The sequence below is a fragment of the Rhinolophus sinicus genome, linkage group LG01 (genome assembly GCF_036562045.2).
Source record: "Rhinolophus sinicus isolate RSC01 linkage group LG01, ASM3656204v1, whole genome shotgun sequence".
Classification (NCBI taxonomy): domain Eukaryota; kingdom Metazoa; phylum Chordata; class Mammalia; order Chiroptera; family Rhinolophidae; genus Rhinolophus; species Rhinolophus sinicus.
Window position 1 is genome coordinate 119,500,252 of NC_133751.1, and position 143,562 is coordinate 119,643,813.

Here is a 143,562-nt window from a genome sequence, read left to right on the forward strand (position 1 = left end):
TGGACACAGCTGCTGTGTCTCCACCCACTCATGTTTTAAGGTTTGTGAGATCCGCATCATCTAGTTTGTCATAGTTGTTGCCCATGGGTTTTAGTTTTGCAATCCTGGCTGCTCTTTGTGTATGGGAGATTTAGAGAAATTAAACAGTTGTGCTACCTCCCAAAGTCTGTATGAATATTTTGATATACATTCACTGTTGCACTCCTACAAGAATTTTTCTAATATACCTAGGGAAGAAATCAACAGGCTCTTAGGACAAATGTTGGACATTACAAGATAGTACTCCATTGTTTTCTAAAGTGGTCACATCAATTTATGCTATAGTTGGCAGAATATGAAAGTCCATTGATCCAATACTTGCCAATACTTGGTATTGTCAGACTTTTTTTTTCCAACTACAGTTTCCATACAATATTATATTAGTTTCTAGGTGTACACCATAGTAATTAGACATTTATATAACTTACAAGGTGATGACCCCAGTAAGTCGAGTACTGATCTGACATCATACACAGCTGTTACAATATTATTGACTATTTCCTTGTGCTATACTTTGTATCCCCATGACTATGTTGTAACTACAAATCGGTACTTCTTCATCTCTTCCACTTTTCACCCATCCCCGCAAAACCCCTGCCATCCGGCAACCCTCAGAATGTTCTCTGTATTTGTGAGTTTCCTTCTGTTTTGTTTATTTATCTTGTTCTTTAGATCCCGCATATAGGTGAAATTATATGGCATCTATCTTTCTCTGTCTGACTTACTCTGCTCAGCATAATACCCTCTAGGTTCATCCATGTTATTGCAGATGGCAAGATATAATTTTTTTATGACTGAGTAATACTCCATTGTATATATGCACCACCTCTTTATCCATTCATCCATCGATGGGCACGCAGGCTGCCTCCACATCTTGGCCATTGTGAACAATGCTGCAATAAACATATGGGTGCACATGTCCCCTCAAAGTAGTGTTTTCGGTTTCTTCAGATAAATACCCAGAAGTGGGATTACTGGGTCCTTCTTTGTCTCTTGTAGCCTTTGTTTTAAAGCCTGTGATATCTGGTATAAGTATTGCTACCCCAGCTTTTCATTTATTTGTTTCCATTTTCATGAAATACCTCTTCCCATCCCTTTACTTTCAGTCTGTGTGTGTCTTTCGATGTGAAGTGAATATCTTGTAGGCAGCATATGTAGGATCTTCTTTTTTTATCCACTCAGTCTTTTGATTGGAGCATTTAATCCACTAAAATTTAAAGTAATTGTTAACAGGTAATGTAGTTATTGCCATTTTATTATTAATGTGTTTGATTTTCTTCTTAAAGAAGTCCCTTTAATATTTCTTGTAATAATGATTTGGTGGTGATGAACTTCTTTAGGTTTTTCTTGTCTGGGAAACTCTTTATCTGTCCTTCAATTATAAATGATAGTTTTGCTGGGTAGAGTAATCTTGGTTGTAGGTCCTTGCTTTTCATTACTTTGAATATTTTGTGCCAATTCCTTCTGGCCTGCAAAGTTTCTGTTGAGAAATCAGCTTACATTTTTATGGGAGTGCCCTTGTAGGTAACTAACTGCTTTCTCTTTCTGCTTTTAAGATTCTTTGTTTTTAACCTTTGACATTTTAAATATTATGTGTCTTGGTCTGGGTCTATTCGAGTTCATTTTGTATGGGACTCTCTCTGCTTCCTGGGCTTGTATGTCTATTTCTTTTACCAGGTTAGGGAAGTTTTCCATCATTATTTTTTTTTAAATGCGTTTTCAGTTCCTTGTTCTCTCTCTTCTTCTGGTACCACTATGATGTGAATATTAGTATGCTTGATGTTGTCCCAGAAGCCCCTTAAACTATCCTCAATTTTTTGGGGGAAATTCTTTTTTGTTTTGACTATTTTGATTGGGTGTTTTCTGCTATCTTATCTTCTAAATCGCTGATTTGACCTGCTTCATTTAATCTGCTGTTGATTCCCTCTAATGTATTCTTCATTTCAGTCATTTCTGACCTGCTCTTTTTTATGCTTTCTATCTCCATTATTATGTTTCCTACCTCTTTGTTGAAATTCTCACTGAAATCATTAAGGATCCTTATAACCAGTGTTTTGAACTCTACTTCTGATAGCTTGCACATCTTTATTTTGTTTAGTTCTCTTTCTGGAGCTTTGTTCTGTTTTTTCATTTGAGACATGTTTCTTTGTCTTTCCATTTTGGCTGCCTCCTTGTGTTTTCTTCTATGTATTACATAGAGCAGTTGTGTCTCTAGAAGAGTGGCCTTCTTTAATAGGTATGCTCTGGGGCTCAGTGGCTCAGTCTCCCTGATCACCTCACCCAGGTGCTCCAGGTGTGTCCCTTGTGTGGGTTGTGTGTACCCTCCTGTTGTAGTTGAGCCTTGGTTGCTATTTGCACATCAGTGGGAGGGAATGACCCTCAAACTAATTGGTTGTGAGGACTGGCTGTAACTACAGTGGAGGAACTGTTGAGCGGGAGCTGACCCTATGGAGCAGGATTCGCTTTAGCAGGGCTCTGGTTCTTCCCCAGTCTGCCCTTTGGGTGTGTTGTTTTGGAGGCAGCTGGTGGCACTCCAGGTAAGTCCAAGCCAGCTACACAGTGTGTGGGTCCTGGAATTTCCTGGGAAGGACCCCATTGCAGGCCAAGTTCAGCCACAGCCTGCTCTCTACCTGGGGCCACGTAGAATGAGCCACAAAGCAATCTGCAGATGGTTGTCACCTGCACTGGGTTTGGAGGTGCCTGGGAGAAGCTAAGCTGTGGACTGAGGCTGGCCGGTGCTAGTGCCAGGGTTGGAACTGCTTAGTAAGAGGTACGGGGCATGCTGAGGCCAGATGCTGCTTCTTTGGCATTTGTGACTCTTTGAGAGATTTTTAGGAAAGTCCATAGCATGAGCCAACACAGGCCATTTGTGTGAAAAGGTCACTGGAAGTGGCTTGGGTATGCCCAAAATTTGGGTGGGGTGGGGTCTCAGGGAATCACCAGGGAAGGGGGAAATGTGTTAACCAGGTTGATAGAGACTCAGATATGGCACTCATCTAAGTCTGCACACTGGGATGGGGGAAGGCTCAACAAAAGAACAATGACTTCTGCCAGCACTTCTGTCTGGGAGAAAGCTGCCCCTCCAGCCCTGACTCTGAAGCCAGGCATGTCCTTTCCTCCCCGTATGTCCCTAGCACCTTTAGAGCTGCTGTCCCAGTGATGGAGCTCAGAGTGAGTCCATCAGTGAGTAAGTCTGTGCATGGGCCCTTTAAGAGGAGCACCTGGGACTACAGCCACCCTCGTCTCACTCAGCCACAATCTCTGGTGGTTTTCACAGCCAGAAGTTATGGGGACTTTTCTCTTTGGCACTGGAACCCTGGGCTGGGGAGCCTGGTGTGCGACTGGGACCCCTTGCTCCTTCGGGGGGCCCTCTGCAGCCAAGATACTCTCCCAATTTTTTTTCTTTTCATTGGGGAAGGGGAAGGACTTTATTGGGGAACAGTGTGTACTTCCAGGACTGTTTCCAAGTCAAGTTGTTGTCCTTTCAATCTTAGTTGTGGAGGGTGCAGCTCAGCTCCAGGTCCAGTTGCCATTGTTAGTTGCAGGGGGCGCAGCCCACCATCCCTTGCGGGAGTCAAACCGGCAACCTTATGGTTGAGAGCCCACTGGCCTATGTGGGAATCGAACCGGCAGCCTTCGGTGTTAGGAGCATGGAGCTCCAACCACCTGAGCCACCGGGACGGCTCTCCTCCCGATTTTTAACTGCCACACGTAGGTGTGGGACCAGCCCATTTCCTGTCTTTGCGTCTTCTACCAGTCTCAAAGTGGCTTCGTCTGTATTTTCTTAGTTATAGGACTTATGTTCAAGTAGATTTCAGGAGATTCTCAATGATGGTTGTTCTGTAATTTGGTTGTAATTTTGTGGTCATGAGAGGAGGTGAGCACAACATGTACTTATTACTCTTCCGTCTTGACTGGAAATCAGACATCTTAATTTTCTGTATCTGATAGATGGAAATGGTTATCTCTTTGTTGTCTTCATGTGCATTTTTCTGAATACTAATGAAATCAAACACCTTTTTATATGTTTATTTCCCCCCATATATCTATCCTGTGCATTGCCCATTCATATCTTTTGTACAGTTTTCTTTTGGGTTGTCGTTTTTTTAAAAGTTATTTTTAATTCTTGCAAAGTGTATTTTCTCTGTTTCACATTACTTATGGTGCCTTTTGATAAACAAGAGATCTTAATATTCTTACTGAGGTAAAATTCATATAACTTAAAAGTTAGCATTTTGACATTTATAATTCAATGGCTTTAAAACTTTTAATATAATTGAATATATCATTTCCTATGATGCTTAGTACCTTTTGTGTCTTGTTAAAGAATCTCTCTGTCCCTTTGTCATAAAGATGTTTTATACTTGTAAGTGTTAACATTTTGCCTTTAAAATTTGAGCCTTTATCTGGAGTTGTTTTTAGTAAATGGTGTGGGTGGGATTCAATTTTCCCCATATGTGTAATCAGTTATCCAAGCATCATTTATTGACTATTAACTCCTTTCCCTAGTGATCTGCAATGCCACTTCCGTCATACATATGTCATTGACTTTAAGAAGTCATCTATGTAAGATGTTACACTGTTTTGGTGCAGCTGAACAGGAAAAATTGCTGTCCATTAATAGATAACATGATGCTTTCTCATCACTTGGCATGTTTATTTTATATTTATTTGAACAGCATTTTTGTCATTCCAGTTTTATGAATTCACATATATGTGAATTAAATTGGTTAAGTTATTCCTAAAGTTTCTTCATATTTACTTCTGAATCACTTTTTATTTTGAGATATAATTTGCATACTATAAAATTTGCCTCTTACACATTACAAGGTCTTTAGCACATTACGAGGTTGTGTGACCATCACTAATATCCAATTTCAGTACATTTTCATCACCCCAAAATAAACTTCATACATATTAGCAGTTATTTCCCATTCCCATTCCCCTTAGCCCATGACAACCACTTCCATGCTTTTTGTCTATGGATGTGCCTATTCTGGACATTTAACATAAAAGGAATCATACAATATGCAGCCTTTTGTGTCTGGCTTCTTTCATTCAGCATACTATTTTTAAGGTTCTTCTATGCTATATCATGCTATCAGTACTTCATTCCTTTTAATGGCTGAATAATGTTGCATTGTATGGATATATCACATTTTGTTTGTTCAGTCACCAGTTGATGGATAGTTTGGGTCATTTCCACTGTTTGCTATTATGAATAATGTTGCTATGAACATTGTGCACAAGTTTATGTATAAACATATGTTTTCAATTTCGTTGGGGATATACCTAGGATTGGATTTGCTGGGTCATATATTTAACTTTCTGAGGTACTACCAAACTGTTTTTCAAAGTGGTTACACCATTTTACATTCCAGCAATTTGGGTTCCAATTTCTTCACACCTTTGCTAACACTTGTTATTCACTTGATTATAGCATTTCTAGTGAAATAGTATCTCATTTTGGTTTTGATGTGCATTTCCCTAATAACTAATGATGCTGAGCATTATTTTATGTGTTTCTTGGCTAATGGCATATCTTCTTTGAATATATGTCTATTCAGATCGATTGCCCATTAAAAAAAAATTGGTTTATTTATCTTTTTATTGTTGGGTTGTAAGAAATCTTTATACAGAGGGTACCAAAAAATGTATACACATTTTAAGAAAGGAAAAAACCTGTGTTAAAATTGTAATACTCAACGTATACTGATAACAAAAGATGAATACAAGTCATGTGTGTACATTTTTTTTCTTGGCACCCTGGTGTATTCTGGATACAAATTCCTCATCAGATACATGATTTGCAAATATTTTCTCCCATTCTGTGGGTTGTCTTTTCATTTCTTGGTCATGTCCTTTGAAGCACAAAAGCTTTTAATTTTAATTAAGTCCAATTCATCTGTTTTGTCTTCTGTTGCTTGTGCTTTATGTGCCACATCTAAGAAACCATTGCCTAATCCATGGTCATGGAGAGTCACATCTCTGTGTTGTTCTAAGAGTTTTATAGTTTTAGCTCTAACATGTAGGTCATTGATCAATTTGAGTTAATTTTTATATATGATGTGCGGTAGATGTCTAACTTTTTTTTTTTTTTTTTTTTTTGCATGTGAGTATCTAGTTGTCCCAGTACCATTATTAAAAAGACTATTCTTTTACCATTCATTTGGCACCCTTGTTGAAAATCAATTAACTATAGGTATATGGGTTTATTTCTGGACTCTAAATTCTATTCCATTTGATCTATATGTGTATCCTTATGCCAGTCTTATTTACTATAGCTTCATAATAAGTTTTTTTGTTTGTTTTTTAAAGATTTCATTGGGGAAGCGGAACAGGACTTTATTGGGGAACAGTGTGTACTTCCAGAGCTTTTTTTTTCCAAGTCAAGTTGTTGTCCTTTCAATCTTAGTTGTGGAGGGTGCCGTTGAGCTTCAAGTTGTCTTTTCAGTCTTAGTTGTGGAGGGCGCAGCTCAGCTCCAGGTCCAGTTGCCGTTGCTAGTTGCAGGGGGCCCTGCCCACCATCCCTTGCGGGAGTTAAACCCGCAACCTTGTGGTTGAGAGGATGCGCTCCAACCAACTGAGCCATCCGGAAGGCAGCTCAGCTCAAGGTGCCGTGTTCAATCTTAGTTGCAGGGGGCGGAGCCTTGTAGGACTCGAGGAGTTGAACTGGCAACCTTGTGGTTGAGAGCCCACTGGCCCATGTGGGAATCGAACCAGCAGCCTTCGGAGTTAGGAGCACGGAGCTCCAACCGCCTGAGCCACCAAGCCAGCCCCTATAATAAGTTTTAAAATTGTGAAGTGTGAGTCCTACAACTTTGTTCTTTCCCAAAATCATTTTGGTTGCTCTGTGTTCTTCGCATTTCCATATGAATTTTAGGATCTGCTTGTCAATTTCTGGGGAAGAAAAAAGCTAGATGGAATTTTGATAGAAATTGCATTGAATCTGTAGATCTGTTTGAGGACTATTTTCATGTTAATTTGATATTAAGTCTTCCAATCCATGAAGATAGGTGTCTTTCTGTTTGCTTAGGTCTTTATTTTCTTTCAATGATATTTTATAGTTTTCAGTGTACTTACTTACACCTTTTTGTTCAATTTATTCTTAAGTATTTTAGCCTTTTTGATGGTATAATTAATGGAATTATTTTCTCAATTTTATTTTTGTATTGTTCATTGCTAGGACATAGAAGTACAACTGATTTTTGTGTATTAATCTTGTATCCTGTAACCTTATTGAACTCATTTCTTAGCTATAATGTTGTAGTGGATTCCTTAAGATGTTCTATGTACAGCATCATGTCATCTGTAAACAGAGATACTTTTACTTCTTCCTTTCCAATCTGGATGCCTTTTATTTCTTTTCTTGCCTAATTGTGCTGGATAGAAGCCCAGTACAATTTTGGTGAGCGTGCACGTTCTTGTCTTCCTCCTCCTCTTAGGAGAGAAGTGCCCAGTCTGTCATCAGGAATTATCATGTTAGGTATGGGTTTTCCCTAGATGCCCTTTATCAGGTTGAGGAAGTTCCCTTCTATTTCTAATTTGTTGTGTGTTTTTATCATGAAAGGGTGTTGGGTTTTGTCATGTGCTTTTCTTTTTTTTTTTTACATTTAGTGAGATAATTATGTGATTTATGTCCTTCACTCTATGAATATATTACATTGATTTTTCCACTTGGCTGTGCTGTATAACATTTTCATGTTATATTTTTCAATGAAAATTGAAAATAGATTCCTTTTTCTAGTATTGTATTGAGGAATTTTTGTGTCTATGTTCATAAAGGATTTTGGTCTATAGTTTTCTTTTCTTGTGATGTCTTTGTCTGGTTTTGGTATCAGGGTGATACTGGCTGCATAGAATGAATTGGGAAATATCTCAGTTCACTAGGACTGTCATAACAAAATAGTATGAACTGGGTGGCTTAAGCAATAGATATTTATTGTCTCAGAATTCCGGAGACTAGAAGTCCAAAATCAAGCTGACAGCAGGGTTAGCTCCTTCTGAGAGCTGTGAGAGAAGGATTTACTCCAGGTCTCTCTTCTTGACTTATAAATGACCATTTTTTCCCTATATCTTTTGACATCATCTTCTTTCTATGTTTATATCTATGTCCAAATTTCCCCCTTTTATAAAGACATATTGGATTAGCCCCCCACCCCCATGAACTCACATTAACTTGTTATCTCTGTAAAGACCCTATCTCCAAATAAAGTCACATTCTGAGCTACTGGGAATGAACACTTCAACATACGAATTTTGGGAGAATACAATTCAACCCAGGAAGTGTTACCATATTTTCTATATCTTGGAAGAGTTTGGGAAGGATTATTAATTTTTTTTTTTTTAACATTGGGTAGAATCCACCAGTGAAGATTCCTTCTCTGGGGCTTTTCTTTGTAGGAAGTTTTTTTGATCACTAATTCAATCCCTTTACTTGTTATAAGTCTGTTCGGATTTTATGTTTTTTACTTTTTATAGATCTGTTCAGATTTTCTATTTTTTTCTTGACTGGGTGTCAGTAGTTTGTGACTTTCTAGGAATTTATCCTGGAAGGATGTCTAATTTGTTGGCATATAATTGCTCATGGTATTTCCTTAAAATCCTTTTTATTTCTATAAGGTTGGTAGTAATCTCCCTGCTTTCATCTCTGAGTTTTATAATTAAAGGCTTCCCTCTCTTTTTATTTTATTTTTTTCAGTCAGTCTAGGTTTGTCAATTTTGTTGATCTGTTCTTTTGGTTTTGTTGATTCTCTTTATTATTTTCCTATTCTCTATTTCATTTATTTCCACTGTATTCTTTTTTTTTTTTTTTTTTTAATTAGTTTCAGGTGCACAAGACAAAGCAAAACTTAGACGTTTATCATTTATATCCCTCACACTGTGTGAACCCCCCTCCCCCCATCCACTATCCCTCTGTACGTTCCCAAAACCTCTCACCTTCCCCTTATCCCCACCCCCCCGCCCCTCTAGCAACCCTCTGTTTTTCTTTATTAGTTTCTTCCTTCTGCTTTCTTAATGATTCAGTTTGCTCATGATTTCCTAGTTTCTTAAGGTTATTGATTTGAGATCTTTATATATATATGTATTGACAGCTCTAATTTTTCTCTAACTGCCACGTTAACTGTATCCTTTAAGCTGTAGTATGGTATGTTTTTGTTTTCATTCATGTCAAAATATTTTTAAATTTCTGTTATTTCTTCTTTAACCCATTGGTATGTTGTTTAGTTTCCACATATTTGTGAATTTCCAAAATTTATTTCTAATTTTATTTCACTGTGGTTGGAGAACATACTTAGTATAGTTCAGTATTTAAAATAATTTTTAAAATTTTGAATCCTCACATTAATTTTATTTAATTTTATTTTACTTATTTTTTTACTTCTTTTATTTTTCAGTTTGATGTATTCAGGGTTTTGTGTTCAAAGAGACCTCCATTCATTGGACTACCACAACGATTGCTGATGTGCTGTCTCTATTCCTGGAGATGCTCTGCCCTGGATATTCTTGAGTGGAGTACACTGCACGCGTCCTGTCTTGTGTTTGTATCGGTTCCTGCTGCTTCCTTTGATCAGAGGCTGATAAATTTTTATTTTTTTAATTTATTATTTTTTATTATTAGTTTCAGGTGTAGAAAACAACACAATGATTACACACTTACACCCCTCACAAAGTGATAGCCCCAACAAGTCTACTACCCCTCTGACATCATACATAGCTATTACAATACCATTAACTGTATTCCCTATGCTGCACTTTACATCCTGTGACTAGACTATATATATACACATGTATGAGTTATAGTTGACATTCAGTATTATTTTATATTAGTTTCAGGTATACAGCACAGTGGTTAAGCGTTCATATAACTTATGAAGTGATCGATCCCCTGATAAGCCTAGTACCCAGCTGACACCATACAGTCTTTACAACATTATTGACTATATTCCCCACACTGTATTTCACATCCCTGTGACTATTTTTTGACTACCAATTTGTACTTCCTAATCCCTTCACCTTTGTCACCCGTCCCCCCAAACCCCCTCTCATCTAGCAACCATCATTTTGTTCTCTGTATCTCTGAGTCTATTTCTGTTTTGTTTGCTCATTTATTCTGTCCTTTAGATTCCACATATAAGTGAGATCATATGGTATTTGTCTTTCTCAGTCTGACTTATTTCATTTGGCATTATATTCTCTAGGTCCATCCACGTTGTTGCAAATGGTTAAGATTTCATTCTTTTTTATGGCAGAGTAATACTCCATTGTATAAATGTACCACATTTTCTTTATCCAATTGTCTATTGATGGGCATTTTGGTGTTTCCATATCTTGGCTATTGTAAATAGCGCTGTAGTAAACATAGGGTTGCATATATCTTTTCGAATCAGTGTTTTGGATTTTTTTTGATAAATACCCAGGAGTGGAATTACTGGGTCACAGGTAGTTCTATTTTTATTTTTTTGAGGAACCTCCATATTGTTTTCCAGTGGCTGTACCAATTTGTAATCAGACCAACTGTGCACAAGGCTTCCCTTTTCTCCACATCCTTGTCAATACTTGTTTATTGATTTATTGATGATAGTCATTCTGACAGGCGTGAGATCATATCTCACTGTGGTTTTAATTTGCATTTCTCTGATGATTAGTGACACTGAGCATCTTTTCATATGTCTACTGACCATCTGTATGTCCTCTTTGAAGAAGTATATATTCAAGTCCTCTGCCTATTTTTAAATAGGATTTTTCTTTTGTGTGTGTGTGTGTTGAGTTGTGTGAGTTTTTTATAAATTTCATATATTAACCCCTTATCAGATATATCATTGGCAAATATCTTTTTCCCATTCAGTAGGATGTCTTTTCATTTTGTTGATAGTTTCTTTTGCTGTGAAAAAAACCTTTTTAGTTTGATGTAGTCCCAAGTGTTTATTTTTTCTTTTGTTTCCCTTGCCCGAGGAGATAAAATTATTACTGAAGGTAACGTCTGAGACTTTACTTCCTATATTTTCTTCTAGGAGTTTTATGGTTTCAGGTCTTACATTTAAGTCTTTAATCCATTTTGAGTTTATTCTTGTATATGGTGTAAGAAGGTGGTCCAGTTTCATTGTTTTGCATGTATCTCTCCAGTTTTCCCAGCACTATTTATTGAATAGACTATCTTTACCCTAATATAAATCAGTATTTTAAAATTTATTGGAACTTGTTTTATAGCCTAATGTATGGACTATCCTGGAGAATGTTCCATGTGTACTTGAGCAGAATGTGTATTCTGCTGTTGTTGGATGGAGTGTTCTAGAGATATGTGTTAAGCATAGTTGCTAAACAGCATTGCTCAAATCTTCTATTTCCTCATTGATCTTTTGTCAAGTTTGTCTATTTGTCATTGAAAATGGGTTATTGAAATCTCCAACTATTCTTGCTGAATTGGCTATTTCTCCCTTAAAATCTGATAGTTTTTACTTCATATATGTTGGGGGTCTCTTGTTAGGTACATATATGTTTATAACTGTTATATATTCTTGATAGGCTAGTCCTTTTACTGTTATAAAGTGTTCTTCTTTGTCTCTGCTAACAAATTTTGTGTTGAAGACTGTTTACCTTTTATTATATAGCCATTCCAGTTCTCTTTTGGTTATTCTTTGCATAGTATATCTTTTCCCATCCTTTTATCTTAAACCTGTTTGTGACTTTGAATCTCAAGTGTGTCTCTTGCAGCCAATAAATAGTTGGGTCATTAAAAAAGAATCCATTCTGCCAACCTCTGCCTTTTAGTTGGAGTGGTAAATCTTTTTACATTTAATGTAGTTACTTATAAGGTAGGATTCATGTGTGCTATCTTGCTATTTGTTTTCTATTCTTTTTTGTTCCTCATTTTCTCCATTACTTTTTTTTTAATATAACTTTCTTTGGGCTGGCCCCGTGGCTCAGGTGGTTGGAGCGCCATGCTCTTAATGCCAGTGTTGCTGGTTCGATTCCCATATGGGCCAGTGAGCTGCGCCTTCTACAGCTAAGGTTGTGAACAACAGCCAGAGGTCGGTATGTGCTGCCGTGGGCTGCCATATGCTGCCAGGAGTGGCAGGTGGCCAGTGTAAAAATGACGTCTTTATACACTGTATGCCCCTCACCCATATATATAATTATTGCTTTATGTGTTATCTTTTAAATCAGATGAATGAAGGAGCTACAAATAAAAAATACATTTATATGTTTAATATTTATCTCTGTAGTTACCTTTATTGGTATTATTTCTTCATGTGAATTTGAGTTACTGCCTAGTGTCCTTTTAATTCAGCATGAAGAACTCCCTTTAGTGTATATTGTATGGCAAGTCTGGTAGTGATTAATTACCTCAGTTTTTGTTTACCTGTGAATCTCTTCATTTTTCCTTCATTTTTAGACATATTTATAATGGGTTTTTGAAGTTTTTCCTGTGAAATCTGCCTTCTGGTCATTTCCATGGGCAGTTTCTATTGCCCTGTTTTGTTTTTCATTGTGTATAGGTTATATTTTCCTGTTTCTCACATGCCTCATAATTTTTTTCTGGAAATTTTTCTTGCATGCTTAATAATGTTTATTGGAAAATGGACATTTTAGATAATATATTGTAACAACTCTGGGTGCTCGTCCTCCTCTCCTCCTCATTTGTTATTTTTATTTTTTTGTGTTTTAGTAACTGGCTGGATTATTTTAGTGTCTGTCCCCTCCCTCCAATACAGTGTTAAGCCTCTGATGTTGCTTTTTGTGTGTGCCCAGTCACGTTGGGGTGACAGTCCTATTGGTAGGGGTCCCTTTCCTTCTTTCCCAGGCCACAGGCAGCTCTTAAACTCCACTAATTGCTAGCTGATTGCTCTATTGTTTCCAATAACCCAGGGTGCATAAATAGTTCTACAAACTAATCCAATCAAAGTGTGGCTTCTTTGAAGGGATAGTTTCTGAGGTCGGTATTTGATATTTGTTCTGATCCCAAGACAGTTTGGGATCATTTTCCTTCAATATGAAGTATACTTTCTGGAACTTCTTTAGATAAGAACTGTTAGGAAACTGTCTAAATTCTTATATGTCTGAAACATCCTTATCTTGCCTTCTTTCTTGAAAATTGCTGGATTTACAATTCTATGTTGACAGTTCTTCTCTGCATTTTCAAGTTATTAGATCACTATTTTTTGATTTCCGCTGATACTGTTAAGAAGTCTGTTATAATTTCACAATTGTAAATGATCTGTCATTTCTCTCTGGCTGCTTTTAAGAGCTTCTTAGTTTGTCTAAGTGTGGTTTTATTTTTTAAATTTGTTTTCTTGCCTGGTGATATGCATTGTACTTTCTATTGTTTTGGATCCCAGTCTTTCATTACTTTTGGAAAATCCTCAGTCTTTCTCTTTAAATTTTGCCTGTCCACCATTTTTTCTTTCTGGAACTCCAGTTATTTGTATGTTAGGCATTTTTATTTTAATCTCTCTTTTATAGTTTCTATCCATTTGACTTATTTTATTTATTTATTTTTTTGCACTCGGGGTAATTTTTTCAGCTCCATTTTAGAATTCACTGCTTTTCTCCAATCTTCTGTTAAACCCATCAAATTACATTTGTTTTCAACAATTTTTCATTTCTGAAGGTTCCATTTTTCATCATGCTTGGTCCTCTCATAGTGTCTTATTGCTTACTTATTTTTATGACTTTATTTTTTGATTATTTCTATATTTAGTATATCATTCTATATTTGATAATTCTATTCTTTGAAGTCCTTGGGCTTGTGTTTCTGCTGATTCTCAGCTGTGGTTTATTATCTTCAATATTGTGCTCCTACTTGGTTGATCTGAACTGAGGTTGTTTTTCTCCAGAAAGGACTTGAATTTGCTTCTGCCAGGAGCCAAGGAGGGCTTTGTTTTATTTGTGTGTGTGTGTGTGTGTGTGTGTGTGTGTGTGTGTGTGTGTGTGTTCCCACTTATTTTCTGCCCTGGTAATTTCTCTTACCTTCTGAGAGTTTAACATTAAAAAGTATATCTTTTGTCCAGGAACTAGTTGCTTTGTATCAGAAAGACTTCAGGAAGTGAAAGCCATAATGAATTCTCTGGTTGGGGAAAAGTTTTAACTGTTGGGTAAAATTAGATTTTCAAGAGTAAGCTCTGTGTTTGATGGAAATTATAGAAATAAACTAGGTTTCTGGTCCAATCAGTGAAATCAACACTTAAACAAAAAGTTGATTATTCATATTATGGGAGGATTGGCAGTGGAGACATTTTGGTTGCTACGTGCATCAAATGTTCCATTTGGGACTGTTCATTTCTGAGCAGAAAAAACACAGGTGAAGCCAAAGCATTTTGAGTACTATTAGAGATCAAACTGAACTAAGATAAACTGTCTAGAGTTATTACAGAAATTGGTGAGTGAAAATAAATCTAGCTGAACAAAAACTCCACTGTGCATACTTCCTAGGAAACAGAATTAGTATGTTTCACCGTAGACAAAAAAATGTTGTTAAACAAGAGTGAGGTTTTGTTTGTTTTTTGACCATATTTCTCTGGTCAGCTTCTATTTCACTTTCTCCAACAATTATATTTAACCTTTTCCTCCATCTTCCACTCTCGGAGGCAAACCTTTTTCCTTCCCTGTCACTGTAGGCAGATGGCATTAACTATTGTTTTACAAAGTATGTAGACAATTACCGGCAGAGAACGTCCACACCTCTCACATCACCAAAGCCTAGTCCTCCCCTCACTGGCACTTACCCTTTTCTCCTAATTTTAAAAGCCAAGCTGCCCCCACTCCTTGCTAAAGCCACTTGTGCTGATTCTTCCCACCCCCTCTCTCATCTTCAACCATCTTGTCCATCTTGTTCTTTTCCAAAAACATTTAAATCATATTCACGCAATGAAAAACATAACCAACCTGCCTTATACCCCTCTATTGCTCTCCAGATACCAACCCTCTCTCTCCCCTTCACAGCCAAATCTCAAGTTATTCAGAATTAGTCTCCATTTCCTCACTTCTCACTCATTCCCATTCTTGATTTTACCCCCAACACTGTTGAAATTCTCACCAGTTTCTATATTCCCAAATACAGTGGACATTTGTCTTTGCCCTATTTGACTTCTCCACAGTATTCAGCAGTTTCAAACACTCACAGTGCCTGCATATTCTCTCTCTCTCTCTCACACACACACACACACACACACACACACACACTTCTTTAGCCGTTCTTTTAAAATGTCACTTATAAATAGGGTCAATGATATTTAGTTGAATATCATTGTATTTCTCTTAAAGCCAACTTATTTAGTGTAAAATTATTACCTATAATAATTGCCATTCATTTTTAGTACTATATATATTTTAGTGTGAATTACTTTATTCTACTTTGTATTTCAACAAAGACCTTAAATTGATTTTTAAAAAACTATACATGTAGGTAGGTTATATTATTTCTGAATTTCATTTTAGGTTAGTAAAAAGGGATTTTCCACGTATTTGTTAGAAAAAGTTGGTGCTGGTCTGGTGGGATTGAATATCTACACTAGTGGTGCCAACTTCCTCTGTGTAGAGTTCAGGGAAGTGACCCAGTGCCAGAGAGCTTCTGCGCTACCAAGGGCCCGTTTCATTGCTTTTGGAAATGATTCAGCTTGTCAAATAGCTGAATGATAATTCAACTCTTTAATATGAGTTATTTTGGTTGCTCTTTAGTTCTTATGTGAGCTATCTGAATAGTGATTTTTCATCTATTTTACCAGTTCCTTTGAAAGTTAACTCTCCCAGTGTTGTGTGGGAAGATACAGAGTAGAAAAACAAACCTTCAAGCACAAGATTTATTTCCCTGTTGGTAATTATTTGTAATGAAGTTGTTTTCTGGCCATGGTTCTTTCTTTGAAAAACCGTTATCATGGACTCAAAACGTCAAGGCCAACTTTTGGTTATTGTTCCCAAGAAGTGGTTTTTTTTTTAGCCGTTAGACTGCTTTCTGCACATAGGTTTCTTTTTGTCCTCCCTGCACAGGAAGACAGTTCTGGTTGCGTCAGTGGAAAAGCTGGACTGCATGACAGGTGGGTGGTCTCTGAAGAGAGTTACTGTTTTCCTGACGGACCTAGGGCAGATGTGTGGGACCACCAAGGGCATCCTGCATGGAGCACAGAACACATGGTCTTGGCTCTGGTGGAGTGTTTCCTTCCTAAAAGAGCAGGGGTGATGGACCTACATGGGCCGTGCAGAGGCATGGCTTGCCAGGACAGCAAGGGCATGAGGGGAGATGCATGGGGCAGAGATCTGTTTGCACTGGCGTGTGGGCTGTAGGCTATAGCCCAGCAGACACAAAGGGAACATTTAAGTCCTCGTTACTCAGTGTTCGAGGACCAACACCATCCGTGACACCTGGGAGCTTATTAGAAATGCATAATCTCAAAACTTATCCCAGACCAACGCATCAAACCCTGTGTGAACAAGATCCCTATGCAACTCTCGTGCACATTATAGTTCTAGAAGCACTGTTTCTCTAATCTACATGCAAGGCTGCAGCCTATAAACCACAGTGCAGACACTGCTCCCTCCAGGAAGCCTTTCCCGCCCCTCTGTGGGCTTTGGTGCTCCATTCATGTCCCCCTGCTCATGTCACCTGGATCTCACAGGTTTCCTTACCGGCCTGTAGATGTTGGTCTGCATGTCTGCCCTTCTGCAGAGGTGAGCTCTAGCCCAGGTCATTCTGCGCTAACCTTGAACATTGCCTAACTCAGAGCAAGCTCCAGTCAGAAGGCTCATTGAGCCAATGAACGACTCAGTGGGCAGGTGATGGACACGACAGAAATACTCGTAAAAGCCTGAAATTCACAGATGGTTAGGTGTTTATTTTTGCTGCTTCTTAGACAAACTCTATAATGTCAAAACACACAGACTCTTTCAATGGCATACATTTTAAATGTCCACCTCTGATTGTGGCATTTAGGATTCCCAGAGTACGCTGGTTCAGGCACTTTCATACCCAGAGGCACACAGAATTTCCCAGGCTCTAAGGGACTGACTCACTCTCTTGGGGATGCTGTTGCCAGCTGCCTGGTGAGGTAGGAAGAGCAGCAGCAGACACAAGATGAAGGCCAAGCCCATAGCCCACCCTGCCTTTCAGGAGTTGGTTATCCAGTGGGCAGGTCCCCGATTGTACCTGTCCCTTCCTGCCACACACCTTGGCATCCTTTCCCTTCTGAGGAGCACCTGCAGCAGGAGGTAGGCAGGGAAGGGGAGAGAGCACACTGGACTTTGCCCTGTGTCAGCATCTTTGGTGTAAAGAACCATCCCCAGGCCCGGGGAGGCTGGGAGAAGGGAAGGCAGCCAGTACTGACTAGGGCTGGCGATCCTGGGTGGTTTCCAGCTGCCCATGTTCTCCCTGCTGCCTGTTAGCAGGAAACTGCTGGGCCCTTCTTTTGCCAAGCAAGTGCCAAAAGCTCTGCTTTCCCTCCCTCCTTTGCAGCAAGCCTCTCTGAGCACCATGGCTGCTGCTCCATCAGAGCCAATAGAGGAGACAGGCTTCTGCCGCCCAGCCTCAGAATGGCAGATGAAAAACACCTGCAGGAAGCCATCGCTTTGCCTGCACTGCCTTCCCTCCATCAGTCACTGGCCTAATGAGACAGTCTTAGCCTTGGCTTTTTTTTTCCCCCTCCTTTTTCACTAAAGGACCCTAATGTGCTCCACAGATATGAGCTCATGAAGCCTCCCCGGGGAGGCAGGGGCAGCCTCTCCCTGTAGCACTATCTCCCTGTAGTACAGTGCCCTGTAGCACTGTAGCCTTTGCCGGCTTGACTCTCTGTTCCATCCTAAGAGGACCTCTGACCCAGGAGACCTACGAAATATGAGTGGGACCCACATCCCCCATTCAGGGTAGAGTTCAGTGTGCATCTCACTGATGTCTTCCATCAGGACCTCACCCCCTTTGTGTTCAAAGGTGCTTTTTGTGTGTGGAGATGACATATTACCCTGATTCTGCCAGAAGCTGGTGGGTGGGTGGAGCGCTTGGAGAACAACTAACTGTGTGTCCACAGGGGAAGTGAAAACAGTTTCAGTATGAATCAGTGAGGGATGGCAGATGATTCAAGGGCACACGTCCTGTGGCCCTGGCTGTGGTCCAGCCTCTTATGCTTTGGGGCAGCAGCATTTCAAGTTTGTAGCTTTGATGGAAAAAGAGCCTCCTAGCTATTTTGAAATTTGACCCTCCAATAAGAAGAACTTGGAGCCAGTGTGGTTTTCTGGGTGCTCAGAAGGCGGGTTCTCTGCCCAGCAGCAGCAGGGGACATCCGAAGAGATCCCCAGTGTTTTTCCACAGGACCAGTTTCATGAAGACGATCGGTCCTGGGCCGGGTCCCCATAAGGGCTCGGCTGTGATTCTGTGAGCTCTGCCCTGTGTTCCCCTCCCCCTGGACTGTTGGAGGGTCTGCTCTAGGCCTTCCTGGAGACATTCAAACTAATGATCTAAAATGTGAGAAGGCACAGCGGTCGAAAGAACGGTCATCACCAACTTAAAGGAGGGAAAGAAATTACACTTGTTCTCAAGACAGGGTTCATTAGTGGCTCTGGGAGGAGGTGACTTCACACTCCCACAGGAGGATCAATTTGCAGCGGCACTGCTGACTTCTGACTAAGGAAAAAATCTCCCCAGCTTAGGGAGGATTGCGGGGAGCAACTTCAGCTCCAAACTCCCTCCCGGCCTGCCCCGCCCCCCCCCCAACCTAGCAAAGAACCCTCAGGGCACAGACACCAGGCTCCCCTCACCTCCTCGCTCCCACTGAAGGTTGGCAGAGCAAGGGGGGAGCCGCACCTCCTGCTCCCTGGTGACTCTTCAGCCTGGTGCAGCCTGGCAAGGCTGGGCTCCAGGCAGAGCTCCTGTCTGCGGTGCCACCTTAGAACCCCAGCTCTGCAAAAGCCTTGGGAAGGTAGCAAAAGGGGAGTGGGAGGCACAAGTGGGTCGACTCCACCAAGATACAAGCCCTTCACTGCCTTCTCTGCAAATGCCACAATAATGTGAGTTGCTGTTCTCCTAACATCTGGCACTTGCTTTTAAATCTACACGTTGAAATCTCAGGGACTCAACATTTTAGTTAAATAAGTATAATTGCAAATCCTGTTATATATATGAAATATATATGAACATATATATCACACACACATGTGTGTCGTTCTGAATATTATTGAATACATTTGCATCCCAGGAATTTGGACTTTAAACCACCAATTTGCGCACATTACATCATACTGCACGATCAAGAAAAGAATCCCTGGCAGGCTCAGGGCCCTGCATCTGGTTTCCGGAGCCAGGCGCGGCGGGCTCCTTACACGTGGCTTGTCTTCTGGGCCCGGCTGTGGTCCATTGGCAGTGTGAACTTGACAGCACTGTCCTTCTCCCAGCCCCTCCGGATCTTGGCGAGTCTGCGGCTTAAGCAGGGCAGGAGGAACAGACTTTTGGCCAGGATGACGACGCAGGGCACCAGCAGCGTGAGCGTGAAGGTGGGAGGCAGGTAGAACTTGTAGCGGCTCTCCTCGAAGGCACGGGTCCAGCCGTAGGTGAGCGTGTGCAGAGTGCTCAGCACCAGGGCCACAAAACCCAGAGAGGACTGTGGGAGAAAAGAAGGCTGGAGTGAGGGCCCAGGGATGATGGACACATGATTCCACCAATGGCTCCTCTGCTTGTCAGGCAGAGGGGAAGGAAGGAGTGTGGCTCTAGCCTTCAGGGCTCTGGGTTCAAATCCCAGTCCTGTTACTCACCCTCCGCATGATCTTATCACTACCTAACCTCTCTGAGCCTCAGTTTTCCCAACAGAAAAACAGGAATGATGCTTCTACCCTGAAGATATAGAAGGATTAACTGATTCATGAGGATTCGATAAAATAACTGTTATTTATGCCTTTGGTGGCTGCCAGAGGACTTTAAATATTCAAAGATGTTTAAAAACATTTTACTGGGTTTGTGTGTTTTAATGTATATTAAAGGAACAAGTGTCTGCTAGCATACCCAAATCGTAATTTTCACAGATAATAGTTGGCCTAAGGCCAGATAAAAAAGTGAATGAATTTTAAGTTGATTCAAAGATAAACACAAAGTAAAAAATGTGCTCGACACGTGGATTTGGCATCGATAGTGAAGGTGGCTTGCCAGGGCCTGCAGGCTGGGTGACCCGACACTGAATATAAAGCCTAGGACACCATGCAGATGCTCTCTGAGGGTGCTGGTCCCTTACTACCTGCCCACACACTGAGTCATGAACACCAGGTGGGAAGCCCACCAGGATTGCTCGCCTGCCTGGAAGGACGTTGATGACCATGGGGAGATCAAGGCCATCGCAAATCCAGACATAAACAGTCCAGGTCATCTGACAACGGAGCGCTCCACCCTTAAGCCATGTACAGGTCACTTCCAGCTAAGGTGAGCTCCTTGTCAAGTGCCCCGTACACAGATGGCTCTCTGGGAAGTGTACGTGAGAATAGCTGGAAAGAGCTGCTTGGCAACTCCAGCCTTGGGGAGGCTTTTGCATGTCAGGTTTCTTGTGGACTATAAATGAAGCACTCTAGATGCTACAGTTGGTGTTGGTCTCGACAAGCACTGTGACCCTGGGCAAGTCGCTTAATCAGCCTCAGTGAGAAGTGATTCCAAAAGCTAAAATCAGAGATGCAGGGGCAGCGCTCTACAGATGCCACATTCTCCAGCCCCTAGATGGCGAGCAGAGGGGACCGAGGGTTAGGGCTTATGGGGGGCAAAGGGCAGGTCTGATTGATTCTGTAAACACCTAGAACCACTGAGAGATTTGGGGGCAAAAGAAACCTATTTTATTACACAGGAAATGAAAAAAGCAGTGACCCATCAAGCAATTGAAAGAACACACGCGTCTTCTCCAAGAGCTCAATGCAAGGGTTTCATTGAAATGTGGCAGCATGGTGGTACCTCAGCGTGTTCTTTATAGGTTGGTTTGGAGCTTTCCACAGAGAAGCTGCCATTGGGCTTCCTGGATTTCCTTCCAGCCCAGCTTGTCAGCATTAATACAGAGGCTTGGCTAAGAGACACTGTCTTGTTTACATTCCCCTCAGACACATTTCTAAGTGGGTCTGATTTTGCCACCATGCCTCATTCTCACTCCTTCCTAGTGTGCGGGCTGCTTTGCTTGTATCCACTCTAGTACAAACACTAGGGTGGTGAACCTCAGTCATGGAAAAACACAGTTTGGAAAAATTGCTTGTAATGCTTTTATTTAAAACAATAATAAACATTTTCTAATGACTATCCACTATAAGTTCAAAGACAGGTTCCCAAGTCCTGTATTTTTGACCCCAGTTAAAACACTAGCTGCCAAAGATCTCCAGTCTACCCTTCTTAGCCACCTCCGGACGGTCTTGGCTTTGTGACCATGTCAAGGATCCTTTTTTCCCGTTCTTAACATCCTGGCTCAACACAGCCCACTGCGAAAGGCCATGGTTGGTTGTACCACTGCCCACTTGCTTCTTATGTCATATTAATATGGCCAGCCCCCAAATGGAGGCCTCCTTGACTGTGAGTCACATATAACCAAATCCTTGTCACTTTCAGACACGTCTATCAAGAATTCCAAATCTAGCAAGTTCTGAACCACACCAACATTTTCCAAGTTCTGATCTATTGATAGTGAGGAAGACTGGGGTTTAAAAGGTCCCCAGCACTGAAAAAAACATTTACAAACATATATCTGATAAGAGATTAATATCTAGAATATAGAGAGATCTATTGAAGAGACATGTGTACACCCATGTTCATAGCAGCATTATTCACAGTAGCTAAAATGTGGAAGTAACCCAGGTGTCCACTGACAGATGAATGGGTAAGGAAATGTGGCATATATATACAACGGACTGTTATTAAGCCTTAAAAAGTACAGGAATTCTGGCAGTGCTACAACATGGATGAACCTTGAAGACATTACGCTAAGTGAAATAAGCCAGTCACAAAAAGACAAATCATTCCACTTTTATGAGACAAATGATTCCACTTTTATGAGGCAACTGTGTAGTCAAAATAATAGAGACAGAAAATAGAATGGTGGCTGCCAGGGGCAGGGGGAGGGGGAATGGGGAGTTATTTAATGGATACAGGGTTTCAGTTTTGCAAGATGAAAAGAGATCTACAGATAGACGGTGGTGATGGTTGCACAATATGATTTCACTTAATGCCACTGAACTGTATAATTAGAAATGGTTAAGATGGTAAATTTGGTTATGTGCATTTTCCCACAATGAAAAAAATTTAGGGGGCGGGGAGAAGGTCCCAGCACTGACCATCAGAAATATGAACAAGCCTGACAACCATCCCGATGCTCCCCAGCCAGCTGCCCAGCTGCAAACCCTTGCTCAGCCTACTGGCGTGGATGTATCGGGGTTTGCTGAAATGGCTGGGAAGTGCCTTTTGTCCCTGAGAGTTTATCATTTATCAGCCTGAGACTGTGGTTTGCAAATCTGGCTACACGTTAAAATCACCCGAGGATCTTGGGAAAATATTAATGCCCAAGCTGCAGTGCCAGAAATGCAGATTGAATTGGTTAGGGCTCAGGCATCGGTAGCTTCTAGAAGTTCAGCAATGATGCTAATGTGCAGCCAGGACTATGAACCACTAATTTAGGAGGCTCTCATCACCCAAGCACATCTAGTTTCAAGTTAAGGAGTCGTCATGGCCCCATTGTCCAGGCGATTTGCTGGCGTGAACCTGGACCTGTCTGTTCCTTTGACAAAGACCCACAAGGGCCTCGATGCGCCCACACTCTGCATCGTGGGGCTTCCCAGATGCTGCAGCAGTGAGAACCCACCGGGCAGAGGGGCCTAGCCCTGGTGGCCCTAGTGAGGCCTTAGTGCCTCCTTCAGTGACATGCCCTGGAGCCACCGTCCCCAGCCCCTAATTTGGCGAGTGATGGACTGCGCTGGGCACGCGGAACATACACTGGAGTATGGAGCTGCTGAACTGGTTCATACATCCTCATCCTTTTGCCACCCCAAGTCCCATGGTGACAGATGGCAGGAAGCCCCAGCCTGGGGCAGTGGTTCACAGAGGGAGCGCTGCCAGCCACGGGCCAGCCAGTAACAAAGGGCCTTGTGACTTTCCAATCCCAATGGGAGCCTGGAGGATTCCAGCAAGTTTGTTTTCAAAACCTCTCCTTGGGAACAATTTAAAAATCCCAGAACAGCTAAAGGAGGCCCAAAGAAAGGGAGGCATTGTTATGGGGCAATTAATAACCACCCTGCCCCAAGCTAGGGCCATTTTTATTATTTATAAGCTTGTTAGCAAAAAAGAAGCAGCCAGGTCCTCAGGTAGCTCCTACTGGTGCCCAATTACAGTGGCATGGATGCTCGTGAGGCTCGGCCCGAGCTGGTCTCTGTCATTATTTCAGGTCGGTGACTGGAGCAGGCAAGGTCAGGAAGTCCTCTGACTTTGGGGCAGCACCAAGGTGCTAAAGGCTGAATCCTAATTTCTCTGTCCAGGTAAACTGCGCTGATCTGGGTATTTTGCAGTCTAATGCTGTCTCATTGGCTTAATTAGGAGCAGTTACCACAGCCAAAACCAAACCAAAACAATAATACCACCACCCAAACAAACAAAAACCCAAATTAGAAACTTTGAAAACAGCATCGAGAACAAAAGGATAAACGTCAGCACAGGTCGCCTCTGTGGAACCAACACACCTTCAGCTATCATTACATCATTGAAGACCCAGGGGTCAGGCCAGACCCATTGAGAACCAGGGCATCTCTGCAGACAGTGTGTAATCCTGTTGACCTGCTGCGGTCACGTGTGGCAGGGAAAGGAAACGGGGTCCGGGGTGCCCCTCACTGGCAGTGCTGTTTAGAGGGACGACTGCAGCTTAGCTCAGACATCAGACAGCCACTGTTGGGTGCATGTGTCGTGCATTGTACGTGTCCTCAACTCAAATCCCGATGACCACAGCAAGCGGACAGACATAAATGAGGACATAAGATGCTCTGAGAGGCTAAAAAATTGTCTGAAGGGCTAGAAAGTGGAGGTCTTGGGACTGAAACCTAGGTCTGCTGGCTCCAAACCCAGGGCCCTTCCCCAGCGGCTGCCACACACTGCATCATGCACACCTAAGTCACCTGAGCAGCTGCCCAAAACGGACTTCCAGAGCCCCCCCCCCCCGATCCATCCCCAGGCATCTGAGTCCATAGGTCAGGGATGGGCCTGTATATGTGTATTTCTCCAAGAGAGCTCCAAGAAAACTTTTTTGATGGTGGCTCATAGTAAGAACCACATTTTACATTAGTGCCCAGGACACAACCAGGCATACCACATATGTATATATAACTACTAAATCAACATGACTGAAAAAGTATCTATCCTTATAGCATGCAAAGCATTCTGATGTTTTCTTTGCCCTTCTATTCCATTCATGTTTTAAAAAGCTGGCTGTGAGCGGCCGGTTAGCTCAGTTGGTTAGAGCGCGTTGCTACTAACATCAAAGTTGCTGGTTCGATCCTCACATGGGCCACTGAGCTGCGCCCTTCTTTTAAAAAAAGGAAAAAGCTGGCTGTGACCCACTAAATTGATTTCATGACCCACCCGTGAGTGTCCAGTTTGGAAACACTGACCTGGACCATTCTCACGCCCAGAGTCCCTGGGCCTCTCTCCTCTCTCGCTGCTTCCTACTGAACTCAGAAATGGCTGATGGGCAGCGTAGTCGGGGATAATGGAAATGTGGCCACATGCTCTAAGAATAATAGCAAAATGCTTTCTATCCTTGGTTCACACATAGTCTCTCCCACCGGCTCACAGCATCCTTGCAGGGCACTTACTCCACTTTACAAGAGGCTGTGGAAGTAGGTGTGATCTACCCACAGGGACAGCCCAGGACGGCTCCCTGGCGCTCACAGCGCCTCCTCCTGTCTGCACTCCCGGGAGAGGGAGCACCTGTTTTTGTGGACAGAATGTGGGCACTTGATTTCCACAGTGAAATCCTGCCTTTCTCCCCACCTCTCAGCCTTCCAAGCCCCTTGCTCTCGCAGTGGCAGGAGGACTTTGTAGCTGTCTTTCGGCTCCTTCAATATGTAAAGCAGAGAGTGTGGCTGCACAGGTCCCCGTCAGCTTGGCTAACAAAACCAAATCCTCTAGCTTTTCCAGGCAGCCAGAGGCCGGCTTGTAATCTGCAGCTGCTTAAGGAAACAAATTTCTGGTGAGGGGAGCAACCTGCAGTCTGTTTTAATTGTGGATAAACCATGCACCCTGGGATACTCCAGGCAGGAACAGGAAAATCCTAGATTTGGGTGTGCGACACACGAGGATTAGTGGCCAAGACATAAAATTCTTTTTTTTTTGCCCTCTAATGCCGTCATGTGTCAGCCCTGAGCAGTCCTCCAGGGACTTTCCAAGATGAGTGCAGGCAGTGAGATTCAGAAACAGACATACTTAAAAAAAAACGAAAACAAAAAACCACAGCTCTGTCTTATTCTAAGGTATATAAGCATTCCCAATCAGAGCAATTAATTTGTATTACATAAGAGCACTGCACCATCAGCGTCCCTCTTTGAATCCTGCACTGTGTCCTCGATACACAGAGATTTGCAACAGCTTGTTGTTGACATGGGGGTGGATACGATAGCTGTTCTCTGCCCTGACACAACAGCGGTGGCAGAATCCAGTATTAGTCAGCGCCCATCCATGGGAGGGGATGTGAGTTCATCTGTCAACACATGCGCGCTGTATGGTGAACAGTGGCAGGTGCGAAAAGAAGTGTAAAACAGGTCTCTGTCTCAGTTGTCCTTACAACTGAAACGTGGCTATGCCTGTCTTGTTCCCTGTCGCAGCCCAGGCCTAGCACGATGCCTGGCATGCAGTAAGTCTCAATAAATAGTTATTGAATGAATAAATGCATATAGAACCTTTTGTCACTAGTAGTGTTTCTCAGTGTGTGTTCTGTGGAGCATAGACAGCTGTTATCTGGGGCAAAAGGGGGGCAGGGGAAGAGTGCTAATGCACAAATAAGTTTGGTTAACAAGGTTTGTTGTTGTAGACGTTATTAGAATTTTTGATGTGCCAAAGAGCGTTGTGAATCGCTTAGGGAGATGCAAATCTTTACTTAGATTCATTTGACTACAGACCTCCTTTTCTCTGGATTTTTTCACAGGAATGGTGTCCTCTGGGAAATGCTGTGTTTCATTGCCTACATACGGGTGATCCCAATGTTCACTTCCCATCTGCCCTGTTGGAATCAAAAGGTTAAGGGACCAACAGGGCCGGGTTGAGAAGAGGGTGCTGGGTGGTCGGCTAGGCTCACTTACTGGTTCATTTATTCCCAATTAGACCAGTGAAATGCCCAATGACTGCACATCATGGGATTTTGTTCAGGAAGTGCAAGAACTGTAGAAACTGACGCTGTTTACCCCAGGGTTCAGTGTTGTTGCCTAATTGTTTCACATGCGTATATCTGGCTGCCCCAGATGTCAGGAGAATGAGCTTGTCCCAGGCAGCCCCTTTATCAGGGGACGTGGATGGGCCCTCAGGATTCAGAAGCCCCTGGCATTTGACTGAGTGGTCCTGTCACACTGATGATCAAAGCCAAGGCAGTCTGCAGTGGGGAAGGCGCCTGCACACGCGAGGCGAGGCCAAGGCCACGCTGAGGCTCACTAACGGAGGCAGACCTACTTTACCTGAACGAAACTGAACTCCCTCCAGCTGAGTGAGTTTGCAATGGATGGCAGCGAGGTGACAGCCAGCAGGGATAACGTGCCAAGGGCCAGCACTCCCAGGGACAGATATATCTCCATCCGCCAGACGTTCTCCTCAACCCAGAGGTGACTCTTGTTAGTCAAGACCTGATGTGGATGGAAGGAAAACCATGAGCATATGGCAGTATGAGCAAGTACTGTAGGATGCAAGAACGACCAACATTTCCACTGCACGTAACACATGCCTGGCTCTGTTCTAAGCTCCTTTCAGGTATCAGATCACTTAATCCTCACACTTATCCCTATTTTAGAGTGACCCCTATTTAGAATACCTAGAGGTCACTCTTATCCCTATTTTACAGAACAGGAAAATGAGGCAAAAAGATCAAGTACCTTCCCCACAGTCAGGCTCAGCTAGGAGATGGCACAGCTGGGATCAGGACCCAGGCCGTCTGGCTCCAAGGGCTGGGCTCGCTCCCCGTGGCTTTCACAGATCTGCCTGGGGCCAGCCAACCAGATGGTCACATGAGCTGGGGAAAAGTCCGAAGTCAACAAGACATACAGACCCTTCAAACATGACCACATCACCTGCTTTTTTGGTCCTCCAGTCCCCAAAAAGAGGGAGGGTGGAGCTCTCCTAACCCAGAATCACTTCAGCCAGATGGGCTCATGCTTCTGCTGCCTGCTTACTGCCTCCCCCCGACCCTTTGCCTTCCTGGTCGCCCAAGTTGCCCTCGCCACTGCCTCACATTCAGGGCACAAAGACAGACACACACAGACCCTAAACCCGTTAACATTTCCTGACTCAAAGCCCCCAGCACCCACTGAACTCTCCATTTCTGTCTGAAGCATGTAGCTTTGGCTTACCACTGTCAGACAACAGAAACTGACGTCCACTCACTACGCAGACCAGCAAGCTCTTGTAAAGCATCTACTGTGTGCCAGGCCCTAGGCTGCAGAGAACAAGGCTATCTGCCCTCACAAAGCTCTGGATCCCACACTGAGCTCCAGGGACACACAAATAGGGATCCTATGGGCCCAGAGATTTCTACCCACTCCGTTCCCACCTCAAGTGTCCTTGTAGCTGCCCTCCCAGCCCAGCCAACACTCAACGCATACAGCACACACATGAGGAAGAACTTTTATCAAGGTCCTTCCATTAGAACCACCATTTCCCTAAGAGCCCGGGTAGCGGAGTTCCTGGAAGTCAAGGTGTTGTCGGAGAAACACCATGAAATGCTGGTTCTTTAATTCTACCAGCAGAATGAGGAAGAGTATTTCCATTAGGAAATGTGACAGTGCTTTAGTAGGGCAGGTGTCTGCTTCACAAAACAGAATGACTCATACAGGTTTTTGTTTTTTTTTAAAGACCAATGAAACTAAGAGCTTATTCTTTTTTTTAACTATTATTATTATTGGGGAAGGGATACAGGACTTTGTTGGGGCACAGTGTATACTTCCAGGACTTTTTTCCAAGTCAAGTTGTTGTCCTTTCAATCTTAGTTGTGGAGGGTGCCGTTCAGCTTCAAGTTGTTGTCCTTTTCAGTCTTAGTTGTGGAGGGCGCAGCTCAGCTCCAGGTCCAGTTGCCGTTGCTAGTTGCAGGGTGCATAGCCCACCATCCCTTGCAGGAGTAGAACCGGCAACCTTGTGGTTGAGAGGACGCGCTCCAACCAACTGAGCCATCCTGGAGGCAGCTCAGCTCAAGGTGCTGTGTTCAATTTTAGTTGCAGGGGGCACTGCCCACCATCCCTTGCGGGACTCGAGGAATTGAACCTTGTGGTTGAGAGCCCACTGGCCCATGTGGGACTCGAACCGGCAGCCTTCAGAGTTAGGAGCATGGACCTCAAACCGCCTGAGCCACTGGGCCGGCCCCTCATACAGGTTTTTAAGAAAGTATTTCAGCAGGAAGAAAATAATCCAAGCCCAGTTATCAGATATAGTATTAAAAATGAATCTAGTGGGCTGAGCAAAATGGTTGAAAAGCTTATGAGAGAAAGTTTAAAAACTGAGAAAATGCCATCCTTTGGATAGTTTTCCTGCGATTTGAGAAAAATGCTTGCCTCTGTTCTATTTTAGGGCAGGCTGGCTCACTTTGGTGTTTTTATGCCTCAAAAAAGGACCAGGACTCTGAGGACCCAGAGTCTCACCCTGACCACGAGTAGTGTGTGACGCTGGGCTTCCGTTTCTCCACCTGAGCGAGTAAGGTCATGTGTAAAATCCTGATCCTGCTAGCGTGCTAAGCAAATGTCAGTGTTAGCTACAAAGGTGCGGCCGCTATTACCCGCAGAGGGCAGAGAGGGCTCCTGAATAACTGAGCCTGAAAGAGTCTTACACCTTCGCAGCCTTAACAACGGCTGCTAACTAAGTCATCTCCTCATAGCAAGTTGTTTGTTCGTCAAGTATACTTCATTAGTCATTGCTTTCTGTGTTTTGTTTGGTGAGATCAGGCAGTTAATGTCACAAGTCAGAGTTTGGATGATTACACACATACCACATTTGCTTGCAAAATGTCTTGTTTTTTTCCTCTAATATTTCCACTCTGCAGGGACACTAGGAAGGGGGTGGTGAGGGGCCTGGATCCAACCACCTTCCATAGCCTGTGAGATTCTTACCTAACCCACTGAACCCCAGTACTGTACTCAGGGCTCCCCACGACCAGTGTCACACACGGCCCCCTGGAACGTAGATCTAACAGCTCTCCATTCCTCTAGTAATTCTGCCATGTTTAGAGCTAGTCAAGAACGACAAGGAAAGTGTTTGTCAACAGGAGCTGAAATGGTGGCCTTCATGTGGGATTTCCTTTCCCTGGAGGTTGCAGGTTAGACACTGAAGGACTCAGGGCCAGCTCTTCTCCATGTCCCAAGGATGGGTGGTGGGTGGCGAGAGGGTGGTGCCAACAACCAGCCAGACCTGGAGATGGGGGAGGCAGGATGTGAAAGCAGCAGCCTGTGTGTGTGGGTGGCAGGGAGGGGGGAAGGGAGGGCTGGAGGGGGTGGAAATGGCCTTGCAGTCCCAGGGCCTGGATTCTGATGCTGACTCTGCCATGGGGGCAGTCATGGGACCCAGGCAGTCCCTTCCCCGGCTAAAGGCATCGCTCTTTCTCCCCGTGTTATTACAAAGATGAAAAGGAGGATGTGTGTGGAATGAGTAGCATGTGACTGGCACAGATTAGGTGATTAATATAAGTTGCTGGTGCTGTAGCTCCTAATGGCAGCTGGGCAGTTAGATTGGTCCTTGCCCCAGTTTCTACGTGTACTCCTCTTAAGAGATGCCTGGTATCGGCTCCATGGTGGCCCAGTTCACAATCAGCCACTCAGTGTGCGCACGTGTGCTGGGAATCGGTATTAGAAACCTTCGAGCTGTGGAAGACCCAGTCACAACTCTGAGTCAGGCAGCAGACAGACATGCAAAGAGCAATTACAAAGTCCTGCATAAGCAAAATCATGGAAGTATGGACAAAAGACATTTTATAGAGGAGAGCATGGGAATGAGGGAGACAGGCTGGGGAAGCTTAACAGAAGTAGGGTTTTGAAGGATAAATAGGAGTTTGTCAGGCTGTCAAAGTGTCCTGGGGTAGGGAGCCCAGGATAAGAGGGATGAGCTTCACCCATTCAGGGGACAATTTGGGAGCAGAGTGTGACGTGCCCAGGAGCAGTGGGGAGATGAGGCTGACAAGAGTGGATGCATCGCAATCTATCGTTATTCTGAGGGCAGCGTCACTGAGAGCATCTCAGCAGTGACATGGCCAAATGTGACTTTTAGACAGTTCTCTCTGACAGTCTAGACTAGATTTGGGTCAAGGGGAAGAAAACAGTGTGGGGGTTAAACATTTTCTTTGATCTTGACCTTGATCTTGAAATGCACTTCTAGGGAACCACACAACCAAATCAGAAAGTACTATAGAACTATTAGTTGTTGTCTGTTTCCTTCTTCCCCACCCACTACCTAAACATGGTCAGAGAAGTTTTCTCTACAGCTGGTATACAGCTCTGCTTCCAAGTCTGCAGACTCAGGGGCTTAAAGGAAACCTTGCAGAAAGAGTCTTCTGTGCCCTCCCTAACACGGTCCCAAAGGCCCAGTAGGGCAGCCACCAGAGGCCCTGAGAGGGTGGCCCAAGGGCCGGCTGGGAAAGCCACACATCAGGTGCCCTGGAGGCCCCGCTGTTAGGAGCTAAATGCAGACTAGCCTCCAATGCCCAATCTCAGAGCTTGAGAGCATGGCTGACCCTCAGACTATCTGTCCAGCATCTGCTTGAACACCTCCAGGTTTGGGCAACTCACCACTTCTGGGCTGCTCTGCTGTGTTAACCCCCTGCCTTCCTCTAACCATCCCCCGGCCCTGACAGACCCACATCAGCCCTGGATCTGCTCTCCAGAACTCTGTAGAACAAGTTTAAGCCCCTTTGTACGGCAAGTATTCGCTGTCTTTGAGAATGATTCTGTCCTGCGGGAGTGATCGTTGCCTGGCAACCTCCACGAGGGGTGCCTACAGCCCTAAAGGGCTTTGGAACTCAAGGAAACTACCTGGCATGTGCCCCTTTGTGCCCTGGTATTTGCATCATGGCAAAACTGGGTTAACATACTATCAAGGAGCGCCTCGGCAGGGCAGAGAATTTAGAGAAAGGCTGTCAGAGGGTGGTGAGGGGAGTAGGGGTTTGCCTTGGGCTCTAGGAGGGAGGGGCGTTGCCTTCTTCCACACCCACTACCTAAAATGCCTGCCACCGAGATTTGCCACCTCCTGGGCAGCAAACAGTGCGAGTCCCTGAGGAACCACACAGAGCCTCCTGCCTAGTTGGCTGGCTTTTTTTAGAAGAAAATATCAAAGAGCATCAAAAAAATTAGCAGTGGGAGAGACCTGGAGCTACACATCAGGGTTCTGAGGACAAAAGAGGGGCTGTGAATTGCTCAAGGTCAAGGTCTTTGTTTCAATCAGTGATGCTGGAGGACAAGAGCCGAGGGTTCTGGCCTTCAGAGCACCACACCTCCCCACATCCGCTAAGGGAAGGGACAAGACTGTCTGTCTTACCCTCTTCTGGGACCCCAGGGCCTGGTACAATAGGTGTTCAGTGAATGAATGAGTGAATGACCTGAGCTTTGGGATCATTTACTCAACTGTTCATCAGGGTTGCTTCCCCTAGAGAAAGCAGTATGGATCTGGAGAATGGCTGGATCTGAATCCCATCTCTGTCACTGACTGGCGGTGTGACTTTGGTCAAATTACTTAACCTCTCTGTGGCTCATTTTTCTCATCTGTAAAATAAGGGTAGCATAGCACCTGGCTTATAGGGATGAGATAAGGGTTAAATGAATTCACACTGAATATGTAAAGCCCTTAAAATGGTACCTGGAACAGAGTAAGCTTTTTCTTTTGCTTAAAGTTTGTGACTATTATTTTTTCCCTTCCTCTTATTTCCAGCAGACATCGTGCTTTTCTGCCTGAAGTCTGGGTTTCGCCTTTTCTCTTATGAAAGCCCAGGCAAACAGATGCATGATGCCAGGTGTCCGTGGGTGGGGAAGGACGAGGCCATTTGAGAAGCTGCCAGCAGGGAAGCAGGGGCCCTGAGAGAGAATAGGGGCTGAGGTCTGTGGTTCCCAGGCAACAGTCCAACCCTGCCTCCTGATCCTGCTCTGGGAGGTGGTCCAGCCTCCAGGGATGACTGCATGGTGCCTATACCTGGGGAGTGTACCTGGGGAGGGCCCAGCTCCACCAGGATCCCGGTATCTCCCAAGCAGGAATAGAAACTGCAGAGGACATCTGGGCTAGAAAGAGGGGTGGATGAGAAGTGTTTCACTGGTACCTGGGCCAAACTCTGTTGGGTGACTAGTGTCCTGGAGTAGGCAGGACCCATATACCTGGCTAGTGGCTGTGGACTGGAGGTGGCATTAAGCAGTGTTGTTTGCAGACCTGAGCTTAAGACTCAACATCAGGCCCTGTGAGCTTATAAATGAGAAGGTAGCATCATGGGGGCCTATTTCTGTGGGTACAGGTACCAGCTAATGCTGCCTGTGTTGCTACCTGGCTTGGCCAGAGGCCCCTCATTTCCCAGGAATCCTGCTGGCAAAAGAGTACCATATGGGTTTCCTAAATGAATAATTATTCCCCCTGGCTCCCACATCTTGCTCCTGCAGCCTTCCCCATTTCAGCAGATGGCAACTCCATTCCTCTAGGTGCACAGGCCAAAACCTCGGCGTCATCCTCAGCATCTCCCATCTACTGTGTGGTTCTCTGTACTCCAGCTTCGATACCTTCTAGCTCCTCCACTGCTCCCACTCCACTCTAAACCCCCATCGCCTCTCATCTGGGTTTCAGCACAGACCCCTAACTGATCTCCCAGCATCTGCCATTGACCCTCTATTGTCTGTTCCATACGGATAGCCAGAGTGAGCCAGTTAAAACATCAGACAGGGCTGGCCCGGTGGCTCGGGTGGTTGGAGCTCCGTGCTCCTAATGCCAATGGCTACCGGTTTGATTCCTACATGGGCCAGTGGGTTCTCAGCTGCAAGCTTGCTGGTTCGACTCCTCAACTCCCGCAAGGGATGGTGGGCTCCGCCCCCTGCAACTAAGATTGAACACGGCGCATTGAGCTAAGCTGCTGCTGAGCTCCGGATGGCTCAGTTGGTGGGAGCGTGTCCTCTCAACCACAAAGTTGCTGGTTCGACTCCCGCAAGGGATGGTGGGCTGTGCCCCCTGCAACTAACAATGGCAACTGGATGTGGAGTTGAGCTGCACCCTCTACAACTAAGATTGAAAGGACAACAACCTGACTTGGAAAAAGTCCTGGAAGTACACACTGTTCCCCAATAAAGTCCTGTTCCCCTTCCCCAATAAAATCTTTAAAAAACAGAAAAACAAAACCGAAAAGAACATCGGACAGATCATTACTCCTCTACTCAAAAGCCTTTATTGGCTCCCTGTTTCCCTGAGTCTAAGGCCAAAGCCAGTCTTCAGCCCTGGTCAGGACTCACCACTGCCTGGCTCGGCTCCAGCTACCAGGGCTTCCGTGCTGTTCCTCACCTGTGCCAGGCAGCTCCCATCCGAGGACCTCTGCCCTTGCTGCTCCGCTGCTAGACGCGGGCTCACTCTCTCCTCCCTCCTGCCTTACTTATTTACCACCCGAGCAAGCCCTCCCCTGACCCCTTCCAACTGCACTCCACTGCTCTCCCCTGCTTGGTTTTTCTCCTTAGCGTTCACGAGCTTCTGAAACCCCTCTGTAATTTACTGCTGTATTTGGTTAAGTCTCCCCTGCGTGGGCTGTGCCCAAAAGCATAGGGATTGTCATGTTTTGTTCACTGACACTCAAAATCTTGGGCAGCAGGACGTAGGCACTGCCCAGTCAGGACAGAATCCACAGATAACACAGTGACTGACGGGCTGCGCCCAGGGGCACGGCTGGTCCTGGAACCGGGGCTGCAGGTGTGGCCGTACCTGCTTGATGGCGAGGTTGACCAGGTCGTAGCGGTAGGAGAGCCGCACAGGCAGGCAGACGCTGTAGGCCGCATGCAGGGAGGCGCAGAAGAAGCTGAGCAGGCCTATCTGCTTCCGGTGCTGCAGCCAGTGGTCCAGCCAGTCGGGGAAACGCCGGTACTTGGTGCCACGCCACAGCTGCAGGGTGGCCGCCAGCACGCCGGGCAGGTAGACCAGCGACAGCAGCACGTAGGCCACGCACGGCAGCGTGGTGTTGACCACAGACAGGGGCAGCTTGTAGAACTTATTCTTGCCCTCTTGCACGTAGGGCTGCAGCACATCCCGCACAAAGTTGTAGACGTAGAAGAAGATGAAGAGTCCCAGGGCCAGGATGGTGGGCACCTTCCAGCCAGGGAGGAGGCGCAGAGGCATGGCCTCCACCTCCCGGGCTGAGGCCAGGGACCCCATGTCCACGGGCGTGAAGCCCATGGCATGTGCCAGATCTGACACCATGCGCTTGGCTTCTGGCTGGTCACTGCAGATGGGCACCTGTGGGAGGAAGAAGGGGACTCAGACAGGCTCACAGGCCAGAGGGGTGAGCAGGGCCGCAGAGAACAATAGGGCCAAGCTCTTCACTGAACAGCTGAGAAAACTGAGTCCCACTGAGCTGCCAGTGAATGGAACAGCTGGGAGCAGAGGCGGCACTGACTCTCAGACCAGGGGTCTTTCCTGGCCCCTTGTAGCCTCCCAGTCTCTGGCCTAGTAATGCCCACTATTCAAGGAGAGCTCCCCGAGGTCACCTAGCAGGGAGTATTTTGCCCAGTTCATCACCACCAGCCTCCACAAGCAAAATGCCCACCTAGGCAAACACCGTGGCCTCTTGGAATAGGTACTTCGAGGACTGTGGTCTGCCCCAGGAGTCACTCAATGATTGGGCCTTGTAATGGCCCAGAATGTGCAGCTATGGGTGCAGCTCTATCACTCAGTCCAGAAGTGTCCCTTCAATCATGTCCCTCGGCCCCCTCCCGCCCCGTGGCCTTCAGCCAACACAAAAGGCCTTCCACAAGCCAGCCCCAGTCTCGTAGTCCACCGTTCCCCTCCATGAGCTCTCATGCAGGCACACTGGTGTCCTCAGGTCCCCAAACACCCCATGGGCCTTGCTGACTCTGCTATGGTTACTCTAGTCTACCAACATTGACTCAGCTCTGTGTACTGGGCTTTGCAGGTGTAATCCCCCAGCCTTGCCACAAGCCTTCAGGCAGGTACTACTGTTCCCATTTCTCAGGTGAGGAAACTGAGGTGTGAGCCTTTCAGGTTGTCCCCTCAGCCTGGAATGCCCTGCTGTTCCCTGTGCCTAACAACATGAGGGGGGCCCAGGCCAAGGTTGACCTCCAAGTCTTCTCCAGCCAGCCGCTAGTTCTGTTCCCTTAACGCCCTGCCACCCAACACTCACCCACTGTTCCTGGCCTGTCCACATATGGGAGTCCCTGCAGACAGGAGTGGCCAGGCACCTGTGTGCTCCCCCACAACCTGGCATGAGCTGCGCAGAGGAGGCCTCTGGGCTGGACTCACTGGTAGAAGTTCTCACATACTTGTGGAACCTGGCTTCTTCCTCCAGGAGAATGCTTGGCCTCTTGGCATTAAAAACCACCTTGTCTTGAGAGAGCGCCTCCTGCCAAGAACTGCAGGTAGCACTGGCCATTCTCTGCAGCTGTTTTCCACCCCCAGAAAAACCTGTGGTTGATTATTCTAAGAAATCCACCCAGTTCTTGGAAGACCTTGGAATAAATGAGATAAAGTTTGGGACATATACAAACACTCTTCTTCAGGGCCTGGCACATAAGTGTGTTACTTTCCTCCTTCTGAGTACAACTCTGAAAGCAAAGTCTCTCCCTTCTTGACTCTCAATATAAAAAGAAAGCCATCAACCTTTTCTTCCTTGCTCCCTAGATAATCAAGTTACCATAGAAGAAAGAATATTGGACTTGGCGTAAGTTCATCAACATCTCTGAGCCTCAGTTTCCTCCTCCATAAAATGGAACTTGGCAGTGATGTGAGATGAGCTGAGACAATGAACATAAAGAACCTAGCACTCTGAGGGCCCTCAAGGAAACTTAGCCGTTTATATTTATTGTTATGATGGTTGTTGTTCCCCGGCACCTACCTGCCTGTTTCCATCCCTCGGGCCAGCCTGCAGGGTCCAGGCAGAGACGACATTGAAGGCCTTGACGACCGTGCAGGTGGGGAAGAGGGAGGCCAGGTACTCCGCATTGGACTCACGGTGCTGAAGGTGCTCCTGCTCTGTGGGGTTGCTCACGTCCACCAGGATCTTGCCGCCCAGCTGGTCACTGAGCCCACATAGCGAGGAGTAGTGCTCCCGGAATACGGCCACAAAGATGACCTCAGGGGAGCCTATTGCATCCTCCTGGAAAGTCACCTGTGCTGCTGAGGGGAACAACCCGACTGTGCGTTTGGGGTTGCGGCTTCCAACCACCACGCTGAAGCCGGAGCCCACCAGGCGTGTGGCCAGGGAGCGGGCAAAGTCTCCACTGCCCAGGATGCCCACTTTGGGAGCCTCGCTGGGAGCCTCTGCAAGACTGCTGTCACTGTCCACCATGCGGCGGCTGATCAGCGGTTTGTCCATCTCTCCTGACATTTTGGTGGCTGGAAGAGAAAACAGGAACCAGTCAGTGGAGGGCGACTGGTCTGTCCTTCCTACCATCTCTGTCTCTTGCCCATTGCATGGTGGTCAATCAGGCCTTCACGAGTGCTAGCGTCGGGGGTACAAGCTGAATGAGACCTGCCCCTTCCCGAGGAGGGCACAGATTCAGAAAGAGGTGGGGGAAGGACTCTGCTCTCCATCCTTTGTTCTTCCTGCTACATTATTTCTTCACCACAAATTTGCAGGAGTAGGAATGCTCAGAAAGAAGGGTATGGAATTTCCATGAGCGATTCTATGCAATGCCTTGCTTATTTTCAAAAGGATTATCTGGTAAACCTATCCTGTAGTGACCATTTAACCCCAACCTCCTTATCGTGGGGTGTCACCTTTGATTACTAGGAAAGGCAGACATGTTCCTCTGCTTGTTTACATGTTGCATTTCGGAATGGTACCTCTGATGCCCTTCTTTAAGTGGATGCTGAGCAGCTTGAAGGCAGGGACCTTATTTCACTTTGGATCTCATCATATTTCACAGGGCTGACAAGGAGCTGGTGCTCAATGTTTGCTGAATGAATGAATGAATAGTGAAATCCCACTCCCTGAGGATAGGGTTGGGGTGGGTCATGACATAAATGGGCCCGAGATTGAGTGGGTGCCCTGTGATCTTCTTCACTGGGCCTGAGGTATAAATGGACAGGGAGGAAACCCTGGAGTGGGACCAGGAGTTTACAGTAAACTTATTGGGAAAATTATATTTTAATTGTCACCAAATTCTAACTGAAATTTGCTATTTCCTTTATGCATGAATGTAAGAAACAAACCACAGTCGCATTATCAGTACCTGTGAGTTTGTCACCCATACTGACCAATGTCATATCACAGATTTAATTGTGAAAGAGTTCTCCAAAAACTCATCACTAATTCAAAATCATGGGAGATAGGAACACTTAAATATATAAAGCAAGTATTAGCAGATTTAAAGTGAGAAATGGACAGGAATACAATAACAGTATGGGACATCAGTAACTCACTTTCAACAATGGATAGATCATTCATACAGAAAATCAGTATAGAAACATTGGACTTGAACTACACTTCAGACCAAATGGAACTAACAGGTTATATGTATGTAATAAAACATTCTACCCAACAGTCCCAGAATATACATTCTCTTCATGTGTGCATGGAATATTCTCTAGGATAGATCATATGTTAGGTCATAAAACAAGTCTTAATAAATTTAAGCTTGAAATCATATTAAGTATCTTTTCTGACCACAGCAGTATGAAACTAGAAATCAATAACAGGAGGAAAACTGGAAAATTCACAAATATGTGGAAATTAAACACCACCACTCCTAAATAACTAATGAGCCAAAGAAGAAAACAAAGGGAAATTAATATATATATGTCTTGAAACAAATGAAAATGGAAACACAACATACCAAAGCTTATGGGATGCAGCAAAATAAGTTCTAAGAGGGACATTTAATGCCTACACTAAAAAACAAACAAACAAACAAACAAACAAAATCTCAAACAAACTAACTTTATACCTCAAGGAACTAGAAAAAGAACAAACTAAGTCCAAAGTTAGCAGAAAGAAGGAATAAAAAGATCAGAGTGGAAATAAATGAACTATAAGCTAGAAAAAAATAGATAAAAATAAACAAAACTAAGATCTTGTTTTTGAAAAGATGAATAAAATTGAGAAACCTTTAGCTAGACTAAGAAAAAAAAGACAAAATAACTAAATAAAATAAAAAACAAAAGGAGAAATTACAACTGATACAACAGAAATACAAAGGATCATAAGAGACTATTATATGCCAACAAATTGGATGACTCAGAATAAATAGATAAACTCTTAAAAACATACAATCTACGAAGACTGGGTCATGAAGAAATAGAAAATTGACAGGCTAAAAATGAGTAAGGAGATTGAATCAGTAATTTAAAATCTCCCAACAAAGAAAAAGCCCAGGACTGAATGGTTTCCACCGATGAATTCTACAACAAAACATTTAAAGAATTCATGCCAGTCCTTTTCCAACTACTCCAAGAAATTGAACAGAACATGTCCAAGCTCATTTTATAAGGCCAGCATTAACTTGATACCAAAGATAAGGACACTGCAAGAAAAGAAAATCATAGGCCAATATTCCTGATGAACATAGATGTAAAAATCCTCAACAGAATACTAGCAAACTGAATTCAGCAGCACATTAAAAGGATCCTACACCATGTTCAAGTGGGATTTATCTCTAAAATGCAAGGATGGTTCAACGTATACAAACCAATGAATGTGATATACAGCATTAACAAAATAAAGGATAAAAATCATATGACCATCTCAATAGATACAGAAAAAATTATTTGAAAAAATTTAACATCCTGATACAAAACTCTCAAGAAATTAGGTATAGAAGGAATACACCTCAACATAATACAGGCCATATATGACAAGTCCACATGTAACATCATACTATATAGTACAAAGCTGAAAACTTTTCATTTAATGTCAGGACAAGACAAGGATGCCCACTCTTGCCACTTCTGGTTAACACAGTACTAGAAGTCCTAGCCAGAGCAATCAAACAAGAAAAAGAAATAAAAGGCATCCAAATTGGAAAAGAAGTAAAACTGTCGCTAGTTGCAGATGACATAATCTTATCTATATGGAAAACTCTAAAGACTCCACCAAAAACCTGTTTAAACTAAGAAGCTAATTCAGTAAAGTTAAAGGATACAAAAATCAATATACAAAAATCAATATACAAAAATCAGTTGTAGTTCCATATACTAACAATGAACTATCTGAAAAAGAAATTTTAAAAAACCCCATTCACAATACCATCAAAAAGAGTAAAATACTTAGGAATAAATTTAACCAAGGAGGTGAAAGGTCTGCACACTGAAAACTATGAAACATTGATGAGAGAAATTGAAAAAAACACAAATAAATGGAAAGTTTTCTGTGTTCATGGATTAGAATTAAATGTTCACACTACCCAAAGAGACCTACAGATTCAAAGCAATCTCTATCAAAACTGACATGTTTCACTAATAGAGAAGATAATCTTAAGATTTGTATGGAACCACAAAAGACCCCGAATAGCTAAAGCAATCTTGAGCAAGTACAAAACGGAGTCCTCACACTTACTGATTTCAAACTGTATTACAAAGCTATGGTAATCAAAATAATATGGTACTGGCATAAAAACAGACACATAGACTAACGGAGCAGAATAGAGAGCCCAGAAATAAACCCTCATGTATAAGGCCAACTAATCTTTGACAAAGATGCCAAGAATACACAATAGGGAAAGGACAGCCTCTTCAATAAATGGTATAGGGAAACTGGATATCTTCCTGCAAAAGAATGAAATTGGACCTTTATCTTACACCATACACAAAACTCAACTCAAAATGAATTAAAGGCTTAAATGTAATACCCGAAACTATATAACTCCTAGAGGAAAACATAGGGAAAATCTCCTTGACATTGGTCTTGACAATGATTTTTTTTGGATTTGACACCAAAAGTACGGGCAAGAAAAAAAAGTGGGACTACATCAATCTAAAAAGTTTTTGCAGAGCAAAGGAAACAATGAATACTAAAAGACAGCCTATGGAATAGAAGAAAATATTTGTAAACCATGTATCTGATAAGGGTATATATGTATATATACACATATACATACCAGGGGTGCCAAATAAATGTACACAAGTAGACACTTTGGTCAGCATTGCTCAAGCAGTAGTTCGCCGTAGTCAGAAGTGAATGGATGCTGATGGTAACCACTTTGAGCGCCTCTTGTAATTGCAGAAGTCAAACGTGACTTGTCTTCATCTTTTGTTATTGGTATATTCTAGAGTACTACAATTTTAATCGTTTTTTCCTTTGTTAAAATGTGTATACATTTTTTAACACCGTATGTGTGTGTGTGTGTGTGTTATATATATGCTGATATCCAAAAATATAAGGAACTCATAAAACTCAATAGTAAAAAGCAATCCAATTAAAAAATGGGGAAAGGACCTTAACAGACATTTTCCCGAAGAAGACATATAAATGGCCAACAGGTACATGAAAAGATGCTCAATATCATTAATCACGGTGGTTAGGATGATTTATTATCACACCGGTTAGGATGACTATTATCAAAAAGTCAAAAGATAATAAGTGTTGGCAAGGCAGTGGAAAAAGGGATCCATTTGTGTTGTATGCTGTTGATGGGAATGTAACGAAGCCTCTCCTCCATCTTTGCTCGCTCTCTGCTCTCTCTCTCCCAGCTCCTGAGTAACTACTATGTGCTAAACACTCTTAAGAGTATAACTATGATTAAGACGTGGTCCCCACCACAGATGGTTTACAGTCTGGTTTACAATGGTGTGTATGTGTGTGTGTGTGTGTGTAGGGAGGGAGGTGGGTGTAAGGTGCACTCACCCAGGAGAGGAGAGGACACAGGGCAGCAAGGGATGGGGTGCAGAAGTGACCCAGCCATGCTGGGGCCCCTGCCCAGGAGGCAGACACCACTTTTGGAGGGGAAGCCAGGCAGGGCTTCACGGCATCTGCTGGCCCTTGAAGAACCCCAAATGCTACACAGCCTCAGAGCAAAACCCAACCACCGAAAGGAGAAAAGACAAAGAGACCCAGACTTTGAATGCTGTCTATGTTTAACCCCAGATTTAGCAGCGTGATGTGGGAAGGAACTATTTGGGGCTGGCTCTCGTTGCTCAGAACTCGGTATTTGCTTCCTTTTGAGGAGCTGAGATGGAGGCAACTGCACCAGAGGCTGGGTGGACATGGGACTGGTCCCAGCTTTGCCCTGAGCTGACCCTGGGACATGGAAGCATCACTGAGCCTCTCTCTGAGTGGCTTCTCTAACACCTGATTCTCTCTGAGCTCCACCCAGCCCGGTAGTCTAGGAATCTATTAGAAGTCCCAGACTTACAGTCCTAAGGGGCCCTGCTTTCAGCCACAGGATGGATGGAAACAAAACATAATGCACCTCTAAAGCACTTCTCGCCACCAAAATTCTGTCCTTAGGACAGGAACCCTCCAGGTTGTAACATATCCTGATGCGTCGGTGTGTACATCAATATTCCTAGTAGCATTATTCATAATACCCCAAAGTGGAAACAACCCCCAGGGGCGCTCTTTCCTCTGCAGTTCTGATATAGAAACAGCCGCTGTGGACTGCGTCAAATCATAGCCATGACATCATAGCCATGACTTACTAGCTGGGTGCCTCTGAGCCTTAGTCCCCTCACCTTTACAATGGGGACACCATCGTACCTTTCTCCCTTGGGCCTTTTTAGCCTTGTCCTTTTACATTTATATTTGTTATATATGATTTATTCTGTATATAACACTATCGTGCACAAATTATATCATTTATATTTGTTTATATATGATGTATTATAAGGATGAAATAGGTTGTTGTAAGGATGAAATGAGTTAATACTTGTAAGTGTTCAGAGCCATCTTTTCTGACCAGTGCGTGTGTGAGTGTACACACGTCTGTGTGTGCTGTTCTCTGAGGTGCTTCCTGGGCAGTGGTCACGTCTCAAAATTCTTCTGCCCTCCCAGTGGCCAGCACAAGGCCAGCACAAGGGCAGGACAGGTGGCACAAGTCCTGGAGGCCCCGGAGGTCCAGCAGAGCCCCTGATGCCCATCCATGTGGCCTGAAGGTGACAGAGTGACAAATCCTGGCTGGGCCCTGGCTCCCTGGTGGTTCTATTTACAGATCTGGGGAAGGGAGGGGAAGGGATCAAATTGCAGCTGGGTGGGCCGAGGCCTGCAGTCTGCACACAGGCCTGCCCAACTCTCCCTCCCAAGCTTCCTGCAAAACAACCATGGAGGCTCCGGCGTGCAGGAGTGGGCACAAACCACAGGGGCCCCTTGGGTCTCTGCGCAGGCTCACCGGTCCTCTCCTACTTCCCGGCAGAGCCACGGCGTGAGCTGTTTGTGGTTGGGAGCCATGTCTGACCCACAGGCCTGCCTGCCAACTCCTGCCTGCTGTCAGGCAGGCCACTGATGGTGGGCAATCACAACACGGACAGCCCTGTGGCCTCTTCTGCACGGGCAGCAGACAACCCTTCACTCAAGTGGCTGGAGCAGGCCATGGCCACGAAAGGGTCACCGTGAGGTCGTCGTGGGTGGGGGCAGAGGGTGGCTGGCTGTTGCATCCTGCAGCTATATGGGGAAGGGGTGGCCTGCAGGCCACCTGGGTTGCCTTCCACCCGCTCCCAGGCAGAGGCTGCCTAAGCTAACCCTGCTGGCCCAGGCTGGCCTCAGGCACTGAGAGCAACATGGCACGGTTCTTGTCCTGACATGACCCAATTATCTCCAAACTTTATTCTTAAATTTTATCAGGTCAGTTAAATTAAATTTGGGGGCGGGGGGGCACATTCCTATTACTACTGTATTTATTTATAAACTAAATGTATTTAAAGTGTTATATGTGCACTATAACATTATATATAAAATAAATCATATAAAAAATACAAATGTAAAGGGATAAGGCTAAAATTTAAATACAAGTAGAAGCTCTAAGTTGTCTTAATCTCTGGGGGGTTTACACCCACCCTGGAGACCTGTGCCCAGAGGGAGTGCCAGGCGCAACATGAAATTGAACAAGGTCTCCAGAGAAGAGAGCACTGATTTCAGATGGGGGAGCTGGGCAGTTTCCTGCAGGGTGTGAGACTGAGGTGAGCCTTGAAGGATATGAGAGTGAACCCAGAAAAAGCATTCCAGAAAGAGGGGCCGGGAGGCTGGAAACGGCAGTGTGCAGGCACCCACCAACAGCTCACGTGCCCGGGGCAAACTACTTATGTGCCCACAGCCCGCACCAGGGACTTAGCAAGCCATATATGAAAACACAAATTCTTGCACAGAACTCTTTTTCTAAGCCTAAAAAGTGTAGATATGGAAGGACGTACGTGAGAGGCTGAAACTCTGCGTTCTATCCTGATCCTATTCTATCATTTTCTCACCTGGAGACGCCACAAGTCCCATCCTCTCTGGCCTCACCTGTGAAATGAGAATGCTAATAGCAGCTCAGCTGCCCTCAGTGGGTAGGGCAGTTGAGGGTTGCACACACTGGGGCACTGTTTTGCCTTCTCTGGAAGTCCTTGCCTGGTGGCTTTGGCTCCCAGGCTCATCCGCCTTCCCCACCATCCTGTCAGCGTTGGGAGGGACGAGACCACCGTGTGGTGTTCCACGGCTGTACATCTGGCACCCAGCACCATCCTGGCACATTGCAGGGGTTCCATGCATATTTCTGACTGAAGGCACATGTCCCCGGAACTTAAAACTTCACAACTTACTCTATCCTTTGGGGGCAGAAATCCTGCCGAAATGCAGTGCATATTTCAAGAGAAGGCAGTCAAAATCTCACCGAGGTCCCAGCGGTCACCCTGAGCTGCAAGAGGGGATGTTCTTGGGTCTTGTCTTGGGTTCTGTTTTTATAGAACCTGTTTAGAAGTTTATATCCTCCCTGTTGTCAGGACATTTATCACAGCTGTCTGACTGCTTGCCTCTTAAGGCCCCACCCCCTCCAGGTCCTGCTAAGCTACTGTGGACAAGAAATACAGACAATCCACAGAATGGGAGAAAACTTTGGAAAATCATGTATCTGATAAGGGACTTGTTTCTAAATATATAAAGAACTCTTGCAATTCAATATTAAAAAGACAACCTATATAAAAATGGGCAAAGGACTTGAATAGACATTCCTCCAAAGAAGACATAAATTGTCAATAAACACATGAAAAGATGTTCACCATTATTAGCCCTCAGGGAAATGCAAATTAAAACCATGAGATACCACTTCACACCCACTAGGACACCATAATAAAAAAGAGAGATAATCGCAAGTGTTGGTGAGGATGTAGAGAAATCGGAACTCTCATCCACTGCTAGTGGAAATGTAAAATGGTACAGCCACTGTGGAAAGGAGTCTGGCAGTGCCTCAAAGGGTTAAACACAGAGTTTCTATGTGACTCAGCAATTCCACTCCTAGGTGTGTACCCAAGGGAAATGAAAACATATGTCCACACAAAAATGTGTACACCAATGTTGCTAGTGGCATTATTCATAAAAGCCCAAAGTGGAAACAACCCAATGTCCATCAGCGCATGAACAGATAAACAAAATGTGGTCTATCCATACAATGGAATAATAGTCAGCAATACAAAGAAATGAAGTATGATACATGTTATAACATGGATGAACCTTGAAAACACGATGCTGGCAATCGTCTGCCCCAGCAACTTCTATGGTGGCGTCTTGAACAAACTTACTCTCCTCAAAAAAAAAAAAAGAAAGAAAAAAGAAAACATTATGCCAGGTGAAACAAAGCCAGTCTCAAAAAGCCCCATATTGTATGATTCCATTTATATGAAATGTCCAGAATAGGCAAGTCCATAGACGGAGGGAGGGGTTGTTCGGGGAAAATGAGGAGTGACTGCTCCTTGGCCTGGGGTTTCTTTTTGGTGATGAAAGTGTTGTAACGTTGATTGCGGTGATGGTTGTACAGCCTTGTGAATATACTAAAAAACACTGGATTATATACTTCAAATGGGTGAATTATAACAAAAAATTTGTTATGGAAAAAAGGAAATTGAAATACTGTAGCCTGTTATTAATATGTGTAAACTAAGAGTAAACGTGCTTTGACTGAGTTTCAGGACTCTTCACGAGCTTAATGCATGGATTTTGTGGTATCAATGTTGGTGGTTCTGTAACCTTTCAAAGTTATTTTCTAGCTGTTTTCCACATATTTGAGGCTTCTAAGCCCCATGACCTCCATTCAAGTGAGGCTTATGTAACTGACACTCGTAACTGTTGTGGGGGAGATGGTAGCATAAGCTAAACAGTCCTCTGGGCTGCTGAGTGGGCCCTGAAACTTGTGCTCACACAGCAACTTCTGCGCAGTCCTCCCCTCACAAGCACACAGCTATTCCAGGGCCACATGGGAAGGCTTGCGGGGAAGGCGGCCAAAGTCTGAGGCCCATGCTACCCGCTTCCAGGATGGGTCAGCAAACAAGGCAGATGTGTTCTGGTGAGAGGTAGCAGGGAGGCCTCATCTGCTGTTTACCCAAGTCGGGAGGGTTTACATAAGGACATGCAGCTGGAAACCAGCACACAGCTGCAAAGCTGCTAGGTGGGGCCGTAGGTCTGATTCATTACACTTTCGCCACCAAACTCATCGCCTCCTTATTAAGCAGCGAATCAGCGCCTGAGAGCCATCACTGGTCAGTGGGATCTTGCCCAGCCAGGCCAGGATGGCTCCCCGCAATGTTGCCACAGACTGTGGGCTCGGGAAAACATCTGGATGTTCTGGATTTACTCAGCATCAGTTGCCTCGTAAACTGCGAGGTAGGCCAGCAAGAACACAGGCTCGGAGGCAGCTGCGTTCATATTTCAGCCCCCCACTCCTAAGGTGGGTGGCCTCACCAAGTCACTTTACCTCTCTGAGTCTCAGTTGCCTCCTCTGTACAATGGAGTGATGTTACTTTAATGAGCTGTAACGAGGATGACATGAGAGAAGCCAATTGCCATGGTCTGAACCTATTAATTTCACTCCTTTTTCCTTTTGTTCCTCTTTGCCTAAAAAAATTTTAAAACCCTTTTGTCTATGTAAAGCAGAAATAGGTGCACCTAAATCAATACATGGTGTTCTCTGCTGAATGGAAAAACATACTCTGAAATGTTCTAAAAACTTGCCGAGATAATGGCCTGGAGGTATGCACACATTTCCCGCCAAGACAACTGGAGGAAATGACTTGCTGCTGTTTGGGACTCAGGGTGGGAAAAGGGGACGGTGGAACAGGTAGGGGGATATAGTACAGAGAGGCAAGTAGTCAGTGGTAGGGCTCCAAGGTGGTTTGGAATTGGCCGTGGGCTCCCTGAGCCCTCTAGGGGCTGCTAGTTCCAACATCTGGCTCCTTGCCAATGACGGTCCTTACGCCATTGGGGTCCCCAGGACCCTTCCTCGCCAGGATTCCCAGCTCCTGGATCAAACCCACACCAGCGACCTCTCTACCTCCACACCCCTCGAGAACGACAACCCCTTATCCACTGACAGTATTTCTTTCTTTCCTGCCTGTCTCCTCTCCAGACTCCGAGCTTTGCCAGGGCAGGAACTGAGCTGCACTCACTTTTGCAACCTCAGTTCTTAGCCCAGTACCTGGCAACCATTATCAAACTTGAGCTGCGCTGGAGTCATCTGGAGGGCTTGTTTCAATGTGTTTCTGGGCTCCATCCCCAGAATCTCCGATGCTGCTTTGAACCACACTTTGAAAACCATTGCAATAGACAGATGCTCAGTAAAGGTCTGTGCGAGGAGTGAATGTATTAACCAATCACTTGCACGCAAGAACCACTCCAGATGAGACTTTTTTCCCAGGTTCCTTCCCTCAGGCCTCTCCCAGTGCACCCCCTTAAAGCCACCCTGACTCTTAGGAGCCCCAGCATCAGTGCTCTCTTCCTGTGCTCCTCTAGGTCATGAGGGTCAGAGCTGGGTCTTTCTGGTGAGCAGAAGGCAGTCAGGGCCACGGAGGCCTTGTTCACTGAGCCACAGCCCCTCCCTTCCTGTGCATGGATCACCACGCCCACTGCAGCTTGAGGGAGAAGAGGCGTGGTACTGGGACACCACACAAACCCTGGGGACCCAGGAGCGCCCAACCCCGCAACTAAGGAGATCTTCACCAAGGACCAAGTTTCCTGGATGACCATTCACATGGCCCAACTCCACATCCAGGACTCTCTTTCACAACCACAATTTGACAGCTGGGCCTGGAAGACCTGCTCATTGGAACAAGTCATTACCCACGGACATCACATAGGCAGAGCGGTGGTCAGTGCTGGTTGGGAGAGGGAAGGCCGAAGGCCCAGTGGTCAGCACCAAGGCCAGGGGCCTGAAGCATGGTTCCCATGCTGCACAACCTGAGGGCTGAGGGAACCATCATTTACATCGCAATCCACGTGAATAAACCCTCTGGAGTTGTGCAGTGCACACAGCCTGTGCAGTTTTATGCAATAGTTGGTCCTGACAACCCTCATCCAAAAAGTTTCCTCATTCATTATTCCCTGCATACCTACTAGTATGTACCTGGCATGGAGCAAGGCACTAGGGCTATGCAGGTGGCCAGACGATGGCCTGTCCTCTTGGGGCTCTTAGGGGAAAGGCTGGCTACACACTGCAGCAAGGAAAAAAGTGCTTGAAATGAGGGCATGCCTAGGGCTATGGGAGCCTGGGAACAGTGGCTGACCTCTGGCCAGTGGGGTCAGGGAGCTGGCATGTGGGGACAGCTCGTTCCCTCTGGGCTGGTTAATCCAGCCAGGCTGGAGGCTACCAGGTGGCAGCAACTGATTCTGCAGGCTCAGTGTCTAGGGCTGGGTGGCTTCTTGCTTTCCAGGGACTCTTGGAGCTGTAAACCCTGGGGACAGATGGGTCTTGTGGGCTGTGGCTGCCTCCCCCCTCCCCTTGCCGTGGTGTAGGTTTGCACAATCAGGGGTGGAGGCCCTGCTCCTGAGCAGGGGGAGACATGGGGGCAGGGAACGGGGCAGAGGCAGCTAAGACACACAGGGGCAGCTGCAGGGGCTTCTGCCAAGGAGCTCTGCCTGCCTCACGTGGTCTGATTCCTGGGCTTGAAGCAGCATGCGTCCTCTGCTTTGCCCAGCTGATGAGCCAGCTTTTCCAGGGAGCCTTTGAGGGGGAAAGGAAGGCCCTCCCCTGACTCGCAGTGGCCTCTGGACTCCTAGGGTCACTGGATGCCAGCCTCTACGCTGGCAGCCCCTCACTGCTGTGGGGGAGGATCATGCGACTATTTCCCAATCATGACCAGCTCTGCCACAGGCCAGCTCCATGCAGAACTCTGACTTTGTAAGAGTCCCCGAGAGCTCAAATGGCTGCTCCAGCAGCCCCAGGAGCACCTCCTGGCTTCTTCCGGGGCCCTCAGTTTGGGACTCACTCTGCACTCTGCCACTTTACCACTGACTACCCACCGCTTCACTTGTCTGTCCCCCACCAGGCTAGGGACCACTTCTTACTCAGTTCCATGTCTCTGGCACTTAGCCTGGGCCTGGCTCTAAGTAGGTACTCAATTAACATTTGTGGCTTGAAAGACTTCACTGCTAGGCTCTGCCTGAGGGCAGGGTGTGCTTGTGAGTCCCGGCCTTTCTCCACAGAACCTGGCTCGGGCCATCCTGTACCTAGTGGTGATTAAATATTACTAGTTTCTAACCCCTATTGCAGCCTGGCCATAGCGTTACACCTGGCCAGGCATCTCCTTACTTGATAAACTCAGTAACACAGAAGACTAATGCACGGATGTGTTTAAACACTGCAAATAAATAGAAAAATACACAGAGACTCATGCAGCTCTGTCCAGAGTGGAAAATCAAACACCATATCTGAGGCACATCAGAGTACAGCCTGGTCGTGGGTACCCATAGAAGGAGGCTTCAGGACACTGGGTCAGTGGCTCCAGGCCCATGGGCTTCTGAGCCAGGGGGTAGGAGCCATTCAGAGGGGTCTGCCCACTCTCCATTAGACAGGGGTGTCACAGGCAGGGGAGGCCCAGCTGTGGCCACTGGTAGATGGCCTCCTTAGCCTTCCCCAACTGAGGGCTGTCTGGGCTGAGGGCTCGTCTGCGGCCACCCTGCCCAGGCCTCACGCTTTTTCATAGGTCATAGACTTAATCTTTTTGCCTGGCAAGTCCCTTCCCCCCAACTGATGAATTTCAAGGTCCAGCAGAAAGGCCACCTCCTCTGTGAAGCCCTCATCCTACCTACTTAGAGGTCCAAGAGGTGGATGGTGGGGGCGGGGGAGTGGTTCCTAGCCCCCATAATCTCCATCACCCCTCCCCATGTGCTAATGTTAATATTAAAACTAGTAACTTTTTGATATGAATAATTCACATTTCCTAGCCAGGTAAAATGAATTACAGCTTCTGTATAATCTTTCCCATTTTATGGATCTGAAATAAACTGTTAGTAAAAATCAGGCCATTTACTATGCAAATAGAAGCCAGGCGGCTTTCAGGGAAGTCCCCTAGTTCTTCCTTCCATGTAGAAATCCTTAGCCTCCCCAGGGCTGTGAAGGTCCGCCTTGCCCTACAGAGAGGCAGTTGGCAAGTCACATCCCAGCCCCCAGCAAGTATCTGGCACATCTGCACTTATGAGTCACATGAAGAGCAGTTACTATGAAGCGAGGCCAGACACACCACAGAGAGATCCTGACTGGACTTGTACACTCGGGGTTTAACATATAGAAAACTATCATTACTTCCATTTTACAGATGGGAAAACTGAGGCCCCATTAGGCCTTCTTTAAGGTCCCAAAGTTAGCTCTGGCCCTAGTCCCGTGCAGTCCATGCATTTAAGCAGCCTCCAGAGTGGTGAGGGCAGGCACTTCATTGCTGTGAACATGTAAATTAACAGCTGGTCACCTGGTCCCCTTGGGGCTCTCGGGTGGTCTGCTCCCTTCCTCTCAGCTTTCCCTCTGTCTTACTGTCTGCACGAACCCATACTTTCCAGCCTCTCGTTCTCAGGATGTTTCTATGAATCTAGGGCCACCCTCTATCCTAGATTCCAAACCATGGCCGCACAGGCCCCAGTACCCCCTTCCCTCTCAAGCTGAGGGGTCCAGGAGGCAAGAGGAGCCTTCACCTGAGTCCTCCTCCCAACCCCAGTGCCCACAACTGACCTGAGGGGAGACAAAATAGAGGATGCCAGTCTCAAATCAGGGTGTAACAGCCGGGTTACAGCCACACACATCTTAATTGGTACATTTCTATTTTCTCTGTGGTATGTTCCCTTTCTGATGGACGCTCACAAACATTTTACTGTTACATTTCTTGTAATGCTGCCTGGAATCGTTATTTAGACATCATAAAAAAATCATTATATTTTTAAAAGGAAGGCTGAGAAGTTCCTACAAAAGAGACTGCAAAAAGCTCAGGCACACACACAAATACACACATACAAGCCGATCCTCACACAATACACATACGTGCGAGTTTGGTCTGAAAGAAAAGAAAAGTTTATTACCACACTGTTTTTGCAAAATAGAAGTGAGTGAATAATTTATAGGGCTTTTTACAAACATCTAGATTTTCTAATAATTCTAGAGAAATCCGGTTTGACTACTTACAGCAGCAGTTCTGTGATAAACCAACCCAGAAATGGTTACCAATAAATAAAATGTACCATTCCCAATGGGCCTGCCTTCCACAGAAGTGAATCATAAACATTCACATCTGTTTTCTCTAACACACCAAATCCTCCAATGCCATGGCTCTCACCAACGGAAGGCTCTGCACGTGATAAATCCTTGAACCCTTTACTTTAAAAAGGCTCCTGACTTAATTTGTAGATGATAATATTTCCCATTTTATTTTGGCAAGAAGTTAATTATATTGCGCTCTTTGCCGCCAGTCCCAAAACAGCAGCACCTGAAACGAGGCCATGCAGCTCTTGTTCCTGGATCCCGCAGACGACAGGGTACATGTGAGCCAGGCCAGGGGCTGGCAGGGCTGGTGGGAGGAGCCCGCACGCTCCCATGCCATCTGGGATCTGTGCCCTAACCAGACTTACCAACAACAGGCTGGCACAACGTCTGGCCGACGCAAGGGTCTGAAGCACCAGTCCTTGACATCTCCACTGGGATCCGGGCCACAACTTCTTGCCTGGGTCTCCCTCAGACCTGTGGGCAGCTTGACTTTAGTTTTGAAAGCAGGACTCCAGCTGACCCTCTGAAAGCGAGGGACCTGCCAGGGGCTTAGCCAGCCGGCGGCCACCCCCTCAGCCTACACTCCAGCTCCTGGCCACAGGACTGGTCCGGGAGTGGTGACTGATGATCGGTTACAGAGCACACTGCGAGAGAGCAGTTCTGGCTCGATACTTCCTGTTTGGGGAAGAAACCTCCCTGGTGATAATTAGTGGCTCAGACTCAAGTCTCTTTGCTACAGGAACTAAGGCAGGACAGCCAGCAGAACCCAGGATGCATAAAAATGAATAAATGTCATCCATGGCAGGGCAGACTGCCTCACCATGGAGAGAGAGAGAGAGAGAGAGAGAGAGAGAGAGAGAGAGAGAGAGAGAGAGAGAGGCGTTTATGCTTCAGGATACAAAGCCAAACATAATGGCTGCAGAAAGTGGCAATTTATCAATTGCTATGGGAGTAATTTATTGCAATCACTGTGGCTGTCACTGGCTTAGTGATAATTCTCTCCGCATTTTGTGCCAACAAAGGCTTTCTGATCGTCTTTACTTGCTAGTCAGCGCCCACAGTGCAGAGAGAGACAGACAGAAGGACCCACAGACAGAAGACAGCACTGTCACAGAGCAAAGCACGGATGGGCGTGTGCCTGCCTGCCGCAGAGGGCTTTCCCAGTTGACTGGAGATCACACTGACAGCACAAAGGGATGCCAGAGGTCCCTTTGGAGGCTTCTGTACCATTGAAGTAAATCATGCCAAGTCTAGTCTTAGGACAAGTATATTTGATTGTTTCCAACTTGTTTGAACACTGGTGGGGCTGGCCCGGTGGCTCAGGCGGTTGGAGCTCCATGCTCCTAACGCCAAAGGCTGCAGGTTCTATTCCCACATGAGCCAGTGAGCTCTCAACCACAAGGTTGCAGGTTCATCTCACACAAGGGATGGGCTACGCCCCCTGCAACTAACAACGGCAACTGGACGTGGAGCTGAGCTGCACCCTCCACAACTAAGATTGAAAGAACAACAACTTGACTTGGAACCAGTCCTGGAAGTACACACTGTTGCCCAATAACCTGAATTCACTGTTCCCTGTTCCCCTTCTCCAATAAAAAAGAAAGAAAGAAAACTGGTGATCTTGGAAAACGCTAGCTCTGAGTAACCCTTCTCATTTGTTAACCAGAATATATACCACAGGCTCCAGACAGCTTTACTCTGTTATTACCACAGTAGAACAGGGCCCACATGGTTTTCTGACTACAAGTTGTGGCCTCTATGTCGTGTCCCTTCTGCTACAGAGAAATCTCCTTTGGGCAGGGATCTTCTTGAATCTCCCTGGAGTCCAGCAGTGTCCAGAATGTACAGACTGACTCTCTCCTCCTTAGCTCATCTTCCACCCCCCCTCCTTCCAGTCCTAGCTGCTCCCCACTTCTGCCAATGCTGTTACCTCCACCTGAAGTCCTCACATCCTCCTGGCCATCCAAATCCCCCTTCCTTGACGAGCCAGCCTGAGCCCTTGGGCACCTAGGCCCCTCACAGCCCCTGTAGCCCCACAACCATCTCTCCTTGTTCTGAATTCAGAGAAGCAGCTGTGTTTATTAGTGGATCTAGTTGGACAGACCTGGGCATGGATTCAGGTTCAGCCATGAACCTGCAGTGTGAACTTGGGCAGGATACTTCCTGTTGTGATGGTTTAGTCAAACAGTGAATGTGAAAGCCCCCTAACCCACACCTTAGAACTACTCTTGTTTGCATATTTCCTGTGCTCTGCTCTGGGCCTGGACTCCTCTCTGCTGCCTGGTGGTGTTCTGTATCATCACTCAGCTTCCCAGTTAGACTCTAAGCCTCTGGAGGGCCGGGACCTGTGTGCCCTCCACCCGTGTATACACACAGCCCCACACAGTGTGCGCTGCTCATTGGGAGGTCCACAGATGCCTGTTGGGCCAACAGGGCTCAGGTGGTGAACACCAGATCACTCACTGTTCCTATCACTGTTTCTGGGTGGTCTGATCCCCTTGGAGAAGCTGAGCTGTCAGGAAACCACACTTCCTTATGAAAGCAAACCTTCCAGGCGCGAGCGGACAGGAACTCCAAGAGCATGCCCATGGTTCCTGGAGGGGTCCAGGTCAGCTATGATTCCCTGTCCCCTGGAGTTCTCAGGTCCCCCTGAGGTCCCCCCAATCTTGGAAAGCCCCTCACCACACACAGCCACGCCAGATCAGAATATTCAAGAAGAGTTCTAGCAAAGGTTACAGGCCGACAAAAAGCAGCCATACCAGATCTCACAAGAGCAGCATGCTGTCAAGTCTCCAACCTGCAGGAAGGCCAAAGAGCAGGGTTTTCCCGACCGAAGCACCCCAACTCCCATCACAGCCTTTGGCTGCCTGGGCTCAGCACCATGCTGTTTCCTGCCCTTCCAGTTCAGGGTGCCACCATATTTCTGGCGGTCCTGGAGCCTCTCCATGGACAAGCCACAGAGGTCCTCGTCACACCTCCTGCGGCTGCTCAGCCCCACACCTAGGCGGTGGTTGATTCGCCTGACAATGGTGACTGACACCCCACCCCCTCCACTGTGTCTAATGCATTACTGACCCATGTACAGGCCTGGCTGGCCATCCAGAAAGCATCAGCATAGGCCCCTCGTATGCCAAAAGGCCACATGTGACTCTTCAGGCCCTGCATTTGCTCATGCTGTCTTTGGCAGACTATACCTGGAGGGCCACCTCATAGCCACCTGACGCTCCTTTGACATCCTCCAGCTATGGGCCCTGAGTGATTCACCTTCAGGGGGACCCTCACTCTGACTGCAGGGCATGCTGTCACCCTCCCAAGCCAACAGTAAAAGCACAACAGCCTCCCCACAGTCCGACAGCCACACCACAAGCGTCACATGCTAGAGTAACAGGAAGGGTCATTCCATCACAGATGCCAGCATGCTGGCTTTGGGAAACCTGCTGTCCACACGTGCACTGAGCTGACCCACCCCCACCACGGAAAGCTTAGTAGGCTCATTCGCCTGTCCCCAAATTCCTTTACATTTACGTGTGACTGATTGTATAATCTTGAGGCTATTATATTTTACAGTTTAATTTCCTTATCTGATAGCTCCAGGAAGCTTAAAAATGTGTTGTTTGCTTAGATCCCACCTGGCTCTCATGAAGCAGAAGAAGGAGACAAGAATAAGTTATTGCCTGATTGCAGGACAATTAGTGCTCACCTGTAACATGTTCTCCCGAGGGGATGATGGTGATTTATGAGGACAGACTGATTAGGAAGAGTTGAGCATTAGCTAATTCTCCAGTGACAGTGTTCCACACCTGAGGAGGAGGGACACATGCTGCCCTGGGGTGAAGTGACAATTCAGGAGTTCATGGTCTCACATGTATTAGCAGTTACCAATCCAGCCCTGACAGCAGGCACAGTGGTCAGTACCTCCAGCTGAGCAGGAAGCCTTCTCTGGTTTTGCACCCTGGCTCATGTGAGCTGTGGGACCTGGGCCTCGGTGATGCCAAGTGCCCTCACTTGTACTCAGAAACAAGCGCAGGGCATGGGTTTTTGCAGGGTTATAAATGACAACTGACACGCATCCTGCCAGAAGCAGGACTCAGCTAGCTCTTGAGTGCCTGGAACGAAGTTGGCGCTCAGTAAATGTTTGTTGAATGAATAAATGATGAGGCAGAATTTGGACAAACATATGTAGTCAGTGTTTAGGAGCCTCAAGTTTGGGGTTGAAAGAATGGATTAGAGTCTCATGTGTTCTCAGGAAAGTTACATGGTTGGGAGAACAACATTATCTACCTCTTAAGAGTCAGAAGGGGGCGGCCGGTTAGCTCAGTTGGTTAGAGCACATGCTCTTACCAACAAGGTTGCCAGTTCAATTCCCGCATGGAATGGTGGGCTGCACCCCCTGCAACTAGATTGAAGGACAATGACTTGACCTGGAGCTGATGGATACTGGAAAAAACACTGTTACCCAATAAAATTTAAAAAAAAAATTCATTAAAATAAAGTCAGAAGGTTCAAATGTGCTCATACATGTAACATGCTTGGCCCAGGGCTTGGCATGTGGGAAGCTGAGAGTTCAGTCATGACTGTCACTTTGGGTGTGATGGCAGTGGTGCCCACGGCAGGCCGAGGATGTGCGGGGCTAACATGCAGAGGCCTGGGATCAGCAGCAGTTCAGGCTGCACAGGCAGGTGGGCCCAGGTGGAGGGCGCAGAGAGGAGAACGTGAGACTTCTGTAGCCCAATGTTTGAAAACCACTTAGAATGGCCCATCCCCAGCCCTCTCCAAGTTCCGTAATCTCCAGTCTCCTGGAATGGGATGGGGTTGGTGAGGGTAGGATAAGAGTGGAAGAAAGAGGCACTCACACCTCCAACCCCTAGGAGGGAGGAAAAGAGACAGCCTGGCCTGGCTGTAGATTTTCATAATTGCTTAAACTGGCAGGCTTCCTTTTTTAAATTAAGAGGCCTGTTCCTGGTCCAGATGCTAGAAAGCAATTTCATGGAGTGCTTAACGTGTGCAGCTCAGACTGCCCAGCCCAGGAAGACCTGACCACTGTGCTCGGTGGGGAGGGCAAAAGGGGGTGGATCCAGCCTCAGCTGGGGCCCAGGGAGCCTGGGTATCACTGCACAGCCTGCCCTGTCACCAGGTTACCTAAACATCACCCCAGCCTGCCCAGGTTGTATGAAACAGGAGGCACAGACTTGTCCCAGTGTGCGAGTCATAGCCTAGGACACTGAGCATGCAGTCCTGAGGCTGGGCCTGAGGCCAGCGCCGCAACAGAGGAGGGGACCAGGGAGGCCACTCTCTGGGCTTTAGTTACCTTCTCTAGTGAACTGAGGGGTTCGTACTAGGAAAGCAATGAGTCTGGAAAGTCCCCAACAGATTAACACTCACACCCTGGGGGGAGGGATCTGATATTTATTGCCTCCTAAAACTTGAGCACTTCACACAATTGATCTCCAGTCAGGTATTATAGTCCATTTTATAGGGATAACAGGCGCAAAGCCCTTGGAAAGGTTTTACAGTCGAAGAAACGGGTTCAGAGGGCTGAGGAGTCAGCCAAGGTCACAAGGCAAAGAGCTGTTGGGATTCAGACTCGGGTCCATCTAACTCCAAAGCCAGGTGTTGTTCCCTACAGTCACTCAGTTCAGCACCTCCCTCCTCCACCGCTTAGGTGTGCAGCTTCTGACTTGTCATTCACTTTCACTTTTTAACTACCTGGAGCCCTGCCCAATACTCTAATAAGTCCAAGGAGGGAAGAGCCATGGGGCAAGGATGGAAACATGAACAGAAGAGGGATTCACCAGTTTCATATCCCCAGGCTGGAGAGATGTGGTCCCAGCATGACCAGGCCAGGTCCTGAGGAGCTGAGCAGGCTTGGGAGTGGCTGTCAAACCGCCTAGCTCCGTGACGGCTCAGAGGCCAGCGTCACCCTATGCCAACTCCAGGCCTTCCTCCCAGGTTGCCTGGCTGAGGCCACCTGTCCACCATTCAAGGCCTCCTTCAGGAAATCTTTTCTACCCCAGTGACGCCCCCCTACCCCACTAAGTCCACTCATCTACCAGGTGAGTGATTAAGCACCTGCTCCATGCCAGACCCTCTGCAGGCCACTGGGGATAGAGATGGAGATAGAGATGAGAGAAGACAAGTCCCAGGCCTCCAGGTACTCCTGGCTGGATGCCAGGCGAGGAGGGCTTCCCTCTGCAGACTCGGATTCCATCAGCTGTGGGTGGGACCCAGGTGACTGAAGGGGCACATCCAAGTGAGACCCTTTGGTCTTGTGGATATTCTTGCCCCCAACACTTGCATTCTTTGGGCTACCACAATCCTTTGAGAACTTGGCCTCTTTCCCATTAGTAGGTTCCTTCGGGCTCCCAAGTCAGATAAATCTGTGTACAAATCTTCTCCTGCGACTTGCTACCTGTATATCTTTGCAAAATGCCAATGCTATCTAAGTAAGGCTCAGTTTCTCCATCTTTAACTAGATAATAATGGTGTCTTCCGGTCCTGATTAATTGGAATATTGTGTGCAAAACAAGTTGCCTGGCACAGATAACTAAATGTGCCCGCTACGTATTAATTATATCACCGCACTCTGATCGACAGAAATACTTCCCTCGGGTTATTTCCAGAACCCGCACTTATGGAGCCTGTCTCAGAAGCGGCCTTGGACACCTGGGAGGCCTCTTCGTGCCCTCTGCCAACGCTTCAGCGGGAACTGCCTCAATTTTCCTCGCGGGTTCCGCTTCCTAGCTCCTGAACAACCTATTAGCTTAGCGTACCCTTCCCTTTACCCAGAGCGACTCAAATTCCAACCACACCTCTTTAGGCAGCCTGCCCCAAATTTCGGGTAAATAGGCAGAAGTAAGTTTGCCAGGAGAGAGCTCCGCGGGGCAGAGGCCCGCACAGCCTTTTCCCGACCAAGGTCGGGCGACCCCGCCCCTGCCGGGCGGGAGCTGCGAAGGAGCTGGGAGACTTTGCGAGGCAGACCCAGCCCACTGCTCCCCGCCCTCCCAGAGACCTGCGGGCCAGAGCTGCCGGCACAGGGACCTGTGAGCCAGGCGGGTCTGCGCAAGGGACGCTCAGGCTCATCGCCCGGTTCCGACGCCAGCTCCCCCAGAGTCCAGCTCCCCCCAGTCCCGCCCCCCGCGCAGGGCGCACCCGGCTTTCGTCCCTGGGGAAGGAAAACGCGCGGAGTTGGGACGAAGGACCTGGACTCTCTGCCGCCGGGAGCACGTGGCTGTGTACCAGCTGTGTACGCCGTGGTCGCCTGCAGACGTGTGGCGGCGCCTGGCTGCCGCAGGGCAATGGCACAAAGGGGCAAAGGGGCCAGGCACAGCCGACTGACCCGCAGCGACCCAGGGTAAGGATCACTCACCTCTCCGGACCCGCGGCGGCTGAAGGTTCCGCGTCGGAGGCAGCGGCCAGCTCCGAGGCTCCTCCTCCTGCCCCTGCGCCCCGCCCGCCTGCCAGGCTGCCCGCGGGGCCCGCCCTGCGGGGGAGGTGGCCGCCCGCCAGGCTGCTGCTACCGCTTATCCGGGTCCGCCACCTCCCCTCAGGCGGCAATCGCAAAGCCACAGGGTCCTCCATCCCCGCCGGGCCCTGCAGCCGGAGGCAGCATCAATAACCCACGACCCTTTATCCTGGCCCAAGATTCGGAGTCAGTCCCGCAGCTCCCTGATCTGCGCCCGTCACCCCCACCCCTTGGTTAACATGTACAGAGCTCCGGGACCGCCTCTTGGTCATGACAAGGAAGGCGTGGAGTCCAGGGTGACTTCTGAGATCTGCTCCCTTAATATGAGGGGCACTGCCAATCCACGTCCATTTTATAGCCGGTGACGTTAAGTGACAGGCACAGATGGTAAGAGGCCAAGGCATCAGATTGGATCTGGTTTCCTTCCTTGGTGCAATGGAAGCAGGCAGCAGAGTCTCCGCAACAAGCCTTTGCAGGCCTTTGCATCCAGGCCTTTGTGGTCCTGTCACCTCTCTGTCCCTTGTCCACCCTTAGGGCAGACCTTTGACCTTTCTCAGTAGTCCTCAGATTTCAAGGCTCTTGGGCCTCCAGGAGCTGCTGGGGATGCTGGAACTTGCTTCCCTGTCTAGGCTTCCTGGACTCCAAACCACCACCCGCCTCAGAGATGGCCTCGGACACTGCTGGCTGCGCTCACTTCCCCCATGCTGAATGGCATCACGGCATCACAGCATCACAGGCATGGCAGCTGAGGAAGTGAGGGGAGGATATCTTCTGGGAGCTTCCTAGAGGAGTGTGGGTTCATCTGAAGCCTTGTCTCACCCAAGACCTCACATCACGTGCTACTTACTTACCGACAGTTACTCCCCTCCATTTACAGGTCAGGACATGGGCGCTGTGATGGTTGAGTTAGGCACCAATGTCACTCCTGTTTTAGGAGGCTGACTGGGGGTTACTTGTTCTCTGGGACTTTTTCTGGAATATTCCTGGGGGGCGTATTCTGCCAACCCCTGATAAAAAGCTTAAAATTTCTTCAAGAAGCCACTCGGTGCTGGAGAGATAAACCCTGACAGGGGTTATCTGAACCCTGAGGCCAGAGACTGGGTGGTGGGGGGTGGGGGGTACGCCTTAGGAATGGCCCCATAATTGGATCCCAAAGAGCACGGTGGGGGGTGAAGAGGCAGGGTTCTGACAGCCTTGTAGTGGGAATGCTGCTGTGAGGGGCCTCTCCTCCATGCCCCCACCGAGACCCACCCATGAGTATCTTGTGCTTTCTCACCTCCATGGGTTTCCTCCTGTCTAAAATATCCTCTTTCCCTAGCTCCCTGTTTTGCTTGGCCCCCGTGACCCAGATCCTCTCCTGCTTCCTTCAGGGACCCTCCTTCCCCAGCGCAACACCCTCTCTGAGCTCCTGTGGCAGCTCTAAGTCTTTTACCATTCAACACTCAGGGAGCTCCACCACGCCACAGTGTTCCAAGAGTTGCTTGCAGACCCAGTTGTCCATTGTCTGGCCCCTGCCCTTGGATGATGAGTTTCCTTTGCAGTGAGTTGCAAACTTTAGGAAGACAGGAACCAGTTCCTTGTCCCCTTTGGTGCACCTAGCATAGTGCCCTGCACATAGTAGGTGCTCTTCAGATATGTGCTCTGTGCTGATGGGGATCTCTGAGAATCCTTCCTGCATCTACGATGGGCAGCGCAAAGAGATCAAGCTTGGGAAATGGAGGTGATAAGAGATCTTGCAGCATTCTTGGGAGGATCCTTGGACCTATCCAGCATTCTTCTAAAGAGGCTCGGTGGGCATATTTGCGGGGTTCCCCATGAGCTGGAGAGAGAGATCTGAAGGCTGGACTGACAGAGGTCTGTGGACAAAAAAAGGTTTCTATAGAAAATAACCTCACAGGGTGATCTGGTCATAAATTCCTAACTGGGAAGGTCATGGTGGGTAGTCACACCCCTGGCATATACGCAACTTTAGTAAAAGGTTTATCTTTGCCTTAAGCAAGCTCTGTCCATTGTTCTTGTGCACCTAAGTTAACACACCTTTGAAATAAGCTGTAACCACCCTCCAGAGAGCACACAATCTTGTTAACTGTCCTGTAACCCAATCTCTGCCTTGCTTTCTCCCACCTTCAGGTGATCTTCCTTACATTTCCTCCTTAATTCCAAATGCATAAAAGAAACTGCAAAACTGTCATTCTTCAGAGCGTTTGAAACCTTGCTCCCCGGCATATGTTGTCAATTTTGGCTCAAATAAACTCTTATAAAATTTATCTGCATGTTTGGATGTTTCTTACATTGACAGGTGTACAAAGGAATGTCCTAAGTGGAGCATGAATTTCTGCAGGGGAACATGGAGAGGCCTGAAAAGTACAGAAAGTAGGTAAGGGAACACCCTGCTAAGCCCCAAGCACCTTCCGTGGGGACAGAGTCCCAGAGACCAGTTTCCAGGCTCTCAGCCTCGCATGAGGAGGTGCTGGCTGGGTAGTGAATGACCATCAACTGTGATTGGTTGGCCATCAGCTGTAACCAGTTAGCCAATTGGCTACTGATGTAACTGCGGGGCTGCGTTGAATGGTTGGTTGGTTGGTTGGCAGGCAGAGAAGTGAATGGCGGACTGCGGATCGGGTGGCTACTACTGCGTGTGTCTCACCCGGCGGCCAGAGAGAATATAGTGGTATGACTCCCCCATCTATGGCTCCGTGGGTATTCCTTTTTGGCCTAGCCATATCCTGCGTTCTTATGTGGGGAGCGGGAGCTGAGGCCCGCAGGTCACCCCGTGTGACACCTTGATGGACAGAGCACCAGCCACACTATTGGCCTTTGGTACTTTGCCCATCTGTCTCTCTCTGGACTGGGAGTGCCTTGAGTGGAGCTTGTCTCAACTACATGGGGTGTGGTGTGGGTGAGAGCCTGATGTTTCCTCAGTACCTCTGGGTCTAAACTCCCAGCAGATGAACTTTCTGACTCAGGAGGGAGAGCAGTGTTGCTTGAACACCTCCTCTGCTAGACTCATGTCCATGGCCAAGCTAAGAACAGAGCAGTCAGAGCCATGTTGCCCAGACATTAGGCAGACTGTGTTACTCCTGCATTCAAAACCCTCCCTTGGCCGATCTGGTCTCTAAGTCAAAGCAAAGTCCTTGCAATGGCTGACAAGGCCCAGTGTGATCTGCCTGCGCTCCTACCTCGTCTCTCATTAGGGCCCCTCTCTCTACTCACACTCATTGCTGCCATGCTGGCCTCCCCTTCTCCTCATATAGATTAGGCAGGGTCTTCAGGCAGCCCTTGCTTTTCCCTCTGCTGGACCCTACGCGTCCCCATGGCCTTCCCCTCCTCCCTCCTTCAGGTCCTTGCTGAAATACCATCATCTCCATGAAACCCGCCCTGATTATCCCCATCTCTCACCTGTGTATCCTGCCCTACTTTTTTTCTTATGTTTTTGCATATCCTTTATCTCCTAACACACTATAAAACACACTTTCTCTTGGGGAGGAAGAAAGGGGGTTCTATGGAAATTAACCTCATAGGGGATCTGATCATAAATCCCTAACTGGGCAGCTCATGGTGGGTAGTCACGCCCCAGGCATGTAACTTCTTTAGTAAAAGGCTTATCTTTGCCTTAAGCCAAGTCCTATCCATTGTTTCTGTGCATCTAGGTTAACACACCTTTGAAATAAGCTGTAACCACCCTCCAGAGAGCACATAATCTTGTTAATTATCCTGTGACCTGATCCCCACCGTTGCTTTCTCCCACTGTAATCTTCCTTACGTTCTCTCTTTAATTCCAAATGCATAAAATAAGCTGCAGATGGTGATTCTCAGGAGCATTTGAGGTCTTGCTCCTGGGAATATGTCGTCAGTTTGGCTCAAATAAATTCATAAGAATTATCTCCAGGTTTGGCGGTTTCTTATGTCGACACTCCGTTTGCTGTTTATTAACTATCTTCACAGAAATGTGAGTTCCTGCAGGGCACGGAGTTTTAGCTGTCTCATTCACTTCTGTGTTTCTAGTGCCTGGCACATAGTAGGTGCTCAGTAAGTAGTTATTGGATGAATGCACTCTCATTCTCACCCTTCTTCACCTCCTTCATCGTCTCTGCGGAGCTTCCCGCATGGCTCCCACCCACCTCTGGTCTCTGTCGCCTGCCCCAGAGCTAGCAGGCTGCTGGTACAGCAGAGGTGCTCAGTGCATACACCGACGGATGTCTGCACCTGGACTGGCTGAGTATTCTCTTTACGGAGCCCTGGCTATCAGCCTCCTGAGATTGCCCTTTTCCCTGACGACAAGGTTAGCTCTTTGGTTAAGAGAACAGGAGCATCTTGGATGAGAGTCTAGGGTCATCTTCTACTTGGGTTAGAGGAGAGGGCTGTTGTTCAGTCTCAGCTCCTCAGATTGATGCAACATTTATAGGCTGGGACACAGCACATCCATTTCACAAAATAAATACTCTAATTGACTATTAAAACGAGATGGCCAGGAGAAGCCACGTGCCCCGATGTGCTCTGACAGCCCTGGCTGGGAGCCAGCCCACCCAGCCCTAGTCCTGCCTGGACTGGGGTAGCAGCCCCAGGGAAGGGGCCCCTCACCTGTCTTGCCTTTCCACTCACCCAGGTGTGGTGAGACTCCTCCAAGCTTGGGAACAGGTTGCTGCTCCCCGATGTGAGGGAGGGAGTGGGGCTGCAATTTGTTGACTTAAGAACATCCAAACCTAGAGAGAATTTTTATGACTTTGAGCCAAGCTGATGACAATTGCCAGGAAGCAAAACCTCAACAGATGAGAAAATGCTCTAGAGAACGGCAGCTTATTTTATACATTAGAATAAAAGGAGATGTAAGGAGGGTTACATGAGAGCCATTGGCGGTAGATAAAGGGGGCCAGGAGAGAGCAAACAGGGAAACCTCTGGGATTGGATAAAAAAGTAAAACAGAGAGACACATAACTTCTTTTACACTGGTGGGTACAAGCTAGTTAACAATTACCCTTTACAGCACTTAGAGATGGTATTTGAGGAACAAGATAACAGGAAGCCTTTTGTGGTCTCGTGTTCTGGTGCGGTGGGGGTGCCCTGACATGTCTGGAAAAGGAGATGAGTGACATTCCAAGGGCATGTTATCTTAGATGCAAAAAGACAATACACAGGCTAATTTAGGTAAAGATTGACCTTCGGCAAGCTGCAGACCTCGGACATGACCACGATCCACCATGACTTGCTTTTAGTTAGGAATTTTTATGTTCAGACCATCCTAAGTGGTTGCTTCCGGTCTCTGAGTTTTTAAGGTCCACCATGCAGGCCTCCCCTGACCTTGTCAGGTTTAGTGTGTGACCCCTTTTTCCATCCACAAATTCAAGGTGGGGTTTCCTGAGGGTGATTCGGGAAAATGGAGGGATTGTGTCCGCCACTGTGTGATCCGATGGGTAAAGCCATGTCAGAACCACCTAGAGCTGAGGCAGCACCGACGAAGAGAATGGTCTGTGAAGACGGGGCACTGAATGGGGAGGTAAGCTGGCCAAAGGGTGCTTGGGGTTTAAGCTCAGAGACTCTGTTTTCACATGGCACCCTCTTTCCAGACAAGGCACTGAGATCCCTCACGCCTGCCCCAAATCTCCCTGCACCCCAGAGCTTGGTACTCTACTTTGGCATAAGGCTGCCCCCTTTCCAGTCCTCTGTTGAAACATGAACTCTCTTGAGAGGAAAAGTTCTCTGAGCTCAGTGAAATGAGTAGCTGTGTATCCTGCAAGTAAGATCTAAGCAGACTGAGAAAAATGCTTCCTAGAATAGTAGTTTGCAGCTCATTTTATGCATTTCGAATTAAGGACGGAACACAAGGAAGATTCCCTGAAGGTAGGGGAAAGCAAGGTGGGGATTGGATCACAGGATAGTTAACAAGATTTTGTGCTCTCTTGTTGATTGGCAGCTTGCTTGAGGGGTCAGAAAAGAGGCATTTCAAAGGTGTGTTAGCCTAGATGCACAAAACAATGGACAGGGCTCCTGTAAGGCAAGAATAACCTTTTACTAAAGAAATTATAAGCCTCAGGCATGACTATCTCCCATGAGATGCTCCGTTTGGAATTTATGGTTAGATCACCTTGTAAGGTTACTTTCCATAGAACTCCCTTTTTGTCCACAGTACAGAATAAGTCTTTGTGTAGGATCAAATGTCTTGGCTTGTGACGAGGCCATCAGTGGCTAATGGGGATGTAGGAAGCCGGCCCAGGGAGTGTTTAGTGAGCCCAGGAGTAAATCCTTTTTGTCTAGTCCTTTTTTGTAGCATTTCATTGCCTTTTGGTTGGGGGAGATTGCAAAGGCACACAACTAGAGAAGTCTGGGCTTTGGCCCCTTGTTCCAAAGGTGGTGCACAGGATGGCCTGGGAGGATTTTTTGAAAAATATTTATAAGAGTTTACTTAAGCTGGCCTGGGAGGTTTTTTAAATTGCAGACTCTCAAGCTCACTCCAGATCTCCTGAATTAGAACCACATTTTAACAAGACCTGCCAGAGATTGTATGCACATTAAAGTTTGAGAAACGCTGGTATACACTACAAATGAGGAAACACACAACTCCTTGAATACCTGGGCCAAGGCAGATGACCTATACTGGACCACACCCATCCTCACTGGGTTGCACTTTAATATTATGTACACCCTTTGCTTTCTCAATTGTCTTTGTGAGCCAAATGGCCGGATTTAATCTGCTTCTGAATTTTTATAAACATGGCAGAGCTGGGATTCCAGCCAGGCTCACCTGACTCCCAGATCTTTCCACTACCTCTGCCTCACTAGCTGGGGGCTCCTGTGAGCAGAGGCTGACACACCTTCCGTGACACCCCCTCCTTCCGTTAGAGCCAAGGACTGGGGCTAGCTCTGCGCAACGGCAGAGGAGGAGCACTCTCTGTGCTTGACCAGATGAACCGGGGACCTTTTCCCCAAATGCTTCTCAGTGCACCCCTGCCCCGCCTAGGGGAGACACTGCCAGCTGTCCGCAGCATCTCCAGGGTTTATCTACCTGATATTTTATAGCCTGGAAGAAGTTCTGCAGAATGTCAGGTAGGTCTTTACCGTAAGAGTCTGGTTCTACCTTCAGGTGTGCGGCCTGATGTCACTGACACATGCATACGTGGGCCATCATCCTCAGAGGCATCTTCAGGCGTTTGCTGGTCGCTGGCAGCAGGTGAAATGCCAGGGCCCTGCAGGAAATGATAAGGGAGATCAAGGTCAGGCGACCTGCTGCACGCGCCAAGGCCACAGGGTTACAGTGAGCAGGCGTGAGGCCTGCAGGGCGGGGGCGGGGCCGGGCCTTGGTCTCTGGAGGGCACTGTCGGACAAACACACTGACCTGGGTCAAAGGTGGTGTCCCCACTGAACTTTGGTTTCTGTAAGACGAGAGTCTATAACTCCTCAGGTGAGTGTGAGAATTGAGTGAGACGTTACCAGGAAAGTGCTGGGCACTTAGTAAGTGTTCATTAAAGGGCAGTCAGCCAATCCGAGAGGAAAAGAAATGATGTTCAGGGAGAGGAAGGGAGAACACTGAAAAAGCCAGTTCCTCAGAAATACAGCTCTAGAGAGGCCCCTTTCCTGCCCCTTGGAAACATTTTCTTCCTCATCCTATGCCCTGACTTAAACTCTGAGAGCCCCCCAGGAACAAGGGCTCCTCTGGCCTCCCCTTGCCCCCGTGGCCAAGAACCCCGCTGGGCAAGAATGCCAGCCACCCCTCTCCCCTCTCCTCCCCCGTCCCAGTGGTCAGCTTGCTCTGTGGACACCCTGCATGGGAATCAGGAGACCTGGCGATGCCCTACCTCAGGCTGATCGCGGGATTGCTTCTCGCTGGGCCTCTGCTCCTGACAGCTCAAGCTGGCTACTCTGAGTCTGGAAGCTGCTCTGTGAGGCTGGAGCCTCCTGGGCATGGCCTCCACTCCTGCTGAATGCACAGGCACACCAGCTCCTCTAGGTTCTGGTTCCAGCTCTGCTGCAGATACTGTGACCTTAGCTGAGACCCTTCCCTCCCCTCCCTGGGCCTCTGTGTCCTCAGGTATAAAATGATGAGGGGCGTCGCATGCTCTGAGGAGGCTGAGCTCCCTGCAGATGCCTTTGAGGAAGGAGGGCCTAGACCAAGGGTGGGACTCCAGGGCCCACCCACCCCTTATCTAAAGCAGGGGGGCTCTTACCTATCTATGGGGGGGGTTCAGGTTGAACACCCCTGAGTTAGACATCCTGAAAGTACCCTCCAAATCTAAGACCCTAATCTGGTTAACGGGCGCTGAGGAGTGGGGGAGGTGTGGGGCTGCCAAGCCTCTGCCTTCTGGGGTAATGGGAACTTCTTTCTCTTTGGGGGGGAAGTGGAGGACAGGCGGTAATGGGAACTTCTTGTGTTTGCATCCAAAGGCAGTAGTTCCTAGTTGGGCTTTAGGGGCAGCTGGTGTGTGGGGGTGGAGGGGAGGTACAGGCCCAGGGGGGTATCCCACTGGGGTAGGGGCTCTAGTTGTCCTCTTGACACAAAGCCCAGGGGGGGCCACATCTCTGCTGGTGCCTTTTTCTGGATGCAGCATGCCTAAATGAAATAACTGGCTATAAGACCCAGGAATACGGTGTTCATGCAAATTTATGCAAATTAAGCTGGCCTTAGGCTAGGTGCCCTGGGATGGCAGCTGGTGGGGATAGGGTGTCCCCTGTCCCTTTCACTTCTGACTTTGCCTTATGCCTCCTCCACTTCCAAGGACTTCACAGGGAGAGGCCTGGGGCTGCCTTCCCTCTGCACTGTCCTCAGGGGGCTTAGGCAGGAGACAAGCAATGATGGAAGGCCCACTGTGGGTAGGTCCCATTCTATAGGAAGGCACTAGGGGCACCAATGGGACACCAGAGAAGATTCCAGGCACAGACCCTCTGTTTCAAGATAATGTCCTCATTCCATAGAAAAGGACAGTGAGACTTAGAGAGGTGCTGTCAATTTCTCTGTCGCACAGCTGGAAGTGACAGAACTGGAATTCAGTCCAGAGCTGTCTGATCCTGATTCCATGCCCCTGAGCCATGACCATCGTCTGCAGTGCTCTGCTACCTAACAACTAACTGCCATGCCATGTGTATACATGTGGGCATGATGTGGGCATGGAGTCGCTTAAAGCTTCCAGAGCCCTGCTGTGGAACTCAGGCCCACCGAACATGGTAGCCCTGGGCCATCTCTCCATTCCGACCTGGGACCTGGCACTTGGAGGTGCCTGGTGCATGTTTCCATGAATGCATGAGGGCACATCTTTAAGGGAGGTACTGGGGCTATTTGTTGCTCTTCCCCTCAGCCGGCCTTGTCTAGGCCAGACCGCACTCTGTGGGTAGCTGGGGGTAGGGATTTGTTTCAGGAAATGAATGTTCTATTAGCCAGTCATGGGGAAAGACACTAATTCTGGGATGGGGAGTTAGGGGGCCTTAGACTCACGCAAGGACGTCCCCGCTGGGGCTGACTGCCCAGGAGCAAGAGTTCTTGCTCATGGTGGAGTTGAGCTGCAACTTCCTTCCTCCTCCATCTCCCCTCCCCCTCCTTGGTCTACTCTCCACGTCCAGGGAGTTAGAGAGGCACAGGCAGGAACTGAGTGGAGTTGTAAGGTCAGGCTGAGGTCTGTGTGAGCTGAAACTGCTGGACTGGGGTTAAGTACAGGCTTTGAGGGATATTCTACTCGGAGTCACAGTGGGGCCGGCTCATGCAGTGGGCGGTCAGGGATCCCATTCCCTCTCCAAAGCAAGTGGGGTGTCCGTGGTCCCCAATGGAGAGAACTGTCCACGTAGAAACATCCAAACCTGCAGAGAAGTTTAATGAGTTTATCTGAGCTAAACTGAGGACAATTACTGGGAAGCAAGATCTCAAGGGTAACAAAACGTTTTGGGAAATGGTAGCTTCACAGCTTACTTTATGCATTAGAATCGGAGAAGGAGCCCTGAGGAGGGCTGCATGAACTGTATCGGTGGTAGGTGAAGGGGTTGGGAGAAAGCAAAGTGGGGAAATCTCTGGGATTGGGTGAACAGTAAAATGGAGAGACAGGTACTTCTTTCACATTGGTGGGCTCGGGCTAGTTAACAACTCACTTTTTAGAGCACACAGAGATGGTTTGTTGGGCCCACCATGCTGGTCTCCCCTGAGCTTGCCAGGTTTAGTATGTGGCCTGTTTTTCATTCACAGAGCTATGCCCACACAAGTGGACATGTGGCTGTCTCATGTAGTTATTGATAGTGTGGTGGCCAGACCAGAGGCTGGAGGAAGGCCCTCACTTGGAGCTCTTGGAGAGAGTTTTCTGGGAAATACTCAGAAATAATGGGAGTGGGGGTGGGGCAGGTATACTCTGAGAGGCAATACCTTTCTGGGGAGGTGGTGGTAGAGGCTTGTGTTATAATGATTTCAGCCTGAAAAGCAAAGGCACTCTCTTTTTGGGGTCACAGGCTTTTTGGGGTCAGAGAATCATAGATCCCAGCCTGGTCTCTGGCATGGTGACTGGCCATGCACCCTGTGGGGGGACAACACCCACTGAGGCTGGTGTGACGGTGACAGAAGGAATGGCCAGAGCTGGCGGGGGTTGGAGAATCTGGCGGCAGTGCAGGGTCTCCAGCCCCAGTAGCCAAGCTTTCTACCTGCAACCTCAGAGTCCTGGGATTTCTTTGGAATTTGACTGGTTCCCCAAGTGAAATCACACACAACTTTTCACTTCCCCAGTCTTATCACAAAGGGACCAGGTACAATTCTGGGTGAAATAAGACGACAAACCCCATAGCACAAGCCCAAGTCCTTGGCAGAGGGCAAGCAGGAACCGGTGGCAGTGTGGTGAGCCTGGCTGTCAGGGTAGCACCTGGCTTCTTGCCCAAGCCAGGCAGAGGTGGGGGAGCACTTAGGCCGGGGTGGAGGCCCAGTCTGTTTCCCTGACCATTAGCGAGGCGAGCGGCTGCTGAAAAATTAACGATAGGCCTTGGTAATGCACTTTGGAGAGGAGCGTCCCCTCACGTGCTCCAATGCGTGATGCAGACTCGAGAGGTGCGTGGGAGTTGGGCAGGGCTGGCTGTCTGGTCTCTGGAAAAGAAGAGAGAGCAGAAAGACATGGAATCTGCCCCACACAGCCTTTCTCAGGAGTGTATTTGAAGCAGTGACCCTGAAGATAGGGCATCTTTTGCGTGGTTCCCACTTGACTCTCAGGTCTGGGAAGCTGTCCTTTGAGGCTCTGCCCTCTCACATTGAGGCTGTCCCATCATGGCACATGCTCTGAGGACATTCTCCAGTCAGCCCCCAAAGGCTCTTTCTTGAGACAAAAGCCTCATCTCAAACACTCCTGGTCAAAAGTCCTACATGAGTGGGGCCAGGAAAACACATTGCTGAGGGGCCTAAGGGCTGTGGTTCTCCCTCTGCCTGACACTGGTCTGCCTCACTTGCCAACTGACCATCCTGCTGCTGTCGGGCAGCTCTTATCTACCTGGTGCTCGTTTTCACTTTCTCTAACGTCTTCTAGGGAAGGTCCTCCATATGCCCATTTCTCAGTTTAGAACACTGATCCTCTACCAGAGAAAATCGAATGAAGTCCTGTGGTAGACTATGCCTTATGAACAGTTAAGCTCAGTGCAGTGTTGAGTGCAAATCAGGCCTCAACTCTTGTTGCTGTGGGAGACGGCATCTGAATTGTGGAGTTTCTCCCAGGTTCAACGTCTCTCCTTTCAGTTGGCAAATACTCATACTGGAAAGCTTTTGTTAGGGGGTTGAATTGTCAAACGGGTATAAGTCAATGGCTTTCAAGCTGTTTCACCCTGACCCAGTACATTTATACTCAAATATAGATTATAGATTCATAGCTGAAACAGAAGTGGTAGGAGACCAACTTACCCTTATGGTATGTGATTAAATGTGACATTTTAGGTTTTATTCTACTCCACTTCATTCTTTCTTATTAAAGAAAAAGCTTGTTGACTGAACGCTCTAATAAAGCTGTAAACTAAATTTTGCAAACCCTGGCTGGCTCAGGATGTGTTACCGCCTGCATGTCATGGTGGCTGTGGTGGTGTGTTGTCGCCTTCTGGGATCCATAAACTGGGGCCTCTGTGAGAAACAGATGCAAGACTGTCCCAGCTGTGTGCCCTTTTTGAGCAAGTTCCCCCGGCTGTGACTGACATCAGAGGGATCCACTCTGCACCCTCAGGGATGCCGAGCTCCCTAAAGGGCCTGGTGCTTTGGGTTTGGTCACCCTCTCTGTTCCTAGTTCCTTATCTGAGCACCAAGAAGGAAGTAGCTGATCACATCCGTGGGCCTTTCCGTCTTGGATATTCTGAGATTGTTACAAGTTGAACTTGACTTCCTGCCGGGTTAGAGGCGATAGTCACAGAGGGAAAGATCCACCACAGGCCGAGTGGGGGTGACAGCCCTTGTAGGAGATGTTGGACAAATGAAGGAAGTGGGGAAGGAATATGCTGGGGGAGAGCTGGAGAGGGGGCCAGAGGGTGTGAGGCTTCCTGTTGGTGATCCAGACACTGGGGGAAGCTTGGTGGGTACAGAGCCTTGCTGCTGAGGTCAGGTCCCATGTGGCCTGCTATGCCCCTTTGCTGGGCCTTCTCCATTCCTTCTGACGTTAGCATCCAGAATGCAGGGATGTAGAGCCCTGGCCCAAGCTGCAGTTACACACCATAAGTGGTGGCCTGATCCTCAGACCAACTCACCCTGCTCTTCTCAGAGCTTTTCCCCACTTAGTGGGCCATTCCATCGCTTTCATATTGGTACATGTGGATGTTTCTTCAATGAGGGGAATCATATTATTTTTAAAACATAGGCTACAATTTGAGCCACTTAGGCGAAGAGAAAGGCAGAATTCCTCAGAGGGAAGGAGGGAGAGATATATATATATATAGAGAGAGAGGCTTCTTTGGGACACCACCTTTGAGTACCCATTTTGCCATGAAAGGCAAACTCTCCTCTAATCCCTCACCCAGACCTGGTACAGAGGGACCAGACACATGAGAGAGATCGCCCGGTATTTTAAATAACGGGAATTTGAATTTTGAGGCAACCTGGGAGAGAATTGAGAGGAACCAGAGTTCAAAGCCAAACAGAAAGAAGATCTAGAAAGAAAGGGATCCCTGAAACAATGTGGGTTATAGGACCTTCTTTCTAGAAACTGCTGTGGACATTCTGCTACTAGCAGTTGTATCTAGCCTGACATGTCAGTTATGCAGTGTTCCCAGACTTTTGCAAGCACTTGTCTCTAGCACTTGCCTTGTGTTAAAGACAAGATTCAATGAAGTAAAGTTGAAGATCTAATTGGCTTTATTAAGTATTTATGAATGGGGCAGCCTCCCTTCTAGCAACCAGAAGGGTGCCCTGAGGGATTGTATAAAGGGGAGGTTTTTAACGGGGTGGGACTAAGAGGTTAAAAGAATGGATTAATTACAATGATGATAACAGTTCTGCAGATGAACAGTGATGAACAGAAGCAATGTTGTCTTTTGCTCCTATCTGATGTCGCCCGCTGCAACAATCCCATTTCTAACCTCAAAAAGGGGGATTAGCCATTGTCCCACGAGAAACATTCAGGGGTTTGGATAACTCATATCTCATACAAACGTTCTGTTGCAGTTCAGGATTAAGTCACATTTGGAGAAGCGCAGTTTGCATGTTTGTGAGGAAATGTTTGTGGCTTATATGTAAAGCTGTAGATAATACCAGAATAGGTTATTAAGCTGTTTTAATTTTTAATTAAATTGAATATTGCACTTAGATTCACAGCAAAATTGAACAGGAAGTGCTGAGTTCCCATATACCCTGTATTTACACACCTCACTGTTGATACCCAGCCACCAGAATGGACCTTTTGTTAAAATTATGAACCTATGTTGACATCATTACTGAGACAGGTTAGTTAGCATGTTGTTAGGTAAACAGGGAGGTCCCTGGTGGAATAAACAAAAGGCAGCCATATCCTGAAATGCCAGGTTCTGGAATGTCTCCTTCACTCCAGGGCAAAGATATGAGAATGCGCCTTAAGGTTAATAAATTATCTCAAATCCCTTTTGGCTGGACAAAGGGGCAGATCTGATAGATAAGAATGGGTTCGTTAATTCCTTCAGGATGGGCAAACAAGACAAACCTGATAGACAGAATTCCATTAGAAGGTGCCAGCCCCCTCCCCCAAGCAGGCAGGGAAGGTATAAAAGTAAGAACTTTTGCCTCAGTCTCTGGGCAACTTGGTCAGGACCCCCTCTCGTTCCGAGAGCTGTAACTCTTTACTCTTTACTTTTAATAAACTATCCTCTTTTACAACTCCTTGCCTCTCCTTGGTCCGTGCTTCCATTCTTCAGTTTCACGAGACACGATCCCAGCACAAAGAAAATATCCTACATCATTACCACCCAAAGTCCATAGTTTACATTAGGGCTCATTCATGGTGGTGTGCTTTCTATGGGTTTGGACAAAGGTATTAGGAAGTGCATCCACCATTATACATGAAAGGTTCAGAATAGGTTCTCTGCCCTAAATATTACTTTTCCAAAAGTTAAAGATGGAAAATGAGTTACAAAAATGGGGGTATTGGATATTCAAATATCCAGTGAATGTCCTTTTTTTCATCAAATAGGCAGACCTTTGGAAGATTTCAAGGGCATTTCTGATGGCACTCATCTAGCTGACCTGTTGAAAGGCAGTTGGATGGACGCTCATGGATAGGAGATCAAACATCTTTCAATGTAAATAAATTTTTATAAACCAAAAAAAAAAAAAAAAAGTGGGTTATTTTAGGCAAGGACACCTTCCCTTAGGGGAAGCCAGGGGGTCTTATCAGGCAGATGACATCACTAGTGCTGACCAGGGAATTGAATTCCAGGCTGATTGGTTTAAAATTCAATGGCAATTAGTTTAGATTCTAAGTTTTAGTTTGGCGATGGTGGCTTAGCAAAAATGACTCCATTTTAGTATGTTCCTTTTTTCCCCTTTTTTAACACTTGTAGTTAGCATGCTTCAGGAGACAAGGAAAAGGGAGCAGGCCCTATCCGTATCAGGGTCCTGGGGACATGGAGACCCCAGTGACAGCTGAAAGTAGGCTGCTGTGTGGACCAGCCAAGAAAACATGAGACCCTGAACATCCAAAAAGCTATGGTACCAGAACATTTGGGTGGCCCACCATTGGATGTTGTGACTATGTCTCCAGCCAGGCTTGCAGGAGGGGTCATGCCTCTTACTGCCCCTGAAATATTGTGATTTATAAGAAATATATATTTGGTCATTCAGATGACATAATATATTTCTCATATATGAGGTCTGGCAATTAATTTCACGAAATTTGTTGCAACAATGTTGCCAAATTTTTTGATATCAGAGAGATATTTCATTATGAATTTATACCAACTGGACAATTAACCAAGTTTACTATTTGGAAGTGCTGAAAAGGCTGCTGAAAAAGTTAGATGACCTGAACTTTTCCCCAAGAATTCATGGCTCTTGCATCATGACAATGCACCAGCTCACACGGCACTGTCTGTGAGGGAGTTTTTAGCCAGTAAACAAATAACTGTATTGGAACACCCTCCCTACTCACCTGATCTGACCCCCAATGACTTCTTTCTTTACCAGAAAATAAAGGAAATATTGAAAGGAAGACGTTTTGATGACATTCGGGACATCAAGGGTAATACGCCGACAGCTGTGATGGCCATTCCAGAAAAAGAGTTCCAAAATTGCTTTGAAGGGTGGACTAGGCACTGGCATCAGTGCATAGCTTCCCAAGGGGAGCACTTCAAAGGTGACCATAGTGATATTCAGCACTGAGGTTTGTAGCACTTTTTCTAGGATGAGTTTGAGAACTTAATTGTCAGATCTTGTATACTTGATCTTGGTCCACAGTTTCTGGTTCAGAGCTCCCCAAACACTTGGAATTCCCTGAGTGATAAGGGGAATGGAAGCATCTTTTCTTGTAACATTTGGTCTCTTCTCAGTTCCTGAAAATGCTTCAGAGCCCGAAAGGTGAAGTGGGCGTCTTGTTATTTATAACAAGCCCCTTTCCACCACATCTGGGTTTATGTTAATGAGATTTATCCTAAGGAAGGGGACTGATTGCCAGAGTAAACAACTTTGAACAGAGGTTTGAAACTTTCAGTCCCACCCCCTGATTTCTGGGGAGCAGAGAGAGGCTGGAGGAGCCATTTTGGCAAATTTATCAAACCTAAGGAGGACCTAACTACAAATCTCCAAACTATAGCCAATCAGTCAGAAATACGGATAGCAAGCTGGACTTGTGATTGGCATCTGAAGTGGAGGGCAGTGTTTTTAATTTTTTAAAAACTTTTATTTATTTTAAGTGTGTTTCTCCAGGACCCATCAGCTCCAAGTCGTTGTTTCAGTCTAGTTGTGGAGGGCGCAGCTCACACTGGCTCATGCGGGGATCGAACTGGCAACCCTGGTGTTACGAGCATCTGAGCTAACCGGCTGGTGAAGGGCAGTCTTGTAGAACTGAACACTTAACCTAAGGAATCCGATGTGATTTCCAAGTAGATGGTGTGAGAATTGAGTTGACTTGTAGGACACCCAGCTGGTGTCTGAGAATTGCTTGTTGGTGGTGTGGGGGAAACTCCACCACGTGTTAGAATTGGGTGGCAGAATTTTAGCCCCCCCCCACCCCAGGCTAGCCCGTCATTGTTTTTTGTTGAGTGTTGGCTAACTCTGCCTACATATTTTTCTTTAGGCTGTAAGGAAAATCAGTAAGGAAAAACCAACATCCCCTAACAAGAATCACCCATTCTCCTATTTTGTCTTCGGGTTCTTTCTTCTTGAGAGACAAATAATGAGAGGTCACACTTACGTGGCTCTTACAGGTGCCAGGCTCTGTCATATATGTCCTGACATATATTATCTCCTCGAGCCCTTATGACAAACCCATGAGGTGAGTTCCATTATCATCACCCCCATTTTATAGATGAGGAAACTGAGGCACTCCCAGATTCCATAGGCTTAATCACTCTCTCTCTAGTGAACAGCTTTCCAATTGCCCATGGGGGTGTGTTTCTTGAATCGTCTCTGATGAGCCCAGTGGCCCTCATCTGGGCCAGTTTTGCCCCCCAGGGGACATGTGGCAATATCTGGAGACCTTTTGGGTCATCGTGGCATATGGAGGGTGCTACCGACATCTGGTGGGTAGAGACCAGAGACGCTGCAGTGCACAGGACAGCCCTTCTAAAACTAAGGAGCATCCAGCCCACAACATTAGTAGATTGAGAAACCCTGGATTCACCAAAGCCCCTCTAAAGCTGTCTGAGAGAAATCTCTTGTTTGGTTGTTTTTGCCTTGATGTTTCTCCTCCTTGCTCCACGTTAGACAGCTTTTCTCCTCCCCGAGATCCTACTTAGTGCCCAGGAAGCCCTCCTAGGCTACAGACCACAGCCCGAGCTCTGCACATTCCCGCCTCTGGAGCCAGCTCAGATCCATGGGGCTTGTGCCTCAGCCTGGAGACCCACTAAAGGGCAGAACCTCAGGCGGGTGTCTGTGTGGTTTGTTTGGGAGGAGAGCTCAGGGAGCAGAGTGAGGGGCTGGGGGACTGCAATGCGGAAACAGCAAATCCAGCCTATATTATAGAGGTGATCTCTGTCCCGCTAGAGGCTTCTAGGGAATGTCTCTGTCCCCCCACCCCCGTCCTGCGGCAGAGGGCTGCTCTGAGCTGTGCATGCCTGCACGCAGAGCAGCTGCTCCCTCCAGGTGACCCATGTCACCGTGTTGGAGACACTGGGACAGGAGAGGGAGTGAAAGCCTGCAGGGGGCAGGCCAGGCACAGCTGTGGTCAGAAGGGAGGCTGAGGGGGTATGAGATGGGACACTAGGGACATCTCATATAGCAAGGGACAGACACAGCTTACCCACCACACACTCCAGACAGACACACATACACCCCCAGTGAGTGTGGGCCTAAGACCTCCCATCAGCTACACCGTTATCCAGGTGAGGAAAAGACAGGGCCACATCAAACAGTGGGTGAGGCTGGAGGACCTTACACAACCCGGTGTCACAGCCACTTAGCAATGGATGGAGATGTCCAAGCTGGAAGAAACTTGAAGGAGCCTCTTGTTAACGCTAGTCCAACCTTCTGACTTAGAGATGAGAAAACTGAGTTTCATTTATTCATTCGTTAGCAACTATGCCCATTTTATTATAGCAAAAGGGAGAGAGGTTCAGTAACTTCTAAAGGTGAGCCATGTCACCACTAGGTCCTAGGGGGCTTCAGTGAGGGGTCCTAGAGGACTGGATGGGACAGGCGGAGGGGTGGGCGGGGCCAGCTTCTACTTGTGCTGACTCATGGTACCACCTAGAGGTGATTGCCTGTCATTTTCCGCACATCTAGGAGCACCGGGGCGTTTGCTAAAGTCTTTGCTCATCTGTCCCAATTGTTAATGGGTATTGATCTGCAAACAAATGCTGAAATGCAGGAGACGAGGGCTCTGTTTAAAGAATGGGCGTCCATTCTTGTAGAATGTGGAGTCCTGCACAAATGAATACTCCTTCCCTTCTCGGCATTTCTGGTTCTGTCTAACCTCAGGAAAGTCATCTTTCCTCTCTCTGGGCCTCAGTTTCCCCTTGTTTTTAACACAGCTGGAGCCTTCCAGGAAGGCGTGCTTGAGGACTGACTTGAATGCATGAAGCAACCCATAGAATCATCAGCGGAAGCAGCCTTGGAGACAATCTTACCCAAGCCCTTGTTTAAATGGGAGAGGAAGTGTGAATTGCCCTCCAAACACCCAGATGCAGATGAAGAAGGCAGATGTTTAAGCGATACGCGGTGAGAAATGTTGGAGCAATGCTGGGAATACACGCATTCACCAGAGAGATGTGAGGAAGTCTGTCTAGGCTGCTTCAGAACTGGAAACAGCCTTAAATGCCCCCAGGTGCCACAGAGGGGTCTGCCAGCATTGTATTTTCTTATTCCTTCCCTTCCCCCCTCCGCCCCCCGACCCCCTACATCCGCCTCTGTGACCACCAAGCTTCCAGGTTGTAACACAGCAGACCTGGGCTCTGCCTGTTTGGGACAGGGTATGGGCCCTCACAGAATCTAGGGAGGCTAAAGGAAAACAGGCAGGAACCACAGGCTGCCAGAAAGACAGCTGAGGGCAAGTGACAGGACGCTGTGGCCATCAGTGTAGACACCAGACGCCACCACTGGCCATGCTGCTTCTGTTGCTGGGAGCAGCAGTGCCACCTCAGCCAGCAGGACTTCTGAGCTGCCCTGCTTCTGGATGTCCTTCCTTCTGGACTCAAAGTCCTGGTGGGAGTCCCCTCTCGTCTGAACTTCAGGCATCTGTGGCCGTCCAGCTGCCAAGGAGAGCGAGTTAGGGTCTACCCGTCCCAGCCCTAGTCAGTCACTGCCTGAGGGCTGCCCTAGGGGGTGCCACCTGCCACATGGCACTGGGCCAGCTGTGCATGTGTGTAGCAAGGTGGCCGTAGCAGCTGAAGCAAGTTACAAGTGCTGGCTATTCGACATTAAGCTCTCAGAAATGAGGGCATGGGTGCACACACACTCACAGTAAAGGGGATCTAGGGAATCAGAGCAGTGTCCCCTAAGCCACGGAAGGTATTTTTGTCTCCCCTTTACAGAGACAATAACAAGCCGTTGGTTCCTAGGTCATTAACGATTTTGTGTTGCCCAGCCAGCAAACATCAGAAGCTGTCCAGCCCATAGGAAGACAAGGCTTTCGTTTTCAAAGTCTGGGCTCCTGCCGTTGATAGAGTGGGTTTTTCTAGGAGGAAAGGACACCAATGTTGGCAGAGGTTGAAATCCAGGGAGGAAAGAAGGATTTAGTCTTTCCCAGGGACTAGAAATGCACAGTTAGAGGTGCGGGGGGTGGGGTCTCGCAGACGGCAGGGTCCCGTGTCTTCATCTGAGCATCTGCCCAACCAGATAGCAAACTTCATGTAGGAGGTGCCTGCGGAGGCTGACGGTACATCCTGAGGCTCCCAACCTTAGCAAAGGCCCCCAGCTTGAGCCTGGCATGGAAGCAGAAGGACCACACCGTATCGGAGTAACCACCAAGAGCAGAAGGCCAGAGGGCTTTTCCCTGAGTGTTCACCCTGGGAGAAATGTACCCAAAACAGGAAAGATATGGATTTCTCGTCTATCTTGACAAATGGGGGCTTGCAGCCAGTTTAAGTTGATTTACAGCAAATAAAATAATGTGACATGCTTTCGCCCCCAGCAAGAACAAATCCCTTTCCTCAGTACCTCTACCGTGTGGAGCACATTTCCCTAATGTTGGTTCTTTGCATGACTGGCCTTCCTCCCTAGGAGGCTCTGGTCTCCGCAGGGGAGAGATGTTTTATTCACCATTTCTGCCTCCCATGTGCCCAGCAAGGGCCCAACACACTGCAGGTCCGCAAGGAGCGGGATCTATTACAACTAACCTCCCCCTACCTGAGCACATAGGACATCACAGTGTTGTTAGTCATTTGCATTTCTACATCCCCTTCCTTTTCTCATCACCTTGTAACTTTCCAACCACGGAGAATGGTGCCTAACGCAGAGCAGGTGCGAATAAATGTTTCACGAAAGAAGAAATGGATGCATGGGTGCATGGATGATGTGTGGATGAACTGGCAGATGAGGCCAGTGAGCAAGTGAAGGCATTCTTGGGCCACAGCCGCTTCCTGTTGACTGAGCCATGAGCATGCCACAGGGCCAATCGGCTTTAACTGCAGAGGAGCGTGAGGCCAGAGGAAAGTTTCTGCTCTCTCAACTTGGCCCCGACAGCCACCGCCATGAGGGCTAACAGAGGCCCTCCAGACCAATTCTGCTATCAGAAAGGAAAAGCCCTAAAAAGCCACTTTGCATTCAGAAAATTAACATTTATAACACAGCCAGAGAACTATGGAAATATCTCCCCAGCCAAGCATAGGGCAATGCTGTCTTGGTGGGTCTGACCCAACTTACTCTACCTTTCCTGCCTCCCCCACGTTCCAAATACCCTGGCCTGTGGAGCAAGCCCTCTCATCCCCATCGTCGCTTGGGGGAGCACTCACTGATATAGCCTCTACTCAACAGCAATTTGGCAATATCAGGTAACATTTTAAACGGGCCTACCATTCAATCCAGGCACACTACTCCTGAGTTTAACCTGCAAATACAGTCACATATATGTACCCCAAACCGTAAACACTGCTTGTAAAAGCAAAGCATGGAAACCATCGAACTCTCCATTAGAAGGGAGATAAATTAATAGGGCATGTTCTGCAGCCATCACAAGAATGCGAGTTCTGCATGCTCTGACATGGGGCAATCTCCAGACACTTTGCTGGGGGGTGGTGGGGGGGAAGGTGCAGATCTGTGCATCGTTGCTCTCCTTGGTGATAGTGGTATCTCGCAGAGGGAAGGGAGGGGACGGCCTTGTGTTGTCACTTACTGGGTACTGCTTATGGAGGAAGAGGGGACAGAAGTGACAGCACTGTTGCTCAGGTCCCCTTGTAGTCTTGGGGTCCTCAGTCACTCAGTGCAGAGTTTGAGGGTGGAGTGAACCCCCGCCGCTTTGCAGCCACGTCCTCCTCTCTGGATGAATTTCTGTGGGATGCCTCAGAGCACTAAGATGAGAACGCCCACTGAGATGCTCTCTGGCGATGCCGGGTGGCCCTGCGTCACTCTCACCTCTCCAGCACTCCCAGAATGAAAGAGACCAGGCCCGGCCTAGGCTGGGGTCTGTCTCCTGGGGACTCAGTCTCCAGCTGCCTTCTCATGGGCTGTGAGCTCTTTGAGTCCCGAACCACGTCCTAAACAGGGAGGGCATGGGGAGGCCGAGCGAGTACAGAACACACAGCAGATGGACCCAGTATCCAGACAGCCTCCGCGTGTTTCAGGAATGGGCCACTGGGTGAGTCGTGGGGACGAGTAGGCCTTACCTCTTCCAGGGAAGCTTAAAAGGCCTTGACTTGTTCTCCGTGGCCCAGGCGGCTGGATGTCTGCGGGTGCCCTAAGTTTAGGCGACGGGAGATTCCCACCATAGACTTGGGTCTAGAGGGAGGGACATCCAGAAGCAGAAGTTGTGCTGGCTGAGGTGGCACTGCTGCTCCCAGCAGCCAGTGGTGGTGTCTGGTGTCCACACTGATGGCCACAGCGTCCTGTCCCTTGCCTGTCAGACCATCTTCTTGGTTCCGTCCCTTTCTCTGTCCTGACCCCCACTCCTCATCCGTTGCTCCCGGGACCACTTCCTGAATCCTCATCTCAGCGTCTGCTTCTGAGGAACCTGTCCTCTGACAACCAGTGAGGACAAAACACAAATTATGACCATTCCTCACGCTTCCCTAACAAACCCAGTGAATGTGTTGTTTCAAAGGTGAGTGTCACAGCAGACGGGACCCGGCAACCCATCAGGTCTCCTTTGTTTCAGTTGGGTAGACCAAATGACCAGGACCAGCCAGGAGCGGTGGCTTTCCAGGGCACAGCTGAGAACAACGTGATTGTGTACTCACCACAAGCTCAGGGCGTCCCTAGTACAGCTTAGCTGCCCTACCCTGATGAATCCGGTGCTAGCAAAACCGGGAGTCCAGAATTAGGGAAGTGAAATCCCACTGAAACCAGCAAAGCCACATGTTCTTGAAGTTGTGGGCTCAGCTGGAGGGTGCAGTTAAAGAGGGACATTCAGCATCTGGGTGGAACCTCCCAGATGGCCTTGTCCTAGACAGTGAAGGAGCTAGAAACCAAGGCGTGTGGCCAGGGCTGCTTGCTCTCTCAAGACCAAGGGCAGGGATGGTCTTCCTACGAAGGATGAAGAAACCTGGATAGAGCACGTGGGAATGGAGCTGTGAAGGATGAAAGGGCAGGCGTGGGAGTCAGAGGGAGCTTACCTCGGACTTGCCCTGCAACCTTGGATAAGTCATTTTACCTCCCTAAGCTTTGCTTTCCTTTTATGTAAGACGAGGCCATTAACCGTACAGTAAGTCCTCATGTAATGTCGTTGATAGTTTCTTGCAACTATGGCGAAATGATGGGTAATGAATCAATTTTGCCGCAGGCTAATTGATATAAACAAGTTAAGTTCCTACAGCACCTCATCAACATTATAACAAAACAACACTGAACTCAACAATGTTATTTGAGGACCTGCTGTACTTAATTCCCAGAGTCTTGCAAAGATTAAGTAAGCTATGCAAGTGAAGAGCTTAGCACAGGGCCTGGTGCATAGTAAATGCAGAGAAAATGTTAGGCATTATCGTTATATTTATATAAGGAGGAGCTGATGGAAATGAAAATGTTTGAATTGTCTACTTGACAAACACCTATAGGTGTATTTCAAAACCCAGACCAAATGGGAAGATCTCTTGACTGTCCTCTTATTTCCTTTCCCTGCAACTTGGAATTGGCCAGCCCCTCGTTAGGCATTCCTGTGTGTACTCTAGACTGGATGATATGATGGGCCACCCACACCCTCCTTCTAGACAGAGACACTCGTGTCCCCCTAGAGTAGTGGCTGCAATGGTGGAATGGCTGCAAGCCCTCTCTGGGAATCACCTTCAGCTGAAGGCAGACGCCTTGTCCAAACCCACGTCCTTGCTGGGAGCAGCCCACATTATAGAGGACGGGACGGGGGACAGGCCAGTCTTCTTGCCTGTTTGCAATAACTCTGAAGGGCCATCCAGCTCCGAGTTCCTCCTAGGGTCGGCTGAGGACTCTGCTGTGATTGCATCTCAGTTTATCTTTGCCTTCTGCCCAGTCTTGCTTCTTTCATTCCCTTACAAGCGCCAACCTCCTACATGCAAATCCAACTTAGGACACACCCTCCGCATTTACTCCATGTCTGTTTGTTTCCTCCAATAAAACCGGGGAATTTTGGGATGGCAGGGTCCGGATGTTCTCGTCACCAGTGTCTCCAGCACCTAGTACAGAAAGACACAGTATGAAGGTTAGTTCAGGTGCTGTCAGAGCCCAGAGGAGAAAGTGCCCAGATAAGAGGAGTGGCTTCCAGGTGGAGGTGGCTTCTGAGCCGAGTCCAGTGTTCGCCTTAGGTGTGCCCACTTCACTGGCCAGCTAAGCACAGAGAGCTGGGCTCAGATGAGGTACCCACCAGGAGGCTGCAGGTTCCTGAAGAGGGTCGCAATTACAAGCTCCCAATGCTCTATAAGGAACACGTGGCATAGCTGCCATGTGTAGAACAAGAATTCACAGAGAGGGGAGTGTGGGCAGCCAATTGCATCAGTGCAGAGAACAGCAAGGTGGGAGGAGGCAAAGCTGACCCTGGAGTCTCCAGCCTGAGTGGGCAGGAAGGTTGGGGCACAGTTATCTCCGACACAACTTCTGGTGGTGGGAGTGTGGAGAGGAGCTGAGAAGATTGGGGAGAGTTGTACACACAGATTGGACAGGCATAGGTTTAGCGATAAGAGCCGAAACTCAGGAAACCACGTGGATAAAGTAGAGTAAGTGGAGAAGGCGGAAGATCCCTGGGGTAAGAGAGGAATAGTGGTGGGCACTGATGGCCAAGATGGGAGGTCAAGGGGAAGAGAGACAGAGGAAGAGAACCCATGAGGACTCAGAAGTCAAAAAGCTCAAATGTTGCTTCGATGTCAAGGAGTTTGAGATCAAGGGCAGCCATGGGCCTGGTTTGGGGTGCCCCTGGTGGGTGGCCTTTGGTAATTGAGAGCATGGGTTTTAGAATCAGAGCTGGGGTCAGGTTGTAGCTCTTTTACTTTCTGCCTGTGTGTCCTTGGGCAAATCACTTAACCTCTCTGGTTTCTGTGTCTAGATTTGTAAAATGTGATTGTCACAGGGACGAAAGGACACAATAGTTGGGAAAGCGCTTGGCACAATGCCTTGCTGTGGGGAGTGCCAGTCACTGGCAGCTGGCATTACTGCCAGGTAGAGTGGCTTCTGTGGAGGGTAGGTGTCGTGCAGGGCGGCCTGTGGGGTCTCTGCTCCCTCTCCCCACATAAGAACGCAGGATATGGTGAGACCAAAAAGGAACACCCACGGAGCCATAGGTAGGGGAGTCATACCACTATATTCTCTCTGGCGGCTCTATACTCTCACTGGAGGCTGGATCCACACTGTCCGCAAACCGCCATCCACGCTTGCCAGCCCAGCCCCCATCTTCTTGCTAGCCCCCATTCTTTTTGTCTCTCTGCTAGCGTAGCCACAGCAGTTATATTAGTGGCCAATGTCTCACTGGTTACAGCTGATGGCCATGCAATCACAGTTGATGGCCATTTACTACCTGAGCCAGGCACCTGTCTATGTGAGGCCGAGAGCCTGGAAACTGCTCTTTGGGGTTCTGTCCCCACAGTAGGCTTGGGAGGTGAGGCTACTTAAGAGGGGCCCAGGTGAGAACGGTTTGTAAGGCTGAGGTTGGGTTTCCTGCCAAGGGGAGGGGTCCAGGAGTGGGCAGAACTGAAGATTCAAATGTGGGAAGGGGTAGCTGATCTTGGAGGTGTGGCCGGTGCACAGGAGCAGAGAGGGGGGAGCCCGGAAGCATCCCTGAGTCGTTGGCAGTGGCGTGAAGCCATTTCCCCTCATCATGGGTCTGCTCATGGCCATAAAATATGGGATGATGTTGGATGTAGTCATTAAGTAAATGGGATAAAGAAATAATTGGAAAATGGATCCCTGCCCAGAAGGAGTAGAATTGCTCCCTGTGCTGTTCCGTACCCTGTCCCAGAATAATCTTTGGAGCTGGGCTAGTAAGGATGTCAGGCTTAGGCACTTGGAGAAACTGCCTTGAAAAGAGACCGAAATTACCCATGACGGTGGAAGAGCCTTTGTCTCCTGAACTGGAGGAGGAAAAAGACCCCAAGTATCCCCAGGGAGTGGCAGGAGAGGGAAGGAAGGAAGGAGCACAGTCCCAATGAGTCTCTGAATGTTAAAGCCAAACGCAGTGCCTTCCCTAGTGAGGGCAGTGCTCACAGCCCACCTGGGAGTGGCCGGGGGGGGGGGGGGGGGGGGGCTCGGATGGGGGGGGCACTTAGGCTGCGGGAGGGTGGAGGAGGTGGTCTGTGTGGGGAGCCCGTGCTTTTGTCTGCAAGTCAACTCATCTGTCTTTTCTTGGCCCCCGCAACTCTCGTCCTCATGCCAGACCCGCAGCACACCCACCAAACCAGAGCTCCTCTTTGGGTGCCAGGGGACAGAAAGTTGGGGTATGGTTATCCAAGACACAGCCCTGGGAGGGAGAACTGGTTTTCTGGTGAGGCAGTGTGAAGAGGGTGGATGTGAACCCCCGCTTTCTCATAGCCCCCCAAGCCTTTCCAAAGAACTCAGCGTTGTATCGAAATGCCACTCTGATATGTCGGTCCGCTACTTCAGACCTGGCCTAGGACTGCAGTCCCACCCCGTAATCGGGGGCTCACAGCCTACAGTCCCATTCCACACGCCTCCCGCTTTGGATTGTTAAATGTGCCAAAGCAGAAATGGTGTTCTTTCATTCTGTTGTGCTTTCATGGCAGCAAGCGCTGTATCAGGCACCCACTGGTGTTTAAAACGTTTTCCCGCACTCCCTCTAAAAGCAATTCAGGAGCAGCCGCAAACGGAGCTTCCCAACTTCAGTCAAACATGCAGGACTGTACGTGAATTTTTCTCTGGTGGATTAGAACAGTGTGTTCTAAGGTTCTCGGACGTCTGTACCACCAGGCTCACTTCTTGCACTTGTTCAAAATACCGATTCCTGGGCCTCACCCCAGAGCCACAGAAACAGAACCCCAGCATCAGAATTGTTTTTAAAGAACTAGATGCTTGAATTGAAGGGAAATGTCTCTGTTTAGAGTGCAGCGTCCCCACATAAGGACAGACTCCCCTACATGAAACAGCTACATGAAAAAAAAGTTACAAAATGGTCCTTAGTTTTACAAAAAGTAAAAACTTCAAAATTCTCCAAATAAGATATGCAAGGATTTGTTTTGGTGCACATTGAGAGCAAGACAATTTACTGGAAGCTAGAGATGGAAGTGGAATGAGCAAGCCAGTGATGGAGAAAAGGGGAATTTTACCAAATCAGTTTTTCCTTACCCCATGTCCATTGGATGTCCTTGAAAATAAATCACTGGTCATATAGCAAAAAATAAGTGAAAATGTAATATGCTTGTGCGCATGCATTAGTGGCTTTCTGTGCAATAAAGGAAAGAGGAGGGAAACTGTAGAAGAGTCATTAGGATGTGGTGGACCCCTCCTGCCCGTTCCTGGAACACAGCAGTTACTTATCCATTCACCAGTTGAAGGACATGTTGGGTTGTTTCCAGTTTGGGGTGAATATAAATAAAGCCACTATAAATGCTTGTATATAGGTTTTTGTGTGGATGTATGTTTTATTTTTCTTGGGTAAAGGGATTGCTGGGTCATGTGATAAGTTTATGTTTAACTTTGTATGAAACGGCCAAGCTCTTTTCCAAAGTCACTGAACCATTTTGTATGTATGCGTATACAAACATTGTATGAGTTTGTTTGAATGTATATATGTACAAACACTTACATATGTTTATATTTATATATGTACATACACAGCAGAGAGAGAACAATTTTGTTTGTATGTATGTATGTATGTATGTATTCACAAGCAAAGCAATGTATGAGAGTTCCAGTTCCTCCACACCTTTTTTAGCACTTGTATATTGTTGTTTTTTTAATGTCCTTTTGTTAGAGGTGTAGTCACATTTCACTGTGGTCTTAGTCTGCATTTCCCTAAAGACTAATGATGTTAAGCATCTTTTCATGTGCTTATTTACCATCCATATATTTTCTTTGATGAAGTGCATAAATCTTTTGTCCATTTTTAATTGGATTGTTTTAATTGGTTTTCTTCCTATTGAGTTTTGAGACTTCTTTTTTATAGTCTGATATAACTTTTCAGAAATGTGTTTTGCAAACATTTTCTCACACACTGTGATTTGTCTTTTCATTCTCGGAAAGATTCTTTCACTGAGCAGACATTCTTAATTTTAATGCAGTCCAATTTGTCACTTTTTTGTGATTCATGTTTTTAATATATTAAGAAATCTTTGCCTAATCCAAGATCAGGAATATTTTCTCTTATGTTTTATTCTAGAAATTTTATAGGTTTTGGTTTTATATTTAGGTCTCTGTTCCATTTCCCTTAGTATTTTCTATTCAGACAATCATGTCATCTGACAATAAGGCAGATTTATTTCAGCTTTTCAGATGTCTATGTCTTCTATTTCTCACATTATTATACTGACTAGGATCTCCAAAACAATGTGAAATAGGAATGATGAGTGTGAACGTCCTTTCCTTGTTCTTGATCTCAGGGGAAACGTTAAGTCTTTCACCATTAAGCATGATGTTAGTTGCATGTTTTTTGTAGATGCCCTTAATCAGGTTAAGAATTTTTCTTTCCATTCCCAGTTTGCTGTTTTCTTTTTATCGTGAATGGATGTTGAAATTTGTTACATGCTTGTCCTACATCTATTTTGATTATTGTACGTGTTTTCTTCTTTAGTTTTGTGATTTGGTGAGTTACTTTGATTTTTGAATGTTGAACAAACCTTGCATTCCTGGGATAAATCCTGAATGATCATGATATATTATCCTTTTTATATTGTGCTGGATTCAATTTGCTAAGACTTCATGGAGGATTTTTGCATCTATGTTCATTTTTTTCATTCCTCTGTTAGAAATTTGTGCCTTCTCCCTTATTTTCTTGGTCAGTTTGGCTGGAAATTTATCAGTTTTATTGAATTTCTTGAAGAAACAGTTTTTTATTTCATTGATTCTACTGTTTTCAATTTGTTGTTTCGGTAAAACAATCAAATTGTTTTCTGATTTTTATTACTGCCTTCCTTCTGCTTGCTTTGGGTTTAATTTGTTTCAATTTTTCTAGTTTCTTAAGGTCGAAGCTAGATTATTGATTTGAGATCTCTCATTTTTTCTAATGTAACCACTTAACGGTATAAATTTCCTTGGAAGTGTTACTTTAGCTGCACCTCACAAGTTTTGGAATATTGTTTTCATTTAATTCAAAATATTTTCAAATTTCCCTAGTGATATTTTTTCTACTGTAACCACTTAACGTATAAATTTCCTTGGAAGTGTTACTTTAGCTGCACCTCACAAGTTTTGGAATATTGTTTTCATTTAATTCAAAATATTTTCAAATTTCCCTAGTGATATTGTTCATGACCTATGAATCACTTTAGAAATATGTCATTTAATTTCCAAATATTTAGGGATTTCCCAGATTTTTGTTGTTGTTGACTTTTTAAATTTAATTTTGTTAGGTCAGATAAAATATGATTTCAATTTTAAAATGTTTAAGCTTTTTTAAAAATTATTTTTATGCATGATAATATTTCCTATTCTGAAGACTACATTGATATTAAAATATTCATTCTTGGCTTTTCGGTCAAGATGGCAGAGTAGGTAAACACTGTGCTTGTCTCTTATAACCACATCAAAATTATAACTCAACTACAGAACAACCATCATTGAGAATTGCCTGAAGTCTAGCTGAACTGAAGTCCTACCTCCAAGGTCATACAGAAGAAGCCACCTCAAGACTGGTAGGAGGGGCAGAGACAGAATCTGCTGGTTCCACACCAGTGTGTGACTTAAAAACTGGGAGGGATATCATGACTGCAGAGGTTCCCCTGAGAGGAGTAAGTAGCCCCAGCCCCATACCAGGCTGCTAGCCCAGGGTTTCAGTGCCAGGGAGAGAAATCCCCATAACTTCTGGCTGTGAAAACCAGCGGAGACTGTGGCTGAATGAAACGGAGTGTGGCTAGATCCCAGGCAATTCTCTTAAAGGGCCTATGCACAGACTTACTCACTGATGGACTCACTCACTTTGAGCTCTAGTGCTGGGGTAGCAGCTAGAGAGGCACCAGGGACATACGGGGAGGAACTGAATTCTCTGGCTTCAGAGTGAGGGCTGGAGGGGCAGCTTTCTCCCAGACAGAAGTGTTGGTAGAATCCATTGTTTCTTTGTTGAGCCCTCGCCACTCCCAGCTTGCAGACATGGGCAGCTGCCACATCTAAGTCTTCATCAACCTGGCAAACACCATTTTCTCTCTGCTGGTGATTCCCTGAGACACCATCCCACCTAAATTTTGGGCAAAACAAAGCCACTTCCAGTATGTTTTTCATACAAATGACTTTCTTGGCTCATGCTTCAGATGTTCCTAAAATCTTTCAAAGGTTCATAGAACCTCAACAAGCAGCACCTGGCTTTGGTCTGTTCATCACCTCTTGCTGAGCATCCCTAAGCTCAGCACAGGCAGCAGCCAGCCTCGGTTCACGGCTTGGCATATTGAGGTACCTTCAAGTCTAGCCTGGTTTGCGGCCATCTGCAGATTGCTCTGTGACTCACGCCAGGTGGCCCTGGGTAAGGCACAGGCTGCAGCTGAACTTGTCTTGTTGTGGGTCCCTCTCAGGAGGCTCTGGGGGTAGCACACCTGATGTCCAGCTTCGGACCAAGTCAGCATCTCCCTGCAACCTCCAAGGATGACACACCCAAAGGGCACACTGGGTAGGAACCAGAGCCCTGCTAAAGTGAATCCTGTTCCATAAGGGCAGCCCCTGCAGAACAGCTCCTCCACTGTAGTCATGGCCACTCCTCACAACCAGTCAGCCTGAGGGGCAATGCTTCCCATTGACATGCAAACAGCAACCAAGGCTCAACTACAACATGAGGGCATATACAACATACACAAGGGACTCACCTGTAGCACCCAGCTCAGGTGACCAGGAGATGCACCACTGAGCCCTACAACACACCTACCACATAAGGCCACTCTACTAAGACCGGGAGACATAACAGCCCTACCTAATACATAAAAACAAATGCAGGGAGACAGCCAAAATGGGGAGAAAAAAAATCCCAAATAAAAGAATAGAACAAAGCTTCAGAAAAAGAAATAAACAAAACGGACACAAGCAATCTACCAGAACTAGAGTTCAAAACACTGGTTATAAGGATTCTCAGTGATCTCAGGAAGGACTTCAACAAAGAGATAGGACAAATAAAAATGGAGACAGAAAATACAAAAAAGAACCAGTCAGAAATAAAGAATACAATAACTGAAGTAAAGAATATATTAGAGAGAATCGATGTAGATTAGATGAAGCAAAGGATCAAATCAGCAATTTAGAAGATAAGGTAGCAGAAAATACCCAATCAGAAAAGCAAAAAGAAAAAAAAGAATCCAGAAAAATGAGGATTGTTTAAGGGGCCTCTGGAGCAACATCAAGTGTACCAATACTCATATCACAGGGGTACCAGAAGGAGACGACAGAGAGCAAGGTATTGAAAACCCACTTGAAGAAACAGTGACAGAAAACTTCCCTGACCTGGCAAAAGAAAGACATACAAGCCAAGGAAGCTCAGAGAGTCCCAAAAAAGGTGAATCCAAAGAGACCCACACTGAGACACATTATAATTAAAATGCCAAAGGTTAAAGACAAAGAAAGAATCTTAAAAACAGCAAGAGAAAAGCAGTTAGTTACCTACAAGGGCACTCCCATAAAACTGTAGGCTGATTTCTCAACAGAAAATTTGCAAGCCAGAAGAGATTGGCATGACATATTCAAATTGATGAAAACTAAGGACCTACAACCAAGGGTATTCAACCTAGCAAGGCTATCATTTAGAATCAAAGGACAGATAAAGAGCTTCCAGACAAGAAAATGCTGAAGGAGACAATCACCACCAAACCAGTAGTACAAGGTATGTCAGAGGAACTTCTTTAAGAAGAAGAAGAATTTAAAAATATGAATAATACAAATGGCAATAACATATCTGTCAACATTTACTTTAAATATAAATGGATTAAGTGCTTCAGTCAAGACTTGGGTGGCTGAATGGATAAGAAAACAAGACCCTTACATATGCTGCCTACAAGAGACTCACTTCAGATTGAAAGTAAGGGATGGAAAAAGTAATTTCACAAAAAATGGAAACAACAACAACAAAAATACAGGGTAGCAATACTTACACTAGACAAAATAGACTTTATAACAAAGTCTACAACAAGAGACAAAGAAGGATCCAGTAATTCCACTTCTGGGTACTTATCTAAAGAAACCCAAAATGCTACTTCAAGGGGACATGTGCATCCATATGTTCATTGCTGCATTGTTTACAATGGCCAAGATACAGAGAACATTTTGATAGTTGCCAAATGAGAGAGGAGGGGTTAAGGGGTGGGTGAAAAAGGGGAAGGGATTAAGAAGTACAAATTGGTAGTTACAAAATAGCCACGAGAATGTAAAGTAAAGCATAGGGAGTATAGTCAATAATATGGGAATAACTATGTGTAGTGCCAGGTGGGTACTAGCCTAGCCAGCCGGATCACCTCTTAAATTATAAATTTCTTACCACTATGCTGTTCACCTGAAATTAATATAAAATAATATTGCAGTCAACTGTAATTGAAAATTTTTAAAGGGGGAAAAGCTGAAGGGGAATGAGAGGTTCAAATTTCCAGGTATAAAACAAGTAAGTCATGGGGATGTAATGTACAGCATGGGGAATAAATAATATTGTGACAGCACGGTGTGGTATCAGACGGTTGCTGGATTTATCATGGTGGTCCCTTCTTAGGTATATAAATGTTGAAAAACTATGGTATACACCTGAAACTATTATAGTATTGTGTGTTAGCTATATTTAATAAAAATCTTTTAAAAAATAAAATAGTCACTCTGGTTTTTTAATTATTATTATTATTTGCATAGCATAACTTTTTCCATCATTTTACTTTCAACATAAAGACATATTGATGTCTTTATATCTAAAGCTTTTTTTTCTTCTTGAAGACAGTATATGATTGGGCCTTTTTGAAAAAATCCAATCTCACTATCTCTCCTATTTAATTGGGATTTAGATAATTTATATTTAATGTCATTATCAATGTGGTTAGATTTAGTTCGACCATTTTATTGTTTTCTATTTGTTCCTGTTTTTTTTCTCCCTTTCCATTATTATTGGTTTTTTTATTTCCTCCTTGTGGTCATTTGAATATTTTTTAGTATTTTATTTGAATGTATTGGCTTTTTACCTATATCTCTTTGTATTTACTTATTTTTAGTGGTTGCTCTAGAGAATATAATATATGTAACTATATTAGTTTTCTGGGGCCTGCTGTAATGAAGTACCACAAACTGGGTAGTTTAAACAACAGAAATTTAGTCTCTCACTTTCTGGAGACCAGAAGTTTGAGATAAAGGAGTTGGCAGGGTCATGCCCCTCTGAAAACAGTAGGGAAAGATCTGTTCCACGCCTCCCTCCTAGCTTCTGGTAGTTCCTTGGCTTTGTGGCAGCCCACCTCCAGTCTTCAAATGGCATTCTCCCTGTGTCTTTGTGTCCAAATTTCCTTGTTTTATAAGTACACAGTTATATTAAATTAGGGCCCACCCTAAGGACCTCATTTTAACTTGATCACATTATCATTAAAGACCCTATTTCCACATAAGGCAACATTCTGAGGAATTCAACAAGAATTTTGGGGGACACATTCAACCCATAACAATAACTAATCTTTTGCAGTCTAATTAGATTTAATATTTTACCACTTCAAATACAATGTAGAAGTAACTCTATAGACAGACCCCTTTATCCTCCTCCATTGGTCTTCATGTTATAGTCATGCATATGTACTGCATGTCTTACATGAAACTACTCCAGATACCATTATAATATTTGCTTTGAACAGTCATAAATATTTTAAAGAACTTAAGAGGAAGAAACCTTTTCTATTTATACAGATATTTGCATTTTTGTTGCTCTTTCTGCATTCTTGATATTGCCAGTTTCCAAGTGGTATTAATTCCCCTCAGCATGAAGAAATTCTTTTATTGCTTTTTTTTAAACAGTTCTGTTGGTGATGATTCTCTTCATTTTCCATTTTCAGAGAATATCTTTATTTTGTCTTCGTTCCTGAAGGTCATTTTCACTGGATATAGAATTCTGGGTTGGGAGGTCTTTGCACTTTAAAGACGTTTCACTGTCTTTTGGCCTTTGTCATCATTCAAATCATTGTTCTCTTATAAGCAATGCATCATTTTTTTCTGGCTGCTTTCAAGATTTTTCCTTAATCTTTGGCTCTTAGTAGTTTTAGTTTGATGTATCTGGGATGGTTTCCTTTGAGTTCATCCTGTGTATGGTTCTATAAACTTCTTGAATATATACATTCATGTCTTGTTCCAATTTGAAGAAATTTTAGCCATTATTTCTTTTTTTAAACTTTTATTTATTTAAGTGTGTTTTTCCAGAACTCATCCGCTCCAAGTCAAGTAGTTGTTTCAATCTAGCTGTGGAGGGCGCAGCTCACAGTGGCCCATGTGGGGATCAAACCGGCAACCTTGTTAAGAGCACTGAGCTCTAACCAACTGAGCTAACCGGCCACCCCCTGGCCATTATTTCTTTAAATATTTTTTTTCCTCTCTTTCTGGGAATGCAATGACACAATGTTAGATCTTTATATTGTCCCATAGTTCCCTGAGACTGTTTATCTTTTCAATGCCTCTCCTTCTGTTCTTCGGGTAGCATGATTTGTATTGACTTATTTTCAAGTTCACTGACTTCGTCCTCTGTCAGCTCCATCCTGCTATTGATTTTATCCAGTGAATTTTTTTATGTCTGGTATCAATTTTTGTTTTTTATAGTTGGCATTTCTCTGATGAGAATCTTTCTATTAATCTCAAGTGTGTTGACCACTGGGAGTATAGTTATTAGAGTTGCTTTAACATCTTTATCTGATAATGCCAGTATGGGCATCATCTCCAAATAGAGCACAGTAGAATCCACCTCATTATCCTCACTATCCCTAATTCTAGAAGCTCTTTAGTCTCCAAAAAAAGGTTTTAGCAGCTCAAGTCCCAACCCCATCAATGAGGTCCCGTCAACAGCTTCCCACAGAGCAGACCCAAAGCACCAGAGCCAACAATGCCCCTTAAAGTCACCGTCTGGCCCTTCGATCTGTTCATATCATTGTCCAGAAGGTTCTGTTTTTGTTCTGAAGTTCCTGTTCTAACTTCTCTATATTCTGGACTTCCTTTAAACTGTGAGAGAGTCTACCCAACGTGGCCAATGGCTTTGTTAAAAACAGTTCTGAATGGCATAAGGGCATGTGACAGGAGGGTCCTCCTGGCAGTGGGGAGTGGAAGACCTCAGGCAGCCACACCCCTGTGCAGTGCTTATCTGTCCAGACCCCTCCGCTTTGTGAGAGTCAGCCTCACAAGTCCAGGCCCCACTTGGGCCAAGCCCATTTTCTGATGCTCCATGTCATCCTCAGCCTCCTTCCCACATCCCAGCCCCAGCAAACTATTCTATTTCTCTCAGGAGTTCAGTAGCCATCTCTCCAGAAGAAGAAAGAACAGGTGGCAGGCTGCCTTTTTATTTTGTTTTGTTTTTTAAATAATTGTGGTTTTTGTAATTATTTTTAATATTTTATTTTATTTTTATTGGAGAATATTGGGGAACAGAGTGCCCTTCCAGGAGCCATCAGCTCCACATCAAGTCACGGTTCTCAATTCAGTTGTGGAGGGCGCAGCTCGCCAGCCCATGTGGGAATCGAACCGGCGACCCTGTTTCCATGAGCGCTGTTCTCCAACCACTGAGCAAACCGGCGCCCCAGCCTTCCATTTTTAACACATGAAGAGACAACACTCCCTGCCCTGAATCCGTTGTCTGTGAAGCTGGGGGATCTGGCTCTCTGCATAGGCTAGCCCCGTCTAGAACTCAGACCTAGTGTAGTTAGACCATTCCTCAGCAGTGGAGGAGGAATGTGAACCTTTCTTCCTCAGCACCTCTGAGAGCTCAGCAGAGGAAACGGGCTGGTAAGGAGTCAGGTGAAAGAGGAATCTGGGTCCAGTGGGCCGGGCTCTGGGAGAGTCTTCTCACCTCATCTTCGACGGTGAGTGTGCTCTTAAGAACAGAGAACCACTTGCTGGCTTTCTTCATCTCCTGAGCAGCTGACCTCTTCACCTTCATATGCAAGGCCAAGTGAGGCATGTGGACTTAACCACAGTGCCCTTGACCCTCTGAGGACCCCAGGACCCTCACCTTCTGAATCACATTTCTGCTCTGTTTACCTTCTGCTTCCTAGGGGAAAGCAGGAGATAACGATGCATTGGCTTCTTTCTTGTGCTGCTTTCTGAAACTTAGGATATTTGTCGGAGATTTTTGGGGTCATCAGGGTAACGCCTTATGGTGAGCTCTGTGTAGAGGTGACTCACTTGGGCCCCTCTCATGCCTGGCACCCACTCCAGCTTTTCACTACTCATCTGCTGTTTACTTCCCACACCAATTCAACCCCATGTTCCCCAGGAAGCTTCACGGCCAGGCACTAGGCATAGAGGGGACTCAGACTTGGTCCCTGACCTCAGGGAGTGTATGTCCTGACTCACTTGGGTGATGTCCCTCAGGTGTTTCTGTCTTCTGGGTTTCCTTCTGGAACAGTGGTTCTCAGAGGTGCTTCCAGGGAGCTCATCAGCATCAGCATCACCCAGGGAACTCATCAGAAATGCACCTTCTTGGGCCTTCGCCCAGAAGCATTGCTCTAGAACTGAAGAAGAGATGGGAGGACAGGACTAGGAGAGCAGGGGCTGGGGCAGAGCATCAGTGCGAAGCGACTCACCTTGAAGGGCTCCATCCTCTAGTGCCGCCCTGTGGTCTCAGCACGTGAACTACTGCACAGAGAAGGGACATTTACTGCAGGTCTCTGGATCCGGACATCTTGTCCTCCTGCTGGTAGCCTGGGTCTAGGGACAAATCAAGACTCATATGCACTGGGTACTTCCCACCTCGGAACCCTGGATCTGCTCCTCATTGCCTGTCAGGTGGGAGACACCGTCTAGATCCCCCGGTCCAAATGTACAGGAAGGAAAGGCAGTTAGTCCAGGCCTCACAACAGTTTGGTGATTCAGATAGCTAAAGTCCTGATCTTCCTTTTTGCCTCTAGCTCACTTCCTTAAGTTTGGACATCCTAGAGTGTCTCCATCCAAGTCCTTCTTCATGCTCTGGGTGTTGAGAATCTAGGCAAAAAGAGTGAATGGGGAGGGGAGGGGTTGTGAGAAGGAAGGTTACATGTGGAAACAGCTTATAATCACCTGGCCAGTCCCCACTGGGACCATCTCAGTCTGTGTGGATTTTCTGGCAATGAGGTTCAGAGAGCAGGTTAGGGTGAAATCAGATGGAATCTGGAGTCCAAAGCCTGACAGAGACTCACAGGGGCTTAGGCTGTAAGTGGATGCTGTCTTGTGGAAACTTGAGCAGCCTGAGGCAGCTTGAGAGGTCAGAACACACAAGGGGCTGGAGGATCATCAGATCTCAGTGAAGAGAACTGAAGGGCAGATCCTATGGGGTGGGGGGCGGGGGGAAGGAGCTCCTGGGATTTGAATCCCGGAGCTCACCTGCTATGAGCTGAGCAGCTGGCTGAGGGCAGTAAACTTGAAGCTGGCTTTCTTGTCTTGATTAGGGGGCAGGAAAGATTTTAAACAAAGCACATGAAGAAAAAATATACAGGAATAAATAGATAAATTTGATGTCAAAATGAACAACTTTGACATGATAAAAGAAAACATAAAATTAAAAGACATGTAAGGGAATGAAAGAGCATAATGGCAACAGATATAACAAAGGTTTAATATACAGAATGTAAGGACTCCCACAAACCAAGAAGAAAAAGGCAAAATCCAAAAGAAAAATGGGCATAGGATATGAACAATCAATTCATAACAGAAAGTACGAATGGCCAATAATCATAAAAAGGTAACAAGCCACGCTGGTAATCAGGGAAATCCAAAGAAAAATAGTGATGAGAGCATTCCATTTGCAATCATCATTTGGTTAAGAGTCAAGTTTGACAATATCAAGTGTTGATGAGTGAGGATATGAAGAAATGGGTACTATGTATACTGATACAGGAAACATAAATTGTGCAGGCAAATATAAAACCAACAGTTAACAGTAAACATGATTAGGTATTAGCACATAGAAATGTAGGTGGAGGTTTTAATTAAATGTTTCAATTGCTTTTGTTGTCACATGGATTTATAGTCAAAGATTAACAAAGTACATTAGTCACTTATATTTAAAGAAGTATGCGAGTCATGTCCTGAAGGTCTTTGCTTGAGATAATAATGCAGCTACTTAAGCATAAGGCAACGAGAGCTTAAATAAGAACAACGGTCACAAGATGTTTAGTTTCTGCCTTTTGCTTGAAAGATAACGTACCTGACACATAATCATGAGATGTTTTGCAGAATCTTGGTTTCTCAACCTGGTTAGATCACCCAACCACAACCACAGTTATGAAAGCCCCAGACAAGATGATGTAAGGAACTAAATTAATTAGACAAAGGAAAACTGCTGAAGCTTACACAAGAACTAACCGATCAGCTTTGCCCATGACCCCTCACCTCTAACTTTCAATCTTTGCCTTTAAAAACCCTCGATTAAAAACCATCAGGGAGTTCAGGATTTAAATGCTAGCTTCCTGTTCTCCTAGCGTGGCGCCCTGCCAATAAACTGCTTTAATTTCTCCACTGTAAAACTCAGTATTCAGTGTTTGGCTCTGCTGCGGTGTCAGGTAGACAGACCCTCTTCAGTTTGGTAACAAGTACAGAAGACAACTTTACTTTTACAACTAAAAATGTTTCTCCTCCTTGTCTCAGCATTCCATTTCTAGAAATCTACCACAGAGAAACATCTGCAGCCATGCCAAAGAAGCCGCTTCAAGGATGTTTATGCAACATTCTTTGTGACAGAAGAAAATTGAAGGAGGCTAAGTGTTCATCAGGAAGAGAATGGGGAGGATTAATAGGGCATAGACACTGGCAGAATGTGTCCAATGGACTTAGAAATTCAAAGCAATGAACTACATCAGTGGCTCTCAAACTTTTGGTCTCAGGTCCCCTTTGCCATCCTAAAAATTACTGAGGCCCTAAAAAAGCTTTTGTTTATGTGGGTTATATCTACTGATATCGATAGTATTAGAAATTACAAGACCGAGACACTTTTTAAATGTTAATTAAAAAATAATAAATCCATTACACATGAATATAATATTTATATGAATATAAACATTGTAATGAAAAATAGCTGTAGTTTCCAAAACAAAACAATTTAGTGATGCTGATGTTAAGAATGTCCAAACCTATAGAGGATTTTTATAAAAATTTATTTGAGCCAAACAGAGGTTACACCTGGAAACAAGGTCTAAACAGACTGAGAAAATGCTTCCTAGAATGACAGTTTTCAGTTTCTTTTATGTATTTGGAATTAAGGAGGGAATTTAAAGAAGATTAAATGAAGGTGGAGGAAAACAAGGTAGAGACTGGATTATAGGATAGTTAACAAGATTATGTGCTCCCTGGAGGGTGGTTTTTCCTCCCAGGTATCTGAAAAAGAGGATTACTCTGGCATTTCAAAGGTGTGTGAACTTAGATGCACAAGAACAACAGGACAGGGCTGGCTTAAGGCAAAGATAAAACTTTCACTAAAGAAGTTGTGTGCCTGAGGTGTGATTACCCACTGTGACCTGCCCAGTTAGGAATTTATGATCAGATCACCCTGGAGGTTATTTTCTGTAGAACCCCTTTTTCATCCACAATGAGAAGAATGGTGTTGTTTTCACTTTTTTTTTTGGCAAATCTCATTAACTTCTGGTTAAAGTAACCTGGTAACAGCTGGTTACTCATGTCTGCTTCTATATTCACATTATTGCACTTTTGCATACAATGTAGTTGAAAACATCACTGTAGAGTTGTGTGAAAGTAAGAGTGAAAACGACAAATAACCTCTTAGTGTGATTATGGAAATAGTTTTGATATTGTGGACCCCCAGAAATGGTCTCAGGGATTGAGTCCCCAGGCAATGTTTTGAGAACCACTAAAGCAGGTCAATACAGATTTATTTCAAACAATATTTTTAATTTAGTGTTTCAGCTTGAGTTCCACCAAAAACCTGAGACAAGGGGTTCCATTCAGGAAATTTATCTTGGGAAGTAATTTCTGGGATCGGGAGTTGGGGGACTGAAAAGAATGAAATGGAGAAGTAGGGAAAGCCAATCCAGGGGTGTGTTATTAAGCTGATAATGGCTGTGGCAATTGGGATGCAGTTTATTTGGGGACCCCCTGAGAACCACGCACAATATTCCATAGAACTGAGTGCCTGAGACATGGAAGTGTGGAATATTGATTCACTGGCTCCCATCTCCCAGTGGTCAAGGATTGCCCTAGGGAAGCTTAATTCCTTGGCCCTTCTAGGTTTACCAGTGCACCAGAATGCCTGAGGCAGAAAGGAAGGCTAACGAGGTGCAGCTGAGGTGAAGTTGTCAGGCTACACCTGGGAGCAGCTGGTTGCCACAGCAACTGTTGTGCAAATGGAAGGCCAATAGAATGTGAGATGGGGCCTAAAAGATGTCCAACGCATTGTGTGGGTGTGGGGACAGAGCCAGGAGTGCAGTTTCTAGGCTCTTGGCCTCACGTGGAAAGGTGCTGGCTCAGATAGTAAATGGCCATCAACTGTGATTGGATGGCCATCAGCTGTGGCTAGTTGGCCGTCAGCTGTAACCACTGAGCCATTGGCCACTAATATAACTGCCATGGCTATGCTGGCAGGAAATGAGGGCTAGCAAGAACATAGTGGCTGAGCTAGCAAGAGTGGATTGCAGTTAGCACGGCGGATTGCAGCTAGCAAGTGAGGTTGGTTGGCTGGTAGAAAAGCGGACGGCAGGTTGCAGATCGTGTGGCTCCTGCTTCCTGTGTCTCCAACCCAGCCACCAGCGAGAATATAGTAGTATGACTCCCCTATCTATGGCTCCGTGGGTGCTCCTTTTTGGCCTCACCATGTCCTGCGTTCTTATGTGGGGAGTGGGACCAGAGACCCCACATGACACCCAGCATGACACCCCGCGTGACACATGGCACAGCAAGCAGGGTACGGTGCCGGCCAAAGCTCTCCGAAGGGCGGTGGAGCAGTTTGTGCGTATGAACACTCAGTCTCAGGAAGACCAGGAGGTGCAGTTGCTGGAGAGCTGGACCCCGTGGAGGGGTGGGAAGACGTGGACGGTTCCCCAACCAGCATAGTCCGGAGAAAGCAAAGGTCGTTGCACAGGGCTGGGAAGTGCTTGCTGAGGCCCTCACCCCCAGGTTGGGGAGGACTTGGAGCCCTCGCCCTGCGGAGAGGGCACAGATTGTGAGGCTCACAGACCTGGTGAATGACTGTGGACTATGGGGAATTGCCTTCCATCCCTAATTTAGTGGACCGCTTGGCTGTAGGCTTGGGAACATACCACCATGTGGTGGAACCGGTGGATGTTTGCTTTTGTGTCTCAACTAGCCACCATCGAGAATATATATGTAAGTACCTTGAGTGTGAGACACTATTGTTCCAGCACAGTACCCTGAGAGGCCCAGAGAGAGTGGCAGTGCCCTGAGAGCCCTGGCTGTGTCCAGGAAGTGTGGCTGTGCCCAGAGAGAGTGGCAGTGCCCTGAGAGCCCTGGCTGTGTCCAGGAAGTGTGGCTGTGCCCAGAGAGAGTGGCAGTGCTCTGAGAGGCTCTGGCTGTGCCCGGGGAGACTGGTGGTACCCTAAGAAGCCCAGAAAGTCTGGCCATGCCCAGAAGGACTAGTGGTGCCCTGAGAAACCCTGGCTGTATCCAGGATATTGCATTCACCTCCAGGCTCCTCACACAGGGCCCCTTGTGGAAGACACTTGTCGCATAGATTGTGACGCAAGACACTGGAGGGGTGGAATGTGGGGAAAGAGCCAGGAGTGCAGTTTCCAGGCTCTTGGCCTCACGTGGAAAGTTGGCCGTCAGCTGTAACCAGTGAGCCATTGGCCACTAATATAACTGCTGTGGCTACGCTAGCAGAAAGAGAAAGATGGGGCTAGCAAGAAGATGGTGGCTGAGATAGCAAGAGAGGATTGCAGTTAGCAAGTGGGGTTGTTTGGCTGGTAGAAAAGTGGACAGCAGGTTGCAGATCGCGTGGCTCCTGCTTCCTGTGTCTCCAACCCAGCCACCAGCGAGAATATAGTGGTGTGACTCCCCTATCTATGGCTCCGTGGGTGTTCCTTTTTGGCCTCACCATGTCCTGCGTTCTTATGTGGGGAGTGGACTAGAGACTCTGCATGACACCCAGCATGACACCCCGTGTGACACTGGGAAAACCAAATTGCAGAATAATGCATACAGCAAGATACCATTTGTGTAAATAACAAAACCACCAAAGTAATAATATATATATTTTTGAGGACATATATACATATCCTTTTTAATAGGTATACATATGTATGTATGTGTGTGTATGGATCTATACATACCCAATTTCAAGGGAAAAGATCTGGATTGAGGGTGGGGGTCATCTAGGAGAATGTTAGCTTTTTCTGTAATTTCCCAACCTTTACTTCTTCCCCAAGCTTAAAGGAGACAGAAGATTAAAAACTTAAAGAGAGTCACTGAAGTTAATCATAGAGTTTGCCCCTTTTCTTCAGGCAGGATGAGATTGGGGGTTCACAACCAAGCCAAGCAAAGGGGCTCCAAGAGGATAGTGTGTGGATTGTGGGGTGCCTACAAGGAGAAAATGACTTACCTCCTAAGCTGAATGCTTGCCCCAGGGCACCAGGGTAACTGGCCCAGTGAGGAAATTTTGTGGACAGGATGGCAAGCATCCTTGAGAATTTGGGGTTAAAGATGAGTAGAGAAGGGCTTTTGCTTCCCCGATGGAGAAGTTTCAAGGTGGGACACTGACATGGAACAGCCATAATGTTAGGTGAGAAGGTGGGGGACAGTCATTGGGAAGCTGCACTTCCACTGTTAGGCAAGGCAGAGATGCATGCATTTCTCAGGAGCTAAATGGACCTCCTGGAACTTGGGCTTATGCTGTCTTAGAATAAGTCCACTCGAGAGGCCTGTGTGCTGGGGGGATGGTGTTCCCCAGGAAAAGGCTGTGAGGGGTGAACTGCTGGGTGAACTGCCTGTGGACTGCAGAGATCCCGTGGGGAGGGGACTCCTCAAAACCTACCATGGAGGCCCAAGACAGAGATGATGTGTGTAATAGATCACCCACCATCAATCCTCCAAGACTGTCACCTCCCCCACTCTGAACTTGGAAGAGTCAGGAGCAGGAAGGGAGGGATGTGGAGGGTGGAGAGGGAGTGAGAGATGGGGTCCACCCCTCCTCTTGTGCTACAGGAGAGGGAAAAGGCTTTTGTTTGCTAGACTGACTCTTAGCATAGACAAGGATATGCTTTCCATGCTTGAAAATACTACTCCCATCATGATAGCTCAATGTTACTGAAAACCTGTGGGACTGTCCGGACGAGCTGAGGAAAGGAGCACAGACAGAGCAGAGCTGAAAAATAGCAATGGGAGGAAAAATAAAGGCATTTCTTGTCTGTGCCCATTTGGTAAATCAACTATTCTTATTTGTATTTAAAAATAAGGATATATAGGAAAAGCTAGATGCAAATATGTCCAAACGTTACTTGTGATTAGCAGACTGCCGATTACCTATTCAACTTACAGTTACCTTCTGCAGTTCCTATAGAACCCCAATTTTTTTCAGGCAGCCACCGAGCTGTGTGAAGTTACATGGTCAGGAGAGCTGGGTGGTAGTCAGTAGTTCTCAAAGGGGGCAGTACCATTCCTTACATCCTTAAGTATGTTCTGGAAATTGGTGGGGGCTTTGGCTTTTGGGGGGAAGGCCCCTACTATAGACATCAAGTGAGTGGGGTCTAGGGGTGCTATCTTATAGCATGGGGGGCAGTGCTTTTTGAGAGAATGGCCTCACTGGACTTTCTGATGTCCCATGAGACATTCATGCAGGTGAAAACCCCGTTTCTAAGCCTAAGCTTCATTCCATTTGACATATAAACTTTAAGTATTTTTTTTGCATGTTTTTAATATACCGTGACTTTCCTAGGGAAGTAACTACTACATAAATCAAGGGACAATTATACTGTGTTTTTTTTGAAACTTTGTCAAGAGTGGGTCACCATTTTGGAAAGTGGTGCTGGCGGTGGCAATGGCCTTGTGCTGCTGAGTCCCCTCCTGCTTCTGTTTGCACGTATGGCGGTCGCAGCCTTGGCATTTCCATGTGAGGCCGCCAGCATCTCACGTCTTCATTACATCCTATAGAATATGCTGCCTGTGCATGTGCTTATTAAAAGATACATTCATTTATTATAAATCACTTTTACTTTCTCCTTTACATTACAGCTGAAGCATCACTTGGATTCCCGTTTGAAATGTATATTTATAGGTAAATGATGTTATCTATGAATTTTGTTTCTGGATCGCAGGAGGGTTGTTATAAGGATAATTGTTTTCAGGAGGGCTGGTTGGGCCTGATGGGTTGAGGAGCAGTGGTCCCTTTTTTCCCTTGCCACTGATTGGTTTGGACATGGACATTTGACATTATCTAGACAATGAGATATATCTGCAAGACAGCTTTGGGGAAAGGTTTCTTTCTTTTTCTTTTCTTTGTATTAAAATTTATTGGGGTGACAATCGTCAACAAAACCACACAGGTTTCAAGTGTAAAATTCTATAATATATCATCTATGTATATATTGCATTATGTGTACACCGGTTTCTTTCCTCCTAAAATGAGACCCAAGGAAGACATGACTGCTCTTCGCCTCTGGGTGTTGTCCTGTTTTATCATTTACCCGTGTTGGAGCTGTGAGGTTAGGAAGTTTGAGAACAGAGTTCACACGCTGAGGGGCAACGTAGAAGGAGGGAAAGGACCTGGTCTTTGGTCACATTGTTGAACCACTAAATAACCAACCCTAGGGCCACCCTAATTTGCATTTAGTCTGTGTAAATTAGCTGATATCAGTTGAGACTAAGAATGTCATTGCCATCTTTTTTTATTGATAAAATTTGCATCTCCAGAACAAAAAAAAACAGAATCTCTTCCAATGGAAAGAAGTAAAGTGCACATGGTAGAAAAATGAAACACTGTGAAAGTGTTGATAATAAAAAGTTCGCCTCATCCTATCAGTCTTCCCATTCCCTCCATCAGTCAGCAAATCTCTTTCCTGGAGGCAACAAATGTTACCAACATTTTATGCATTCTTTTAGAAATATTGTATGCATATACAAGCATCTATGTATATGTACGCACATACACACGTCATTTTCAAATGCATCTGGGAAATCCAGGTGTTGGTTACACCCTGGCAGGCAGGGCCACCTGCTCAATGTTTCTCAGGGCTGAGAACGCTCACAAGTTGTACATGCAGCTTATCCGATGCATCAGCCCTCCCCGCCAGCACTTCCTCTGGCAGCATCAAGAGAAGGAATGGCCTTGCTCAGTTTCCTCCCAGGAATGTTAGCTCAGCCTCTTCTAGGTGCATCCCTGTCCCAGCAGAAAGCTGGGCAAGCCAGTGGGTTCCCTGCAGAGAAGCAGAACGTAAGAAGGAAACATGACAGTCAGGTGTAATCGGTGCCTGAAAACATCTGGGTGGTGGTGGCTGAAGACCAGACTAAAGAGGTGTCAAAAGCCAGGGTCAGGTCACACCGCTGAGTGGCAGGCCAATTCCCAGAGAGACAAGGGCTGGACCTGACCATGAAGGGGTAATGAGAAGGAGGACTAGCAGACAGGGAACCCCAGTGGGCTCACAGGCCACACAGCAAGGTCAAGCATAGGAGTCAAGGGTGAACAATAGCTCTTCTTGGAACACAATGAAGGCTGATAGTGGCCCAAAGGGATGGTGAGATGGGCAGCGCCGGAGAAGGGCAGGGGTAGGAATTTGGAAGAAGGGAAGAGTGGAGATCCTGCCACTGGCTTGTGGGGCCCAATCATCCAGTGGACTTAGAAAATCATTGTTCTGGGTTTGACAGATGCAAGTATACTGTGGGATAATGGAGGGGCTGTGGGCGTGGAGGTGGGGGCTGCAAGGACAGGAAGGTGGGTTGCCGCCTGTGAGAAATGCTGAATGATCTGTGTTTCAGTGCATGACTCTCCCTTATGTTCCATCAGGAGGTGAATAAACACGATATACTGAATATTTAGGTGTCTAGAGAGATACGTGGGGGCCATCACTGATCTTTGCATGTAGTGGTTATAGGAGAGGGCTGGGCCTGGAACATCTTGTCATATCACAGAGCAAGGGTGCTTCCACACACTGCCAGGCCCGGCCACAAGGACTCAGAAGCCCCTCTAGCCAAAGATGGGATTAATTTGAGCATGATTAGTCTTAATAACTACAATAAATTAAAAACCACCAGATAGACTTAAATCCACAAGTTCAAAATGATAGGGCAAAAACAAAACCAACCAAACAAAACTCCCAAATTGATCACTGTGGAGGATACTAGGAAACATATTATTTAGAAAACTGTAAGTAAACAGAAAGAATAAAACATCCCACCCACCTCTCCCATATAAATCATACTAGTGGGTAACCATATACTGTAGTAGATGAGAAGAAGTATCTCTTTATAAAAGTCAGTGAAGATGGAATGATAGACTTGGAATATTACCATATGTTAATTACTAGTGAATCAGGGGTCTAAGTACCGAGCACCAACCACTGCTATCATCACAAAATCAGAGGTAATTAGGTATAATGTACCTTCCTGTGGAAGAAGACCTATGAACTAGTGTTGCCAAACATCTAATCTGGGCCTGAACAAGATCCAACTACTAATTTACAGAAAGACAGAGGACAGAGGAATGAGTAATTTACACCATGGGATTGCAACCAACAAAATTCAGACAGTGGAAAATTTAAGAGGAAAATCAATCTAGTTTCTTCAGCAATTAAATTGCAGGGAGAGAGAAGGAGAAAGAGAAGGAGGAGGAGGAGGAGGAGGGGAGGAGGAGGAGGAGGAGGAGGGGGAGGAGGAGGGGGAGGAGGAGGGGGAGGAGGAGGAGGGGAGGAGGGGAGGAGGGGAGGAGGAGGGGAGGAGGGGGAGGGGAGGGGAGGGGAAGGAGGGGAGGAGGGGGGAGGAGGGGAGGAGGGGAGGGGAGGAGGAGGAGGAGGGGAGGGGAGGAGGAGGGGAGGAGGAGGAGGGGAGGAGGGGGAGGAGGGGGAGGGGTAGGGGGAGGGGGAGGAGGGGGAGGAGGAGGAGGAGGAAGAGAGTTGAGAGCTGGGGGGACCCATAGACTAAAAGAAGCTTAAAAAATGTAGATCTAGCAGCAGTGTATTGATCTTACTTTCATTTTGAATCAAATACATGAACTGTGATAATATGGTATTTGTGAGACATTTGAACATTTGAACAGTGATTACATATTTGATGATACTAAGCAATTATTTTTAATTTTTTTTAAGGCAAGATGATGGTATTGTGGCTATGTTTAGAAAAAAAAGAGTTCTTAACTTTTAATAAATTCTGAAATACTAGTGAATGCAATAACGTAATGTCTGGTATTTACTTCAAAAAAATAGAGGAGGAGTAAAGCGGGTGGCAGTCTATATGAGACAAGATTGGCCATCAATTGACAATTGCTGAAGCTGGGTGAAGGGTATAGGAGGTTTTATTACATTATTCTATTTCTGTATGTATTTTAATTTTTCATTAAAAAAAAGTTAAAAAAATTGAAACATGAGTGCTCAGAACCAAAGCAACTGGGTTCATATCCTGGTTCTGCTACACCAGTCACGTGACTTTGGGCAAGTTCCTTAACCTTTCTGAACCTCAGTTTCCTCACCTATACAATGGGGATAATAAGTGTCCACATCACAGTGTCCATAAAATAATGTGAAAATTAGGCACATTAATATCTATAAAGCATGTAGAATTGCCTGGAACATAGTAAGCACTTAATAAATGTTCATTGTGTTATTATTATTATTATTATTACATTTTGCTACTCCCCCTCTCTGGTAATGTTCAGCAGAGACTTATTCGAAAGCTCCAGCCTTACTTATCTGTGTGTGGGTATACTAGGAAAGCTGTAGCATCCGGCTTGGGCCATTGTGCCTGAGAAAAGCACTGCCCCCCCACCCCATCAAGACGCCCGGTGGTCATGTCAGCAGGAATCACAGGGGGTGGGAAGGAAAATTAACTACAGCTTCCAGTCACCAGATCCAGCGCCCCTCCTTGGCGGGAGCCTCCCCTCTCCACGGGCAGAGCCAGTTCCTTCCTTGAACCACTGTGGGCCTTGTGTACACTCTGTATTTGCATCCTGTACCTATGAGTGTTGTCTGCTAACTTGGAGCTCCTTCCGATGGGGGCCAAATGCTCCCTGTGGTCCCGTGCCTACCACCCTGTGAAAGTGCTTTGCTGCAGCTGTCGTAAGTCCTTAGGGGAGGAAAGGAGGCAAAGCTAGGGACGGATGGTTGTAGGGACAGTGCAGGGAAGAAACGGAGGGGCGGTCCACTCAGAGGGAGCAGCACGACCCAAGCAGTTCCTGTGCCTGGAGGGGAGTGGGTGTGTAAGTCTGAGGCACAGAAGGGAGGCGTGAGGACACTGGCTTTTGGAGGTAACACTGGGAGGTACGGCAAGGGCAGGGTGTAGGCTCAGACTCACAGGCCGATGGGCAGCCAGTACCCGACGACTCTGGTCTCCTAAGAGAGGCGTGATCCAACCCGGTGCAGCGGTACACACACGGGGCTGTGCTCCAGGGAAGACACACTGATCCCCGTTGCATCCCTTTTGTAGGGTGACCTGAGAGCAGGCCAGCTTTAGAGAACTAGGACCCGCCCAGGCCAGGAGACCACACAGCTGCTCAGGCCAGGATGGGACCTCCAGTCCCAGCTAGCTCCTCGGTGGGCAGGCAGGAGAGCCTTCGAGATCATTGACAGCTAACCCTGTCCTCGGCCCACATAGGGGCCTTGACGCCCATCCTTAGCGTCTGGTACCTAACCTGAAAGGTGCCAGTTTAAGCAGACAGTAGAAGGGTCAGATTTTAGAACATCACTCTGGAAGACGGGTAGGAGAGAGAGTCAGACAGTCAGGGTGCAGAGAGTGAGAGCTTGGACGGGGAGGGGACAACTGTGGAGTGTGGGAAGACCACAAAGGCCCAGGGGATGGTGACATCAAGTCATCATAAGGACAAGTGCAACGAGCACTCCCTCTCTCTGTCCCTCACACTCTGGTGGCACCCGGCTGGTGGGACTCTCCCCATCATCCCAGAGGTGGCTCCTGTAAACAGAAACTGAGGAAAAGGGCCACCGAGTTCTCTGTACTCTACACAGAGCAGAAAACATTCAGAGAACTAACCCCTCCCAGGGCTTATTAACAAGGGGACACACTTGTCAGAAAGCTTCCCCTGAAGTATGTAAGCAGAGATGGAGCTAGAGAAAGGGCAGGTGATGGGTGGTTGGTATGGGGCAAGCATGGCAGTTTTCCCTGCTTTGGGGCAAGGGAAAGGGGTGCTGAACCCTCCGAAGCTCTCAGTAATTGGGGTGCCTACAAGAAGTACAGGCTGGTGCCCCATTTCTGGTAGGAGACAGTCGGGTGGAAAGAAGCTGGCTGAGGAGCAGCCTGCAATATTTGGTCTGGCCAGGGTGCTGCAGAGAGCACGGCTGGTGTCCACCCTGGGATGGAATGCAGGAGTTGGGGGTGGCATAGGAGGGCACACAATGGGGGTTGCCCATGTCAGGGAACTCTGCAGCCACACAGCTCTCAGACAACTACAAGGGAGGATGCACCCATGCCCCAGAGAGTGGCATTAGGGCGTTCATCACACAGATGGCCTCTCCAGAGAGGCAATGACAGCTGAGAGGCAGAGCAGCACCTGGTCAGTAAGTGACTGTTACACCCCCCACCCAACAACTCCAGGGAGAAAGGATCTTAGTAGAGGGAAGGCAGGGGAATGAAATGCAGGTCATGCCTCCCCACCATCCGGTGGGCCCAGAGGCCTAGCCCAGGCTGGCTGAGGGCAGAGGAAATAGGTGATTAATTGGATGTGAGACCAGAGTTATAAGCAGAACTGGACCTGCCCGAGATGTCCGTAAGGGACATGAACACGAGTTATGACAGGGCCCAGCTGAAGACAGGGCTGAGAAAACAAAGTCATTTTATGCCTCCATGCAGTGCAGTTTAGTCCATTTAATAAAGAAGTGCCAGGATATCATTGCCCCCATTTTGTAGACAAGCACAGCCAGGCACAGTGCAGTGGAGAACTCTCCCTGAATTCACACAGCTAGTATATGCTGCGGGAGGCAGGCTCAGAGAGGGCCCCACGGACCCCTGTCTCCTATATTCACCCACGTGTGTCTCTTCCCACAACAAGCCAGAACTGGCCTGTGTGACCAGCACAGCATGGCAGAAATGGCAGTGTGTGGCTTCCCAGGCCAGGTCAGGAAAGGTCTTGCAGGCTCTGCTTTGGCCTCTTGCACCGTTTGCCCTGGGGCAAGCCCTCATGGTGCCAGGAGGTCTCTCAACAGCCTATGGTGAGGAAACGAGATGCCCCAGCCCACAGCCAGTGCCACCTTGCCCACCATGAGGGTGAGTGAGATGCCCTGAAAGTAAATCCCCAACCCTGCGGATGTCGGATGGCAGTCTCATGACTGACCCCAAGTCAGAATTGCCTGTCCAAGCCACTCCTAAATTCCTGACCCACAGAAACTGTGCGAGATGATCTGTGATTATGGTTCTAAGACACTCAGTTTTGGGGTAATGTGTTACACAGCGTTAGAAAACTAATACAGTGGCAGAGCTGGGATTTGAACCCAGGTAGTTCAATTCTAGAATCCCAGCTGTTAATTACTTCATCAGTGGGTGCACGTTCCATGGGGGTATGTGAGAAAAACCCTGGGGGCATTGGAAGAAAGTATGACACCTTTCATTTCTATGTATTTTTAAATTGAAATCAGAAAAGAATCGTTTCATTAAAATTTAGTGTACAGGCTGACCAGGCATCCCTGCTGGGTGCTGGATGGTCATGTGGTAGGCACAGTCTCCTCCCCAGGGGTCCCCAAGGAAGGGGCCCCCTGTTCAAGGGACGTGTGAGGCCCACACAGGCCCAGGCAGGCACATGCATGCACCAAACACACCTCCCAAAGCAGACACTGAGTTACCCAGGGCTGACCAGGAGACGAAGAAAGCGGACCCAAGTGCATGAGAAGAAAGGGCAGAGCTGACACTCTGCTCCTAGGAGGAGCTCTTTGTCAGACACAGGAAGGGAAAAGAAGTGACTCGTTAATCAGATCTGACAGTTGCAATCACCTTGCTCTCACTAACAATGATATTATTAATATCTTTTAGTAAGAACATGAAAAGGCTTTTATTGGGTACCATTAACAAGTAAAATTACAACATTATCTTGAAAATATTTATTTTATTGTTATAGCTTCCTCTTTAATATGTAATTTTGCATGTGCTTTATAATGTACCTAATTTATTAATGCTCTAGTCTATATATAGAAAAATATGCAAATATGCATATCTTGGGGTGCTGAGAAGCATGCATAATCACAAAAGGCTGGGGCTCACGACATCTGCCCTGCCTCCCTGGAGAAAGTCCACAGGGCCACCACCAGCCCGGAGAGAAGTACTTCCGGAAGGAGGTGGGGTGAGCACCTGGGAAGCTGCAGGGCAGAGCTCCCCACCAAGTGCCCCAGCGGGGCTGGTAGACCATGATAGGTGAGATGCTGGCCCTCCCTGACCTTGGAGGAGGAGCGGGTCCCCCATAGCCCCCGGGGCAGGTCACCTCCAGGCGAGGGCAGCCTAGTCTTGTGACCCTGATGCGCTATGAGATGTGAAAGGTGGATACACTATCCAGAAACTTGAGAGTCTGAACATGTACATGGGTTTAGTTTACTTACAAGTCCCAGGGACCTTGATAGAAGCCATGCCTATTGTGTCAAGGAGCAGGAGACACATGCAGGCTGAGGAGAGAACAGGAGGTGCAGACGAGCAGTCCTTCACAGCACTCTGTGAGTCTGAGCCTTCACCACTCTAGGGGAGCATCAGGCTGGGGAAGCCACCAACATGGGCTGCGCTGGGCGGCGGCAGAAGGGAAGCCCACCAGTAGCCTCACAAAGGGCCCTTCACTCAACTCTAATGGAGGCAAACATCACAAGAGAAATTGAGCATATATTGGAAATTATATTAGAGGAAGAGGAGATAAATAGGTGGTTAGATTATGAACCTACGAAGCTTCATGTGGGGCTTTAAGAAGGCTTGAGGTGGGAGTGACCGGTCTGTGGCCTTTTGTCCAGGCCGGGAGCACCCTAGGGTTGTTCTACATGGAGAGGTTGGTGAAGGCTGAGGCTTCATGCCTTGTAGTGAGCTTTGTGTTTTCCTCCTTTATCCTGGTTCTAGAGAAACATTGGTGGCCCATTAGACATGGACTGAGAACCACAGACTCCCCATTTTCCTCTCTACTCTTCACTTTTTCTTCCTTTCTCCATATACAATGAGTTCTGGGTTCAGGAATGGAGAGGAAATTTGTCTTATTTTGACTTCTCCTTGCAGAGAAGTTCCAGTATGTCTACCATTTTGAGCCAGGAACTTTCTACCATGTTCTTTGACACTTTAGAAGAACAGATATAGAAACTAAGGCTGGAGAAATAAACACCTGCCCAGGGGCACACACCTCATTGATAGTGAACCCCAACCTGCCGAATTTCAAAGCTCCTCTCTGTACTTCTCAGTTTACAGGGGTCCAAGCCACTGGAGGTATGTGAGAAGATTATGGGAGAATGTTTTTTTCTACTAGTTATGCATTGGTTTTCCATTTACGATCAGTATCTTTAAAAAGAAAACATATTTAATTGAAAAGGAAGTTGATTTAAACATTAAACAAACACTAGTACAGTGGTATAACGATACAGCAGAAGGGAACCTTCTAGAAAAATCTTGCACTACTCTCCTGTTACCTCTTCTTTCCAGGACACTTGGCCTAGAGTCAGACCCCTCCACCATTTCAGATCTCCTCTTTGTCCCAGGGAGTGCAGCCAGCTCTCTTAGATTCCTTGGGTCACTGGATTTCTTGATCCTGCTAGCAGTGAAGGGAGCCCCTACCATCTGGGAGTCGGGAGGGAGGTGGTTCATGAGTGAGGGGCAAATCTTAGCCACCCAGCTCTATCCTCTGACAGCCCAGCTAAGTTAAATGTCCCCTTTCCCCATGACAGAGATGCTTCAGGAGAGGAGGATTCTCCCCCTGCTCCTCATCCCGATCCCTGTTCTGGGCTCTGAAAACACTGCAGATAGAGACTCCCGGGCTGGAGTGCATGGTTCCAGGTCCCGGACCAGACCTCACAGGGCTGAGGACATGTGAAGACGCTTGATCGCACTAGAAAAGGAAACTGGTAGAACAAAATCCATGCCCACAGGTTCACTATGCTAACACACCCACTTGCATTGCCCCATCTTTCCTGCTCTTGTTCATCTTTAAACAGGGTAAGAAAGTCACACACCACTTTGTATTCTGCTCCCCCACCTACCCTAGCCCTTGTCTGCCTGGCTCTGTCATTCCTATGACGGCCATTTGTGCTTCTGTGCAGTGCTCCCTCCAGCGGGTCATCGGTCATGGATTTAACCTCCCCTAGGTGTCCAGCTACCTAGGGGACGTTCACTATGTACAATGTTGCAAGGAAGTGCTTTAACAAATGTGACGTTTAAGAATTTTTTTTTTTTTTTTAATTTTCTTAAAGAGGGCACAGCTCACCGTGGCCCACGCAGGATCCAACCTGCAACCTTGGTGTTATTGGCTCCACGCTGGAACCAGCTGAGCTAACCGGCCACCCCTTTAAACCTTTTTTTGGATGATTGTTTCCTGCCCTTCTTATTACGCCATGCCCAGGCCCCTTGGTTTTCTTTGTCTCTTTTTTTGAAACTTCCTCTCTTTCTCTCTTTTCCTTTTCTTCTCCCCGCCTCTCCTATCTCCTGCCCCACTTTCCATCATGGCTCAATAAAGACCATTGGATGTGAAGTCAAAAGAGCTGAGTCCAAGGTAGCACTTGCTACTTCCTAGTTGTGGAAACTTAGTTGTGATCTTTCTAGATCTTGTTTTATTTCTATCTTTAAAAATAAGAGAGGGGGCTGGCCCGGTGGCTCAGGCGGTTGGAGCTCCGTGCTCCTAACTCCAAAGGCTACCGGTTCAATTCCCACATGAGCCAGTGGGCTCTCAACCACAAGGCTGCTGGTTCAACTCCTGCAAGGGATGGGCATTGAACACAGCACCTTGAGCTGAGCTGCCACTGAGCTCCTGGATGGCTTAGTTGGTTGGAGTGCATCCTCTCAACCACAAGGTTGCCGGTTTGACTCCCTCAAGGAATGGTGGGCTGCGCCCCCTGCAACTAGCAACGGCAACTGGACCTGGAGCTGAACAGAACCCTCCACAACTAAGATTGAAACGACAACAACTTGACTTGGAAAAAGGTCCTGGAAGTACAAGTGTGTACTTCCCCAATAAAGTCCTGTTCCCCTTCCCCAATAAAATCTTAAAAAACAAAAATAAGAGAAATAGATGCAGAACACAGGATTTTTAGGGCAGTGCAAATACTCTGATACTATAATGGCAGATATAGTCATTATCCATTATTCCAAACCCATAGAATATACCACACCAAGAGTGAACTCTCATATAAGCTACTATGAACTTTGGGTGATAGTAATGTATCAATTTAGGTTCATTAATTATGACAAGTGTATCACTTTGCTTGCTGGGGGATGCCAACGATGGGGGCGGTTGTGCATGGTTAGGGGGCGGGGGCACATGAGAAATCTCTGAACCTTCCTTTCCATTTTGCTGTGAACCTAAAACTGCTTTAAAAAATAAAGTATTTAAAAATATATAAGAAAAATAATACCAGCCCTAAACACCTCCATAGCATTTTGTAATTTATAAGAGTGAAATTTTAGAAATAAGCCCCAAATCAATAGGAGACTACATAAATTAAGTGGTAAATATAAGTAAAATGTTCTAATTTCATACACTGGAGAACTGCATGTACCAAACATAGTGAGGCTGCACCGTGTGCACAGAGGAGACACGCGTGGTGCATGTGACAGTGAGTTAGCCCGAAGCACACACAGCACAATCCCCCTTTTTAATAATATTGCTCCAAACATTAGTGCATTGAAAAAAGGATGCACAATAAATGGATAAATCACTAATGCTATAGTCGTGGGGGACTGAGAGAAGAGAAGAAATATTTGGGGTTCTTTTTTACTTCATTCTCTTCGTATTTAAATGGTTTTTCCAACAAATACATATTAATTTTGTAATATAAATAATTTTTGGAAGAAAAAAATCCCCATCTGTTTGTCCTTTTCCCAGAGTGCTGAAAACCTAGTGACACATGCTACGTGAAAGCTCTAGGTGTTGCACAAACATGTGCATAGTTATGAATTCTACTCCTACCGCTATTATTGGCCTCCTTTGTCCCCCCCATGCTTCCTCGTCTCCTCCTTTCTCTCTGGCACCTTTCCTTCCAGTTCCTATTATCCTTCCCAGCCTTTCTCTTCTTGTAGATAGTATGTGACAGAGATGACAGGTTGGAGGAGGAGGACCCGTCTCAGATCCATTCCAGGTCTCTGCTCCCCACTGCCCCCTCTGCCCAGAGAAGGACACAGTTGGAGACACATATGCAAATTCCCTATGGCAGCCCTCCCCACCCCTCACCATTTCCCAGGGCCACATCAGCAGGTCTCTGGATGCTCCCAGCCTGCAGTGCATGTGCTCCAGTGCCCTCTGCTCCCCAAGATGCCATGTCCAGAGCCCCCCAGCTCTTTATAGCTGCCACTCATAGCCCCTTCCCCTGAGCAGGGCAGGAGCAGTGCCTGGCACTGCCATTGTGGCTGAAGCCCTCAGGATATGCTGTGTGGTGCTGAGCTCAGAGCTGACAGATGGAGTCATATGGGCAAACTAATTATATTTTCCTTTTTTTTTCCCTGGGCATTTGTGAGTCTGCAGGAGCTTAATTTATGTATTAATTACACCTCAGAGCTAAATGAGGGGGCTGGAGTGCCTCTGATAGCCTTTGTATTTTATTAGGAAACACTGCACATACATTTGGCTTCATGCGGAAACAGCTACTAAAGCTTCCTTCTGGGGAGCTGGGGCGCCTTGGGGAGCAGAACTCTCCAGGCAGCACAGGCGGGTGGCCCAGGTAGAACAGCTTTAGGCCAGGCTTCCATTCAGCCTTGTGGGCAGACTTTCGAACCATCTGATTAACTTGCTCAGCTCCCCTGCCGCAACTTCTCCACTGAAGGGAGACAGCCCCTGGCAGCATCCTGCAGCCCAGCCTCAGCTGGTGCGTGGGTTCCTCCCCGATTGGGTGTGGGCTTGTTCTGTCTTGTCGAGCCTCTATCTCCCTGTCATAGTCCAGCAATGGAGCTATCAACCTGTTGATAGAGGCTGTGGCTTCTGGAAGGGATTTACCTCTGCATGGTCCCCTGCCAGTGAGCCATATGGGGGAGGATGGGTCTCAGGTATGTGGAAGAGAGGGGCTGGCTTTCTCTTCTTGAGTCTGGACTTGGTGGGGTCTGGTAGTCCTCAGTGTTGGGGCTGGGCCACGCAGGGCCCTTGCAGTGGCCAAGACGTTGGCGGGAAGAAAGCAATATTTTTGTAGCCACACTATGAGGGCTCAGGGTTTCTTAATCCCCCTTTCTTGTCCCCCAGTTCTTTCTCAGGTCTTGCTGGAAGCTCCTAGTGTTCCTGTCCTGTGTTATAGGGGTCGGAATTTGAGGGAAAGGTCCTGGATCTACTATGTGGCCAATTTTCACGAGGGAAGCAGCACCAAAGGACTCGTGGCAGGAGTTGTTGATATCAAAAAAATCACCAGAGGAAGGGATAGAAGCTTTTGGTGGGGGTAGCACCCTTTTACCTCAGAGCCGCCTGCAGGGCCAAATTTGGAGCCAAACTTCTACATTTGGAAGAAGCACTTAAAAAAAGAAGCACCTAAAAAAGAAAAAAGATGTTTAGTTTTTAATTACAGTTGACATACGGTATTTATATTAGTTTCAGGTGTACAACATAGTAATTAGACATTTGTATAATTTACGAGATGATCACCCCAATAAATTTAGAATCCATCTGATAACCATGTAATAACCATACACAGTTATTACAATATTATTGACTACATTCTTTATGCTATACCCTACATCCCTGTCGTTACTGTGTAACAACCAATTTGTACTTCTTAATCCTTTCCCCCTTTTCACTCACCACCACACCCCCTTCCATCTGGCAACCATCAATATGTTCTCTGTATCTATGAATTTGCCTCTGTTTTGTTTGCTTATTTTGTTCTTTTGATTCCACATATAAGTGAAATCACATGGCATCTGTCTTTCTCTGTCTGACATACTCCACTCAGCACAATACTCTCCAGGTCCATCCATGCCACTGCAGATGGCAAGAACCCATTTCCTTTCATGCCGAGCAATATTCCATTGTATGTACCACTTCCTCTTTATCCATTCATCCACTGATGGACACCCAGGCTGCCTCCACATCTTGGCCATTGGAAACAATGCTGCTGGGGCAGTCGGTTAGCTCAGTTGGTTAGAGCACGGTGCTCTAACAACAAGGTTGCCAGTTTGATCCCTACATGGGCCACTGTGAGCTGCGCCCTCCACAACTAGATTGAAACAACTACTTGACTTGGAGCTGATGGGTCCTGGAAAAACACATTAAAAAAAAAAATGCTGCAATGAACATACAAATGTCCATGTCCCCTCAAAGTAGCGTTTGGGTTTCTTCTGATAAATACTCAGAAGTGGGATTACTGGGTCTTTCTTTGTCTCTTGTTATAGCCTTTGTTTTAAAGCTTAATTTGCCTGGTGTAAGCTACCCCAGCTCTTTTTGTTTTTTTCCATTTCTATTTTCATGAAATATCTTTTTCCGTTCCTTTACTTTCCATCTGTGTGTGTCTTTCAATCTGAAGTGATTCTTTTGTACGCAGCATATGTAAGGGTTTTGTTTTCTTATCCATTCAGCACTTCTGTGTCTTTTGAGTGGAACATTTAACCCATCTACATTGAAAGTAATTATTGACAGATATGTAGTTATTGCCATTTTATTATTCATAATTTTGATGTCCTTTTTTCCATCTTAAAGAAGTCCCTCTCAGATTCCTTGTAATACTGCCTTGGTGGTGATGAACTTCTTTAACTTTTTCTCGTCTGGGAAGCTCTTTACCTGTTCTTTGATTCCAAATGATCGCTTTGCTGGTTAGCGTAATCTTGATCATAGGTCCTTGTTTTTCATCATGTTGAATATTTTATGCCAATCCTTTCTGGCTTACAGAGTTTTTGTTGAGAAATCACCTGATAATCTATGGGAGCTCCCTTATAAGTTACTAGTTGACTTTCTCTTGCTGCTTTTAGGATTCTCTCTTTGTTTTACCTTTTGCCATTTTAATTATAATGTGTCTTGGTGTGGGCCCCTTTGGGTTCATCTTGTTTGGGACTCTCTGCATTTCCTGGACTTGTAGTCTATTTCCTTTGCCAGGTTAGGAAAGTTTTCTGTCATTATTTCTTCAAATGGGTTCTCAATCCCTTGCTTTCTTTCTTCTTCTTCTGGTACCACTATGATGTGATAACACTTGATGTTGTCCCAGAGGTCTCTTGAACTATCCTCACTTTTTGGATTGTTTTTTTCTTTTTGTTGTTCTGATTGGGTGTTTTCTGGTACATTGTTCAAAATCACCAATTCAGTCCTCTGCTTCATCTAGTCTACTGATGATTCCTTCTAGTGCATTCTTCATTTCAGTTATTGTATTCTTCACTTCTGACTGGATATTTTTAATGGTTTCTATGTCCTTTTTTATGCTTGCTATCTCTTTGTTGAAGTTCTCACTAAATTCCTTGAGCATCCTTATAACCGTTGTTTTGAACTCTGTATCTGGTAGGTTACTTGCCTCCATTTTGTTTATCTCTGTTTCTGGAGTTTTCTCCTGTTCTTTCACTTGGGATATATTTATTTGTTTCCTCATTTTGGCTGCCTTTCTGTTTGTTTCTAAGTATTAGGTTGATTTTCTATGTCTCCCAGTCTTGGCTGAGTGGCCTTATGCAGTATGTGCCCTGTGGGACCCTGGCATAGTCTTGAGGTGCTCCAGGAGTGTTTCTTATGTGGTTTGTGTGTTCTCTCCTGTTATAGTTGAATCTTGATTGCTATTGGCATGTCAGTGGGTGGGACTGATCCTCAGGCTGATTGGCTGTGGGCTTTGACCATGTCCTCAACTTACAGGCTGCTGTGCAGGGGGTGCTTACCCCACTGAATGGGATTCACTCCAGCGGGCGCTGCTACCTGTTGAGACCACCCTTGGGGTATGCCACTAATTGAGGCTAATTGTGTCGTGCTCTGCTGTGGTCTGAAGCCAACTTCCAAGTATGTTGTTTCTCAGACCTCTTGTGAAGGGCTCTGGTGCAGGCCCAGGTCACCCACTGCCTGTTACTGACCAGGGACTATCCTGGTAGGAGCTACAAAATGATCTGCAGTTTTTTGCTGCCTTTACTAACCCAGGAGGCACATGGGAGAGGCCATGTTGCAAATTGAGGATGGCTGCCACTAGTACCAGGCCTGGGGTAGCTCCACAAAAAGCCAGGACACTGTGAAGCCTGCTGCCACCTGCAGGGTCCTTTAAGATTCAGCCCCTGATAAAGACTTGTGCATTACACAAGTTAAATGAGGCAAGGTCTCAGGGAGTCACTATAGTGGGAAGAACCTTGGTCAATAAGTTAATGTAGACTCCGGTTTGGTGGCTGTGCTGAGCCTGGAACTACTCAGCAAAAGTCTCAGAGCACATTGTGGCCAGCTGTTGCCTGCTGGGGTCCTGCAGTCTCCAATAGTTTTTCAAGAAAGAGTGCAATGTGGGTGGACTGCTATCAGAGAAATTACCTCTGGTGTTGGGCAAGTTGGGTGGGGCAAGGTCTAAGGGAGTCAGCAGGGTGAAGCAATGGAGCTTACCAGGCCAATCAGATTCAGATGTGGCCTGAGGAAGCTAGCTCAACACAGGAAAGATGGAGCCTGCGTGCCAGTTGCTAGGGAGCAGGACCCCACATAGGGAAAATGGAGACTATCCCACAGTCCTAGCTTTGAAGCCACACACCTCAGTCTGCCCCCTGTGTGCCTCCAGTGTCTGCCAAGTTACTGTCCCTCTTCTGGAGCCCAAGGTGAGTGGCTGCTAGTAAGAGTGTCTGCATGGGCAATTTAAGAAAATGTCTGGGTTTCCCACAGCCTTCCATCCCACCCAGATGTTCGGAATTCCCATTGTTTTTCACAGCCTGATTTTGTGGAGGTTCCTTTTCCTGGCACCAGTACTCTGAGCTGGAAGGTATGGAGCTGGGGTCTCTTGCTCCTCCAGGGGGAACCTCTATGGCCAAGATATTCCTCCTGGTTCTCAACCACCACGTGGAAGTTTGGGGCCAGCCCATTTTTTGTCTCCACCCCTCCTACCAATCTCAGCGTGGTTTTTTCTTTATATCCTTAGTTATAAAACTTCTGTTCAGCCAGACTTCAGATGGTTCTCCAGGTTGATTGTTCTATAATTTAGTTGTAATTTTAATGTGCTCAGGGAAAGAAGCAGGCACAGTGTTTATCTACTCCTCCATCTTTATCTTCTCTTCCATCTAAAGTGGATCTCTCTACTTTATCTTCTAAATCCCTGGTTCAATCCTCTGCTTCATCTAATCTGCTATTGATTCCATCTAATGTTTCCTGTATTTAAGTTATTGTATTCTTTGTTTCTGACTGGTTCTTTTTCATGTTTTCTATCTCCATTTTTATGTTTCCTACCTCTTTGTTGAACTTCTCCCTGAGATCATGGAACATCTTTATAACCAGTGTTTTGAACTCTGGGTCTGGTTGATTGCTTGTGTCCCTTTTGTTTAGTTCTTTTTCTGGACCTTTGTTCTGTTCTTTTATTTGAGGCATGTGTCTTTGTCTCTTCATTTTGGCTGCCTCCCTGTGCTTGTTTCAATGTACTAGATAGAGCTGCTATGTCTCCCAGTCTTAGCAGAGTGGTATGATAAAGTAGGTGTCCTGTGGGGCCCAGTGGCACAGTCTCCCTGGTCACTTGAGCATGGTGCTCCAGGTGTGTCCCTTGTGTGGGTTGTGTGTGCCCTCCTATTATAGTTGAGCCTTGGTCGCTGTTTGCATGTCATTGGGAGAGATTGACCCTCAGGCTGACTGGTTTTAAGGACTGGCTGTGACTACAGTGGAGGAGCTGATGTGCAGAGGCTGACCCTACAGAACAGGATTTACTTTAGCAGGGCTCTGGTGCCTGCCCAGTCTGCCCTTTGGGTGTGTCGTCATCAGAGGTGGCTGGGTGGTGCTCCAATTTGGTCAAAGCCAGCCACTGGGCATGCTTGTCTGAGGGCCTTCTGGAAGGGGCCCCACTGCAGGCCAAATTTAGCCACAGCCTGTGCCCTGCTCAGGGCCACCTGGCATGAGCCACAAAGCAATATGCAGATATCTTCCACGTGTGCTGATCTTGGAGATGCCCAGGAGAGGCTAAGCCATGAACCGAGGCCAGCTGCTGCTAATGTCAGGCTTGGGGCTGCTTAGCAAGAGGTACAGGACATGCCAAAGCCAAATGCTCCTTGTTTAGATTTTGTAAACTTTTGATAGATTTTAGGAAAGTCTGCAGCATGAGCCAAGACAGGCTGTTTGTATGGAAAAGTGACTGAAAGTGGCTTGGGTGGGCCAACAAGTTGGGTTGGGTGGGGTCTCATGGAATCATCAGGGCAGAGCAAATATATTAGCAGGTTGTAGAGACTCAGATATGGTGCTCACCTAAATCTGCATGCTGGGAGGGGGGAGGGTTCAACAAAGGAACAGTGACTTTTGCCAGCACTTCTGTTGGAGGAAAGCTGCCCGTCTAGCCCTCACCTTGAGGCCAGACAATTCAGCTCCTCCCGGTATGTCCCTGGTGCTTTTTGAGCTGCTGCCCCAGCACTGGAGCTCAGAGTGAGAGAGTCCATCAGTGAGTAAGTCTGGGCCCTTTAAGAGGAATGCCTGGGACTCCAGCCACCTTCTATCTCACTCAGCCACAATCTCCTCTGGTTTTCACATCCGAAGTTATGGGGACTTCTCTTCCTGGCACTGTAACCCTGGGATGAGGAGCCTGGTGTGGAGTTGGGATCCCTCACTCCTCAGAGGAGACCTCCACAGCTCAGATATCCCTTCTGATTTCTACCTGCCACATGTGGGTGTGGGGCCAGCACTTCTGTGTTTCTGTTCCTCTTACCCGTCTCGATGTGGCTTCTTCTGCATATCCTTAGTTTTAAGCCTTCTGTTCAGCTAGACTTCAGGCGATTCTCAGTGATGGTTGTTCTGTAGTTTAGTTGTAATTTTGATGTGGTCGTGAGAGGACGTAAGCACAGCATTTACCTATTCTGCCGTCTTAACTGGAAATCCAAGGAAGCACTTCTTAAAAGGGCTCAAGAAAGGCCCCAAGGCTCTCTAGTGCCTATGGTCTGACAGACAAGCGCCCTCACTTGGCTGGACAGTGGCAGGTCCTGAACACTGAGCTGAGGGGGTCTAACTCTTGTGTCTTGCCACTGGCCTGATGTTGGGCCTGTCTCTGCACCTGCCTCCTGTCTGTTTCCTATTGCTCTCGCCCTTTTACTAGCAGTACAGGGAAGGCCTGTTTCATGCAGCAGATGTAGACTTATGGAAGTTGTCACACTGAGAGGTGACTCTCAATGGTAAGTTCAGAGGAGTTTAGTTATTCGTGAGTGCCTTATTAAAAGGAAGGTGTATGTGTGGGGTACACCCACTCACATGTAAGTTCTCTTAAGGCAAGACTTTTTCTCTGCTTTGTTCACTGTATTCCAAGAATCTAGAAAAATACTAGGCATAGAGCAGGTGGTCATTAAATGAGCACCTAGGAGGTGGTGTTAGGAAGGTTGGCTACGGCTGCTTCCAAATCATCTATTGGACAAAACAGACAAATGGGAGGCAGATGAATCTCAGAGAGGCTCCAGCACCTGCCCAATAGTCAGACAGCTTATCAGAGGCCAGCCTGGGCCAGGAAAAGGATTCTAATGGGAGCCTAATTTTCATCCTCTAACCTGCTGTCTTTGTCAGCTCTGGTTACAATAACAAAATACCATAAGCTGGGTGGTTTATGAACAACATAATGTATTTCTCACAGTTCTAGAGGCTGAGAAGTCCAAGATTAAGATGTTGGCAGATCCTTATCAGGTGAAAGCTCTTCCAGGTTGCAGATGGTTGACTTCTTATGTCTTCACATGACTGGAGAACAGAGAGGAAGTAAGTTCTCCTGTGACTCTTTAGGGGTATTAAACCCATGCATGAGGGCTCTGCCCTCATGACCTCATCTAATCCCAACCACCTCCCGAAGACCCCACTTCCTAATACCATTACATTGGGGGGAAGGTTTCCAGCACATTAAGTTTGGGGTTGGGGGGGGCACATTCAGTCCCTAACACCTGCCTCTGTTATTCAGACCCTGGCCACCACGTCCATGGCTGCAGCTCCCACCAGCTGAGTTAATTAATAAGAAACCTACTTTGCCTGATGCCATGGGTGATGTTGAGAGTTTTTTGTGCCCCCAAGATGACTCAATACCTGGAAATTCCTATTAATGGGATTCTGTCACTTCAGTGAAGTTTTTGGTTCTTGCGTGGATCAGGGGGAAAGCGATGGGAAGTCTGGGACGAAGGAATGACCACCCACAAGGACACCGACAGGCTGAGGGCTGGTGAGGGACTTGGCTTTGTGGAATTGCCCACTGCAAGCTCACCCTGGGGAGGGGCTCGGAGGCTTATGGATTCCTTTCTGCTTATTCCAGTCAGTGTGACTGCCACCAGCTGCCATGCAAGCTGGTCTGTGTAGGAAGCGTGTGGGGTATGAAAGGTGGTGGCGAGGGTAGGAGTCTCCTCCGGAAGCTACAGCCCCTCACAAAGAGGCCCCCTCATGTTCACCCGGTCCTCAGCTCTCTCTCTTCCACCCAATCAGTAGCTCCCAGGTGGGCTGAAAGCCTGGCAGGGCTTGTCCTGCTGTGATCATCTGGAATCAGGTGCCCGATGAGTTACCGCCTGGGGCAAGAAGAATGTGCTGGTTATGGGCCTCTCCACAAGGACCTAGACATGGCAGGTCCTGACACCTCCTCCCCCAAGGGCATCGGCTCACAGACACCTGCTTTCTCTGGTCTCCTCCCTGGAGTCTCAGGCTGTGGAGCCAAGCTTCTCAAAACAGGATGAAAAGGGCCTGCATGATCTTTCTGGGGATAGCGCTGCCTGCCGGAGAGGTGGCAAGCATGTTTGACAGATAACACTCTGGATCCAGGCTGTCTGAATGCATTTGTCTTGTGCCCTGGAATCCAGCCAACATAGGAGATAAGTCTAATTCTTCCTGACAGAACCAGTTCAGCCTTGTCCTCTGAGCAGGGCCCAGGGTGGGCAGGGGGCTGGCTGGGGTTGGCTGGGCTCTCTGAACATTGCCACCAGGGTCCTGCTGGCTGGGGGACGACACATGGGTAGCTGTGGTAGGCCCAGCAGACAGGCTCCCGTCCAGTGGACAGAGCTAGAGCCAGGAGAAGGACAGAGGGAGCCCTGCCTCTGCGGCTTCTTCCAACCCAAAGTCAAAAGTAGGAAGGGGAGCAGGGAGGGGGCCTGGTTTATTTTCTCCCACTCCCATCCCTGTTCCTATTTTGAGGCCCAACGCTTATGACAAACCCATGTGGTTTGGAATCAGATATATACAACCTGGGCTTGAATCCTGGGGGTATAGAAGAGGGGTTGTCTGGGCCCCTTTGAGAGCATGCTGTGACCTGCCCACCCCAAATAGGTCTGTCCATGGGCAGAATGCTGTTCCTTCTGCATTTGAATAACACCCTGGGGTGTCCTGAAAGCCTACCACTCTTGGCCCACGCCCCCTTGTTCAAGCTTTGTGTCTCCGGCCTCTTTAAGACATTGCAAATTCACAATACTTGGAAAAGCTCATCTTTTCTTGGTAGGACAGAGGGAGGGACCCCAGACTGTGCATGTCACTTGGGATGAGGAGGGTGTGAAGGGTCCGGCTATTCAGGAAAAGGAGACAGGCTTGTGCTAAGCATGGTCAGCCTGTCTCCATGTCTGGATTTTAGACTATGGAAAGGAGGATGAGGGTCCAAGGATGGCCTCCCTGTGGGATCCTTCTGGGTGTTGGAGAACAGGGTCAGGCCATTGAGATGCAAACAGAGTCTCTCTGGGCCTGAGCCAACGGTTTCTCCTGCCCCCAACCCCACCTTGGCACAGGGGCCAAAGGACAGCCTAGGGGCCAGGGTGGGGTCTAGAGTTTTGCTTCTGGCCATCAGAAGAAGGGAAGCCCTATTGGGGGTACTCAGAGAGCCTGAGACACTTCTGGGGGCTTAAAGAGAGGCAGGTGAAAGCCAGTGACCCCGCTACCCCTCAGAGGATCAGAGGACAGCAGAGATACAAGTTCTTGACCTAAAAGTATTATAAATGTAATGCTTTCTTCACCACTGCCCACAAAACAGCAAGCCATGAATGTGCACACACAGTCTTACGCAGTCCTGCTCTGTGAGGGAGCAGAACCTGAGATAGGAGTGCAGGTGGGAGGCGTTTATTTGGGAGGTGAGGCCAGGGAGGGGAGTGGGGAAATGAGACAGGCTAGGAAAGGTATGCAAATGCATCTTGCAGTTGTTCCTCTTAAAGGAGTACTTCTGTGCCAACTGCCACTGGCCACTTGGTTGCTCCAAGGAATCTTTGATTCCAGGGCTTTTCTGGCCTCCTGGGCAAAGCAGCACAGTGCAGAGTGGTCGTGGCAGCCAGTCAGCCCTTTCTGCACCCAGTGCACAAAGATGCAGGTGCTGGTAGTTGGAAGTGCCTCCCTGCATGAGCCGGGATGTCTGCTGTAGCACTATAGTCCCATTGTCCAGATGGTAAAACTGAGGCTCAAAAAGGTCTCTTGGTCAAGGTCCCCAGCTGATGATAGCTGTGCTGGGATCTGACTCTGAAGCCTATGCTCTTTCTACTCTAACCCCTACTCTAATTTTATGCTCCTTCTAAGATGTTGGGCAGAGTCTCTATATCCCCTCCACCAGCCAGTGCCTATTATGACATGGGCATGAGGTTGGTGCCCAGTGAGTGGCAAATAGAAAGATTATTTCTGCCTCTAATATCAGATTGCAGACAGATAGGCCTCATTAGGGCCATTGAAGCGGAACTGCAGGAAGAGTGAGAATTAAATTTTCTTTTAAATGCACGGGGGTGGGGGGAAGGGGGGCTCACTGTTAAACTTCTTTTATGAAAAGAAGAGTGTCTTCTATCTGTGTTGTGGGCTGAATTGTACTCCCTTGAAATTCAAATGTTGCTGTCCTAAGCTCCAATACCTGAGAATGTGACAGTATTTCAAGATAGGATCTGTAAAAAGCGGTGATTACAGTTAAGTGAGGTCATATGAGCGAGCCTTAATCCAATAGGACTATCCTTATAGGAAGAGATTAGGACACAAAGAAAAGAAAGGCCAATGTGAAGACAATAGAGAGAGGGAAGACAGCCAAGGAGACTTGTAGCTTCCAGAGCTGTAAGAAAATAAATTTCTGTAAAACTACCCAGTCTGTGGTATTTGTTCCAGCAGCCCCTGCTGACTAAAAAAATCTGTTTCACCAGCCTAGAGTTTACGTAGATGTTTGAGCTGGAAGGTGACTTAAACATGGTCCTTCCCACCCTCGTATTTTTCAGAGGAGACCATAGACTCAGGGAGGAGGGCTGATGTACTAAGATGCATGTACAGTTAGGGACAGAGCAGGAACTAATTTTCTCATAAAGCAAGGTACACCTCTCCCACACCTCACCCATCCCCCTGCCCTGGTACATAACGCATTCAGGCTTGGAGGTTTAAAGACCCTTGGGAATCCCTCATCTGCCATGCGTCAGGGCATCAGGAGGCCTGGCCCTTCTTCCCCAGAAAAAATAAAGGTACTTGTACCACCACCTTTTAGCTGACACTGCCAGGCCCCCATCAGTGCTCTTGTTTCCCACCCTGGGGAGGAGGCTGGGGGCCAGGCTCAGTTTTCTGGACTGTGAAATGGGGAAATGCAGCAGCAGAAAGTTGGTGAAGTGCTGCTTCTATGGACCTGGAGAAACTTGGTTTGGGGAAGAGCTGACAGAGAGAGTGGTCCAACATCATCACAGAGAGACTGAGTGACTCTCCTCCAAGCTCGGTCTCATCATGTGTCAAATGGAGATCATGACACGTAGGATCACATATGATGGCAATGCTCCCTCCCTGCCGGGGGACCTGTGAGGATGGACTGTGATGGTCCTTGCAAACTTGCTTCTGTTTGTCCAAAGCCCTGTAGAATGCAGTGAAAAGGAGGTTAAAGGCTACACGTAGAGCTGGGTTTAAATACCATTTGTGCTACTTAACTGTGGGGTGACCTTGGGGAAGTCTCTCTGGGCTTCACGATCCTCATCTGTGAAATGGAGCTAATTACATATTTCTGGAGAGGTTGTTATGAGGATTACATACCATGTTTCCCCGAAAATAAGACCTAGCCGGACCATCAGATCTAATGTGTCTTTTGGAGCAAAAATAAATATAAGACCTGGTCTTATTTTACTATAAGACCGGGTCTTTATAATGTAATTAATTTAATATAATATAATCTATATTATATTATATTATATCATATATAATAAATATAATAAATACCGGGTCTTATATTAATTTTTGCTCCAAAAGACACATTAGAGCTGATTGTCCAGCTAGGTCTTATTTTCAGGGAAACACAGTAAGAAAACAGGCAACATGGCTGGTGTCCCCAAAGAGCTGTATACATACCTTCCAACTCGCCTTTGCACCTCCAAACCCTGTTATGATTTTGTAGAAAAATATCGACTTTCAACACTCAGACACCCTCTGCGTGGAAATGCTACTGGCGTGGGGGCTTCATCCCCGGGAATGGGCCTGTGCTGACGTGGGCGGTAGTTCCCTGACCAGTTCTCTCCTGGTCCTAGAGCCATTCTGTTACTGGTGAGTTGGGTTTCTTTGTCCCTGAAGGCCACTTTATGAGTCACATAAACAGGGATCTGGCAGGGGTCCTTTGGAACAAAAATTTTCCATATCTGTAAAGGATCCGACTCTCCAGTTTCCACATTAATGAGGGCCCAGGTTGACCCAGGATTTGGCAAAGGCTGGTTCTCATGTCCAGCATTTCTGACAGGCTGCCTCACGATTCTTCTCACTCCTATTGTATTTCTATCAACTGGAAGTAATGCCCCTCCTCTCTCTGCCTGCCCATATTTTACCTGACTGTGGGGTTCAAGATCCCCCTCTCCTTAATGCCCCCATGTCTTTACATGTGGTTTTCTGAGACCCAGAATGCCTTTCCTTTCTTTATCCTCTGGTTTACAAAACCCAGATCAGATGTCCCATTTTCTCTGAGAACACTTCCCTGCCTCCCCAGACAGAACCAACGCTGAGTGTCTGTGACCTAACCTATGCAGATAAACCTGGACAAGGGATTAGATGGTAATAATGGCCTGCTGCCACCAGGGGGCAGCCATTCAGAAAGAGTCAAGGGGCTGCACACATAAGGTCTTTCGTTTGAACCCCAAGCAGGAAGTGACCCTTTGCTCAGTGTGCTTAGAACACTGGACCACAGACAGCAGTCAGAGTGTTGGAGGCACTGTCCTCAGGCAGAGAGCCAGGGGCTACAGCCCCGCCAGTATTTGCAGCCGTTCACAGAATAACTGATAAAAACTGAGGCCTTCCTGTTTCCCTTCCTTGAAGAGGGGGGCTAACGCAGAAATGTGCCCCGTCAGGAGCTTGTCCAGGTTTCTCGGCAGAGAACGTAGGTCAGTGAGGCTTAAAACACACTGTGCTTCTTCATGAAGTCCCCAGCTAAGGGCCCAGAGAGGATAAAGTCTAGCTGGCCAGTTAGAATCAAGATTCTGGTCTAGAATGGGCCCAAACAGCCCAGCAGACTCCTCCCCAAATTCCGTCCCGAAGAAGCTCTCCTCTCTCTGGGTGATGGCTGCACCTGATGTGTACTTCTCAGGGGCTCTTGTACCCTACTTGTCTGACACCCCCACCAGGCGGGGGCCCCTCAAAACCATGTATTGTTCACTCTCGTGTCCCAGGTGAGGCCCGTGACTGCCTCATTGCACCCCTCAGAGCTCACCATTTTGTGTGGGCACATTTTCTGTACATGCCTTGTAGCCACATGCTTCTTTCTTTCCTCCTTAACCAGAGGACCGTGTCTTTGCACTGTGGCTATGCTGGAGGGGCCCCGAGGTCCTACCAGGTGAGGGGGCAGCACCCGGGCAAGGCTAAGTGAGAGGCAGAGCAGGCCTCACTGAGCACTGGTGGAATTAATGGAGTGGGTCCACACTTACTCCCTCCCAACCAAGTCTCCTCTCTCCACGTGAAACTCTCCAGACCTCCGTCATATTCTCCTTGGGCGGTATGATGAGCAGTCTTATGTGTCACCTTAGCTAGCCTACAGTCCTTGGTTCTTTAATCAAACACTAATATAGTTGTTGATATAGGTGAAGATATTTTGTAGACGTGATTAACGTCTATAGTCAGTGTGGGGACAGAGCCCGGAGTGCAGTTTCCAGGTTCTCGGCCTCACGTGGAAAGGTGCTGTCTCGGGTAGTAAATGGCCGTCAACTGTGATTGCATGGCCATCAGCTGTGGCTAGTTGGCCGTCAGCTGTAACCAGTGAGCCACTGGCCACTAATATAACTGCTGTGGCTACGCTAGCAGAAAAATGGGGGCTAGCAAGAAGATGGTGGCTGAGCTAGCAAGAGCAGATTGCAGTTAGCACGGCTGAGTGTGGCGGAGTGTGGATTGCAGATTCTGTGGCTCCTGCCTCCTGTGTCTCCAACCCAGCCGCCAGTGAGAGTATAGTGGTATGGCTCCCCTACCTATGGCTCCATGGGTGTTTGGCCTAGCCACAGTCCTGCATTCTTGTGTAGGGAGTGGGAGCAGAGACCCCGCATGACACCCTGCATGACAGTCAGTTGACTTTAAACAGACGTAATTACCTCAATAATCTGGGTGGGCCTGATTCAATCAGTTGAAAGACCCATAAGACCAGAGCTGAGGCTTCCATGAGAAGATATTCTACCTGTGAACAAACAGCAGCTTCCACCTGTGCCTGAGAGTTCCAGCATGGCCTGCCCTGTGGATTTTGGACTTGGCTACTTGACACCCACAGTTATATAAGTCAATTCCTTGCAATAAATCCCTTAATATGTGTCTCCTATTGGTTCTTGTTTCTCTGGTGGAACTCTACCTGTTTCAGGTGGGCTGAACAAGCTCCCCATGCTGGGAAGGGGACGATGATTCCATGTGTTAGAGCAGCTTTGATAACAGGACTCACTGTCTGGCAGGCAGTGTGCTAAGACTTTCATCACATTTAACTCTCTGAGCACCATATGTCATAGGTACTGTTATTACCCCCATTTTATAGATGAAGCAATTGAGGCACAGAGGAGTTAAGTTACATGACAGAGCATGCTGCCGGCCAAGATCAGAAACTCCTGGCTCCAGAGCACAAGTTCCTAACCATTTTTTATGCCAACAACCCCTTTTGCAGCCTGGTGAAGCCATGGACTCCTCCTCTGAAAGATTCTTTCATGCGCATAAAATAAAATGAACAAGGTGTCAAAGGAAATAATTTTTAAAAATAATTGTCAAAATATTTGAAAGCAATTTATGATATTGTAATAGGTGTGCTTTTTTATTAATGCATTTCATTAATCAGACGAGCAAAGGTCTACATATCACAGCATTGCATCTCATATCTGTAATTACTATCCTATGCCACAAAAATACCTGTGATTCTTCTTGGTGACAAAGTCACAAGTATTGCTAACACTACATATGCTTTTTTGCTTACCTTCCCAATGGAAGGAAACACCAAATATCAATTAGAGTGATAATAAAGATAAGTTTCTTCCCTATCCAATTTCCTAGATCCCTTAAATGAGCCCAATCTGAGGACAGATTTTACCACTTGGCGTGGTGCCTGCTTTGCAGGGCTGATGATGGAACAAGTTCATAGACACAAGCGAAGCCCTGCACACAGTGGGCACACCTTCCTCTCTCCACTCCAGGACTCAGATGAGCGAAGGTTCCAGAGGAAAACACGTCAGCTGGAGCTCCTACAACCCCCGAGGGCCTGGACTCATTCGCATTCCTCACATCCCTGGGGTCATGGGTAAACCTGGCCCTCCAGCCCCCTCACTGTTCATTTTGGAGACAGAGGCCGTGGCCACTGGTGTTTCCCGCAAACCCTTCTCGTGTTTATGTCAACGTGGACCACACTCAGCCAGCTGGCTCACCCTCCTGCATGCAGAGTCGCTTTGCTGGCTGCTGGCCCAGCAGGACCAGGCTGAGCGTCTCCAGGTAGAGGGCCAGGAAGGGGCCAAGGAGAGGTCGGCCAGCCCCGGATGCCTGGAAAGGGGAGCCTGATGCACAGCAGCTGGACAGGCCGTCGGCACCACATCTGTCTCCCCCCGCCCATAAACAATCAGGCCAGCCTGGATGAAAAGAAATCTCCCAGCATGGCAGCCTGATTTCAGCCTTTGCCTCACTCCCACCTTTACTTTCTTCTCCTTTTATGCCACTTCTCTCACTGTGAGAAGGCAAGGGCGAGGGCACTAAAATGCCATGAGTGCTTATGATGTGCCAGGCACTTTGAATACACGATGCCATCTACTCTGTAACACTCTGAAGTTCTGCTATGACATCAAATGGACAGTGAGGAAACTCAGGCTCCGAAAGGGTGTTACCCAGAAGTAAGAGGCCAGAATCTGAACCCAGCTCCAGTGCTAAATCCAGTCTCTTTACCCTTTCATGCTACTGTGCTCTGATCAGCCTTTACGGATCCCTGCTCCCCAGCTCCCAGGCTGCACATCTTCCGTCATTCAGGAGGCCTCTATCATACTAATTCAGACTACAGTGTTATGACTCAATAGGTTACCCTCAGCTAGGGTATTTGTATTTTAAGAGGGCTTCAGGGTGATAACTATGCTCAACTCCGAGCAGGATTATTTGGGGGTTTGGAGGACAGAAAAGCTTTGTGAGGCCTGGGTTGGGTGGGGTAGAGCTGAGCTGAGAGCTTGGAGACGAGCGTCGGCAGATGGGGTGGTTGAGACCACTGTGACCAACTCCGCTTGAAACACCGTTTTGATTGAGCTGCTCTCACCAGTCCCACCTTCTAGCCTCAGGTCCTTGTGAGTGAATTATGCTGGCCTCTGGGGAAGACCCCTTCCCCTGGGAGGGGCCACTGAGCCCACGGCCTAGAGCTATGACGCCATCGTTGCTTTCCTAAGGAGAGGAGAGGGAGCAGGAGACGTGCCCCCACTCTGTGGCTTGGGGATTAGCTGAGTGACGGGGGACCGGAGCCTGGCCCAGGAGAGATGTCTCCTCTGCCTCCCAGGGCCCCTCCAGGGTGATTCTCACTTCACTGCCCTCGTCCCCCATCTCTGAGTAAACAGGGCTGAAGTGATGACGCCCATGTGACAGAGGGGGAAACTGAGGCCTAGAGGGGGGAATGACTGTAGACACGTGATGGGGCTGGGACTTGCAGGGGGAGCCTGGTGGGAGGGAGAGGGGCTTCCTTTGCATTAATTCCTTGCACTCATTTTTGAGAGGCATAAGCTTTGAGAGGGTTCCCTCATCTGAACGCAAACTCCAGGATCCTGCACAGAGTTGAAAGGCTGGTCAGGTTAGCTGTGCTTAGGGAGCAACTACCAGAAAATTTGAAATTGGCACTGTTATCATACCCCTGCCCCATCGCCTCTTGCAAATCCCTGGATCCTGCTTTCCTTTTTTTCTCTTTTTGTCACCCAGAAAAACCTAAGATATGTGCATGCATTTGTGTGTGGGGGTGTGTTTCGGGGGGGCAGGGGTGGTGAGCAAATGGGCAGGGTTGATATTTACCTCCAATCCTTCCTTAGACCCCAAGAGGTAAGGAGTTTTGCTAACTTTTTAAGGTGAGGAACAGGTTCAGGGAAGAGATGTGACTTGCTCAAGTTCACACAGGTGGTAAGTGGAGGAGGCATGAGCCATTCATGCTTTTCACCTCATCGTGCCAGTGAGCAGTGGAGGGCATCACATGTCACCCTTTCCAGGCAACATGCAAGCACACACAATAAGTTAAGTATGCCCATGATGAGCACTAAGGGTGTCCCAGCCGTGTGTATGCACTGGGCTCTAGAGATAAATAGATTATAGTTCTTGCCCTTGAAGAGCTCATCACACACTAGGGAAGAGACACCTAAAGTAATCATCACAATTTACTGTACCAAATTCTCTAATAAAAGGCAACTCTAAGCCAAAATGTTGTTCAAAGTGTTTAGAGAGTGACTAACTTTTGCTTGAGAGATTCACAGAAAGCTTGTCCTAGGAGGAAAATGTTGAGCTGGGTTTTGAAGCCTAAAAGGAATTCCTCAGGAGTTTGAAGTAGTGAGAAGGACGTTCTGCGCAGGGAAAATGGAACAGCTTGTGCAAAGGCTGTGTGGCATTTCTGTGGGAGCCTTCCAGAGGCAATGCCTCAACCCAGCACTTCCCAGATTGGGTTTCACAAATATTAGTGCCCTGCTAATAATGTCAGGTGACAGTTTTCTAGGGCTTTCTATATGCCAGGCACTCTTCTAAGAGCTTTTCGCATTGAACTCCTTTAATTTTCACTACACCCCTATGAGGTGGTACTACTATCATCCCCATTTCATAGATGAAGAGACAGTGGCACAGAGAGATGAAGGAAGTTGCTCAAAGCAGCACAGCTAGTCAATGACAGAGCCAAGATTGGAACTCAAGCCAGAATGTTCTAAAATCCATGCTCTATGTATTGTGTGTACTACATAAAAACTGGCCAAATATGTCAGGTAAAAACAGTACAATGACTATTGGTATAGTCAAGGTTCTGAAAAGTATGTCAGTGAAACAAACTGCAAATTTTTTGACCCACAGTTTTCCAAACCAATTTTACTTAGGAACACTTTCTTTTTTCTTTCAAGTATGAGCTCATGGAAAACCGTTTGGGAACTGCTGTTTTGTTTCTAAGAGTGACTATAATGGAGGCCAGATCTTTGGTTGGGGGATGGGGGCTGGGGGCTTTTCAGGTTCCTGATGACCCCTAGTTAGGCCTGCTGGGTGGCCATCTTCCCACAGAGCTGCAGCCCTCCCTAAATGAATCTCCCACGACCATGTGTTCCTTCTATATCTTTACAACACAATAAAATCAAACAGATTTGAATCTGGAGGCAGCTGGGTATTGTCAAAATTGCACTTTTAGTCTTGTGCTTGATTTCTGTCTCCTAACTGGGAGGAAAACTGGCTGTTGAAGAGGATGAATGGTTGCCTCATTACAGCTGTTTCATGGAAGTGGTGTGTGTGTGGGGGGGGGGGCAGAGTGGGGACACAGAATGAGTAGCCAAGAGGAAGGAAAGCTGGGAGCCATAGAGGAAAGAACAGTTCCTTTCAGTTCCTCTGGCCCAGCCAGGGGCCATGTCTCTTGTGTAAGGGTGAGGCTGGGAGAGGTAGGGCATAGGTCAAGTGTCCAACTTTCCACACAGAGCTATGGCCTCACATCAAAGCCTGCGAACATGAGTTAATTCTTGGATTTCTGAAACCGGATCCTTTCCTACCAAGGCAAGTCGGGCAGGCAGAGCCATCAGCACCACGGACAGCGACAAGCCTGCCGCATGCACCCTGGGGAAGGGAAAGGGCTGGACTTCTCTGGCTCAAGAAACAGACGCTCCTGGGACGGAGTTTTGCTAGGATCACGGGATATTTTTGCACTGCATAGATGGGGTCTTAGCTAAACTCGCTGGCATCTAAACCCCCCTCCCACCCGGTATATCCCATCAGATGGACACCGGGTCCCAGAGAAAAGAAACATTTGCCAGCGACCCACAAGATGGTCCTAAGGGGAGGGTGATGGTACCTGAAGATATTCCATGTTCTCCAGGAGTGCACAGAGATGGCTGAGGTCCCAGGAACACTGTGACACTGTAGTGTTCAATTCCCTGCCTTGTCTGTGTCTTCAGGGCCAGGAATTGTCCTCAGTGCTTAGCCTGCGGCTGCCCCATTCATGTTGGAGCAGTGGGAGCTCCATGGCCAACTTGTCCATCTGTATGCACAAAGGCTGTGAGTCTCACTCTAGGTGAAATCCTTATGGTCTCAGATGAACTTTTGAATCAAAAGCCTGTTTCCCTCAATAGGTGTATTTTCAGGACATAGAAACTTGCATTACCAATAGCACAAAGTAAACATAAGCCTGCAAAGCAAAACCAAATGAAGTCACACCCCTCTGGCGGTTTCTAGGTGCCGCCGGCTGTTGGTGGCTTGCTATGCTGTCCAGGGAAAAACACATTCAGCCCTGGGCTTTCCTATCTCACTCTGCTCCAGCTCACAAACGCACATTGCAGATCCAGTCCCACAGGCAGCTCTGTGGGATAAAGAAACAAAATGGCAGGATCTCCGAGAACATATAGTCTCCTAGCAGGAAAAAATCACTCAGAGAAGTAAGATACTGCAAGGGCCATCTGAGATTATCATTCATCACGTGTCACCCAGCCCCAGGGCACAAGTGGCTTGGGTAAGGCAAGGTCCATGTTGACAGATATTATCAGGAAGGCAAAAGAGGAGGTTGGAAAAGTAATCTGTGGAAGCTACCTAGCCAGTGAGGGCAGGGTGTTTCTGCTTTCAGCTGGATCCCCTATATCATGTACACAGTAGGCACTCCATATTTGCTCCATGGAGGAATAATGAAACCGTGTCACTCTGCCTGTTCGAGGACTGAGAGAAACAGGGTGGCCGGAATACCTGGCACATTGTGGGAATAAGGCTAGCTCAGTGGGGGAGTCCCAGCTTAAATTGCCACAACCTGGGGTTCCTGAGAGAGCTGTCTTTGGTAGTTTGGGGGCATTGCAGAGAAATTGGGCCTTGGAGAAAGCAGACCAGAGACAGCTACAGACCCGCAGCTCTCTGAAGGCCCAGCCAGAACCAGCTCCTCAGAGGAGCAATAATTAGGGCTCCAGCCACAGTCTCCTATAGGGCTGAGCCAGGGCTGTCAGGGGCTGGCTGACCGTCTTGACTAAAAGGTGTTGCTGCTGCTGCTTCTGGGCTGATGGGCCTGGTGGGCACTTCCTCACTAGCCTCAGAGTAAGGCTGCCTGAAGGTATTTAGGAACTGGAGTGTTCTCCCGCCATCTTTAGCTGTGACCTCTCAGGAGCTAGAACTGGAAATAGAAAAGAGTTGTTGGGTCACTGTCCCAGCCTCTCAGAACATGGGAGTGGTGTACACAGCCTTGTTCCTGCTTGAAAGGACTGGAGACGCTGTGGTACCCATACCCTCTAGAATGCCAAGTCTAATGCCCAGCATAGAGCAGAAAACCTTAGTTCCCTTCTCTTTCATTCAAAACAATCACTCAATAAACACAGTGAAAGACTGAGGGGCTAGAGCTGGATATGTAGAGAGGCACAGGGCAAGGACCACTACAATAGCTCCAGAATTTCCCAAAAATGATGCATTAAGAAAATAAAAATGGAGCTGGAAGATGGAGTAATCCATATTTGTGGGGAGTGGGGACTTGATGGGAAATGTGGCCTGTGCAACCTACAATCTCCACCAGCCCTGCACAGACCCCCTCTGCTCTGTATGGACCAGCCCCAAACACACCTTGGTGGACGACTCCACCCTGTTATCCACCCAGATCTCCTACTGATTCAAATGTCACCTGTCCTGTAAGGTTATACTCTGTGTCTTCATCCTGGGACAGACATCCTCAAGTGCTGTGGCCACAGTGACTTGCTTGTAGCAACCTCTTCCTGTCTGTCCATGTCCACATCACCTAAGGAGCTATCTGACGCGGCTGCTCATGGGATTTTATTTGTTAGTCTTGTCCCTCCAACTAGACTGGAAGCTCTTTAACAAGGACATCATCTTGAATCCTCCCTCCCGTACTCCCAGCCCAGCACAGCGTTCTGCATATGGTAGGTGCTCAGTAAAATTCTTACTGAAAGAATGAATGAGCAAATAAGTGAATTAATAAGAAAACAAGAAAGGAAGGAAGGAAGGAAGGAAGGAAGGAAGGAAGGAAGGAAGGAAGGAAAGAAGGAAAGAAGGAAAAAAGGAAAGAAGGAAGGAAGGCAGGCCACTCTGGTTTTTTGAAGGTTAATGGGAAGTTGCATGACTGTTAAGGTTGGTGCTCCTTCTTTGCCCTCCATTCTTACTCTTCCACCATAAAGAGTGTTTATTTTTAATGTTTACTTCCTAAGCGAATCATGAAATGAGAAAATATATGTAAAATTTTCAAGCAATATAAATTTCTCAAGAATTAGAAATGTTTATCAAACACTTACTATGTCCTCATGATAGTTTCTGCACTTGAGAAGCTTACAATTTAGTTGAGAGATAAGGGTAACACATGTGAAGACTTCAGCCAAAATGGCCTAGTGGCTGGAGCTCCAGATCTGGAGAGACAGATGTCTGGGATCATCCCATGCCTTGGAGCCACTATTGGGAAAATTACAAACAACAGTGACATTTGTAAATATATAGATTTATCTCAGTTTTCTCATCTGTAAAGGGAGGGCATATATCTCATATAACATTAAAAGAATTAATATATCTAAAACTCTTGGTGTAGTAACTGGCACATAGTTAGTGCTCAATAAATATTATCTATTATTATTATTGCTAAATACATCAAACTTTTATTGAACTTCTGTTACGAGTCTGTTACTAAGAACTTCAGGCACTGGATTACCCCAGCTCTCTCTCTTCATTGTTGATTTCCACCTCCATGCTGTATCATTTCATTAGTAAATAAACATGCTCAAGTTTCCCCCATCTCTAATCTTACCTCCTTGATCCCACAGCAGCATTTGGCTGCCACCCCATTTCTCTGTCCCTTTCCTTCTCAAGCTTCTCAAGAGTTGTCTACACATATTGTTTCCATTATCTCTCTCACATTCACTCTTCAATCCACTGCAGTCCAGCTTTTTCTCCTATTACTCAACTAAAAAGGATCCTGTTAAGGTCTCTGTATTAGGCAGGCTAGGCCAACTGCTGTAACAAACAACCCCCAAATTTCAGTAGCTTAACACAATCTAGATTGATTTCTCACTCAGGTCAAGGTTCAGTGTGGGTTGACATGGGCCAGAGGGAAGAAGGGCTCTGCTCCACGCAGTCATTTAGAGACTCAGGCTCCATTTATCAAATGGCCCTGCATCCCCTGGGACCTCTGTGTTTAGCTGTCAAATAAAGGAAAAGAGAGCTTGGAAGATTGCATGGGAGATTTTAGGGACCAGGCTTAAAAATGGCTTACATCACTTCTCATGCTCTATTGGCCAGGGTTCAGTCACATGTCCTCACCATTCTGAAGGGGAAGCTGGGAAATAGAGTTTGGCTCTGCCCAAAAGGAAAAGGAAATTGTTTTGGGAAGCACACAGCATTATCTCTGCTACAGTCCCCAGTGACTTCTATGTTGTCATACCCACTGGATACCTTTTTGTGCTCATCCTGCTCTATGTCTTAGAAGCTATCTAAACAAATGATCATATCTTCCTTCTCAAGAAGCTCTTCTCTATAAGCCATTCTCCTAGCTTTCTTTATTAGTCTGGCTGCTGCTTCTCAGATTTCCCTTTCGGGGGGCTGGCCGATTAGCTCAGTTGGTTAGAGCATGGTGTTAATAACATCAAGGTTGCCGGTTCAATCCCCACATGGGCCCCTGTGAGCTGCGCCCTCCTAAAAACAAACGAACAAAAAAGATTTCCCTTTCTCCTCTTTCCAACTTCTAGATGATGAGGGTGGAACGGTTGTTCATCATGAGATTGGGTTCTCCGTCTCCCTCTCCCAATTCCTCATTCGCCATTCCCAAGGCTACAAATATCATCGGTATCCTGAGTATCTCTGGGCATATCTTCAGTTTTGACCTCACCTTTGAGTCCTAGACTCATGTCCCTGGCCATTTGATGATTTCATCAGATATTTCACTGGCATCTCAAACTTAACATTTCCAAACTGAAATGTTAATTTCAGTTAATTTTCAGTTAATTTCAATTGTTTGTTTCCAAACAATTCCTTTCACCTCCCACCTCCTGCCTCCCACAATACATTGTTTCCCCCCAAATAGCCCTCTTTTTATGTTCATTTACCAGTTTCTTAAGCCATATCTTAGAAATTAACCTTGATTTTTTTCCTCCCCTTGCTCCTCCTCTCTTAACTTTCATCTCAAATCCATCAGCAAGACCCATGGATTCCAATACACCTGGAATTCACCCACTTCTCTTCTTCTGTCCCACACCAAACCACCATTACCTCTTGCCTGGATTATGTAATAGCCTCCAAACTGGTTTCCTCATTTCTACTCCCTCCCCCACACCATTCATCACACAGCAGCCAGAGAAATCTCTGCAAAATGTACATGGCATCATGTCACTCCTCTGTTTAAAACGCCTTCAGAGGCTCTCAACTGCAAAGGATAAAATCCACACCTTGTAACATGGACGCCAAGGCCTTGTGTGATGTGGTCCCTTGTGTCATGCTGTCCTTCCCCTTGGAGGTGGGGGCAAGAGATTGGCCAATGTATTCAAGATGATGTCTCTCAAGAGCTTACAGTCTAGTTGTGGGCACAGGTCTAATTTAAAGAAATCATGCCAACACACAGCCATGCCAGATATCAGCTGTGTAGATGCAAACCCAAGTGACACATGTAGGAAGAGGCGGAGAGTGTCGAGGGAGCCTCGTGGGACAGCTAGAAGGGAGAGGACCACACCTGTGTTGTTCACACTGCACAGTGCCTGGCACACAATAGGAGCCAATAAACATTTGTTGAACAAATGAATGACACATGCATGAATGAATGCATGACATGATTCCTGTCCTACTGGAGCTCACAGCCTGGTGGGGAAGGCTAGCTAGTAAACAAACATTTAGTTTTATGATACATGATGGCAGGGGTATGACATTCAAAGTACTCTAAGAGTCTATGGGCAGAAATTATCAACTTTTCTTGGGGAGGGGTTAGGGAAGACTTTGGACAAGAAGGTGACACTTACCTGGAACCTGACAGGTAGTTAGGGAGAAGTCTAGAGAGATGACTGGAGATAGGCATCCCAGGTTGAAGACACTATAGTGCAGATGAATGAAGAGTGGGGCTTGTTGCTAGTGGGGGCCATTAAAGCACCAGACAAACAGCATATGATCAAGCGTCAAACCATATGTCATAGACCACAAGGGCTTTGGGGGATGAGAAGGTGGAGGGGACTGGTTGGCACATAGTAGGCTGTCAATGGATGTTGGTGAAAGGAATATAGGTTGGATTACTAAGGGTAATTTGGGGCAGATCTGAGTTGTTATTGGGCCTTGAAATGTAACACTACAGTCAAAATGGAAGGCAATATGCTGATAAGTATCATCATTAATATTAATGAGAAGATAGTCACTGACTCATGGATCACTCAGTGGGAGCAGAAGCCAGGTGGACGAGGAGGTATGTCAAACACTCCAGCAGGCCACTCTGACTCTGTCACCCTGGGAGGGAGGGAGGGAAGGATGGAGGGAGGAAGGGTTTCCTGACTCATGTGGTCTGGAATGGGAGGCTGCTTGCTTACTCTTTTCTAGCTGCTGCTGTCCCAAGAAGCCCTCCTCTCTCCCAGGAATGCTGATCCCCAGGAAAGGTTGCTTTGTATAAAGTCTGCGAGGGTGAAAGTCTGGGTCTCATACATTTGTCCTTCCTTTCCTCTTCCCTGCCCAGATCATGCAGGGGTAAGAACATTGGGATTTGGGGATGGTGGTATGCAGGGCTGGGGAATTCAAACAGAATGAGTGTCTATCTGGAAATGTTTGTCCAGGTGGAGCTGGTGACTGGAAATGCTCTGGACAGTCTTGATAGAAAGCAGGAAGCAAGAGCAGGGAAGCCTGAGGGGAATGTGGGAAGGATGGTGCAGTCCCCCATCTCTGCTTCAGAGAAGGATAGAACACGTGGGTGATCTTTGGGTCTCTCTCTTTTTCAAATCATAAATTCACATCCCTAACCCTGCTTACTGCCCACCTCATGTTAGTGGTCTTAAGGCTGATGGTGGAGGTCTAAAGTATCAATGTTAATAATAATAGCTAACCTTTACTGAGCCAGCTATTGTTCTAAGGTCTTTATGTTAATTAACACATTTAATCTCTAACTAACTCTGAGGAAGTTACTTTTGTAATTCTCATTCTACACACGTGGAGACTGAGGCTCAGAGAAGTAAAGAAATTTGCCCAAGTTCACACAGACACAAAGTTGCAGAGCCAGGATTAAAACCTGGCAGTGTGGCTCCTGGAATCACTATGACCCACTAACTCTAGGGGTGGCCCTAGCGAAAGGAAGGGAGGGCACCCAGGACCCAGCAAACCAGTGAAGACTGTGGCCAAGAGCTAGCTGTCAATGCTGCATTCTCTGCCAGGTTCTCAGAGTCTCTGGTCTGGGTGTGAGGAGGAGTCTGGCTCTGTCGTCTTGGTGAAGGACACGGGGCAAACACCTTTCCCTTTCAAAGCCTTTGTTTTCTCCTATGTACAAGGGGAGAATAATTGCTGATCCATAGGCTGTTGGGCCTGGTAAGTGAAGGAGCATGTGCAAAGTGCCTGGTGCATCACAGTAGGTGCCCAGTAAATGAATTCCTTCTTCCCCTGCCCTCGTAGGTAACGTTTGCTTCAGTCTCAGTTTAGTCATCTTTTCCACAATTATGTACAGAGGACCTACCAGGCACTAGATCCTCTGCTAATCCCTAGGAAATACACTGATGAGGGAAGAGGCTGAAGCAACATGAGGTGGGGTGGGGAAGTGGCCCAGAGGGACCAGAGAGAAACAAAATGGATTTTAAAATAATTCACGAGAACACAGTACCTGACGCGTGAATGTTCTCTTCAAAGCAATAGCCTCAGGTGGGCTCATGGTTGTTCCGGAGATGCTGATGCTCTCCCAGACACTACAATCAGCCCATGCTTGTACCCTCCTCCCAGGCCTGGCCAGGTGTGTTCTCCACAGCAGGGAGGGCTAGAGCAGGAGACAACCTGTCCAAAGTCACACAGGCACTCAGGGCAAGAGCAGAACCAGAAGACAGTACTATTGATTTCTGAGTTGGAGGTCTTCCCAATACACAGGGACATTCCCATCCTTCCTTTATCCTCACATGCTGCCCTGGAGATGGATAATTCTTCTCTAAATCTGGTGTCATAGATTATTCTGGACTTTGGCTCAGAATGGTTTTGGAGTATTTTTTATTTTTTTTTTTTTAAAACGAACTAAACCCAATTCAGCAGGAGGGAGCTTGGGATGTCCACAGGCACCTGTTCAAGTAGCTGCCTGGTAGTGGCCAGCTGAGAGTGTACCAAGGTTACCACCAAGTGGTGGGTGTCCAGTAGTTGCATCTCTAAATGAACTTGATACAGAGGACAAGGGCCAGCCATTTTCTGGGTGGAAGAAAGGGGCTGAGGCTAATAGACTCTTGTATTTGGACTTTTCAAAGAGTTATTAAAAGAGTTGGTGGGTGGTCTTCTGGAGCCTCTATAACAGTTTGGAGTCCTCAGGCTAGGCGCATGAAAGACCTCTTAGAAGCGAGATTTATTCCATTCTGAAGAAGTAACTCAGGAGGGCTTGCGGAAAGCCCTTTCCTATAAGGCCTCGTGGGACTGAAGTTCTCCTTGACTTGGTGGACTGGAGTCTGGCCCCGATTGCAGGCAGGAGGGGTTGGATTAAGTGACCCTCGAAGGACCTTGCTGGCATCAGGATTCTGGGCGCACCTTCGTGGTCTTGTGGAGGTGCCTGTGTGCGCCTGTGAGTGCGCCCGTGCGTGTTTGTGTGTGGTTGGTAGGAGGCGCGTGAGAGTGGCCTCCGGTGGGTGTATCTGAAGCGCCCGGCTCGGGGTTGTGCCCGCTGCGCCCACTTGTGGCTTCCAGGTGCCTCCAGGAGGAACCGCGCCTTTGCTGTCTGCCAGGGACACCGCCCGAAAGGAGGAGGACCGAAGGCTGATGACAAGAGGGCGCCGTCTCCCGAGTGATGGCAGCGCGCGCTGCCTCGCCGCCTCCGCCGCTCAGCTCCGGACTCCTTACGTCAGGGTAGCTGGGTCCCCCCTCCGCGCCGGAGCCAGCGAGCAGCCGAAGAGCAGAGCAGAGCGCGCGGCGGAGCCCGGGCGCCCTCCCTACGCACCGAGTCCCACCGAGCCCCGCCGAGCCCCGCCTAGCCGGGCAGGAGACAGCGTCGCCTCATCCGCTCCAGACGCCTCATCCGCACCTGTGCTCCCCAACACCGCCACTCCGACTCGTAAGGCGCGGGGTTCGTCCTGTGCGCCCCCGCCATGCGCTCAGGGCTCCGCGGCTCTCCCGAGCAGCCCTCGCGCGGTGGGCACCCGCGGCTGGCCCGGGGCGCCTCTCGCTGAAGTAGTTGGGTTCCCGGAGCAGGGGTCAACACGTCGGGGGTGCGGCAGGGATCCGCGGAGTCGGCCCCCGAGCGCGGGGAGCCGGGCCGCCCGCGCCGCCCCACCATTACCTCCCCGGGAGGCAAGGAGGAGCTGGTGGCTGTCGCTTCCCGGCTGTGGCAGCGGCGGCGGCGCGCCTGCCTGGCGGCCGTCGGCGTGCTCCTAGCCATGGCGCTGGGGCTGCTCATCGCGGTGCCTCTACTGCTGCAGGCGGCGCCCCCCGGCGCGGCGCACTACGAGATGATGGGCACCTGCCGGATGATCTGCGACCCATACAGCGCCGCACCCGGCGGAGGGCCCGCGGGCGCCAAGGCGCCGCCGCCCGGACCCAGCACTGCCGCCCTGGAAGTCATGCAGGACCTGAGCGCCAACCCTCCGCCCCCTTTCATCCAGGGACCCAAGGGCGACCCGGGGCGACCCGGCAAGCCGGGGCCGCGGGGGCCCCCTGGAGAGCCGGGCCCGCCTGGACCCAGGGGTCCCCCGGGGGAGAAGGGCGACTCCGGGCGGCCCGGGCTGCCAGGACTGCAGCTGACGGCGGGAGCAGCAGGAGGTGTCGGCGTAGTGGGTGGCGGAACTGCGGGCGGCGGCGACTCTGACGGCGAAGTGACCAGCGCGCTCAGTGCCGCCTTCAGCGGTCCCAAGATCGCCTTCTACGTGGGTCTCAAGAGCCCTCACGAAGGCTACGAGGTGCTCAAGTTCGACGACGTGGTCACCAACCTCGGTAATCACTACGACCCCACTACAGGCAAGTTCAGCTGCCAGGTGCGCGGCATCTATTTCTTCACCTACCACATCCTTATGCGCGGCGGCGACGGCACCAGCATGTGGGCAGACCTCTGCAAGAACGGGCAGGTCAGTGACCCCCACCCCCACCCCGCTGTCCCCGGCAAAGCCCCGCAGACCCTCGGTACCACCTGGCGCCCCGAACCGTTTCAGAATCAGTCTCCTTTCTTCCCACTCGCGAGCGCTCGAGCGAGCCCTGGGAGGGAATGCGCCACAGGATCCCTCTTCCCAATGCGCCCAGGTGGCGTTTATCCGAATATAGCTAGAGAGGTTGTGCCGGGAGTGCCCAGAGACCCCGTTACCCAAGCTGCACTCCCCGGCTACTTGCGTGTCCCGCCTGCAGCCGCGTGGGCTCCTCGGAAAACTCATTCCTTTTTAGCTCCCGCTGTGCGCCCCAGTCGCCCCTTTGTCCTACAGTCTCCTTTCCTCTCAGCAGTGGCCCCTGGTTCCTACCCTTCCCCGCTGGGTCAGTGTCCACGAAGTCCCCTCTCTCCCTCCTTCCCGGATTTGCCGGCGGCGGAGAAGAGGGGACCGAGAAGGAGTTGGCTAAGTTGGAGAGAGAACGTGGAGCCTGGGTAGGAGCGTGGACCCTGGAGACGCTGGCAGATGGCCGGCCAGGGGGCGCGCCAGGTGGGGACCCGGTAAGGGCCCAAGCACAAGTGCCCCGACCCACCCTCTCCCGTGGCTTGCTCCCAGGTCCGGGCCAGCGCCATCGCACAGGACGCCGATCAAAACTACGACTACGCCAGTAACAGCGTGGTGCTGCACCTGGATTCTGGGGACGAGGTGTACGTGAAGCTGGACGGTGGGAAGGCGCACGGAGGCAATAACAACAAGTACAGCACGTTCTCGGGCTTTCTTCTATACCCAGACTAAGGGCACGGGGAGCGCGAGGTGGGGTGGCTTCAGGCCGCCCTGTGCCCACGGGGGCGCGCTGTTCCCTGGCAAGGACCACTCTCGCTTCACGATACTTCCAGACATCGTTGGAAAAGACACATCCCTGCTGTCCTCCCTGCCCCAGTCCTGGCCTCAATGTGTCTGCGACTCACCACGCTCTGGGCAGTGCTCCTGGTCCCTGTCCCCAACCCAGGGAGGGAGAGGGTGACGCCCA

General features: G+C 47.2%; 2 protein-coding genes and 1 non-coding gene across 5 annotated transcripts in view; 2 read left to right on the plus strand and 1 right to left on the minus strand.

Annotated features, from left to right (window-relative positions):
• Positions 1-16,847: 16,847 nt before the first annotated feature.
• STEAP3 (STEAP3 metalloreductase) lies at positions 16,848-65,546 on the minus strand. Of its 3 annotated transcripts, XM_019714914.2 has the most exons (6): positions 58,373-58,636; positions 51,372-51,480; positions 36,264-36,763; positions 34,121-34,648; positions 26,677-26,841; positions 16,848-19,619 (listed from the first exon to the last, which is right to left on the minus strand). In XM_019714914.2, exons 2-6 carry the CDS (start codon positions 51,430-51,432, stop codon positions 19,338-19,340), a joined length of 1,536 nt encoding a protein of 511 aa, XP_019570473.2. In that variant the 5' UTR covers positions 51,433-51,480; positions 58,373-58,636; the 3' UTR covers positions 16,848-19,337. The 3 variants fall into 3 exon arrangements, with proteins under 3 accessions (XP_019570473.2, XP_074191445.1, XP_019570474.2); XM_074335344.1 differs by lacking the exons at positions 51,372-51,480; positions 58,373-58,636 and adding an exon at positions 65,522-65,546; XM_019714915.2 differs by lacking the exon at positions 51,372-51,480.
• A 6,309-nt stretch (positions 65,547-71,855) lies between these two features.
• Positions 71,856-71,939, plus strand: LOC141568088 (small nucleolar RNA snR60/Z15/Z230/Z193/J17). Its single transcript, XR_012491096.1, has one exon. It is a non-coding gene; the product is annotated as a small nucleolar RNA snR60/Z15/Z230/Z193/J17 (small nucleolar RNA).
• Positions 71,940-141,075: 69,136 nt separating this feature from the next.
• The window catches only part of C1QL2 (complement C1q like 2), a 2,863-nt gene continuing 376 nt past the window's right edge, over positions 141,076-143,562 (plus strand). The window contains exons 1-2 of the mRNA XM_019714906.2: positions 141,076-142,520; positions 143,148-143,562. The exon at positions 143,148-143,562 is cut by the window's right edge and continues 376 nt beyond it. Of these exons, the coding sequence (XP_019570465.1) occupies positions 141,837-142,520; positions 143,148-143,327 (864 nt within the window). The 5' untranslated portion in view covers positions 141,076-141,836 and the 3' untranslated portion in view covers positions 143,328-143,562. The remainder of the gene's footprint in view (positions 142,521-143,147) is intronic.

Coding starts and splice junctions, on each gene's coding strand:
- STEAP3 (XM_019714914.2), bottom strand. CDS start 51,432: ATGTCAAGGACTGGTGCTTCAGACCCTTGCGTCGGCCAGACGTTGTGC. Junction 36,764..51,371: donor GTTGTGCCAGCCTGTTGTTG/GTAAGTCTGGTT, acceptor TTTCTCTTCCAG/CCACCAAAATGTCAGGAGAG. Junction 26,842..34,120: donor TCAACCTCGCCATCAAGCAG/GTACGGCCACAC, acceptor CATCCACATCAG/GTCTTGACTAACAAGAGTCA.